The sequence below is a fragment of the Pseudonaja textilis genome, chromosome 12 (genome assembly GCF_049901715.1).
Source record: "Pseudonaja textilis isolate UNSWEBS1 chromosome 12, rPseTex1.2, whole genome shotgun sequence".
In the NCBI taxonomy this organism is placed as follows: domain Eukaryota; kingdom Metazoa; phylum Chordata; class Lepidosauria; order Squamata; family Elapidae; genus Pseudonaja; species Pseudonaja textilis.
Window position 1 is genome coordinate 16,857,865 of NC_142001.1, and position 101,761 is coordinate 16,959,625.

Here is a 101,761-nt window from a genome sequence, read left to right on the forward strand (position 1 = left end):
CATTCCTGAAGAAGAAAATGAAAAATAGCCTGGGAGTCCTTAAGGTACATTTTTTCAAGAGGTGACTGGGACTTTTTTTTTTTTTTTGAAGACGTTTCGCTTCTCCTCCGAGAAGCTTCCCAAAGGAAAAAAAAACAAAAACCAAAGAAAATCCAGTCGCCTCTTGAGGGGAAAAAAACAAACAAACAAACCACCCTTCGGGATTTCTTGTGGGAGGGGGGTCCTCCCGACCGCCGGGTGGCGCTGTTTGCAAAGCCCAAGAAACGGCGCTCGGGCAGCCTCCTCGGAAGCTCTCGGAGGGTTCCATCCACCCCACGTGATCCGCGTGTAACAAGGAACGGCGGAGCCAGCGAGAGAAGAAAAAAAAAAAAGGTTACATTGTAGCCGTCTTTCTGTCGCGCGCTCGCTTCGGCCGCGCGCAGGCGCAGACGAGGGGGCTCCCGAAGAAGCGCGGCCTCCTGCACGTGTGAACGCGCGGAGGGACCCAGGTCGGCCCATAGCAGCGGCGGCAGCTTCCTCCTCCTCCTCCTTCTTCTCCCGGGCCGGGACCTATCGGCTTGGGAGGGAGGGGAAAAACCCCTAACCTCGCGGTCTGGCCTCCATGGCCGGCGGAGGCTGGACGCTGCCCGGCGGGGATTTTCTCTCCCCGCAGCCGCCGGCTTCCCAGCAGCAGCAGCCGCCGCCGCCGCCTCCTCCTCCTCCTCCTCCTCCCCCGGATGCCGCCTCCACCGAGGCGAGGAAGCCGGCCTTGGAGCCATGGCGGGAGGCTCAGGAAAGCGACCGGCATTGGGCTCTCCGTCGGCAGTTCCTGCTCCGCAACCTGCCGGGCTACCCGGGCTCCGACGCCTTCCAGCAGCTGCTGGCGCTCTCGCACGTCTGGAGCAACCACGTCTTCCTGGGCTGCAGGTGAGAGCAGCGATCTCCTCTTCCTAATAGCCCTTAGACTTATAGGCCGCTTCGCAGTGCTTGACAGCCCTCTCGAAGCGGTTTACAGAGTCAGCCTCTTGCCCCTCCAACAATCGGGGTTCTCCTTTTACCCACCTTGGAAGGCTGAATCAAGCTTTCAGCTGGTCAGGATCGAACGCCTGGCAGCGGCCAGAGCAACCACAATAGCCCTTAGACTTATATACCGCTTCACAGTGCTTCAGCCCTTCTCGAAGCCGTTTACAGAGTCAGCCTCTTGCCCCTCCAACAATCTGGGTCTTCGTTTTACCCACCTTGGAAGGATGGGAGGCTGAGTCAACCTCGAACTGGAATGGATGGATAGGGAAGGGAGGGAGGGAGGAAGGAAAGTAACTATAGCGCTTAGACTTATATACTGCTTCATGGCACTTTACAACTCTAAGCGGTTTACAGAGTCAGCCTCTTGCCCCCAACAAACAGGGTCCTCATTTTACTGACCTCGGAAGGATGGAAGGCTGAGTTCACCTGGAGCCTGTCAGGATCGAACTGCTGGCAGTGGGCAGAGCAACAGTAATAACCCTTAGACTTATATACCACTTCAGCTCTTTTCTAAGTGGTTTACAGAGTCAGCCTTTTGCTCCTCCAACAATCTGAGTCTTCATTTTGCCCACCTCAGAAGGATGGAAGGCGGAGTCAACCTCGAACTGGAATGGATGGATGGATAGGGAAGGGAGGAAAGAAGGAAAGCAACTATAGCGCTTAGACTTATATACCGCTTTACAGGCCTCTCTAAACGGTTTACAGAGTCAGCCTCTTGCCCCCAACCATCTGGGTCCTCATTTTATTGACCTCGGAAGGGTGGAAGGCTGAGTCAATCTTGAGCCGCTCAGAATTGAACTGTTGGCAGTGGGCAGAGTTATCCTGCGATACTGCATTCTAACAGGAAGGAAGGAAGGGCAATAGTACTTAAGACTTATATACTGCTTCACAGTGCTTCAGCCCTTCTCGAAGTGGTTTAGAGAGTCAACCTCTTGCCCCCAACAATCTGGGTCTTCATTACACCCACCTCGGAAGGACAGAATTCTGAGTCAACCTTGAACTGGTGAGAATCGAACTCCTGGCCGTGGGCAGAGTTCGCAACACAATAGCATTTAGACTTATATGCTGCTTCACAGTGTTTGACAGCCCTCTCTAAGTGGTTTACAGAGTCAGCCTCTTGCCCCTCCAACAATCTGGGTCTCCTCCTTTTACCCACCTTGGAAGGATGGAAGGCTGAGTCAACCTTGAGCCGGTCATGATTGAACTGCTGGCAGTGGGTAGAGTTAGTCTGCAATGCTGCATTCTAAACACTGGGATCCTAATCCCACTTGTGCAGGAAACGATTTGGACACAAACATAAGCCCCAAAAACTCTGCCTGGAAAAAGCAGCTGGGTGAAACAGAAGGGTCGGGGCTGGGGAAGTCTCTTTTATAAGACCACTTGGATTTTGCCTTCTGTCTGATAACAGAAGAGAGAGAGAGAGAAAGATAGAGAAGAACAAAAGAGAGAGAGAGAGAAAGAGACACAGAGAGAGGACAGCACCAATAAAAGAATATTTGCAGCTCAAGGGTTGAACTTCGCTGAGTGAGACGGTTTTCTTGCAGATGTTTTGATCCAAACTTGAGAGTAACAAAGGAGACGGTCTCGGGAGTGAGAAGGTGGCAGAATTGGATCCTCTTCAACCTCTAGATTTCCAGTTCAGATATCACCTGGTCTTTCTCCCTTGGTCACCTTCACATCTGCATCCTTAGGGCACCTTGAGAGCTGTGATGAAAGGCAGAATATTGGAGGGGAGAGAAATCTGGGCAGATCTCTTAAGCCACAGAGTATTTCAGACAGACCGCATTTTCGACCCTGTTAATTTTCCTCCATTGGCTCGTTGTGAGTTGTTGCCTGATGCCTTTTCTATGTCTACAAGTGCCTGGGGTTTACAGGGTTGTGTGGAGCCGTGTTTTGCTAAACTCTGATTAAACCACAGTGGCGTGAATTCACGCCAGATGTTTACCCAAGAGAGAAATTAACTTTGCGGTTTTAGCTTCTTGGGAGGGGAATTAGATTATATTCCCGATCCTACATATAAGTTCACCTAACATATTATGAAGGTTCAGGCTGATTGGATTTTTTTTTTAAAAAAAGACTTTTCTTAAGGGTAACAAGTTTATCCACAGATTGATAAAACATCAGTTCCCAGATCTGTTTCCATTATTGGCTGTGCTTTCTACAGGTGTCTTTCAGACCACCAAAATTTCACATTTTGTAGTAAATTAGATCCAGGCTGCATTTGTAGACACTTTCTTATCCCACACCCCTTTTAGAGCCAAAATTTGCTTTGAACATTTCAGTCCAAGATTGACTGTTTATTTACCAACTGAATTACCTTATAGCAGTTTGCAGTTCAGAATATTAATAGAAATCCAGACCCTGACAAGCGGGTGGGTCTCCAGCCTTTTGAAATACCCATCATAAATTTTATTTATAATCATTGAGCAGTCAAGTGTAATACAGACAAACACAACAAATACAGTACTAACTCGAGAAGCTTCATTCTTTATTTTAAAAATCGATCCAAAAAAACCAAAATTCAGAAATGTCTCTGCTAGGCTGGTATTAAATTTAACAGTCATGGAAAAAAGATTGCAGCTATATTGTTGACTGATAAACACAGTCAACAATATAGCTGCAATCTTTTCCCATATATTTGGCAAAAGGACTGGACCAAAGTGCCAGAGTAGCTCAGACTGGAGAAAAAAGAGCGTAAGGAGAGAAAACTTAACTTGGCAACTTGTGAAACCAAACTTAAAATAGCTATGCAATCCCCAGAAAAGATGCGGCTGCTTTAAGAAGTTGGGAGAGAGATGTAACTTCAACGTTGCTGGATCAACCAATCTTTTTGATTCCCAATCCAGAAGCACATTCCAAAGTTCCAGCTGCAGGTAGAATCTCTGACACAGCTCTAAAAGAGAATAACTTTTATCTTTGCTCATTCGATGTCTCTTTTTAACCGACCGATTCGTTCCATCCATTGATGGCTTTAATGTTCAGCTGCCGTTTCAGGACGGAACAGAAAGATGTGAGCCTCTCGCTCTTTGCCACCTCAAAATTGGTGGTTTCTTTTGGGTGTATCCAAACAGGCTCCTTGTCAACTCATAAAATATTTCTATGATCTTTTTAGAGTTGCCAACAGAAAAGGAAGGGGGGAAAGGGGTTTAAAAGAGCAGTGCGGCAGCTTGGAAATCGAAAGTGCATTCCATAAATTTTTTCAAAGATAGTAATTAGGTGATTGAAGTTTCTGCCATGCGCAAAAATCTACCTGGAGGACATGATTGATGACTCTTGGCTATGGATGTGTCCCATTGGAGAATATGAATTATGATATACCCCAGGGGGTGGGGAAAAAACCAGGGTCAAGGCTGACAATGAATGATGTGCCTCAGAGTCGGCTACACCCAGGCAGTGCCGGGCATGTTAACTCCCAATAAATCCTTTTTAAGTTTTGGAAGTAAGACTCATGATTTAATTGGGGTAACTGCCGGAATCTTTATACTCCTCTTTCATCTTAAACATTCTACGAGGCTTTTTTCCTCTGAAAAATCATAATTTATTTCAATGGTTTCTCCCCTAAAGAATTTGCTGTTCAAATTGCAAAGAGGTTCAGATTTGAACCGTTCCGTTGTGATCTGACTTTTCAGATCAAAAGTCTCCCGTTAAATGAATGACCAGTTGAGCCTTCTTTTGCTTAAACGCAGGTATGGCTCTCAAATTATGGAGAAAATCCTGCAGATGGCAGAAGGCATCAATATCGGTGAGATGCCGTCCTTTGAGCTGGTGCCAGGAACGAAGGCAGCCAAAAGACCACGATCCCCGCACGATGACTCGCCCCAAAGTGAGTATCTTTTATTTCTTTTTAAACGTAGTCCTCTCCCTCTTAATTGTATCGGTGGGGAGAGCAGAATAACAAGAGTTGGAAGGGACCTGTTCTGACCCAAACCCTTTTCCAATAAAACAAACATGAACCAAAGGGAACAGAAACTTTTTAATGATTCTTACGAATCCCCGGTTAAAAGGCTGCTGCAAACTAATTAACTTTGGTCAGCATAAGCTTCACCAAAACTGTGTGAGGCTGCCAAGAATAACAGATAAGGTTATCTAGAGATATTTTACAACACAAGTCTTCAAATACCAACCTAAGATACTGCAATATCCACGAGGCTGGAGTTTCAAAACGTCTTTGCTTCCTGCAAAGAATGTTCGCTTCACAGCTGCCTTTTATCTTCTTGAAGGAGGGGCCACTACCTTGCAGCCTTACTCCCGAGTCTCCTGTGCTGTTGTAGCTGCTCTTTCCTACGAGCAATCCTGCATGCACACGCACTTGGCACAGGCTCCTCGGGAACCTCATCGCTGCTGCCAGCCCCCACAATCTCTGAAGGCAGCAGTCCACTCCCTAATGGTCCTGGCCCCTCACCTGAGTCCTCACACTTCTCAGCCATCCACACCTGCTGCCGGCTAACCACAACAGCGACCTTGGAAGCCTTCTAGTCGTAGGAGTTGTGGTGGCACAGCTTCGTAGGTAATTCAGCTTGTCATGGTTAACAATAGTATGTACCAAAACCCCCAACAAGTGTATTGATGTTTAGAAGAGGAGGCAAAGGCTGGGGGCGGAGTCAAAAGAGGACTTAGCCTAGAATCCTTACATATCCACAAATGCTCCAAGTCCAATCCTCCCCAAATTCTGTTAACTCTTATCCTTATCTAGCACCACTTTAATGCTGATGTTTAATCAACTAGATTCTTGTGTATAGGCCTAAGAAATAAATCTTTTTAACTAAAAGCCTATAGTGAGGAGACGATGGATTCTAGTCCCACCTTAGGCACGAAATCCATCTGAATGAATGTTTTTCTGGTGGAACTGGTCTTAACGGGGCAATCTGGTCTACCCAATTATGGGACGGAGCATAGTGCTTTCGCCTTTCAGCCCCAAGCCAGGAACCTTTGCGGGCAGTCGCTTCCGTGACAAACTATTTTGTGTTAAATTTAAATTTAACACAGTATGCTCCGTCCCGTATTTGGATCTCACCGGAAAAACACTTAATCTTCCCCCTGGTACAGCCGACAAAGGAAGGAGAGCCCGTGGCCTAGAGGTTAATACATCTGCCCAATATGTAAGTGATCTGGGGTTCGAATCCCAGAAGGGTATGGCTAGCCGATGAGACTAAAAAACTTGAAATAGCTATGCTCATCTCCCTTTTATTTCTTTGTGGGTAAATTTAAATTTAAGACATCTGAATGAATATTAGAGAGAGGCAGGTACCCTTGTAAGTTCACCATAAAAACATGGGACCTCAAGTCCTGAATATCTCCTTTTCATTTTGACCTGCCACTTTGCATGAATCTTAACCTTGAAGCACTAAATCAGTTTTGCCACCATCGCTCAAAATAACTTCCTGTGGATTTCTGTTCCCTAGATTGCAAGAATCCAAGAAAGCAAGCTCCCAAATTCCGCGTCCGGCCGCGCTTTGAGCCAATCCACTTCGTCGCCAGTAACACTCAACCACAGGCAAAAGAGGAGTCTTCAGAAAACCAAGTCCAAGACGCTTCAGAGGACATCACAGCCCAGCAGATCCAAACTTATGCTGACCGGGTGTTTAGCAGCTTCAGCACCCAAGATGGGGACCTACAGTTCTCAAGTTCAGTAGGCCTTGGCTATGGAAGCAGCCAGGTCAAACCGCCCGATGCTAAATTGGCTCCCGTAGTAAATAAAGAGACTTCTACCGCTGGGGGCACGACGACTTTGGCGGACTCTGCTCTTCTACAACCCGCTTCTGAAACGTTCCCCAAATCGGTGATAACAGCCAAGCAGTGTTTCATTAAGAAGCTTGTAACGGCAGTCCGCAACAATCTCACCAACCCCAATTGTAGTGGCGGGCCGGACAAAATTAACTACACATATCTTTTGACGCGGTCAATTCAGGCTTGTAAGACCAACCCGGAGTATATTTATTCTCCCCTGAAGGACATTTCTCCTGCTGATCTTCCCAAAAAGAAGAAGATCCTCAAAGAAGGTTTTGCCTGCGAGGTAAGGTGCCAGAACGTCTACCTGACCACGGGCTACGCGGGCAGCAAAAACGGTTCCAGAGATCGGGCCACCGAGCTGGCGGTGATACTGCTGCAGAAGCCCGTCGAAGTCAAAGTGGTTCAGCGGAAATTCAAGAACGTCATGCGGGAAGATTTAGTGGTGTGTGAAAGCGGGACGTCTCCTCTCGAATTCCCGCCAGCGCTCAAACCACCGGATGAGACAACCCCCCCTGCAAAGGATGGTGTGACGGGACAGCCAGGTTCAGATCCGCAACAAGGGCCCAGCTCGGTCAAACACTGGACTAACTTTGTCCTCACTGAAAATGCCAGCGATGCCATTGGCATTTTGAACAATTCTGCCTCCTTTAACAAAATGACCGTGGAGTACAAATACGTATTGATGCCCAACCGTCTCTGGCGTTGCGGCGTCTATTTGCAAGGCCACTTCTTAGCGGAAGGCTGCGGCACCAAGAAAACCAGCAAGCACGCCGCGGCGGACGAAGCCGTGAAAATTTTGCAGAAGACGCAGTCCAACATCAGCGCCACCAAAGCCGTGCAGGTTCAGAAAGTCAGTGGGTCTGCCCGCGCCCCAGCGAAGAAGAAGAGCCTGAAGGACCTGGTGGTGTACGAAAACTCCATGAATCCGGTCTGCACTCTGAACGACACCGCTCAGTTCAACAAGATGACGGTGGAATACGTCTTCGAAAGGGTGACCGGCATGCGATGGAAGTGCAAGGTGATGCTGGAGAACGAACTGATCGCCGAGGCCGTCGGCGTCAAGAAGACCGTCAAGCACGTGGCCGCCGAGGAGGCTGTGAAAGTTCTCAAGAAGACCCAGCCGACCGTGGTCAACAATTTGAAAAAAGGCACCATCGAAGACGTCATATCCCGGAACGAGATTTGTGGCCGCTCGGCCGAAGAGGCCTTAAAGCAGCAGATCAAGGAAGACAACATCGGGAATCAGATCTTAAGGAAGATGGGCTGGACGGGGGGCGGTTTGGGCAAAAGTGGAGAAGGGATCCGGGAGCCCATCGCGGTGAAGGAGCAGTTCAAAAGGGAAGGGCTGGGACTGGATGTCGAAAGAGGCTCCCAGATCACCAAAAAAGATATCGAGCAGATCATCCAAAATTACGCTTTCTCGGACAGGAAAATCGATCTGACTTTTTCCACGGAACTTACCAACGATGAGCGGAAACAGATCCACCAGATAGCCCAAAGATATGGGCTGAAAAGCAAGTCCCATGGCCAGGGCAGGGATAGGTATTTGGTGGTCAGCCGAAAGAGGCGTAAAGAAGATTTGCTCGACCAGCTGAAGCAGGACGGTCAAGTTGGCCATTACGAACTCATCATGCCGCAGGAGAAATAGGGAGCGAACCTTAAAAGTTTCCCAAGGGGAAAATTTGGACAGGAACTCGGTTTCCATTAAATGGGGAAGAAAAAAAAAAAAAGACATTGTATATTGTTGTGGAAAAAGAAACACCCAAGTCAAATGTTTCCCCTGCTTATTTTAATTTCTTAATACTACTCGACGAGAAATCATCTGTCCAATTTCATGTCGTGCAATTTGGATAACATCTGTGCCGTTTGCCTGTTTTAAGAATCTCTCAAATATGATGCTTCCCCCACCACCGTTCATGTTTAACTAATTTGGTAACAGCAGGAATATCTATGGGGGGGGGGGAGTGGGGGGAGAGCCTGGCATCGTTTTTAAAAGGATGCTTTTATTCCCCCCCCTTTTTTTAAAAAAAAAAGAGGGGACGGATAAAGAAAGATGGCCGTATAAAGAGAATTATATGTAAAGCGAACCTTAATAAATGGATTTTTTATGGCTGGGCATGCACGGGAGGGCATGTTTTATATTTAAAATGGGAGGGCGTAGAGGCACAAAACTATTTTCAGCGTATTCAGAAATGGAATCACTACAGTATTTGACCGCTTGGTTGACCTGAGACCGAACGCAGACCAGAACAGGCTGCAAAATGAGCAAATCCTAAAAAAAATATTTTTTTTTTCCTTGCTCTCTGACATCTAGCCTAGTCCCGATTCACCATTTCATTAGACAAAAGTGTGTGATTTTTCACAACAAAGGGTTTAAAACTGGAATAAGTGTCATAAACTTCAGCGGGGTGGGTGCGGGTGGGGAATTGCACTGGGCCAAAAAAATCTCGGTTGCAGGTTTCTAGCCTTGCAGGATTAAAACCAAGAAGTGGAAGCTCAGGGATCAAGAGACTGTAAATGCCGTGGATGTTGGGGGCTCTCCACTGCAGCATTGGAACTAACAAATTAGTGAAGGCTTTTTTGTTGCCTGATTTGTGCAATTCCCAGCAGATGCATCATTTGTGATGTGACACCGGGGGGCGTCTACATTTCGAAATGAGGCCAATACATTACTGTGTTTTCCATCAGCGTTAAGGGGAGTATTTCTTGTACCCTGTCCATCCTAATCAGACAGGATGGAGTTTCATTTCTTTCTCTCTGAAGCCTCTACATATTGTGTCAATGTGCTTGTATATTTCACAGGAAGATCAGCAAGTAAAAAGGTTCTCTCGCTGAAGTTGTTGTGGTTTTCTGCACAGTATTTTTTTTTTTAAAAAAATCCTCTTTATAGGCTTTCTTCCAGCTGCAGGGGCTGCTGAAGGATATCAAGACTTGCTTTCCCATTTCGTTCAATCCTTCCGTTGTTTTACTGTAGTGTAGAGCCTTGTTCGGCTGGAAATGATATACACACCCAATGGAAGAATGATTTTTAGGGAATAATTCTGCATTGTTTTATATTCTGAAGGAGAGGAGGTTGTTTTGAGTTTTTTTTTTTAAAAAAGTATCTACATGAGAGAAAGCGAAAAAATGTAGTTTTTATAAAATGGGTTAGGACTTTGCAATGCTTTAGGGCACATCTGCATTTCCAGGAAAAGATAAAAATTGTATTATAAAGAATTGCAGACAGGAGCTACCGACTGGCTGTCAACTCCAAAAAAAAAACAAAAAAAAACCCAACCCTACATAGCCCTATTGTGTATATATATTTTTTCTTCACACGAAAGCTTGGAACACAAGGCCTAACTAGACCGCTCAATCTCTTTGACCTTCTTGTAACAGAACTTCTCATTCTTCTAGAACCTCCAGGCCAAACTTCTGGGAATCCACTCAGTTGTGGCAGAAGTTGGAAGAAACTAATTCATCTTACCTACACATTATTTCACCTGTTTAAACACTTGAGTCTTGCCACTGGTGTGCCTGTCCGTTCTTTCCTTTGTAACTTAAAAGCATCTGCAGAGTATAAAAGAAAGGTGGCTGGAAAACACAAGGTAGTAAAGACACTCAATTTCCCTAAAAAAAAAAAAAAAAAACACGAACAAACAAACAAGAGAAGACTTTTAGGGGATGTTACAGCTTTCTATAAAAGGCAAAGGCACACTCGCCTGTTTTACCTGTTGCAGTAAGGGATATACCACACAAAAAATGTGCTTAAGAAAGGCAGTTTAACTATTTCTCCTGCTTTACCTCAGCTAATAGCTTGTGAGATACTCCAGAAATTAACTATAAACCACCCTTATTTATGTCATTAGTTGTAAGCATTCCTGCAAGTGTAGAGTATCTTTTATCTACAACCAGAATATAGAAAGAAGGAAAACATTTGGTCTAATGACGTATCGGCATTATTAAACGGTCCCTCGATTTGCAAGATCAACTTTCAGTTGCTGGTTTCCAGTCAAATGTTAAGGGGTGCACATGGTCTTCTTTCAACAATTAAGGATTTCGGTTACACATTTATTTACAAGTCATTGAAAAATGTACAGTTTCTTACATGGGTTACTTGTGCAAAGTTGTACTCCAGAGTTCATGTATACATAGAAGACACTGGTAGAGCGGACAAAAACCCACCAATGGGTCTCCTCCCACACTGCTGACTTAAGTACAGACTCGGCTTCGCACACGCGCACATACACAAAAACAAATGTGAAACCACCCTGTAAATCAGGCAGAGGGAAGGCAAGGAAGAAGGGAACAGAGAAGAGACACATGCCGCAGTAGCAATCTTTTTTCCCCCCGCTTTTCTCCCAAACAAGTAAGCAAAGCTGTAACTATCTCATTTCCTTCCTCCCCTGGTTAAGAGGTAGAAATTAAAAATCATAGAGGGGTGGGGGGGGGAAATGGGTGGGCTTTTTTTTTTTAAGCATTTGAAGTTTGCCCCTAACACACCATTTGGCCATTAAACTCTCGACTCCTGTACTCTTCCCCATAACTCTACTCCCCGTAACTCTGCTCCCCATAACTCTGCTCCCCATAACTCTACTCCAAAGTGCGGCATACACCATTTTGAGCACCCTTTGAACGTGCTGCGGAAAGCCTTGTTCCCCCGTTTACGTAACGCCAATCAATCTCCTTGCGCCTGACCATTAAAAAGCGGGGGATCGGCCCTCCGCCTCCCCCACCCCGTCTTGGAAATCAGTTCTGCAAAACCCAGGCAGCTGAGAAGGAAGCTTAGGGGGGGAACATGGGAAAAGCAGCACACTGGGGGGGAGAGAGAGGAAAACTCACGTTTTCCCCTCTTCTTCTTCTTCTTCCATAAAATACTCACAGGTGTAGTGGCGTCGAAACCAGCGGTTAAATGACCAGCCTCGGACAGATCAGCAACTCAAGTCATCGTTAAAAATGTATATTGTATATAAACATCCTTTTTTCCTTCCTTTCCTTTCTTTCTCTCTCTCTCTCTCGAATCAAGCTACACGTAAGCGTCACTGTGTATAACACAATTACAATTAAAAGCTTAAGTGTACGGGGGGTGGGGTGGGGGGGAAGGAAAAAAAAAGAACGCACAATACTGCCCCTAAGACTGGCGATCGTAGACATCCGCCCCGCCCCCAAACCCCACCGGAAGTGGAAATTCAGCCTCAGTCATTCTTTTAACAAGTAACCCAAGTACAGTACATTTGACTTCAAGGGGGGGGGAGTAGGAATGGGTGGGGTTGTTTTCGTTTCGTTTTTCTGTTGTCCAAAGAGGAAAAAAAAAAAAAAGAGAGAGAGATCCAGCGAGGGAAGTTGGCAACGGCACAGACAGCTAATTTTGCTTTCCGAGTAAATGCAGTGATGCGAGGAAGAGGAGGAGGAGGAGGAGGAGGAGGAAGAGGAGGTGGTGGTGGACTCAGACACTTCATACATGTATTTTCCTCGTCAGAGTGTTCATTTTGCATCAGCCAAGGTCAACAGTCACGCCAGCTCTGTTCTACTATGGCAGAAACTCGCTTTTCGTATTCCCGCTTGTTCTCCTGGTATAGCTGAGCGGCCTGGCTGTTTGCCGGGCTGTTTGGGTTAGGCTCATCCAGTAAAGACTGTTTTTGGAAAGGGGGGAAAAAAAGGGGTGGGGGGAGAAAAGGAAAGGAAAAGATGGTCAGGCTTGGTTAGGTTTCACGCCAATACTGCGCACGGGACACTGATTAAATTCAAAAGGGTTTTTTGAGGGCTGGGAGGTCTGTTAAGAATACTCCTGGGATGCTTTTAATCCCTCTTTTTTTTTATCTTTTATGGTAGTCCAAGAAGAGAACGGACTGCCATTTGCCAGCAATGGTGTAGTCTCTCCAGCTTGGGCAGGGTGGGTTGGACTAGATGACCTACAAAGTCCCTTCCAACTCTGCGTTAAATCTGTATCTGTATCTTATACCTATACGCCACCACTTTTAACGCGGCCAGATTGGGATAAAACAAATGTTTTTAAGGCTATAAGCTCTCTGGGCATCAAAATATTTGCTATTGCAATCAGGTACAGGCAGTTCTTTGAGTTACAACCATAATTGGAGCCCCAAAAGTTAGGCCGCTAAGTGAAACATTTATTAAGGGGGAGCTTTGCCCTGTTTTACGGCCAGGAACCAGTTGCCAAGCATCTGAATTTTGAGCGTGTGACCATGGGGGATGCCACGACAGTGGTTAAGCGTGAAAAAACAATCCCAAGACCCATTTTTTCATTGGCATTGAATGGTCACTAAATGAACTGTTATACGTCAAGGAATACCTGTACTCCTTTACGTTTTCAACGGGAATGTGCAAGAAATAACAATAAAAAAAAACAGCTAAAGAATTTGCAATCTATTCAAAGCCACGTTTTACCAGCTCATCTATTGATTTCGAGTAAGATTTTATGCAGCTAGTCTGTAGAGATTCTCGGTTATCCAGGCTGTCCCAAAAGTGCTTTTTTTTCAAGAGGCGACTGGACTTTTTTTTTTTTTCTTTGAAGATGTTTCGCTTCCCCTCCAAGAAGCTTCTTCGGCTCTAAGGCTGGATGGTGGGCGACGGAAGGATTGATCCTCTTTGCAGGCAGCTAGTTATTTGCATCCTTTTAGAGAGGGTCGTTGAAGCCCCTTGGAGGTTTATCTGGTTCTTCAGGGTCAGGGACCCTCGGAAAGGATGCCAACGTCCAGCTGTCTGCAAGGAGCATAAATCCTTCTACTCCCCACCTTCCAGTCAGAGCTGAAGAAGCTTCTTGGATGAGAAGCGAAACGCCTTCAAAGAAAAACCAGAAAGTCCAGTTGCCTCTTGAAAAAAAAGCACCTTTGGGACATTTTATGCAATACCTTCTTTTCAGAGGGCTGAAACAATGCCCTATGTTCTTCGAAGCACTGAATACCTATCGTATCCTACCCGCCATGGGCCTATTGATTCACAGCCTACCAAAGTTTAGCTTCCTCTCAACAAGGCTTTTTTGACTTATCATGTTTTTTCATCCGAAAGGCTTAGAAACCGGCACAATGGGAGCCGGTTATCTCAACCAACCCCTATGAATCCCAAACGATACTGGAAGGTTGTCTCCGTCCACAGAACTGCACAGCTCCTGCAATGGATCGGTCTACGAGGGCTTGGAAAAGTACCAGCAAAATGACTAACGTTACCTGTATGGAGGTTAAGATGGATGATACGTCGTAGGTAGGGCTCCAGCGGTTTTGAAGAATATCCAGGCATATACTACCATCTGCATAGACTAAAAAGGAAAAGGTGTGGGTTTTGATAATACGGGAAGGGTGGTTGTGTTACTATCAGGGGATTGTGCCAAGCTCTCGGCCTCTCCATCTGAAGTGACCCCACAAGAAGAACTGGATTCTGACTACAGGCTCTTACATTGCACGACCTGACAATTCTTTGTGGTTATGAAGTTATTCATAGTATGGTGACATGTCAACCAAATATTAAGGGCCGCAGATCCTTTCAAAGATCTATGGAAACCGAGTAACACATAATTATAGCCGTCAAGCTACCTTTTGTAAACATTCACTCATCTCTTTTATTATAGGATTCTATCAGCTCTTTTTCAATTTTCAGCGGTTGTATCGAACACCCAGGAAATCCACAGCTGTAATAACATAATTATGAGGAGTTGGTTCTCTACCTGGCCCTAAACTTGATGGGAGGCCAAGATCTGAGGCAATTGTTTTGTAGTCCATTACCCACCTAATCAGGCAGAGACAACTCAGATCCAGAGAGAACTCTTGATCCTCCCTAGATTCCTTGTCCCACAAATCTATTTTGTGAAGAGGACAGGCTTCTGTGTGAACAATGTGTTTTTAAATCTTAGTTTAAATCTTGTTTTTAAATGTGGGAGGATCCCACAAACTCACGCAACACCTTATTTAACTTCCTTTTCACGAAAGCAGATTATCTTAGGGCCTCGCCAACATTTTCCAACAAAGTCGGTACCTGTTGACTCCGTGTGCTCCGCAAAGAAACAATACACTCTTCTATAGTTCCTTGTTCAACCAGAATCTCTTATCGACTTAAATAATATGATTGAGATGAATCTGTAGTTAACACCTTCAGGTCACTGTACTGCGGGATTACAGGTGCCTCTAAAGGAGTCACAGCCTTTCCCCCTCCTCCCCCTGCAGGAATGCTACGTTTTATAAGCCAGCTTCTCTCAAACTGTAAATAGGGGCTCCATCTCTTCCACTGTCCTGGCTCTTTTATACAAACTGTTGTCTGTTTAAAAAAAAGCTACATACCATTCGGATGAAACATCTTAGACACAAATCTGACGGTAGGTGGCTTGTTCGGATATTCTTCCGTGAATTCTATGGTAAGCTTGAATGTCCCTGTAATTGAGAAAAGGGGGTGGGGGCAGGGAGTTCAGTGACATCATATTCACAGGTGGGTTTAAACTGTCCCTGCCTTTCTTATCGGTCCGTAATAAATCAGAAAAAAAAAACCCGACGATTCCTTTGCAAGGAAGAGAATCTGAAACCAGACAGATGGAGAGACAGGCTGCGAAACTGGCAGGCATCGTTTTTAATTGTTGCACAACCTTTTTACACAAAGAAGAGAACAAACTGCTGCTTTTATAACTGAACTCAAGAGATTTAACAGACGATGGCAAAGGAAACGGGTGTAAGGCCAAAACGGGAAAAAACAAGCGTGCTTTTTAAAAGCATGCAAACGGCTCCAAGGGCAGCAAGGCAGTTTAAAGCTTGTGCAGCAAAGGTGCTTTTCAAAGGACCTGAGAAAAAGGTCTAAAAAGTGCCATAAAATTAAATTGAGTTTAATTTTTTTTAAATTAAACTAAACATAAAATTAAATTATTAATACCTTCAAGTAAATTCTGAAAAGCCACTGTAAGTATAAGCAGCAACACTACAGAATTATGTTCAGTAGACGGCCTAGTTTGGTCTCATCGTTAAGGCACCGGGGCTAGAAACCAGGAGACCCCGAGTTCGAGTCCCGCCTTAGCCATGAAAGCCAATTGGGTGGCCTTGGGTCGGTCACTCTCTCTCTCTCTCTCTCTCTCTCTCCCAGCCTGCCTCACGGGGTTGCGGTGAGAAAAATAGGAGGAAGGTGTGTTGGATAGGTTCACACCGCCTTGACTTAGTTGTAAAAATAATGGTGGAATACAAATAAATAAATGAAATAATTGAACGGACACCGTCATAATCGCACGGATACTAAGGACTATTAAGTTCGACCCAAAGCAGAATGGAATCTTATCAGAACGGAGAATAATTTTTAAAAAACACGGCATCAAAAGGGAAGAGCAAAAAGGACGCTCACACTCGTTGGGATCAAGCCAAGAGAGGGAGAAGCAGCCGGGTCACACGTGGCAAAACGTCCTGAGAGAGAGGATTCTAGTTTAGGTGTCTCCATTATCGAGTAAGCACAGGAATGCTTTCCTGCCCCCCCAAAATTCCAATGTGAGATTCTAGGACTGAGCGAGGCATCACGTGAAGGGTTGCATTACAGTCTCTTAAGATTGCTTCAAGAAAGACTTACCATCCTCAAACGGGGTTCCCTCCGGCCTGAAAAAGAAAATGATTGTCAAGATCTCGCAGGTCATAGATTCCATTTAGAGGAGCCAGATTTTTAAAAAGGACACGTTGCATTCCCTCCAGTCCCAAAACCAGGATTCAAACTGGGCTGAATTCAAAAGGCTTCAGGGGAAGAATCAAACCTAGGTGACATCGTTGACTATGGGGGGCAGCTGTTTATTTTTAAGTTGGGTTGGGGGGGGGGGCTGCTATCTCTCACCCCAGTCACCCCTGACCTTGATGCTAAAGATAAAAGCCCTGGGCACGGGGCTCCCAAGGCATTCAAAGTTCTTGGTTCAGCACTGGATAGCAACAATCACAGCTTGACTGTCTTCCCCTCTTATATGCCAGCAGGCTGCAAAGAGACAGAGTATGGTGCATGCCCAAAGCTGGAAGAATGAAGACACCACTATCGAAAGCGAAACAATAAGGAAAATATTAGACTGTGCAGAGATGGACAGACTAACTAGAAATTAAGGATAAGACTACTATGAGATCAGACTACTATGGAGTCTGGAGCAAAATGTATCAATGGTTGGAGTCGAGGAAAGGAAGAAAGTGTTGACGCTTTTATAGGGATGAAGGCTAAAGTTTTGTAAGGTAAAGAAAAAGAAATATAATGGACAAATATGATATGAATATAAAGACTATAAGGGAAAAAAAGAGATGGAAAAGAAGCTAGGTTGTAAATACGTATATAAATGTAAATAGAAACAAATATGTAACCAGCATTAAATTAACAATGTAGGGAAAAAAAGGGGAAAATCAACTGTTATATCTACTTTTATGCTATAGCACGTATGGCCAAAATGATGGCCAAGAAAGTCACGCTGTGTTCAACTGTTTTTAATCTTTACTTAATTAAAAAAAAATTAAACAGTAAAAAAAAAGAAAAGAGACAGAGAGATCAGATTGTTAACCGCTCAGGTGGAGCAATTACCAACCTCCACCAATGGGATTAAGGGATCTGGACACCTTCCTCCGAAGAAGCCCACACGTGTGCTTGTGAGAATCCTGAACCTTTGCAAGATCTGAGCCAACCTCAAAGCTGTGTCAATACTGAGCACAAGGTACGTCACAGCTACAGGTCACTGGTCTGTGTCCCAAGGAGCCTTGTCCTAAAGGCTGGTAGAAGAGGAGGCAGGCGCAGAGTGAAGGAAGGAAGAATGTGCGCACAAGTAATGGCTACATCTTCAGGGACCCTAGAAAAGCACGAACTGCAACCATCCATCCTAAAACAGCACCTGCCTGTTCAAACACGGGGACTCTCCGGACAGGCTTGCAATCATCAATCCTAAGAAATCTGGGACAGAGGGTGTCATGCCCCTGTCGGAGTCTCAATCCTGACAGGGAGCGGGAGTGTGGCTCTGTTGACTGTGGAGGAAACTGGGGAAGGGAAAAGTCCGGCTGGGCAGAGCAGGGGAGAGGAAGTTCAGAGGAAGACCCAGTCCTACTCCCTCTTTATACTATGGCATGCAGGGAGAAACGGAGAAGGGAGCAACATGGGTTGCATGGCTTACAGGGGAGGAAAGGGCCCTGATTCCCTTCTTTAGCCACAGCTGGGAAGGGAATTTAAAAGAGATGCATGCTGAGTGCAGTGCTTGCTGGGAGCAAAACATGAGTTTATCCTGTGTTGTCGTGGCTTCTCTGTGCTCCTGACGTCTTTCTAACCATGTGAGTTTTGCCGTGCATTCAAGTCTGAAATTCTTGTTCCTGCCCTGCCAAACTAATTACTTCAGTTCCGTTTGTTTGGACTAAGTTACAGTTTGTGTTGCGAGGCTCACTTGCAGTCAAATACAACATAGTGAAGGAGGAAAGTGAATTGGCTCCGATCCCGGGACAATTCAAAAAAGGAAATGTCACCCAGGCTGTCTAATCAACACTGTCAAAACAGGTCACACCTGCCAGGGTACACAATTATGGTAAAAGGATGAACTAAAATCCGTTTATCGATTTAAGGTTTCAGCTTGGAATTCCAGGTAGGGCAAGGATCGCAACCACGAAGCTTGACAGAGTGTTCTACCAGCCAAGCAGAGCTGGCTTCCAAGTTCATGAGGTGAGCACGCACTGTGAAATATCTTTTGGAAAATTTTGGAGCAGGCGTGATATACACACAAGCAAATACGCTCGTGGGGTCATTTGGGAGCAGGAGGGAAAAGGGATCCATGCTGAAGGTTTGAGGCAGCAGTCACTCTTCCCTGCCTATCAGTCTTGGACTAGCTAAGCAATCAAATGAGAGAATTTGGAGGAATTTCTTTCTGAGCGCAGCAAAGCCACAGAGGTGCCATGGCTATCTTGCTTTTTTCGGCCTATTTTACAAAATATTTATAGATGTAGGAAAGCTTTCCAAACCAGTCTTTATTCATTCCAATGTTCTTTCAAGAGACCAAGGAACTGGTTGTCAGAATAACAATAATAATGATTATTATTTTTAATTAAAGTAACTCCAGCCACCACTAATGGCAGTTTCTGAACACACCCTGCCATTCTACCTTACCAGAATACGCTCCTATTTCTAAAAGAAAGCAACTGCCAGCCCTATCTGGACGTTTACCATCAATTACAATTATTTCTGCCTTTGCAAATCTCTCTCCTGGAAGTGAGCAATACATTATGGACCCGAAGTGGGCGTTTATTGAACAGGCTGGTTCTGAATGAAGGGAAATACAATTCAATACATCTGGGAGAAGAAAGGAAAAAAAGAAACAACAGCCAGTGGAATGACTAGACTATTACCACAGAGTAGTAAAATCTGGGCCACGAGGATGATAATTCTCACTGATGAAAGCACAGAGTTTAAAAAGTCCGATAACTGATAAGGAAAATAATTGGAATGATTGTTTATTTGAATTTAGGGAAGGAAAACTGGGTTCCTCTGAATGTCCTAGATATTCTCAAAGTCTATCAGCTCTGGCCAACTTAATAGCGGGAGGCTACGCAAGAGCACCAACATGTTTATCCTTGCTTTTGTAGATCATAATCATCTTATGTTCTTAACCGTCCCCAACATGGTAATGAACTGAAGTCCTGCACTCCCTTCAGGCTAGACCCATCACATCCCGGACATAAACTGTTTCAACTCCTTCCCTCAAAACAAGACTATAGAGCCCTGCACACCAGAACAACTAGACACAGGGGGAGTTTTCTCCCAAACACCATCCCTCTACTAAACAAATAACTCCCTCAACACTGTCAAACTATTTACAAAGTCTGCACTACTATTAATCTTCTCATCACTCCTTATCACCCATCTCCTCCCACTTGCGGCTGTAGGACTGTGACTTTATCACTTGTATCCTTATGATTTATATTGACTGTTTCCTAATATGATTCGATTGCTTATTGTATCCTAAGACTATTATTAAGTGTTGCACCTGATGATTCTTGATGAATGTATCTTTGATTTTATGTACGCTGAGAGCATGTGCCCCAAAGACAAATTGTGCCCAATCACACTTGGCAAAATAAAGAATTGAATTAATTCTATTCTATTCTATTCCTATTCTATTCTATTTCTATTGTATCCTATCCTATCCTATTCTCTATTCTATTCTATTCTATTCTATTCTATTCTATTCTATTCTATATATTCTATTCTATATTCTACATTCTATTCTTGATTCTATTTTATTCTCTCCTCTATCCTATCCTATCCTATCCTATCCTATCCTATCCTATCCTATCCTATCCTATCCCCCTTCCACTTCAACTGCAGAACTGGGCTGGGGGTGTGGGGGAAGCATTGAAGTGGGGGGAAGCCTGACCCAGCCCCCCCCTTTTTTAAAGAGCCCATTTGCAATTTTGGAAAAACAAGGAAGGTTGGGTGTGTTTTTCTGCTTGTGTGTGTGTGAGAAAAAAGGGGAAGGGGTGTTTAGGATCTCCCAGGAAGCGCTCCTGGAGCAGAGATGCGGGGGTGCAAAGAACAAAAGGAGGGGGCAGAAGAAGGCTTGCAACCTTCCTGGGTGGGTGGGTGAGGAAGAGGATTGGGGGGGCGGAGAGGAGACTCACCCAAAGATGACCGCATTCCACACCATGATGTTGTTCTCCGAGGGGGCTCCGCTCACTCCGGCCGGGGGATCCTCCTGCAGCCTGTTTTGGGGGGGAGGGGGAGAAGGGGGGGGAGGAAGCAGGCCAGGAAAGGGTTAAAAAGCCCAGCTGGGAAGCAGGAACGGGCGAGGGTGGGCTCGTTTCGCTCCGCCTGCGCCAACGGCGTAACTCGCCCTAATCTCCACGGCCGCTACGCCAGTAGCGTAGCGCTCCCATCCTCCGCCGCCATGTTGGATCGCCTCACCTCTTTTCCATCCGCTGCGATGCCCGCCCCCCCCCCCTCCCCTTCCCTCCGGCTCAGCGGCTCTCTTCCCGGGGCGTCGCTTTTACCTCTTGAAGTCCCGCATAAGGCGCCTCCGGGCCGGCGTGGACATGGCGGGGGGACGGCTCGCGGTTATAAATCCCTCATACACCAGCGGGGAGGGGGGGGGGTAACTCGCGGCGGCGGCAGCAGCGGAGGCGGCTGGGTTCCGAGCGGAGGTGGCCTCTTCCACTTGTGCCTCAACAATGGGGGGAGCGAGGAAGGAGGCCCTTGACTACGCGCCCGGCCGAGGCTGCTGGGCAATGCCGGACCGCACCACTGCCCTTGCGGTGGGGGGGTGGATTTAGAAAACAGAAAGGGGCGGCGCTAGGCGCACAGCCGCCGACTCACGCCGGGGACGCACCACTTGCGCCCGCGCAGACGCGGGGGGGGGGGAGGGCGATACCATTTCGGATGACGCTCGAGTCGAGCGTTTGGGGCGAGACTAATGTTGGAGAAAAAAGGGGTAATTAATGGGAGAAACCATTTTCTGCCCGTTCGTTTATATTTCTCCGTCCTTTCTATTGGTTGGTAGAATCAGCTTTCCCCCGCCGTTTTGTGGGAGGAGCGTTAATTTGAAAGCTATGCGGTCATCACGTTGGTGTCACACCAAAATAAGTCCCCCCGGTCTCGGTGACTCAAAACAATGATAGAATTGGGTTCACAGGTCACACCATCCTGCAATGGGTTTGGCTTGGCTTTCTGTTTGGCCTCAGTCAATGCAGCTTTGCCATCCCTTAATGAAAGCAGGGTTTAAGTCAACCTTGGCCCCTTTTAAAGACGTGTGGGCTTCCAATCCCAGAATCCCCCATAATGCAGGCTGACTGGGGAATTATGGGAGTTGAAGTTCGCACATTTTAAAGCTGCCAGGATTGAAAAACACTGGATTAAAGGCAATATAGTACAAAGTGTGAACTAGCCAATAGTGGATTAATTTCCCAATAATGGTTAAGAAAAAGTATTATTGAGGAACTGATCTTCTGTTATCACTTGCTTCCTGAAGGATAGTTCTGAAGCTATCAATCCTTTTACATCAACAATACTTCTCTATTAATGTCTTCTTGAGCAGCTAAGGACAGGATCTATTAAATCTCTTATTTCCTACATGCTTCTCAACTTTTATTATTGCAACACTTTAATGCATACTTTATTCACCATGTTGTCACACATACCACTCAGGCAGTACATTATGAAGATTGAAAACCCACAATTCTAAGCCCAAGCACCATTACTGAAGAGTCCAAACAAATGGAAAATAAGCATTAGTGCAGAAATAGTGGGATTTGTGGTGATAAAAGACATCCCCTTCCATGTCTAAAACAGCCAAGACTCTTGCTGGCCCAAGATGCAAACAATTATTTTGAGCATAGATGAGACATGCACGTTGGGCCGTGTTCATGATTCAAGTTCAGTGCTGAAGTCTGACCACCAATAAGGAGTGGAAACTTATCATCCAAAATCCAAGCAGATTTTTTATTATTTTGTTAATTTATTATTATTTTATTTTTAGTTTTATATGATGTTTTTATATTTGAGTCACGGGGCAAATAAGTGGCAATATACTTTTAGATAGATAGATAGATAGATAGATAGATAGATAGATAGATAGATAGATAGATAGATAGAAAGATAGGTAGATGAGAGATAGATAGATAGATAGATAGATAGATAGATAGATAGATAGATTAGCCAACAATAGCGGGAAACCAGCCATCAAGGTCGATCTTGGGAAGGGGTCGCCCGCATCTTCCGCGCGGCAAGGGGACACTTTGCGTGGATTCCCGAAGCCTCGGTTCCCACGCTCCTCCTGCACCCCCCCCGTAGAAGCCGCGCCTGCCTTCTCCGCGCTCCCTCTTTGCGAGCAAGGACCGGCGCGCTCCAGCCAGCCGAGGCGAGCGGGCGGAGCCGGGGAAGGAGGGCGAGGAGGGGCTGGCTCTGCCGGCTGGCAGTTCCTGCTCTAGGCGGGTCCAAGGCGGAGCCGACTTGGAGAGGCGGAGCGCATCCGATCGTCCGGCGTCGCCATGCCCAAAGTGGTCTCTCGTTCCGTGGTCTGTTCCGACACGCGCGACCGGGAGGAATACGACGATGGCGAGAAGCCACTGCACGTCTATTACTGCCTCTGCGGACAGATGGTGCTGGTCCTGGGTGAGCCAAGCAAGGGACCCCGGCCCCATCCCCATCCCCGCCTCTCCTCCCTTCCCCTGGGCAGGGAGCAAAGCGGTCCCCCCGGAGCCGCTCCAAACCTTGGCCATTACGCACCAGCTGTTGGAACCGAGTCGGTTCCGGAGTTCCGCGCCGTTGGGGCGCGAGGGTGAGGCTGATGGGAATTGAAATCCAGAAGTCTGCTGGGGGATGATGGGAGTTGCAGTCCTCGGGGGAAGGGGGTTTCCCCAAGGGCAGCAAATAACAGCCAGTCTCCTTAGCTGATTTGGGGATGATCATGGGGGTCGTTTAAACCTAATGCCCAGAGTCACTTTGGATGGTGAGATGAGTGGCTTATAAATTTAATAAAATAAATAATTTAACTTAACCATCCTGATATTGGAGAGTTTGGAAAGAGAGACGTGAATGGGAGCTATCCAATGTTTCATTCATACCGCTTTGTATTAATATCTCCCCCTTCTTATGAATGAGCTCTGTAGTCAACAAATCCTGTGAAAGTTCAAAAAAGGTGGTCAAATATTGTTCATATACACTGCTGTAAGAAAACTATAATTAAGATCTGTTTGATGGCTTCCATGTTAGAAGGCGATTCGTGGTATCAAATGTTTATCGGTTCAATGTTTTCTATCAAAATTTGATTGATAACTGAAAAACAGGATTGGAATATTGGTTTGATGTTGGGGTGGAGGTTGATTGTTTTAGTTTTCTAAGGACCTCCTACAGCATTGATCACCAGATTTATTTTCCCTGAAGATTTTTTAAAAATTGTTATGATGATGATTTTTCCTAGATTGCCAACTTGAGAAGCTGCCCATGAGACCTCGGGATCGGGCCAGAGTTATCGATGCTGTCAAACATGCCCACAAATTCTGTAACACGGAAGAAGAGGAAAATGTTTACCTGCGCAGGTAGGAAGGATGCACAAAACCCCATTGCCAGAGTATAGTCAGCCTGGGGCCAGGCAACCATGGCCAAAATCAAAGATGTACAATTTCGGAAACAACGCTTTGCTTTTGATATTATTCAACTTACGAGTTATTGATGAGTTATGCAACTTATGGGTCTCTCATCTTTCATCTGAAATATTGGAAGGAGTGTCCTCATCTTCATTGTCTGTTACTGTAGAGGAAGGTATAATATTAAAATGGCTGAAACATTTGTTTAACTGATGGTTTCTTTCTTCGTTAAAATGTAATTTTAATGATATTTTTAGAAGGAGCCACTAGTGGAAAAATAAGTTAGTGTGGGAAAACATATGGGTTAAAACAATAAGTTTATCACCCAGGGTTTATGGCTTCTCAGACTATGTAATCCCAACCAAAAATGACTTCCTTTTTTTTGCAACAAACTGAGATGAAGCAAAGTACAGTGTATTTACCTATTTTTCTTCCCTACCTAGGCCAGAAGGCATTGAACGGCAATACAGGAAAAAATGTGGAAAGTAAGTGATTTTAAAGGAAGTATTGAGAAGATAAGACAGTCAACAAATCTTGTTTCCAGTGATAAAAGAATATATAGCCTGTGGGAGCCATTGTGATCTAGTGCATTAATGCAGCCAACTATTTCTCCAAAGTAAAAAATAAATAAAAATAAGGGGATCTAAATCCAGTGTGGGATAATGGTTAAGATGTCATCCTAATGCAAAATTCTTTGCATCCCCAGTGTCTTCTCTTACAAACTGAACTACTGGCTGTTGGGGGTTGGGCTCCAACGTAGGCCCAGATTAGTGAAGTGTGAAATGATTTCAACTTATGTATAAACTTATAGATTTAACTCCTGAGGCTTAACCTAGCAAGTGAAGTGAGCTAAGATATTAAATTCCGGGAGACTTTGCTTGTTTATTGGAGGTAGGAAATAAAACAAGTGGTCACTTCCTTTCCAGGTGTGGCCTACTCCTTTTCTATCAGCACCAGCAGAAAAATGCCCCTGTGACGTTCATTGTTGATGGTGCCGTGGTCAAATTTGGACAAGGCTTTGGGAAGACTAACATCTACACCCAGAAGCAGGAACCTCCCAAGAAGGTAGAAAGACAGAGACTTCTCTTGCAGTGTGTGGAAAAGAGTTCGGGTAGAGAGGATGCCTTAAGCTGCCAACTGTTATGGAGTTCCAACATGTCTTCTGATTGGACTTTTGAGTTCCTTGATGGCATCTGCTTGACCTGATCTCACAAGGCTCTTTTTACTCCAGGAAGTCTTTGGTTGGGAGAGCAAGAGATTGAGTCTCTTCCTTTGTAAATTGGTTATCCAGTTGACTTGCTCCATCGGAAGATGCATCCTTCAATTCAATTTCCTTTTCTCAGGCCCAAAAGCATAGCTCTCATCAGCCTCAGTTGACCTGATTCACCTTAGGCATCAAATCTTAAAAAAAAAAAACCCTCTAGTTTTGGGGGTTGAAAGTCACAAATTAGCAGAATGATAAATCTTGAGATCTTGGAAATAAGTGGGTACCCCTATTTTTTTTCTGGCTTTCCTGATTTTATACTAAAAAAAAAATGGAATTCATTTTAAATCTGCTAAATATCTTTAGCTTCCTAAAGGAATCTGGGACACAGGTGCCCCACCTCATTTAATGGTACAACTCTTAAGGAATTCCATAAGTTGTAAAAAAAAGTGGGGGTGCACATCTGTACACAGCTGTTGATCTGCAAGTTACGTTCCCTGTTCTGAGACCCCAAAACATGAAGTATTGGACAGATCTGACTTTCGTTTCTTAGTATTAAATTTCAGAACTGCATGTTTCACATCTGTGAAGAACACTGTAGTCATCTTTCACATTTGCTAATCCCCAAGCTTCGACCACACATAATCTTTTTTTTAAAAACCTTCTCTCCTTCCAAGGTGATGATGACCAAACGGACCAAAGACATGGGCAAGTTCAGCTCAGTGACGGTCTCCACCATTGATGAAGAAGAAGAAGAGATTGAAGCGGTAAGGTTTTCCGTATCTATCAGGAGCAAGCAGCCATAGTTTCTCGAGTATACCAAAAAAGGCAGTCATCCACGGGTGGGATTCAGCCGGGTTGGGCCGGTTCATGCGAACCGGATGTTAAATTGACATCCGGTTCGCTGAACCAGTAGTTGAACTGAATGGCTGGCCCCGCCTTCCCTGCCCCTCCCCTCCCAGGTGTCTCCACGCAGTCCATTTTGGATGCAGGTAAGTGCAGGGTCTATGCGGAGGCTCTGGGAGAGGGAAAAGCAGGCCTTCCGGAAGTCTGGAAATGGGCCTGCTTCGTGGATCTTGGGGGAGCTTAAGCTTTTTGCTGCTTACAGTTATGCAAGGACTCCCAAGCTAGGTCCTCGCTTGACGCCTCCTTCCAGCCTAGCTGGCAGTTTCCCATCATCTTTCTTTGAAGACAACAGGAGAGATTTAGGTGACTTACCGGTAGATATTAGAAGCCAAGGATTTAGTCAGTGGCTTCTTGTCATTATGATACCTCTTCCTTCTGTAGATTCTAATCTTTTACACTTGCTTTCTTCTCAGAAGATTACCAGAGTGGTGTCTAGTGACCACACAAATTACTGTATAAAGCCTCGTCCAACACAATGGACAATTTGAGATTGGTCACATTGGTTCATGCATCACATTACAGCACTGTGTGCTTAATCATGGTTTACATGGTAATTTTTATTGACTAACCAACCACCGGCTAAGTTCACATGAAGACCTAAGCCATAAACCCTAGTCCACTCATTATGGTGGTTAGATTTACGATGATGACCCCAGTTAACGTGATTACGCCAATAACTCCAATTTGTGTCAATTGACACAAATGACATTAATTGCATCATTTGGATTTAACGGACCTTTGGATTTTATGGACTGTTGGATTTAACAGACATTGGCTATAAGAGACTTACTCCTATGTGGTCTGTAAAATCGAGCTATTAATTTTTTACTCTAACCTGTTTTTGACGTGTTTCTTTTCTGCTGGCCCTACCACCGTGTAATTCCCTTCTTATGGAACATTTTTCAGCGAGAAATTGCTGATTCATACGCCCAAAATGCCAAAGTGATCGAGAAGCAGCTGGAAAGGAAAGGCATGAGCAAGAGAAGGCTGCAAGAACTGGTGAGTGTCGATTTTTCATTCTTCTCGTTTCTGCGCTTCCTGTACAGGTTTGAGGCAACAACGCTGCAGAGATTCTAGTGGGAACGGACACATGTTCTCTCTAAATAGCATGCCCTAAAACAGTGGTCACCAACCAGTGGACCAGGGACCACTGGTGGCCCATGAGAAAAAAATTTTGTGGGCCACAGAGAAATGTCACCTCCTAAGCAATTAATCCAGGCTGTGTGGGAACACAAGGCTGCACTTCCCACATGGCCCACGGGAACACAAGGCTTGCGTCGCTTGCATTGAAAACAACACGAGGTAGTGAGGGGAGGGGAGAAAGGGTGGAGGGGGAGAACTTGACCCACTTGACCCACATACCTTGCCTGGCCACCGGGCTGCTTCTTTCCGCTTCTTTCTTCTTCTGCTTTTGGCTGCACGCAAGGAAAGCAGCAAAAGTCTTTCTTTTTCTCCCCCAAACTCCGCCAGAAATGAGTCTTTGGGACCCTGCAAGGCCTCCTGCTCCAAGAAGCTGCGCTGGCACAACAAGTCTCACAAAGACTCATTTCTGGCAGAGTTTGGGGGAGAGAAAGAAAGACTTCTGCTGCTTTCCTTGCATGAAGCCAAAAGTCTCTCCCCTCCCCGCCTCCCGAGAACGGAGCTGGAGATGGGATCCTGCGATCCCAAATAAAGAATGATCGATCGGTAGGAAAACGGGGTGGGAAATTTTCGTGCAGACTTTTTGGGGGATTTTCCCAGGGTCTCTGGTCATGGGATTTAAAGTTATGACTTTGGTGGTCCCTGAGGTCCAAAAGGTTGGCAGCTCCTTCCCTAAAATACTTGTAGATCTGAGGACATTTGTCTGGTCTTATGCTATAAAAGTTTGTTTAGCAAAGCAGCTGCCATTGTTCAGAAAGAGCCAGTGTGTTGTATCTAGGCGACCTGGCTAGTTCCTAGTTAATAAAAGAGGCTGGTTTTTGTAGTTTTGGGGTAGTGGTCTTAAGTCCCTACCTGAGCAAATAATATGAGAGTTTTGATCTGAGATTCCTGAAAAATTTTAACTTAGCGCTCTCTGCCTAACTAGCTTGCCCTGACTGATGAAGCTCCTTGGCTGAGCAGCGAAACGTCTCAAACTAAGAACAAAAAAAGTTAGTCTAGTTGCCATGATTTAACCTGCAAACACCTTTGCCTGGATGACTGAGAATCTACACCGACATATTTAACTTGGCACATTCTCCTCCATGCCTGAATAAGCAAGCCTTGGAGAAATTCAGAATAACTCATGATATGAATTTCTTAAAAAATCAAACAAAGCAGGGGTACCTGGTGGCCTTCCAGATATTTGAATTGGATCTAGGCCAACTCTTCACAGCCAACTTGCCTTGGGACAATTCAACGCTGTATTAATCCTTTCACTTAGTTACTTTTATTATTCCTGACAGTGTTCTTCTTTTCAAAACTATTGGCACTCTTGTATTTCTGGATTGCTTTTGAAATGAAGTTTATTTTCTTCCAAAGCTCTCACTTTTGGTTATAAGAGAGAAATCACCTCTCGTTTCCTCAGAAGTGTTAGAAAGAATGTCTGTGGAGATTCTCAGGTCATGGTTGTCCGAAAGGTGCTTTTTTCTTCAAGAGACCACTGTGTTTTTCTTTGAAGACATTTCGCTTCTCCTCCAAGAAGCTTCTTCAGCTCTGACCAGATGGTGGGGAATGGAAGGATTTATACTCCTTGCAGACCGCTGTTGATTTGCATCCTTTTAGAGGGTCATGAAGGCCACTTGGAGGTTTATCTGTGTCCTCGGGGTCACCTGAGTGGTGCAAATGGGTGTGGAGCCTTCTTGGAACTGCTGAAAGGACTGTGTTGTAGACCGGAGATTGATGGTGGTGTGTTCCTCCCCTTCTGTTGAGAGAGAAACGTTAGTAAGACTATTTCTTTAATGCTTGCTTTTCCGTTTTGTTTTTTTAATTTGACCAGGCCGAGCTGGAAGCCAAGAAGGCCAAAATGAAAGGGACGCTTATCGACAATCAGTTCAAGTAAGAAGTTTCTCCAAAAGAAGAGAAACAACCCCAAACATTATTTTTTTTTTAAAAAAAAATTTCCTTTCTGGTTTGTCCCAAAGAATTTGGCCGCGCTCGTTAAAATGGCAGTGAACGGTGGCAACTTGGGAAACAGAAATACTCAGCTTCCATTCTGCTTAGATGAAATGAAATGAATTTCATTTGAGGCTTTCCTTTTCAAGGTTTTGAGGAGCCTCTTTCTCTCCGCTGCTGTATATTCAGCTTTTGCAAGACCTTGTAAAATGTACGAGTGCTAGGAGCGCGTCTGTTTGTTTGTTTTAGTTATTTGTATATTTACATATGTACATAAAATCCCAGTGAGAAAGAAAGCAATAAAGAAAAATAATTTCTTTGGTAAATAATTATTTTCGTGTGATTTCTTTTTGTCCGCTGAAAGTTTTACGTAGACTTATTGGTTGTATTATGTGACTGTCTATTCTGGTGCGGTGGCTTAGAGGTGGAGCTCTTGTCTAACAATCAGGAGGCTGGGAGTTTGATCCTAGGTAGAGGCAGATATCTCTCTCTCTGGGCACAATGAAGACTATATCTGCCGAACAAAAGTCCACATTGGCAACAGGAAGGGCATCCGGCCAGTAAACACTCGACTCCATTCCGTTGCCAGGACTCTGCTCCGCAAGGGATTATGGGGTTGTTAAATGAGGATGAAGATAGGGCACGACATTATTAGATTAAAAAAAAAGACTTGCTCTTTGAATATTATCTTTTAAGTCATTCGAATTTTGCATATGTGCCTATCATTCAGAGTGAGGAAAACTCTATGAACAGCAAAGAAAACAATCAGCCTTGAGTGAATCACTGAAGTTATTAAATGAATCACATGGTTGTTAAACGAGTCTGGCTTCCGCCAATGACTTTCCTGGTCAGAAGCTGGCAAAAAAAACGGTGATCCCAGGAGGCAAGGATGCTGTAACCATCGGTGCTGGCGAAACATCTGAATTTTGATTGTGCGACTGTCACGATGTTGTGATAGTGATAAGTACAAGAATCCGTTGCAAGGCGCTTTTTCACTGCTGTTGTAAGTCATCTCTCTCTCCCCTCCCTCCTCCCTCTTCTCTCTTTCTCCCTCCCTCCCTCCCTCCTCTCTTCCTCCCTCTTCTTTCCGTCCCTCCCTCCATCCCCTCTCTCTCTTACTCCTCTCTGCCCTTCCCTCCTTTCTTCTCTCTCTCCTTTCTCCTCTCCCTCCTCCCCTCTCTTTCTCCTCTCTCTCTCCCTTCTCCCTCCCCCTCCCTCCCTCCCTTCCTCTTCCCTCCCTTCCTCCTCCTCCTTCTCTCCCTCCCCCCCCCCCCTCTCTACTCCTCTCTCCCCTCCCTCCTTCTTCTCCCTCCCTCCATCCTCCTCCTCTCTCTCCCTCCCTCCCTCCCTCCTCTCTCTTTTCCCTCCCTCCTCTCTCTCTCTCTCTCTCTCTCTCTCTCTCTCTCTCTCTCCCCTCTCTCTCTCTCTCTCTCTCTCTCGGAAGTTGCCCTCTCTTTGGTATCGATTTTTAAAAATATGCCATTTTCCTCCCGATGTCTTGCAATAGCACCGTTCGGCCACCGGAGGACGACAAGTGACACGTGGCTAAATCAAACCCAACCAGTCAAGTTTGTAGTTCTGGTGAAAAAAAGAAAAAAAACTTGAATTGCCCCCATACAGTAGATCAAAGCATGAAACCAGTTGCTGGTTTAAACGCCTTTCAAAAAAAAAAATTGAAATAAAATCTCATCCTTCGTATTCAAAGGGTATTCATGACATAAACTAAGTTGGGGGGAGGGTGTAACGCAAAAAAGAAATTATAAATCAATCATAATTGATTTATACCCTTAGAATATCAAGGATGAGATATTGTTACTATCTCAATGAACCAAATTCTCAAGTGAATCCCTGCAGTTGTTTAGGAATACACTTGGGGATCTGGCTTCCCTGCTGACTTTGCTTGTCAAAAGTTTGCAAAAGGGGATAACGTAACCCCCCTTTCCCTCCCCCTCCGGGGACACTGCAACCGTCATAAATATGAATCAGTTGCCAAATGTCTGAATTTTGATCATGGGACCACACGGATGCTACAACGGCCGTAAGTGTGAAAACTGGTCATAAGTCCCTTTTATCAGGACCGTTGTAACTTTAACCAGTGGTGGGATTCAAATTTCTTAACAACCGGTTCTGTGGACATGGCCTAATTTGTGGGCGTGGCTTGGTGGTCGTGTGACTTGTATGTAAATATTATAAATATGTAAATATTGATTTTTTTTTAATTTAAAAAAGAGCAACTTTTACCCAAAATCGGGCAAAGCAGGCAGGCAGATTGAGTTGCTCACAGAATCACAGATTCACTCAGAGATCTACCATTCTGCAATCTGCTGCCTGAGTCTGCACTGAACAATAGACGCTTCAGTCCTAAGGAAGGTTCAGCTCTGCTTTTAGATTAGCTAGAAAGCAAGAAATCCAATGATTTCCTGTTTTCTACCTAATCTAAATCTCCCACAGCTGATAGTCGGAACAGCTGATGGTCGGGGGGAAGGAAAAATAGCAACTTACCAAAAATTAGGTGAAGGCCCAACGCAGGCAAGTTGGATGGCTTGCATGCCAAGTAAGGAATGAGTGGATGGGGGAGGGGAGAGGAGGGCCACTGAGTGGCGTGATTTGTCAGTTCTCCAAACTGCGCATAATCGTGAGAACCGGTTCTATAGAACCGGTCCGATCTGGTAGAATCCCACCCCTGCTTTGAACGGTCATTAAACGAACTGTTGTAAACCAAGGTCTGCCTATAGCTATTCGCCAACAGGTAAGAGAACGAACCAGGAGGGAAGAGTTTACTATTCTGAGGGTCTTCCTGCGAAGCTAGACCAAAGGTGCTTTTTTTTCCCTCCCAAGAGGCAATTTGGACTTTATGGTTTTTCTTTGAAGAGGTTTTGCTTTTTTCCCCCAAGAAGCTTCCTCAGCTCTGGGAGAAGCCGAAGAAACTCCTGAGAGAAGCCAAAGAAGCTTCTCGGATGAGAAGCGAAACGTCTTCAGAATAAAACCAGAAAGTCCAAATTGCCTGGGGGAGTGGGGGAGGGGGAAGAGAGCACCTTTGCGATAACGCTGATCTTGGATGATGGAGAATCTTCATAGTCTAAAAGGCTGGAATTATCTCCTCTTTGCTCTGCTTGACACAAGCCATTGCAAGACTTGGCCTGCTCAGGCAGACGTTTTATGGGTGTGGATGACACCAAGCTAAGGTGGAGCTTGGACGAATCAAGCTTTGATGGGGAGGAAAGAAAGAAAAACACACTTCCTGCCTTCACAAATCTCCTTAAAAGGAAATCCAGGAGCCGGAGGGAAGCTGTCTCAACCACCACTGGGTGACCTTTAATCAGGTGACGGTGAAAAGGAAGGGGGGAGGAATAAGAGGAACACCGTTTTTGGTTTTAAGGTCGCTTTTTTAAGAAGAAGGGAAGAAACTACATATGTTGAGGGCAGCAAGGTCACCTTAGGCACAGCAGCGGAAGGACACTTCAGTCCCCACCATGTCAGCAGAGGTGGTTAAATGGACTCTTTTGACCAAAGGGGAATATATAAAAATACTTTTATTTCTACTTGGAAACCACTTCTGGACTTTGTGCTTGAGGTGGGAGAGAAAAGTGAAACTCTGATTATGGGCTTTACCGATCAGTAGATCTGTTGTTACAGAAATGGCTAATTTATACTATTATGGAGAAGTAAATAGTTGAGGTTTGATGCTATGATTTTATTCTGCTGCCCCAAAGGGAGTAAGAAATCCATGTCATTTCTTTTTCTTTTTTTCCCCCTTTTCAATTTTACAATTTTCCCTTCCTTTCTCCCTCCCATATTTTGCTACTATTTTCCTTTGCATTTTTGTATTTTATATTATAAACTAATTTTTTTTTAAAAAAAAGAAGGAATGGAAAGAGAATGGGCTGCCTTGTTCTTCCCACTAACAGCAAAGAGTGGGTGCTTCGCCCTACATCTGAGCAGGGACTATTCTGCATCTATTTTCTTTTAAATAATAATCATTATGGAGTAAATAGTTATGGAATAGTGTGCAGCAGCAGACAAAAAAGCTAATGCAATCCTGTTGCATTAACAGAGGGATACAATCAAGATCAAGGGACATACTAATATCACTCTATAAAGCCTTAGTAAGACCACACCTAGAGTCCTGCATCCAGTTTTGGTCACCACACTATAAAAAAAGAGGTTGAGACTCTAGAAAGAGTGCAGAGAAGAGCAACCAGGATGATGAGGGGACTGGAGGCTAAAACCTACGATGAACGGTTGCAGAACTGGGCCTGGCTAGTCTAGGGAAGAGAAGGACCAGGGGAGAGAGGATAGCAGTCTTCCAATCTTTGAGGGGCTGCCACAGAGAGGAGGAAGGGGGTCAAGCTATTCTCCAAGGAACCTGAAGGCCAGACAAGGAATAATGGATGGAAACTGAACAAGGAGAGATTCAACCTGGAAATAAGGAGGAATTTTCTAACAGTGAGAACCATCAAGCAATGGAACAGAAGTTGCCTTCAGAAGTTGTGGGAGCTTCATCACTGGAGGCTTTCAAGAAGAGACTGGACAACAAGAGATCTGCTAGATTTATTCATTCTTCCGCGGAAGTCTCTCGCTGACCAGAATGCCTGAACCAACTAAATCCACTCCGGTGCCCAAGAAAGGCTCCAAGAAAGCCATCCCCAAGACTCAGAAGAACGGAGACAAGAAGCGCAAGAAGAGCCGCAAGGAAAGCTACTCCATCTATGTCTACAAGGTGCTGAAGCAGGTCCACCCCGACACCCGCATCTCCTCCAAGACCAGGAGCATCGTGAACTCCTTCGTCAACAACATCTTCGAGGATTCCCGCCTGGCCCACTACAACAAGTGCTCAACTATCACCTCCCGCGAGGTCCAGACGGCCGTGCGCCTCCTTCTGCCCGGCGAGCTGGCCAAACACGCCGTCTCCAAGGGCACCAAAGCCGTCATCAAATACACCAGCTCCAAGTAGTTTCTTTTTTTTCCGCGGCAATCCCCGGAATTATTTTATTGCACCGAAGGCTGTTTTAAGAGCCACAAAAAAAATAAAAAATAAAAAGAAGAGATCTGCTAGAAATGGTGTAGGGTCTCCTGCTTGGGCAGGGGGTTGGACTAGATGACCTACACGGTCCCTTCCAACTCTGAATATTTGTTATCTGTTAGTATCTGATATTTCCTGATTATATTCCAAAATCAACTGATTTGGGGCTGCTTTGGATTAAAGCACCCCTCTGAGATTAGGGTACACATAGCCCTTAACCTTAACTCAGTTCATTTTAGTGACCGTTACAAGGGTAGTGAAAACAAGTGACTCATGACTGTTTTTCACAGTTACAACCGTTGCAGCATTCCCGTATGTGATCAAAATTCAGGTGCTGGGCAAACTGACTCGTATTTACGACGGTAGTGGTATCCCCGGTGGCTCACCTTTTGCGGCCTTCTGACCAGCAAAATCGAACAGGGAAAGCCAGATTCACTTAGCAACCGTGGGACCAACTTAACAACGGCAGAGATTTGCTTAACAACGGTGACACGAAAAGGTCGTAAAATGGGACAAAAAATTCACTGGGCAAATGTCTCGCTTAGCAGCTGAAATGTGGGGGTCCTAAGCTGAGAACTACCACGGCACATCTTAACGGATGTCCTACACGCAACTTCTTATTTCAAAAGCCATCCAAGCTAGAAATATTTGGGCAACTAAAAAAAAAAGAAAAAGAGATTTCTGTAGGATATGGAAACGGGCTTGGCTCATTGTTCAACAGGTTTATCGCTTCAGCTCCAAGGAAGGAATTCTCTGTCTCGTTCAATCTGGTTTAAACCAAAGTGTCCAGCTCGGTCAGAGATCAAGAAAAATTAGATTCTGAGAGAGATTTTAACACAGAATGTCCTTCTTTATGGAAAGCAAGGAATTTAATGTTGCCTTCTTTCTGATACCTTCCTTTTTGTGTAAAAGTGGAGTGGCTTGAGAGGTGGGAGTCATGCAGACATAATGTAATTTAGAATAGAATAGAATAGAATAGAATAACAGGGTTGGAAGGGACCTTGGAGGTCTTCTAGTCCAACCCCCTGCTTAGGCAGGAAACCCTACACCACTTCAGACAAATGGTTATCAACATCTTTTTAAAAACTTCCAGTGTTGGAGCATTTACAACCTCTGGTGGCAAGTAGTTCCACTGATAAAATGTTCTAACTGTCAGGAAATTTCTCCTTAGTTCTAGGTTGCGTCTCTCCTTGATGAGTTTCCATCCATTGCTTTTCTTGTCCTGCCTTCAGGTGCTTTGGAGAATAGCTTGACTCCCTCTTCTTTGGGGCAGCCCCTGAGATATTGGAGGACTGCTTTTATGTCACCCCTAGTCCTTCTTTTCATCAAACTAGACCTACCCAATTCCAGCAACCGTTCTTCATATGTTTTAGCCTCCAGTTCCTTAATCATCTGTTGTTCTTCTTTGCACCCTTTCCAGAGTCTCCACATCTTTTTTACATCGTGGTGACCGAAACTGAATGCCGCATTCCAAGTGTGGCCTTACCGAGGCCTTATAAAGTGTTTTTAACACCCCACATGATCTTGAGTCTATCCCTCTGTTTATGCAGCCTAGAACTGTGTTGGCTTTTTTGGCAGTTGCAGCACACGGCTGTCTCATATTTAAATCAGAGGTGGTGTTCAGCCAGTTCTGACCAGTTCTGGAAAACCGGGAGCGGAAATTTTGAGTAGTTCGGAGAACCGGCAAATCCCACCTCTGACTGGCCCCGCCAACCCCATCTCTTCTCTGCCTCCCTTTGAGTCCCAGCTGATCGGCTGGTTCTTCTTTGGTTGCCCTGCACAGGAGAACGGAGCTGGAAAGCAGGTTAGTGGGGTGGGGAGGGAATTATGCAGTATCCTTCCCCTGCAATGCCTACCGAGCCATGAAACCACACCACACCCGCCAAGCCACACCAAGCCCACCAAGCCACACCCACAGACCCGGTAGTAAAACCAATTTGAATCCCATTACTGATTACAATACCGTCTGTGCAGGACTGGACAAAAGGCAATTAAAACCAGCTCAGCATATTAAGCAGGGTTCCTTCCCCATTGTGTAATGTCCTAGTAATCCACAAGAGACTTTGTCAACCTTATTTTAGCCGTGCTCTGATCTCTAATCAGGTACAAAGTTTCGAAACAGGTTGCCTTCGTCCCTGCACACAAACACACGCCCCGCTATCAATCACTAGATCGCAGTGACATCATCAGCCCTAAGTAATGTGACTTTCTTCGCCATTGGACCTGTACAAACTGCCCAAGTAGTGCTAGGGTTTTTTTTGTCACAGGTGTGACGATGGTTCAATCACGTGCATGTGCATACAGCTGCCAGGGTCTTTTGGTCAAAGTGCTTTCCACGGCGTAAGTTTACAACTGCTGGTTCTCCGGGTGAACTCAGATTGGAAGAGGGTCGTGTTGGACCCCTGCCCGACAGTTTGGGAACACCGTAATATCGGCGAATGAACCTTGACCATTAACTAGGGAGGGAATGTTTTAATTTTAACCCTTGAGAGGCCAGGAATACAGGTATTGTAATCAGTGGTGGGATTCAGACAGCTCAAACTGCCCAAGGAGCTGCTGATCCAGTTCTACAGAGGAATTATTGAGCCTGTCTTCTGCACCTCTATAACTCTCTGGTTTGGTTCTGCAACCCAACAGGACAGACACAGACCCCAGAGAGTAATTAGGACTGCAGACAGAACAATTGCTACCAACCTGCCTTCCATGGAGGACCTGTATGCTGCAGGGGTCCAAAAGAGGGCTGTGGAAATATTTACAGACCCCTCACATCCCGGACATAAACTGTGTCCACTCCTACCCTTAAAACAATGCTATAGAGCCCTGCACACCAGAACAACTAGACACAAGGACAGTTTTTTCACCGAATGCCATCACTCTGCTAAGCAAATAATTCCTTCAACAGTGTCCAACTATTTACCAAGTCTGCACTACTATTACTGTTACTCTTCCCATCACTCCTTATGGCTCATCCCCTCCCACTTGTGATTGACTGTAATTTTGTCGCTTGTATCCCTGTGATCTATATTGACTGTTTCCTAGTATGATTTGATTGCTTATTGTGCCCTATGATTATTATTAAATGTCGTACCTGATGATTCTTGACTCTTGATGAATATATCTTTCCTTTTATGTACACCAAGAGCATTTGCACCAAAGACAAATTCCTTGTGTGTCCAATCACACTTGGCCAATAAAGAATTTCATTTCTATTTCTACTCTATTCCTGAATTCTATTCTATTCAATTGGCAGACAAGAGAACTCATTCTAGCCACAATGCTGCCAATGTTATTAGAGACCTTAAATTTAATTCCTGTTTCCCTCCACTAAGAAGCCAACAGCCCCCCAAATATTGGAAGTGACAGTGTTCTCAATCCTCCATAAGACATGGAGTAGTTTTTCTGATGGAGAGCGATTACTCACTCCGAATGCTACGAGGAAGTAAGAGAGTTAATGCAAGCGTTCTACTACTATTCAAAGTAGTTCAGTGACTTAAGTGCCAAGGCTTTTTGGGGGGGTAACGCCATGGGAAATGATTGTGCAATGTAATTTGAAAAGGAGACATTGGATGACAGAGGGAAAATACACACACAGAGAGAAGAAGCTTATTTCAACATACCTGAGGATGCCAGCTATCTTATGAGCAACCTACAGCCTGTTCAACACCCTGATTGCTATCTTGTCTCCCATAAGTAAATATATTTTTGTCAACTGGGCATGGAAAATCAATGGGATAGACCCACAGATGCACGTATTAGAAGTTGGAAATTTCTAGAAAAAGTGAGTATTTCAGGTTCGGAGTTAAGTAAGAATACTTAGCATTTCTGGCATAATGTTAGACCTACCACAACTTAAACCTCAAAATAGAAACAATCCTTGAGTCCATTTGTTGAGAAAGCTATAGTTTACAAGTGTATTGCAATAATGCAAAGCCAGAATGGAAAAATCATGTGCCAAAATGCCTACTTTTTCCTCCCTTAACTGTCTGTCATTGGTATCACCAATCAGGTTCAGGCAAGATATTTTCATAACCAAGCATAGACAAGTATACAGCTTCCTCCTTCTGCAAGCTGGATGACCTTGAGGCAGCATCTCAAGAAGGCACAACCTTTACTTTAGTTTCCCCAAGCATTCCCTTCTTCGTCCTTGCCTCCCCACAATTCATGGCAGTCTGTCACCGCATAGCACCCAAACATAAGCAAGCGTAAGATGGCAGCTCACACATAACATGAGACTCTAGAAAGACTGCAGAGAAGAGCAACCAGGATGATTAGGGGACTGGAGACTTAAACATATGAAGAACGGTTACAGAAACTGGGCCTGGCTAGTCTAGGGAAGAGAAGGACCAGGGGAGTCAGGATAGCAGCCTTCCAATATTTGAGGGGCTACCATAGGGAGGAGGAAGGGGACAAGCTATTTTCCAAAGCACCCGAAGGCCAGACAAGGCATAATGGATGGAAACTGAACAAGGAGAGATTCAACCAGGAAATAAGGAGAAACTTTCTGACAGTGAGAATAATCGATTAATTGAACAAAAGTTGCCTTCAGAAGTTGTGGGAGCTTCATCATGGAGGCTTTCAAGAAGAGACTGGGCTGCCATCTGTCAGAAATGGTGTAGGGTCTCTTGCTTAGGCAGGGGGTTGGACTAGATGACCTACAAGGTTCCTTCCAACTCTGTTAATCTATCTGTTTAATAGACCTCAGCATGGAAGTTAAGTCAATTCCTTGACTGATTAGATACAGCTCCTGCTGCTTAATTAGTCCGAGTACATTTTTGATCAATGACATGCTTCAAATTCCAACTTTTTTACTGATTAAACTTGGCAGCCTTAAGAGTGCCACTTCGGAAAGATGTCGCAAGACGCAGGTGGAGTGACATTCAGCAGAAAATACAAAGTGTTCTCCTGTTAAAATATCAACTTGTGACGTTGTTGTTTCCGATGAACTATTATTCTCTCCGAAGACTCTCTCGGTTACACAATTGTCTGTTTTGTAGGCTGCTGATAGTTTTGAGGATATCCTAGACCCAGAGGCTGTCTCAATCATTTTAAAAATGCCTGGATTTCAACTGCTGTCTGGGGAATTCTGGGACTTGAAATCCCCATGTCTTAAAGTAGCAGAAATTGAGAAACACCGTGTTACATCTTTATGAATAGACTAGCTTCGCTACGAAACTATGTGGTCGGGCTTAGTTTTTGGGGAGGAAAATAAGGGGAGGGGAATTCTGCCTCTGCCTACCAGCATCCATCAGTATTTATCTAGCTAGTGTCCTGTCGGTGTGTCAGAGAGTTGAGGGCTGTTTGGAAACTGAAACAGTATTTGCTGTGTGAACAAGAAGACAGCAAGGAGCCTGGGCATGGCTTAGCTCAACTGTTCTGTACTAAAGATGGTTGGTGCTGTGAAACTGAAACTCCTCTCCTCTGCTTGTGTTTTGCATTTGGAAGAGATTTCTTTTCAGGTGGGGAGGGGAAGTAGAACTCCATAGCATCAGAGTGTGTTAATAATAATAATAATAATAATAATAATAATAATAATAATAATAATATAGGAAATATTAATGCTCTGATGGTCATTTCGAAAAATCCTTTCTTAGTGAGCACCTAGAAGCCAAGAGGAACTTGGTGCCAAATTTCAAATTTTGTAGGCTTTAAGGTTCTGGAGATTTTGTGATGATGCGTGAGTGGTATTTTGCTTTTTTATATATAGATAGATAGATAGATGGATTCCAGTAATCTATTAAATGGAATTTAAGGTGGGGACTATATCTACAAAAAAATCAAATATCATTACAGAGACTGTAATGTCATGCTTCTCAATCTTTTATTCATCTGTGGGCTCCTTCTCATCTTTACAACCCTCTCAAAGCGGTTTACAGAGTCAGCATTTTGCCCTAAACAGTCTGGGTCCTCATTTTACCCACCTCGGAAGGATGGAAGGCTAAGAGTCAACCTTGAGCCTGGTGGGATTCGAACTGCCAAATTGCAGTAGGAATAGCTTGCAGTTCTGCACTCTAACCACTGCGCCACTGAGGCTCATAATCTGGTATTCCAATCGCCTTTCTCCAGGTTTCATGAACAATAAAGATTACCACTGTCACCTTTAGCCTATAAATAAAATACGTTTTTATTTATAATAATAATAAAAACCAGAACAGGTAAATCCTTGATTTTGCTTGTTGAAAGCTAGCTTGGGAAGGCTGCAAAGGGGCAACCACGCGGCACCAGGGTGGCACCGTCAGAAATAACATGCCAGTTGCCAAGCTGCTTAATTGTGGTCATGTGACTTTGAGACAGTTGTTAAGTGGGAGTAAATCACTTTTTTTCAGTGGTATTGTAACTTCAGTCGGTAAACAAATGCCTGTATTTGCAGTATAAAACAACGGATGGAAACTCACCAAGGAGAGAAGCAACCTAGAATTAAGGAGAAACTTCCTGACGGTGAGAACAATTGACCAGTGGAACAGTTTGCCACCAAAAGCTGTGAATGCTCCAACAATACTGGAAGTTTTATAAGAAGAGATTGGATAAGCGTTTGTCTGAAGTGGTGTGAAGTCCTTCAGCAGGGGGTTGGACTAGACCACCAGGGTCCCTGCCAACTCCAAGGTCCCTTCCATTTCAAGCTCCCTCTTGAAATACTGCAGGGTCCCTAACTTAAGGTTGAGAAGTGCTTTTTGTAATGGATCAAAATATTGTGCAAGAAATAAATGGCTGGTTTTCGAGGGGCCCCTAAGCCCGTTGCTTTTTTGCTTGGATGGGGGGTAGGTGGGAGTTTTCGATTCCGAAAACAATTCTCAGCATTGCATCCAGGTTCGTAGTAATGGCTCCCCCTTTGCAGCTCTCTTTAATGAAAGGCACTCGCTATCACAACGTTGGGAAACGAAGAAGGAACTTGTCTAACCGGAATTTCCAACAACACCTGGCAGAATAATACGAAGGTCGTTGGAAGGGAGGTCTGTGGGAGAAGGCACAGCACACACACCCCCGCCCCGAGACTTGCAAAACTCTTGAGGCAAACTAGGAGAAGCAGAAACACGACCGTAACTCAGTGCCAGTTCTGGAGAACCGGTAGTGGAAATTGTGAGTAGTTTGGAGAACCGGCAAATCCCACCTCTGACTGGCCCTGCCAACCCCATCTATTCTCTGCCTCCCATCAAGTCCCAGCTGTTTGGCTGGGTCTTCTTTGGTTGCCCTGCACAGGAGAACGGAGCTGGAAAGCAGGTTAGTGGAGTAGGGAGGGAATGGGGATTTTACAGTAATCTTCCTCCAGGAATGGGGAGGGAATGGGAATTTTGCAGTATCCTTCCCCCTACCACGCCCACCAAGCCATGCCACGGCCACAGAACCACTAGTAAATTTTTTTGAATCCCACCACTGGCCCTTAAGTTATATTTACACTATGCTGCAGTCTACGAAATCGTGCAATAGCATTATGTCTAAAAATAAATAAATAAACAAGCCTATTTAATTAAAACTACTTTAGGGCTAGTGAGCGAACGCTGTTGGAAAAAAGAACGCGGATAGACTTGTTTGGTGCAAGGATCTACCAAACCGTCAAATTTCTTTTAAAAATGTAGGTGTACAGGTATACTTGTAACAGAGGGGCATGAGGAACAGACAACCACAACAGCGAGAGATTGGACAGTACTCTGCACACCTGGCTGAAACTACAGAGTGCCAATTAGTGGTTTTTCTTCAAATTGCACGAAATTGGCTTGGAGCTGGCTTGCCCCGCACAGAGTGTTTGTTAGCGTCAGCAACTTTTTAAGATGCGTGGATTTCAATTCCCAGGAAAATAAAGAGCTGCAAAGAGTCGAAAAGGCTGTCGTAGGTCAATGGGCTTGGAGCTAATCCTGACATTTAAGACAGGATGCTTGGAAGACGAAACGAAGCTGGCTTGTGCCAAGCGATCTCATGTCCTTACGGAAGAGTCCTTTGTGTTCGAGTATCCCAAAGGTGTTTTTTTCCAGAGGCAGCTGGACTTTCTGGTTTTTGTTCCACTTCTCGTCCAGGAAGCTTCTTCAGCTCCGACTTAGATGTTAGGGAAGGATTTATACTCCTTGCAGACATCTAGTCATTTGCATCCTTTTTGGACAGTTCCTGACCCCGAGGACACAGATAAATATCCAAGTGCTTCAACGACCCTCTAAAAGGATGCAAATGACCAGCTGTCTGCCAAGGGATATAAATCCTTCCCTACCATCCAGTCAGAGCTGAAGAAGCTCCTTGGATGAGAAGCAAAACGTCTTCACAGAAAATCCAGAAGCCTCTTGAAAAAGAAAAAAGCATTTTTGGGATAACCACGAACTGGATGGCTGAGGATCTCCATGAACATTATTTTTGAGAAGTTTTGAGTGAACAAGCCTAACGCTTCATCCTCCCATTTTCCCCATAACAACCCTGTGAGGTGGGTTTGGGCTGAGAAAGACAGACTGGCCCAAAGTCACCCAGATGGTTTAGTCATATTTAAGGAGGGTGTCAACTCTGCAGTGAACTAGATCTAGCTGAATCTACCTGCCTCAGAGTTCGGCTTTCAATGGGTGCGTTACTGGAACTCACCATCTCCAGGTGACTGGTCCAATTGCCCAAGTAACTTTTGTACCTAAGGCAGGACTAGAACTCACCATCTCCTGGTGACTGGTCCAATCGCCCAATTTGTGTACCTAAGGCAGGACTAGAACTCACCAACTCCTGGTCCAATCGCCCAAGTAACTTTTGTACCTAAGGCAGGACTAGAACTCACCCACACCTGGCGATTGGCTCAAAGTCACCCAGCCAGCTTTCATGCTTAAGGGAGAACTAGAATTCACAAGTCTCCTGTTTTTTAGACTTGTACCTTAACCATTAGTCCAACTGGCTCTTTACCAATGGTTGTGTAACTGCAGGTGTCACTGTCACAATTGTAAATGGTCACTTTCTTCCATTTGAAGAGTTACTAAATGAATGCTCATAAATCCAGAATTACCTGTATTATTCAGCATGAACTGAACACCTGGGAATTGCAGTTGAGTAACAGAATAGAACAACAGAGTTGGAAGGGACCTTGGAGATCTTCTAGTCCAACCCCACTGCTTAGAACAGCTGGAGAAGTTCTCTTATCTACCATTATTGTCTATCACGCAGTTCCAGCAAAACACTTTGTTCATTAAAATCAACAAACAAAATTTGGGTGCTTTTTTTTTTTTTCCTTCTTCCATTTTATTTCTCAAACTTATTTTAACAGGAGTGACTGAATAAAAATAAAGTTTGAGTCCCATCGTCAAAGGAATGACTTGAGAACGGGGATCAGGCAGGCAATTTCAGGGCCTCTCGATCAAGTAAAGAGACGCCAACCCGGGAGGGAAACGATAAATAGTTTTAGATGCAAGTCCATGGAATATTACGGGGGAAGGGTCGTCTAAGGAGTGGGGAGGGGTGGGGGAGGGGTGGGGGAGATCCAGCTTATGTGAATTTCTTGATTTCGTCGTACAAGACTAAGACGAAAGCACCGCCCATTCCTCTGAGGACGTTGGACCACGCGCCCTTAAAAAATGCTTTGCCGCCTTCGTCCCGGGCAATCTTCCGCCAGCAATCAATTGTTCCAGAGTACATGATGTCAGCTGGAAAAAAAAAAGAGAGAGAGAGAGAGAGAAAATGAGCAATTAAATTCATCCAATGTTGGCAATAATGCAGGGCCCATTTAGAATAGAATAGAACAGAGTAGAATAGGGGACGAGAGTAGAGTAGAATAGGGGACTAGAGTAGAGTACAGCAGAGTAGAGTAGGGGATGAGAGTAGAGTAGAGTAGAGTAGAATAGGGGACGAGACTAGAGTAGAGTAGAGTAGAGTAGAGTAGAGTAGAGTAGAGTAGAGTAGAATAGGGGACGAGACGAGACTAGACTAGACTAGAGTAGAGTAGAGTAGAGTAGAGTAGAGTAGAGTAGAGTAGAGTAGAGTAGAATAGGGAAAGAATGGAATGGAATGGAATGGAATAGAATAGAATTCTTTATTGGCCCAGTGTGATTGGACACACGAGGAATTTGCCTTGGTGTAAATACTCTCGGTATACATAAAAAGAAAGGATACATTCATCAAGAGTCAGGAATCGTAAGGTACAACACTTAATGGTAGTGACAGGGTACAAATAAGCAATCAAATCATACTGGGAAACAGTCAATATAAATCGTAAGGATACAAGCGACAAAGTTACAGTCATACAGTCACAAGTGGGAGGGGAAAAGGCGATAAGGAGTGATGAGAAGATTAAGAGTAATAGTACTGCAGACTTTGTAAATAGCTGGACGGTGATGTGGGAAGTTTTCTGGAACGCTGACATCCTAACAAATTGTCCGGAGAGATTCTCCATCCTCCAGGTTATCCCAAAGGTGCTTTTTTTTCTTCCAGGAGGCAACTGGGACTTGTTTGTTTTTTGAAGACATTTCACTTCTCCAAGAAGCTTCTTCAACTCTGGCAGAAGCTTCCATTCCCCACTATTCTGTCAGAGCTGAAGAAGCTTCTTGGGAGGAGAAGCGAAACGTCTTCAAAAGAAAAAAACAAACAAGTTTCCTCCAGATAAAGCACCTTTGGGGGTCCCAATAAATTACTTTTTAAAACAGAAACATTTCTGCCCTGACAACACAATTTAAAATGGAGCACGGAAGAAACAGAGGAAAGGGAAGAGGGATAAATAAGGCGTTAACTTCAAAACTAAGTCAATTTTTCTCTCTCTCTCTCAAACTTCACCATTTTAAGATGCATGGACATTTAACTCCCAGAAAACCCTGCTGGCAGGGGAATTGTGGGAGTTGAAGTCCACGCATCTCAAACTTGCTCAGGTTGAAAAACACTGGACTAAATGATGGTTTGAGATGAATGGGAAATGGGGTGCCTCCTTGTAATATTTTAAGCATCATCAGTGCAAGTTCTGGGAATTGAATCTAAAGAGGATAGCCAGATGAAGAAGATGCTTTTGATTGGCTAAGGTTGCAACCACTCACAGCATGCTCCTGCCAAATTCAACCAATCAGAACTACGGTAAGAATCCAATGTCATCTTTATAGAGAAAGGACCATTCGTAAATTACATCAAAGAGAGTTCAACTCCTAATGACAAACTATCTTTTTAACCTTTCACAACAAATTCGGGGAAAATCCTTGAGCTGAAAATTTAATTTTTTTCCCCCTTTTGAGTTAGGGCTTCTCCAGTTTTCCATTCAGCTCAATATGGGTCATAATTAATACAGGAGAGGTGTTTTTTTCTAAAAGGGGAATATTTAGCGGCTAACTTTATTTTGTCTTCCATTGTCATGGAAGAAGTTTGTTTCGAACATAGCTAATTGACCAAAAAGTCATGCAGAATAATTGACGAGTTCTTAATGTAGGTGATGTAGAGGAAGATTGAGGGTTTTCAAGACTAGCCCAACAGGAGTTTCAAATGCATTTAAAAATAAATAAATTTAGAAAGCCAAAGGACTACAATTTCATCTGCTTAAACACAAGGCAGCTTATCCATGAATCATAGTTACAATTGGTGGTATTGATGGAGTGGTGCAAATAATGAATAAATGACCCAGATTCTACACATCTGAAGTCTGATTAAATCATATTTTTATTGATGCTAAGGGCAGACGGACAATCCTGAGCCTTCAACCATCTCCTTAAAGCAGTGTCGTTGTCCCTTAGAAAAGTATTTTTCCCTGTGGAGATAAGCTGTTGGTGACCCTCTAAAGCTCTTGAAATGTCAGCCAAGCGGAAAAAAAAGAATAATGATGAGAACTGTAGTCCTATAAGATCTGTAGAATCAGACATCCTGGCCCCTGGCATGTACAACACCTTGGATCTCTGGTTAGAAAGCAACCAGATCTGAGATCACCTCTAAAAGCTAAATCAACAGCTCCACTGATCCGAATTAAAACTGACTTGCTGAAGACATCCCTCTTGTTTAGAAAACATAATTTTCTCTCTTAAGTTACATGTTTTTCTCTCTACTGTGTATGCCCAAAGGAGAAGGCAAGCTGCTAAGTACAGCTACAAAGGGATATTTGGAAGAAAAGCTAGATGGAGCCCTCGGTGCTCTCTGAGCTTGGTGGTTTGCAGACGTTTCATAACCCAACTAGATAACATCATCCATGTTACCAGCTAGTTCGGTCATGAAAAGTCCAAAGAGGCAAACCACCAAGCTCAGAGAGCATCAAAGATTCCACATTCAACTCCAATGTACAAATGCTCTTTTCTACTGGAAAAGCTAGATACCTACCTCCTTTGCGACCGGATTGCATCATCATTCTCCGCCGGACGGTGTCGAAGGGATATGAGGTCAGGCCTGCAACAGCCGTTACCGTCTGTGCGATCATCCAGCTGATTAAGATGTGAGTGTTCTTGGGGTCGGGAAGCATTCCTGGGTAAAGGAACCAAAAACTCTGCTTAATTACGGTCCATTTAAGAGTGGCATTTCCTAACCGTGGTAACTTTAAGATAGGCGGACTTCAACTCCCAGAATTCCTCAGTCGCTGTGGCTGGATGGGGAATTCTGGGAGTTGAAGTCCATCTATCTTCAATCTTGCTAAAGTTGAGGGAAAAAATGCCTTAGAGCAGAAGTCTACAACCTTGGAAACTTTATAACTGGTGGACTTCAATCCCCAGAATTTTATATTTCTTTTTATTATTTCTTTTATATGTTTTTTGTATCAGCCTTGAGCCGCCATGTGCGAGTCGGCAGCAATATAAATTTTCTAAAATGAAATAAAAAATAAAGTTCTCAGCCAACTTTCCAGTCTACGGAATTCTGGGAGTTCAAGTCCACCTACTTTTAGTTGCTAAAGTTGGGGAAAAAATACCTTAAGAGCAGGACTCTCCAATCATGGCGACTTTTAAGACTTGCAGACTTCAATTCCCAGAACTTTGTTTCCTGGGGAATTCTGGGCCTTGAAGTCTGCCTATCGTAAAGTTGCTAAAGTTGGAAAAACTGCTTTAGAGCCGGGATCTCCAATCTTGGCAACTTTACGACTGGTGGACTTCAAGTCCCAGAACTTTATATATTTCTTTTTATTCTGTTTATTTCTTTTATATGGTTTTTGTATCCGCATAAGCTGCCTTGAGTCGCCATGCGCAAATTGGTAGCAAAATTTTTTTCTAAAATAATAAAATAAAATAAAATAAAATTTAAAAAACAAAACTTCTCAGCCCACTTTGCTGTATGGGGAATTCTGGAAGTTGAAGTCCACCTACCTTAAATTACTAAAGTTTGTGGGGAAAATGGCTTAAGAGCAAGACTCTCCAACCATGGTAACTTTAAGACTTGTGGACTTCAATCCTCAGAACTTCTCAGCCAACTTTCCTGCCTGGGGAATTCTGGGAGTTGAAGTCCACCTACCTTAAAGTTACTAAAGTTGAGGAAAAATGGCTTAAGAGCAGGAATCTCCAACCTTGACAACTTTAAGACTTGTGGATTTCAATCTCCAGAACTTCTCAGCCATCTTTGCTGCCTGGGGAATTCTGGGAGTTGAAGTCCACCCATCTTAAATGGTTGCCCAGGCTGCCTTAAAGCTTCAGTGGGGTGGCAGGGCAAAGGACTACAATCCCCATTCCCCCACTCCCGTTACCTTTGGCGGTGTCGTAAATGCCAAAATAGGCTGCCCTGTAGATGATGATTCCTTGGACAGAGACGTTGAAGCCTTGGTAGAGCCCCCGAAGCCCATCGGACTTGAAGATCTTCACCAAGCAGTCGCCGAGGCCGTTGAACTCACGTTCCATCCCGGCTTTGCCCACGTCTGCCGCCAGCCGGGTACGGGCGAAATCGAGAGGGTAGACAAAGCAGAGCGACGTGGCTCCGGCGGCGCCCCCGGACGCCAAGTTGCCAGCAAAGTAGCGCCAGAACTGGGTTCTTTTGTCAACGCCGCCCAAGAAGATCTGCTTGTACTTGTCTTTGAAGGCGAAGTTGAGGGCTTGCGTGGGGAAGTAGCGGATGACGTTGGCCAGGTTGCCCCGCCAAAAGGAGAGGAACCCTTGCTCTTTGGGGATCCGCACCACGCAATCGATGATGCCCTTGTACTGCTTCTCGGCCGTGATCTGCATGCTGGCATGTTGGACCTGCCAAGAGGGGAAGGCAAGAAAGAGCTATAGTTCAGATTCTCTCTTTCTCTCACTCTTTCCTTTCTTTTTTTTTCTCTTTCTCCCCTTTCTTTCTTTTTCCTTTTTCTTTCTCTCTCCCTCTTTCTTTTCACTTTCTCCCTCTTTCTTCCTCCCTCTTTTCCATTCTTTTTCTTTCTTTGTCACCCTTTCTCTCCTTCTCCCCTTTCTTTTTCTTTCTATCTACCTCTCTTTCCCTTTCATTTTCTCTTTCTTCCTCTTTCTTTCTCCACCTCTCTTTTTTACTTTTTCTCTCCTTCATACCCTTTTTCTTTTTCTCTTTTTTCTTTCTCTCTTTCCTCCCCCTTTCTTTTTCTTTCTCTCTTTCACACTTTTTATCTCTCCCTCTTTCTTTTTCTTTCTTTCTTTCTTTCTTTCTTTCATTCTTTCTTTCTTTCTCTCTCTCTCTCTCTCTCTTTCTCCCTCACCACACTCACTATCTATACCCACCCAACTCAGCCAAGTGACTCTGGGTGGCTTAACAATTCTAATATTCTAAAACAATGAAAACTCTTTAAAAGACATTAAAACAATAATAACAACCACCCAATAAATCAGTATAAACAGCAGATGGTTAATTAACTAATCATCACACCAAGTAACAGGGCCATTAACACATTCTGAGCACCAGACCCCAGGAAACATCCGAATTATTAAAGCAGAGGTCTTCAAACTTGATCGCTTTAAGACTTGTGGACTTCAATTCCCAGAATTTCTCCTCTAGTCATGTTAGCTCAGGAGTTCTGGGAGTTTGAAGTCCACAAGTTTTAAACTTGCCAAGTTTGAAGACCCTTGTGTTAAAGTGTTTGGGCCCATTGCCCCTTTGCAATGTTCAAACTTAGACAGCTCAAATGATTCAAAACAGAAAGTGAAACTTTTTAGCTTTGAGATTACACAACCCTGTGCCCTTTGTGGGTTTTGGACAAAGCAGGGTTAGTCGTCCAAGGGCACAAGAGGTGGCCCCAAAATCACAGAACGAAGGCAATCTTTGGAACTGAGGCAAGGCCCCGCAATCTGTTTTGAAACATCAAAATCATGACAAGTCCTGTATAGTAAAAAAAAATAAAAATCACGCTGTGTCTTGTCAAATACTGTACGGGAAATTCCCCGGAAGATTTTCTTTCTCTACCCTGAGACAGAAGGAAGAAACTGCTGTTGAAATTCTCTCCTTTTTTTAAAAATAAACCTTTTTAATAGTTGGTGGCTTGTCCTAGGCCTACAAAACCACCGGCATTTTGGGGTCCCGTTTTTTTAAAATGCCACCGGTTTTGCTTTCGAAAGCTTGGAAATTTAAGAGCGTGATCCAGAAAGCCCAGAGCTCTCAATTCCTCCAGGGGGAAGTTTACAAGACCGGCCAGAGGCCGATCTGAATTGATTTGCCTCTGGCTGAGCTTAGGTAAGACAATGGGTTGTAATCCACCCAGCGATAAGACTTTTCTCTTGCAAGGTGACCTCTTTCTTGGGTGATTGCGGCTTGGCGCCGTCCTGGGATCAAGGTGCCCCTTAGCTGCTTGCTAAGCCACGGGGTGGGATGGGGGTGGCGGCAACCCAGGCTCCCAAACGGCTGCATTTTTTCGGCTTTTCTCCCCCGTTCAACCCATCTCTAAACTGGCCACGGCTCCTTTCTTGCCACGGAGGGGGGAGGGCAAAACGTGGCTTCCTCTTGCAAGACTGTTAGGATGCCGGGTGTAAATCTCCAGTGACCTTGCTAGGCCTTTACTCACAGGCCCGGCAAGCAGATAGGAGACAAAGGGGGAGTGGGATGATATTTTTTTGAATTTATTTCAAGAAAAGCAGCTCCTTTCGAGGCGGCCGGGAAAGCAGAGCGGAAGCAAGACAAGGTTTCATCTGGTTCCCAGATTTTGGACCCAGTGCCCTTCTTTCCCTTCAAGGTCACAGGAGGGCCGAAATAATAAAATTTAAAAAAAACGGTGGAGTGACAGACCGACAGAGGACGGGATTAATTTTTCCTTGCAAAGGCAGCAAAGCCGCTCAAAGAGGCCTGGAGGAGAAGGCAGCGACCTCCGCAGCAGCAGCAGCAGCTGCTGGCGAGAGAGAGAATAAATTCGCCAAAGGCCTCGTGCGGCTTCGCCCTCTTCTCTGTGGCTGCCACCGATTCAATCTCTCCCAACGCCCGGGCGGAGGTTGGCATCAACCAAACCAGTTTGCTCCAGCGCTGCCAGCTTGCCTGTCGTTACCACCGCAACCAGCCGGGGAGGGTGGCAAGGCAGAAGCCGGGGCGAGGGACGGGGAAGGGTTGGTTTCCTGTGGGTGGGTGAGGGACCCAGGCCAGCCTAAGAACCGGATGGGTTTGGGAAGGAGGATCCGCGGCTATTCTGGAGACGCCGTCACCACCGGTCCATCAAGGAGATGGGGAGCCCAGGTCCGGGGGTGGGGGGAGCAGAAGAGCGGGGGGCTCCTCAGGAAGCAGCCATGGGGTTTCTGAGGTGGGGGCCATCAAAAGGGGAAGGGGTTCACAAATGAGCCAGGGAGGGAACCCAGGACTGGGTAAGGGGGGAGGCCAGGGAGCAGCCTTGGGGTTTGTGCCGTGGGGAGGGGGCCCCAGGTGAGGGGAGGGAGAGAGAGGGGGGCTCAGGAAGGGACTGTGGGGTTTTCTGAGGCGGGGGCATCAAAGGGGAAGGGGTTCATCAATGAGATGGGGGAACCCAAGTCTGGGTAAAGAGGGGAGGCCAGGAAGCAGCCGTGGGGGTTTTCTGTGGTGGGGGGCCAGCAAAACAGAGGGAGGGGGAGCCCAGGTGAGGAGAGGGAGAGAGAGAAGGGGGGGGGCTCAGGAAGCGGCCGTGGGGGTTTCTGAGCTGGGGGTGGGCATCAAAGGGGAGGGGTTCATAAACAGGGAGGGGGAGCCCAGTTCCAGGGGGGGGGCAGGAGGTGGCTGTGTGTTATCTGCGGTGGGGGGGGCATCAAAGCAGAGGGGTTCATAAACGGGAGGGGGAGCCCAGGGGAGGGGAGGGCAGGAAGCCATGGGAGGGGAGGGCAGCCGAGAGAAGGGGTTCAGCTTCCCCCAGACACATCTCCTTGGGGCGACCTTGAGGAAGGGCAGGGCGCGTCTTCCCCATCCGCAACTAGGCCGCCTCTGCCCACGCGGCAGGACAGGAGCCCCCTCGGATGCCCTTCCAGAAAGACCCCCCTCCCCGGGACCCCGAAGGAAGCCCCCCTCCTCTCACCGCTGGATTCCAGCTGACCCCCCCCCCCTCCCCAGTCCTGGATCCCCTCCTTGGCCCTTCAGGGAGAGACCCCGCCTCCCCTCACCTGGAGCAGGAGTTTGACCCTCTCGATGGGGGCCACGGCGGTCTTGGAGATGGCGGCCGCCACGCCGCCCGCCAAGAAGTCCTTGAGGAAAGAGATGGCCGCGTCGGTCATGATGCTCTGGCGGGGCCGGGAGGCTTTGCGAGCCGGCAGGCGGAGGAAGGAAAGGAAGGAAGGAAAGACGGACGGGCGAAAAAAAAGGGGGCTGCCGGCGGACTGAGAACGAGTCCTTGAAATGGCCGGCTTTTATACGGGCCCCCCCGCAGACTTGAACGTGGGAACGGGGGAGGGACGAGACACGGGCAGCCACGCACGGCCGCTTCCCATCGCCCTGATTGGCTCCCGGGCGGAGGGAGGGACCGAAGGGAGGACTGCGGAGAGGTGCCCGGGGTTGGGGGGAGGAAAGGGGGGAATCTAGATCCTGGGATCTCCCCCTCTCCTCTCCTCCCCCCGCTCCCGAGATCTGTCCCGTGGAAGGAGGAGAGTGGGAAGGGGTGTGTGTGGGTGGGTGCTGAACCCGGATTAAACCCGGGTAAGGAAGCAAGAGAGGGAAAGAGCCGGCTTTAACCTTGGAGACGGACGGATGCCGCAAAGGATGCCGGCTTTGGGGCACCTGCGTGACGTCCGAGGACGACCCACGGGCAGGGCGTTCCCACGACGGCCCCGCGTGTCCTGAAGTGGCCCCTCTCCGCCTGACCGCGGCAAGGAGGGGACGGACGGGCACACGCCCAAACCCCGCCTGCGACCTCCACGCCTGGTGTTTCTGCCCGGGAGGGGCTGGGCCTGCCCAAGTTCCCCCCTCGGGATCTGCCCCACTTGGGTTGATGTGCCCCAATGGGGCGGGGGGGGGGCTGGTGTGTCCCCCTTGGTGGGCTGGTATGCCCCAATTGAGGGGCTGACGTGCCCCAATTGGGGGACTGATGTGCCCCAATTGGGGGGCTGGTGTGTCCCACTTGGTGAGCTGGTGTGCCCCACTTGGGGGGTTGATGTGCTCAATTGGGGGCTGGTGTGCCCCACTTGGGGGTTGATGTGCCCCAATTGGGGGGCTGGTGTGTCCCACTTGGTGGGCTGATTGAGGGGCTGATGTGCCCCAATTGGGGGCTGGTGTGTCCCACTTGGGGGTTGATGTGCTCCAATTGGGGGTCTGATGTGCTCAATTGAGGGGTTGATGTACCCCATTTGGGGGGGCTGATGTGCCCCAATTGAGGGGCTGATGTGCCCCAATTGAGGGGTTGATGTGCCCCACTTGGGGGCCTGATCTGCTCCAATTTGGGTGAGGGGCTGATCTCAACTTGCAGAGGGAACCAACTGCCCCATCTTAAAAAAATAAAATTAATTAAAGCCAGCATCCGATTCACTCGTTTTGCTAAAAGGCAGTTGGCTTAATCCCGGTTTGTGGGGTTGGCCTAATCCTGGGTTGTGGATGAGCCACCTTTACCCTGCTTTGGGGGGGTTGCTATTTGCACCCCCTGCCTCAAAGGCAGCCCTGCATTTTAAGCTTTAAAAGCATGGGGTGGAAGGAGGCGGGGCCCAGGATTCTTCATACTGCCCTGTCTATTCCTATCTCAACATTTCCTTTCTGGATGGCAACTGTTTATGCTTCGTGTTCCATAAACAAACCACTTGTGGAGTTTCACAGCATCCCCTTTGTGCCGTAGGCTCTCGTGATGGACAGATTGGAAGGCTTCCTGGGCGTTGGATGCTCTGGGACAAGGACATACCTTGTCCGTTTCCCCCATCCTGACCTGGAAAAGGTGAGAGAAATGGAAAAATCTTGCCCAATCTCTGGCTTTTATTAGAGAGGATAATGGCACTGTCACTGGAGCAGTGGATCTCCTAAAGATGTTGGGATCCAGGAGCCACCCCACCTTTGCCTCTCTGGCCCCAACCCCGGCTGGGAGAATGTTTCACAGTAAGATTTCCTCCGCACTATTCCACCCAAAACTTTTATTTCCCTCGGAAATCCCCAAAATCCGCACAAAAACAAGGCAGGCAGCTTGTATCTTACACTTTCTTTTAACATTCACATGACAGAAATATCCTAAGCAGCGGCTGGGTCAGATAACAGATAATCAGATTTGGAAGGGACCTTATAGGTCATCTAGTCCAACCCCGCACCCCTGCCCAAGCAGGAGACCCTACTACACCATTTCTGACTGATGGCAGTCCAGTCTCTTCTTGAAAGCCTCCAGTGATGAAGCTGCCACAACTTCCGAAGGCAACTTCTGTTCCATGGGTTGATTGTTCTCACTGTCAGAAAGTTTCTCCTTATTTCCAGGTTGAATCTCTCTCCTTGTTCCGTTTCCATCCATTATTCCTTGTCTAGCCTTCAGGTGCTTTGGAAAATAGCTTGATCCAGGGGTGGGATTCAAATTTGTTAACCGGTTCTGTGGGCATGGCTTCGGTGGCGGGTGTGGCTTGGTGGTCATGTTATTGGCTGGGTATGGCCAACTCAATATCACTCACATTGAGGCACGCATCTCCTCGCCTGGTCTCTCATGACTGTGGGGATGTTGCAACCATTGTTAAGTGTGAAAAGTGGTCATAAGTCACTTTTTTCAGTGCCGTTGTAACTTTTCATGTTGCCACCTTAATCAACAAGGTTTAAGCCATTTCTCATCCGACTTAAAACTGGAGAACGTTCCTTCTGATTTGGAAAGAAAACATGTGCCTTTTAAATTAGTTTTAAGTTAGCAATGATGCCACTACTTGTGCAAATTGGGCAGCTTTGTGTCATAAATAAATAAAATGGCTTAGATAATTCCTTAAACAGTCTTCTAGCAATATTTCTCTAAGTGACTTGCCAGAGCTGACAGCACCTTTAAAAAATTCTATTGATGCCCGTTTCTCAATTGGGATGATTACTTTCTTTGCTTTTTCCCCAAGTCGATCCCTGTAGAGATCCCAAAGATCTCAAGCTGTTCACTTTGAAAAACCTTGCCCAAGGCAACAACATAATTTACCCGCATATATTCTTTATATTTGTTTCTCGCTTGTCATTTCCATAATACATTTGTTGCTCTCATTTTAATATCCAGAAGCTATGTGCAATCAATTATAGTGCTCCAATCACGGGAGGCTTTTAAGAAGAAACTGGACAGCCATTTGTCTGAAATGCTATAGGGCTCCCTGCTTGAGCAGGAGGTTGGACTAGATGACCTACGAGGTCCCTTCCAACTCTCGTCATTCTGACTTTATTAGATTGAGGCAGCAAGAAAACTGCTCCTTTTATTAATAGGCACTGATCACCCGACCACAAGACAAACCTTTAAAGCCACAGTTATTTGTTCTCCTGTTTAATAAGTTGGGTATCAAGTATGCAACAAGAAAACACATTAAAACCCAATTATTGCTAGGAATTTTAGAGCGTCTCTTGACAGAATCATGACTTTTGGCAGATCTATACCGTAAAATGACAAGGAAGGGAAAGAACCATGCTGGCGTGTTATATTTCAAGATTTGGAGAAAGGAAATGTTACTGTACATTTGGTCACTGCTGTTCATTTGCAAGCTTTTTAAGGATCTAAAAAAAAAAAAAGGAGATAAGACTACAGTACACGGGAAGATTCCTGCAGAATCCAAGCAGCACATAGTATAGTCTTTTTCTGACTTTCCCATTCCAGAATCGAAGGCAGGGATGAGTAGGTAGGTGAGTAGTTGCTGTTTTGCATAAATTAAAAGTTCAACCACCCCCTGCTGAAATTCCTCCCTGTGGAAACTCAGCCTGTCAGGGACATCTCTGATCTGGTCTACATCAGCTAGCTTTCTATGGCCGGGGAGATTTTGAAGGATCTCTCTTTAACTGCCTCCTCCTCCTCCTCATGTATACAATTCCACTTTGGCTATACTCCAGAAAGTCCCCTTCTTCAGGATACGAGATTGTCTCTCATTGGCCCCTTAATCTCCTATCTGATGATCGTGTGACCAAGGATGGATTCTCATATTGCTAATCTGAGCGTTATGATGCTGCAACGGATCAGGCTGTGCTGGAAAAGAAAGGGAGTTTTCAGGATTCATAGGTTAGGAAATAAAAATGGCAATATCAATCCAATCAATAGTTCAATAGTTGGAAGAGAATGTTTGCAACTCAGGGTTGAAGTGTGAAGTCCCTGGTGGTCTTCCAGCTTGGCTGTTTTCTTATAAATGTTTCATTATCCAACTATCTAACATCAGTGGTGGAAGGAAATGAGGTTTGAGGAGGAGGACTGTGGGGTCCTTGGTGCTCTCTGAGCTTGGCTGTTTTCTTGTAGACATTTCATGACCCAACTAGGTAACATCATCAGTGCTAGAAGGGAATGAGGTTTGCTCTCATGCCGGCGGGGCGGGGGGGCGTGATTCAAATTTTTAACAACTGGTTCTGTGGCTTAGGTAGTGGGCATGGCTTGGTGGTCATGTGACTGAGTGGACATGGCTTGGTGGTCATGTTATTGGCTGGGCGTGGCCAACTCAATATCACTCACATCGAGGCACGCATCTCCTCGCCTGGCCTCTCGTGACTGTGCAGTAGTCATAAGTGTGAAAAATGGTCGTAAGTCACTTTTTTCAGTGCCATTGTAACTTTGAATGGCCACTCCACACAAGCAAAGTACCAGCAAAGGAGGGGAAAAATCCTCCAGAGAAGTTCCAGAGACAGGAAGTCTAGGCCCGCCAAGAATGTTAATAAGGGTTAACGGAGAGGCAGTTTCTGTAAGCAACACCAGAATGTTTCCTTCCTGCCTTCCTTACAGGATTAGCCCAGTAATTTTTTCTAACAACCGGTTCTCCGAACTGCTTAGAATGTTAACAACCGGTTCTAGTGAATAGGTGCGAACTGGTAGAATCCCACCCCTGCTCTCATGTTATCTATATAAAAGCAAACCACGCTTCCCCTCCAGCACTGATGATGTTACCTAGTTGGCTAATGAAACGTCTGCAATAAAACAAACAAAGCTTAAGATAGGGTCACAGTTTAATCATTGGCAATCGATGAGAGTGGATGGATTTTTATCAGTTTGGGAGATTGGTTGCGCAGACCGTCTTAAGGAAATTATGTCCCATTTCCTTGAGTTTGGGCCCCTTTGGCAGCAATCCCACGGAAGACAAGACAGCTGGGCCAGGAATCTCTCTCTTTTTTTGCTGGGAAGCTGCGTTCAGAAACGCATCCAGAAGCTTAGAAGTTTCTTCGTCCGAGGAGCCTTAAGTCATGCAGTTCCTGAGGTTGTAAACTCTGGTCCACACCAGGAATAAGTGCGTAGCGTAAAGGGGAATCGATGTAACCGTTCCGGTAGAGGCAGACCCTTTTACAGAATTCAAAGGTGCTGAACATGATCCCGAAATAAGGAACGATCTGGATAAATAAACACAAAAGGCAAAAATTACCTTCAAATTCAAATTTTTATCTATATTTTTTTTACTTAAGAGACTATTTTATCCCTAGGAGGCCGGTCTCTGTGGGAAAATATTGTAGTCTTTGATTATTAGATCCCGCCATTAATATTTTGTTAATTGGAGGGGAACTGTTTTAACACAAAAATACTCAGACCCATCCAAATTTTAACACATTTTTAACTGGTGGGGCTTTATACACTTGCTGATACTTTTTTTTAAAGATATTTTGTTTCCTCTGTCTCTCTCTCTCTAAGCATTAAAAAAAGAGAAAAGTATATTTGTTGAAACCGTTGCAACAATAGTTTCTTTGGTTAAGCTGTAATAACAATCTTGCATTTCCATTAAAAAAACAACAACCCAGCAACTGAAAAGAAGGTAAGATGGCAGAGGTGGTCCTTGACTTATGACCACAATTGACGGTGAAGTGAATTTTGCCCCATTTTATGACCTTTCTCGCCACCGTTGTTAAGTGAAAAACTGCAGTTGTTAAGTGAGTCACACCGTTATTAAGTGAATCCGGCTTCCCCATTGAACTTTGCTTGTGTTCTATCCACAAGGCTTTCCTGAGGCAGTAACAATCACAATTTCAACAGCTGTGAATTATATGCATTCACAGCCAGCCAGGGGTAGGATTTACTGGTTTGCCAAACCAGCCTTAGAATTAGCTTACTGGTTCGGCTGAATGGGGGCAAACCAGTAGCATCCCACCCCTAACTGCAAGACTTACTGTTCTGCTCTTTATAATTACTAGCTGAATTTAAGACAGACAGATTTACTCCACCAAGGCATCCATACAAAGTCTCTTTATTGGTTCATCGGGCATCCTCAAATATAACTCACAGTTAGGTTGAGATTCATCTCAACGTCCAATTCTCTGCATAGCTGACTGAACTGGTGTAAAAGGATAGTTTCATCCCATAAAGGATAGTTTCTTTTCATCCCATAGTAGTGGAAGCAAAGGTGAGAAATGCCAGCACGATGCTGGGGTCTGAGCAAGAGGGAGGGAACCTCCCCCAACCCACCAAAGGTCAGTTCAGTGACCAATCAGGATTACAGATGTGACCACATGACAAGGACTACATTTCCCAGGATGCCTTAACTACATTTACCATGATGCATTCCCTTAAGGGGACAGCTCCCAATTCATAACTAACTATGCCAAATTCCCATTAACTATAGACTGGCTGGACAGCAGACTTACCCTGAGTAAATTGGCAGTTAGTCCATTCCAGAGAGCGAGGATTCCTTTGGCTTTTACCGTCTGTTTGAAACAATCTATCACGCCGTTAAAATGGACGTCAACCCCTCCAGAACAAGGGAGGCAAGAGCTTTGAGCCTGCTCGGGACGAGAACAGGAGGAGGCATTTAAAGCAGTGAAATCGACTCATTTCAAGACAGAATAAGAGAACAACAAGTTGGGAGGGACCTTGGAGATCTTCTAGTCCAACCCCCGCCTGCTCAGGCAGGAAACCCTACAGCATTCCAGACAAAGGGTTGTCCCATCTCTTCTTAAAAGCCTCCGATAATGGAGCACACATGACTTCGGGAGGCAAGCTGCCCCACCACTGTGGTAAGCTGGCATGCCAACAACGCAGAGAAAGAACATTTGGAAGCATGCCCGTGTGGCGCACTTAAATGTCCCGTCCCCTTTCTGACTCTGACCCTTAGATAAATCAAATCTGCAAAGGCAGATTCCAGAGGTGATAAGCCTCAATGATCCCCTCCGGCCATGGAGGATCAACTCCGATTTGCAAACTTGGCGGTTCATATTTCGTTTATGAAACGATGACCAGCTGGCCAGAGTTTCAGGCAATGGTGCCAACCAAGCAGACGAATTCCCTTTGTAGGATATGCAGCCTTCCCTTTCAACCAGGGATAGTCCTGCTGATCCAGTTCTACAGAGGAATGACTGAGTCTGTCATCTGCACCTCTATAACTGTCTGGTTTGGCTCTGCAACCCAACAGGACAGACACAGACCTCAGAGAGTAATTAGGACTGCAGAAAAAACAATTACGACCAACCTGCCTTCCAACCTGTACACTGCACGAGTCGAAAAGAGGGCTGTGAAAATATTTACAGACCCCTCACATCCCGGACATAAACTGTTTTCAACTCCTTCCCTCAAAACGACGCTATAGAGCCCTGCACACGAGAACAACTAGACACGAGGACAGTTTTTTTCCCTGAATGCCATCACTCTGCTAAACAAATTAATTCCATCAACACGGTCCAACTATTTACAAAGTCTGCATTACTATTAATCTTCTCATCACTCCTTATCACCTATCCCCACCCACTTGTAACTGTATGACTGTAACTTTGTCGCTTGTATCCTTACGATTTATATTGACTGTTTCCCAGTATGATTTGATTGCTTATTGTACCCTGTGACTATCATTAAGTGTTGTCCCTTATGATTCTTGACTCTTGATGAATGTATCCTTTCTTTTTATGTATACTGAGAGTATTTACACCAAGGCAAATTCCTTGTGTGTCCAATCACACTTGGCCAATAAAGATTATTCTAGTCTGTTCTGTTCTGTTCTGTTCTGTTCTGTACTGTTCTATTTAATTCTAATTCTAATTCTATTTTAATGGGTAGGCTCCATTATGGTCACCTACATGAGAATTTACCTGCCCTTGAAAGGCTTGAAATGCAAGTCCTCAACTTATGGCCATAGTGACGGGGTTGGGGGGCAAATTTCGGTTACTAAGTGAGACATCTGTTAAAAGAAAGTGTGCAATAGAAATGAAGTTCTAAATTCAGGTGCAGATTTAAGTAACAGAAGGCTGCCCCCTAGTGGCTCAAAAATAGCAAGACTTTCTTCTCCCTCAACCCTATACAGGAAGTCCTCGGCTCACAAGAATTCACTTAGTGACGGAAGTCACAACGACACTGAAAAAAATTGACTTAGGACCATTTTTCAGACTGACAACCGACATGGCATTCCCCACAGTCACGTGATAGACATTTGGATTCTTGGCAACGGACTCCTTTACGACGGTCACAGTGTTCCCAGGATCGTGGGATCCCCTTTTTGCGACCTGACCAGTCACGGCCCCACTTAGTGGATGTGGCGAGGAAAGTCGTAAAACGGGACAAACTCGCTTCACGAATGTTTCACTTAGCCACAAGGAATTTTGGCTGGAAGGTGACTGTAATTCAACCAATTATCCTAATCTAAAAAGGAGGCTGGCCATGAAATTGGGGGTGTGTGTGATTATTTCATTCTTAGGCGCATTTCTGTGATGGGAGTGAATGAAAGACACAGAGAAAAAAACTTTCTGATATATTTGTCGAGATAACAGATAATCAGAGTTGGAAGGGGCCTTATAGGCCATCTAGTCCAACCCCCCCTGCCCAAGCAGGAGACCCTATACCATTTCTGACAGATGGTAGTTTAGTCTCTTCTTGAAAGCCTCCATGATGAAGCTCCCACAACTTCTGAAGGCAACTTCTGTTCCATGGGTGGATTGTTCTCACTGTCAGAAAGTTTCTCCTTATTTCCAGGTTGAATCTCTCCTTATTCAGTTTCTATCCTTTATTCCTTGTCTGGCCTTCAGGTGCTTTGGAAAATAACTTGACCCCGCTCCTCCTCTCTGGGGCAGCCCCTCAAATATTGGAAGGCTGCTCTCCTGTCTCCCCTGGTCCTTCTCTTCCCTAGACTAGCCAGGCCCAGTTCCTGCAACCATTCTTCATATGTTTTAGCCTCCAGTCCCCCATTCATCTTGGTTGCTTTTCTCTGCACCCTTTCTAGAGTCTCAGCATCTTTTTTATAATGTGGTGACCAAAACTGGATGCAGTACTCTAGGTGTGGTCTTACTAAGACTTTATAGAGTGGTAATAACACCTCACTTGATTTCAATTGTATCCCTCTGTTGATGCAACTTAGGATTGCATTGGCCTTTTTGGCTGTTGCTGCACACGGCTGGCTCCCATTTAGCTGGTTGTCCACTAAGACTCCAAGATCCCTCTCACAGCTCCTGCTATTGAGCCTGGTTTCACCCAATCTATATGTGTCCTTTTGGTTTTTCTTGCCTAAGTGTAGGACTTTACTTTTCTCTACTTTGAATTTCATTTTGTTAAATTATAATAATAGGATTGTGAAACCTATCAGCAGCTTAAGATGGATAATTTGCTTCTTACTTTAGTAAGGGGGAAGAAAGTGGTGCTATTTACATGTTGACCTTTTTGTAATTAAAAGAAAAATATAAGAAAGGGATGCACGTTGCTTTAGCCCACTGCAGAGGCAACGAGAGGCAAGCATCTCGGCATTCCCAGCCAGCTGTCAAGCTCCACACCCTTGGCAGGTATGAAAAGGGTCCTTCCTTACCTGTATTTTCCTCTTGACGGTTTCAAAGGGGAAGGAGAAAGTTTGGGCCACCGCGGCGGCCAGGCAGCTGTTGAAGAAGTTTTGCATTGGTGTGAAAGGGAGTCCGGGCTGACCCCAGAGCCCATCCAGGTGAGTGTAAACAAGGAAGGAACCAACGGAAAATGGGATGGCACCTGTTAGGGAAGACAGATGAGGTAGATCTCATAAGGAATATCCGGAGGCAGGGGCATAGGTATCGATATTGATCTCCTAGGACAATGTCTTTGAAAGTCTAGCTGCTCTGACCCAGCTCCCGAAACATGATAAACCCTCTGACATTAACTCAAAAAATCCCTTTATTAGTAGTGCCAGCCACCTAACAAGTCTGTCTGGTGGAGAGATGAATAGTTCTTTGCCATACCTACTCATCTCCGCCCCACTGCCTTTAATCCCTAGAGCTAGGGTGGGGCTTCGCTAGCGGGGGCTCTTCTGTCCCGAGGACCAGCCCATAGATTTCCACTGCTCTCCTCTCCTCTGCCTTCTGTGCTCCCCTTCTTCATCAGCCACCTCCAGACCTGGGGGCTGTTGACTCTCCATCTGAGGGCTGACATGGCCCAGGCTGTCCCCCTCTCTCTCTGACAGCTCTGGAAGATATTAGGTGCCAGGTTAGGGATAGATCATTCTGGTGGAGGAACTCTGTTTATGGTGTCCGCAAAGAATTCTGGGAGTTGAAGTCCAGGCCTCTTAAAAAGTGCCAAGTTTGAAAGATAATATCTTGTTTTCCCGAAAATAGGACCTACCCCTCAGATGTCTGAAACGCCACCTGAAGATGCACCCAGATGACATCATACACACCTCAGATTGGATGGCCAGTTTGAACTATTGGTGGGGTGGGGATGTTACCATAACTTTGTGTATGTGATTTTCGTGCCTCACTTGGACAACATCAATCGATTCGAGGAGAGGAATCTTACATACCTAATACTGACAAGGAAAGACCCCGATAAAGGGCAGAGGCTCCTTCCTGGTGGTAGATCATGTACAAAGCATGAAGGATGCCTTTGTAGGGCGGCTCCAGTCGGTTCTGCACAATCAACCGCGTCTTGACCACTTCCGTTGGGTAGGTTGCAATGGCCGCCATCATTCCCGCCAGGCTGCCGGCCACAATGGCGTTCCACTGGGAAATGTGGCCGAGATCATCCATCAGCAACATCACACATCTAAGGCGAGACAAACAGAGCGTGGAGAACAAAAATAATTGTATTTTTTTGGGGGGGGGTGGAGTTTTCGTACAACAGGAGTTTTAGCTGGGATCCATCTTAAGATTAGGGTCCACCACATCTCATCTGACCATCTGACAACACCGTTTGGCTGAGCATCCTGTAGAACAGGATTCAACTGGGGGGGAGGGGGTGTTTCTCGCCACATACGTGCATACATACACATACGTGCATACATCCGTGTATACATGTATAAATGTACATCTATACATATGTGTATGGGTTGTTTCTCTTATATGTGTGGGTATGTGCATAGTTTTTCTTTCTCTCTAGATATCTATCACATATCTATTTATCTCTCTCTAGATATCTATCATCTATCTCTCTTTCTAGATATCTATCATCTATCTATCTAGATATCTATCATCTATTTATCTCTCTCTATTCATATATCTCTTTATCAAGATATCTATCAGCTCTCTCTCTTTATCTCTCTCTCTAGATATCTATCACCTCTCTCTCTCTCTCTCTCTTGTCTATCTCTCTCTATATATATTTCTCTCTCTCTATTTATACATATTGTTAGGAATGTAAGTCACCTAACAGTTGGGTTGGAAAATATATAAACCAGGATAGACATTTTAATACTGTCTCTTTAAAGGAATGCTAAAATTGTAATTGGGTGTGGTTCCTCAAACAGCCATAAGATGGAGCTTAGAAACCTGTTCTGGAGAGTGTTGCCATTCCTGCATTTCCCTATTGATTGTTGCTGATCATAGTTCTTCTTGGGTTTGATGTAAGTCTGTTACGGAACTGTTTTTGATACTGGACTTTGTCACTGGATTATCCTGGACTGAAAACTGACTGCTTTAACTGTGAATGACTTGGACTGTGTTTGGACTTTGCTTAACCACTTACTGGAAGTAAAAACCTACATTTTACTATACAGTGTAGCTGTGTTGTGTGTTATTCTCCACCACTCTCACTACGTCTCCCTGTGTGCGTTCATTCTCCTAACAGGGAATTACCTCAACGCATATCTCTCTCTTTATCCAGATATCTATCAGCTATCTCTCTTTCTCTCTCTATTTATCTCTCTGTCTCTAGATATCTATCACCTATCTCTCTCTCTCTCTCATCTCTCTCTCTCTATATATATTTCTCTCTCTATTCATGCATATCTCTTTATCAAGATATCTATCACCTCTCTCTCTCTATTTATCTCTCTGTCTCTAGATATCTATCACCTATCTCTCTCTCTCTATCATCTCTCTCTCTATATATATATATATATTTCTCTATTCATGCATATCTCTTTATCAAGATATCTATCACCTATCTCTCTCTATCATCTCTCTCTCTATATATATATTTCTCTCTCTATTCATACATATCTCTCTCTTTATCAAGATATCTATCACCTATCTCTCTCTCTCTATTTATCTCTCTCTCTTTAGATATCTATCACCTATCTCTCTCTCTCTCTATCATCTCTCTCTCTATATATATATTTCTCTCTATTCATACATATCTCTCTTTTTATCAAGATATCTACCACTTATCTATTTATTTCTCCCTCCCTCTCTCCCTCCCTCCCTATCCACCCCCCTCTTCCTCCCTCTCTCTCTTCTGCCATGGTTATGCAGTGGATATAGGAGGCGGTGACCCTTTGAGAGCTGTGTGAAATTTCATTTTAAGGTACCCCGATTAGAGGACCTTCTGAGTGACAATAACATTATTTTGAGTGTAAAGAATAGGGGAAACCCTAATCCATTCAAACCCACCAACAAAGCCGGAAGACACCGGGCAGCCCTCCCCCCTTCTCCCTCCCCCCTCCCCACCCCCATCCCGGGCACTCGTCTCGTTTCTCTTAACTCCTACGAGTTTCTTTTCCTTTTGCTTCCCAAACGGGTCCAGCGGGTCCAACCTCTCAGCCCAGTTTTCGGGCTCAGGGCGGCTGCTCCGCTTGCCCGACCCGGTCGGGCAGGGGGCTGGACTAGAAGACCTCCCAGGTTCCTCCCAGCTGTAATCGGATCGGCTTGGAGACGCGCCCCGATCGCCGCTTGGTCCCCCTTCCCTCCCTCCTCCTCTCCCTCCCCGCTTACCGGCGGTAGGAGGCGAGCTGCACGGCGCTGTAAGGCAGGAGGCGCAAGCAGGCGGTCAGGTTGCCTTTCCAGAGCGCGCCGGCGCCCTCGGCTCGCCAGAGGCTGCTCCCCGCTCGCCAGAGGCCGCCGGTTCTCCGCCCGGGCAGCGCCCCGACCTGGCCAAGTACGGTGAGCACTTCCAGCGGGGCCGTCAAGCTGTGGCTCGCCGCCCCGGCCAACCCGGCGCAAGCCAGCCGCTGCAGCGCCGTCAGCCGCCCGTCGCGCTTCCAAGTGGCCATGGCGCACCATGCCAGCCCGCCTGCCCGGGAACCGGGGAGGAAAGGAGGGAGGCTCAGGCGACGCCGCCCGGCTCCGCGATCGTCCGCCGGGGCAAGGGCGGCCGGGGTGGGGCGGCGCCAGCCAGCCGACCGAGCAGGCAGGCGGGCGGGCCGGAGACAGGAAGGGGAAGGGCCCGAGGGAAGCGGGCCGGCCCTCTCCGGGCACCGGTGCGCAAGAGCGCGCGAGCGGGAAGGCAGGGAAGCCGCTTGCAGCCGCACCAGGGAACCCCGATCGCGCAGCAGAAGCGGATCGCAGGGACGGGATGCTGGCCCGGCTGGGTAGGCGGCGTCCCGGGAAGACGGTGGATCTCTAGGCCGGCCGCCTTTGGGCTTCTCGGAGCCGTCGCGGAGAGGCGGTGAGGCTCCGTGCGGGTGACGGGGAGGAGGATATTTGTAGTTCGGGGTTGAGGTTGTGTGTGTGCGCGCGTGGAGGTCCTTGGTGCTCTCGGAGCTGGGTGGTTTTTCTTGCAGACGTTTCAGGACCGAACTAGATAAGGTCATCAGTGCTGGAAGAAAGTGGGGTGCGAGGAGAAGAGGAGGATTGTGGGGGTCTTAGTGCTCTCTGAGGTTGGTTGTTTTCTTGCAGACATTTCATGACCCAACTAGGCAACACCATCCGTCCCAGAAAGGAGTGGGGGTGTGTGTGTGGAGAGGAGGAAGAGGATTGCAAACTCCTTGGTGCTCTCTGAGTTTGGTGGTTTCCTTGCAGATGTTTCATCACCCAAACCAGGTAATTTCATCAGTGCTGGTCAGCACTAGCTCATAACACTGATAATGTTACCTAGTTGGGCCGTGAAACGTCTGCAAGCAAACCAAGCTCAAAGAGGACCAAGGGGAAGGAAGGAAGGAAGGAAAGAAGGAAGGAAGGATCACTGATAATGTTACATAGTTGGGCCGTGAAACGTCTGCAAGAAAACCAAGCTCAGAGAGGACCAAGAAACCCTCAAGGGGGAGACCGCTGGGCTTGGCTGGTGGAGATGCAGTGGGGCGATGCCAGCCTGTCTTGGTTTGTGGGGGACTCTCCTCCTTTTCTTGGCCCAGCTTATCTGCCAAGGGTTTCCTTTGTGTGTGTGTGTGTGTGTGTGTGTGTCTGTGTGTGTCTGTCATTGATCCCCTGGAGGATCTTGGACACCCCCCCCTCCAGGTTAGTCCTGGCAGCTCCTCCGAGGCAGCCCTGGTCCCCTTTGCCAGGGGTCAAAATGGGGTGGTGGTGGTGGAGAACAGAGCTCTGGCCTTGGCCCTGGGTTCAAATCCAGTCTTCCAGGAGCCAGCAAGACCGCCGGGGGAGGGGAGAAGGGGGGGTCTTCCCTCCAGCAAGGGGTGAGCTTTGCTGGGGTGGGGAGTTGTCACTGGTCCCTTGAGGGGTGCTTGTTGTTGGGGGACGCCCTGGCCCCCTTTTCCAGGGGTCCCAAAGAAGGGACCAGTCCTGCCCCTTCTGCCTTGGCCCCGGGTTCAAATCCACCCCGTCAGGAGGAGGGGGAGAGGCGTGGGGGGTAAACACACCGTGGGCAGGGTCTCCCCCCACATAGCCCCGGTGGGCGGTGGGGGAGGAGGAGGAAGGGAGCGGATCGACTTGGTCGTCCGGAGCGGGGGGACCCAAAGGACTGGGGCGACCCCCTTCCCCGGGCCGGCGGAGGCAGCGGAGACCCTCCGGTTTGGGGGCTCCGGAGAGGACCCAGGCCGAGGTCCGTCCGGGCGGGCGGGCGGGCAGGGCCGCCATCTGGGGCGGGGGGCGAGGGGGCGCGGCGGCTCCGCCCCGGGGAGGCCGGGCCAGGAAGCAGCTGCGGCGGCGGCGGCGGCGGCAGCGGGAGCGGCGGTGAGGCAGGCCCGGTAGGCCGCGGCGCGGGAGGAGAGGCCGAGGGGCGGCGGCGGCGGGAGGTGGCGGGGCCCTCGGGGTCCTCCGGGCCTGGCCGCGCTGAGGGGAGGGACTCCGGGTCCCGTCTGCCCGGCTTGCCTGGGATTCCGGCTCCCATACGCCTGGCTTTCCTCAGACTCCAGGTCGCAGCTGCTAGGTTGACTTGGGACTCCATCTCCCATCCACCCAGGTGGCTTGGGACTCCAGGTGCCACCCACCTGGCCTGGTCCCAGCTACTTGGCTTGCCTGGGACTCCAGGTCCCATCTTCCTGAGACACCAGGTCCCAGCTATTTGTTTGCCTGGGACTCCAGGTCCCATCTGCCTGGCCTGGTCCCAGCTACTTGGCTTGCCTGGGACTCCAGGTCCCATCTGCCTGGCCTGCCTGAAACTCCAGGCCCCAGCTATTTGTTTGCCTGGGACTCCAGGTCCCATCCACCTGCCTGCCTGAGACTCCAGATCCTGTTTGACTGGGACTCCATCTCCCATCTCCCTGACTTTGCTCGGACTCCAGCTCCCATCTGCTAGCTTCTGAGGTGCTGAATACCTGAAAGTACTCCAGTTCCCATCTGCCTGTTATCTGCAGGCCTTGGGGTGAGTGTGGTACGTTGGGTTGTGCCTGGGACTCCAGTTCCCATCTGCCTGCCTCACTAAGTGCTGTGCATTTGGTTCCCACGTACCTGTCTCCTACAGATACTGGGGTGTGATTGTCTGGGACTCCAGTTCCCATTTTCCTGAGCACTGGGAGTGGTGGGACAACATTTAGACGGGGATTGTCATGCCAGTTCCCACTTTCCTATCGTCCATGGGCCCAGTGCCTCTAGAAGTGTCTGGAACTACAACTCCCATTTGCCTGAGCCCTGGGTCCCAAATGCTCGGATGGGACAGGAATCAAAGATAGGAAGCCAATCCAATCCCTGCATGAAGATGGGTGTTGTAGTCCCACATATCTGGAAGGGGAGGCCTTATAGGGGGAAGCTGGGAGCTCTTTGCAAAAAACAGACTTGTGGGAAGAAGGAGCCTGCCTTACGGAAGGGGATGATGGGTTATGGGGGCATTTGTAGTGTTGTATTGGCATGCAGCTCTATGACCGTAATAAAGATTTGATTTGATTTGAGGAGACGGAAAGGCGGGATACACTGCCCCTGTGCCGTGGATTGGGCTACAGCGGTGGGATTGGTGTAATACGGCTAGTCCTCGACTTACGACAACAATTGAGCCCAAAAATGTCTGGTATTAAGTGAAACATTTGTGAATTGAGTTTGGCCAAATTTTACGACCTTTCTCGCCACAGTTGCTAAGTGAATCACTGCAGTTCTTAAGTTAGCAACCTGGTTGTTATGTGAATCCGTCTTGCCCCTTGACCTGGTCGCAAAAGGGAATCACGTGACTCTGGGGACACAGCAGCGGTCATAAGGATGAACCGGGTGCCAAGCATCTGGATTTTCATCACGGGATCATTGTAACTGTGAAAAATGGTCATAAATCCATTTTTTTCAGTGACGTCCTAACTTGGAATGAACTGTTGTTAAGACGTGGATTATCTGTATCTATAGGTGGTCTCTTAGAGACCATTCAAAATTACAACGCTGAAAAAAAAAAGACTTTGGACCAGTCCTCACACTTACGACCATTACAGTATCCCCTATGGTCACGTGATCAAAATTCAGGCATTTGGCAATCCACACATATTTATGATGGTTGCATAACGGTCCTGGATCATGGGACCATCATCTGTGGCCTTCCCAACCAGCTTCATCATCAGATTTTTTTTAACTACCCCATAATCCCTTGCAGGGGGTGGAGTCTGGGCCACTGAATGGAGCTGAGCGTTTACTGGACGGATGCCCTTCCTGTCACCAGGGCGGAGTTTTGTTCAGCAGATATATTCTGATTGTGCCCAGAGAGAGAAATAACTGCCAACAAGTAAAATCACTTGAAGCAGGATTCACTTACCAGCAGCCTGATTCACTTAATGACTGCAGTGATTGCCATAACAACCATTGGCATGAATGGTTGGAATTGGGTGCAACTCAATTTCTTAGCAATGGAAATTTTGTTCCCTACTATGGTTGTATTACCTGTATCTTTTAGAATTGAGTTGGGTATCCCTGGGTTTGCACAGTGAGGAACGAGCAATTTATGGCTCTAAATTGTTCTAATTTAATGAGTTTTCTGCATTTTCTAGCCGGTCAAGAACCAAAATTCAGCAAGTTATGGATTCCCATTTCACATGACCTGTGGAGGAAATGACCAGAAATTGAAGCAAATAAAAAGATGTTGAGGTTAGTTTGCTTTTACTGTTCCTTTTTTTCGCCTCCCCACTTAAACTTTTATCTGGGTTCAGATGGGGTTTATCTGCTGGTTTAATTTGGGTTCAAGGTATTATGTGGAGCCAGGCCTCTTGATTAATAGACTGATCCATAGAATAGCAACACAGCTTGGAAAAAGATCTCGGACATTAAAAAGAATAGACTCACGTAATACTATCTTTACAATTAAGAATAAAAATACTATATACAAATAAGGAACAGAGACCTAGATGATTATGAAGTCAGTATGTGAGTTCACTTTTGAGCTCAGCACGATGCAGATTTCACACAAACAAGGAACTATGAACTAGAAATAACTTTACCAAGTAAGGAAAAATAAGGCAAAGTGTAATTTTAGCCATTTTCCAGAAAACTCACCCCATCGTTTGACTGGAAACAAAAAAGAGTAATTGCACCAGAGACATTCTACTAGAGAGGTGGGCGGTTTCTAAATATACAAATAAATATAGATATAGGCAAATGGGGCTTCAGAAAGACCATTATGAAACTGAATTCAGCCTGGAGTAGCAAAGGCCCCTTAACGCAAAGGAAATTTTCCGTTTGGTTTGCTTGCTAAAATTTCTGTGGTTACGAAGAATACATAATTTCAGAATAGATTAAGAATATATTTTCAAAGCCGTAAGATAAATTCAGATTAAATTAGGTGTTTTAGTTTAGTTGAGTTTATTGTCACTGCATCGCGTACAACGAAATCAAACACCAAACACCATCTTCAGTGTACATCATGACCATGACCATGAAAATAAACACAAACACACATCCTTCACACTCCACACATTGAACTGGAAACCCCCAACACCACACCAACTCTGCACTACACAGCAGAATTTTCAGATGTTCTACTAGAAACCTGTTTTCCCCAGAGGTTGGTTGTGTACAAGTTGCAGACCTGTTTGTCTGCCGTGTTCAAAATGGGCTGGTTTTACTCATTTAAGCCATTTAAATGCCACTCCTCACGTTGCAGGGAAGTTTTGTATTGCTGACTCTGGGTTTGTGGGTGTGTTTATTTTAAAAGGATGTTTATCGGAAAGAGAGATGGTTTTGTTGTTCTCTATCGGCAGCACATTTTGTGGCTGTACAGGTGTGATGGGGATGTTTTGTTAAGGTTGGGCACAGGTGATGCTTTTGCCTCTGGGTGTATTTGATTGTTCAGCCTCCCTTGAGTTCTGCAATTGGGGTCTAAAACTCTCAGAAGAGAGGTTGGTAGAATTCGCTAGCAACCTTCCTCTGCACATTCGCGCCATGGCAAGGTTGCGAACGGTTTTGTGTGGAAAACAAAGGATCATCTTCATAACTTTTAACATTTGGTAGACGGTTCTGAGTGTACAAACCAAAATACTCCCGTTTATCATGCAGAGCCTGAAGACAAAACTGGCAGACTGGCAGAGAGCAGGAACCATGTGTTCCCAAGAGCCCAAAATTGTCGCCAAGATCAAAAAAGTAACTGGAATTTCCAGCACCTATTAATCACTTCTTAAAGGGCATACTCAAGGTTTGTAATGGTTTAATTATTGCACGGGCTTGGCAGAATAGATTGCGTTAGGCTGGGTTAAACGAAAGATAGATTAACAGGTATTGTCAGAGCAGATATATTTGGCACTTAGAACTGGTCGAAAATTGAAAATATATTTGCATGTCTCAGAATGGTAAGACGACAGTGGAAAAATTGCAAAACAAAGAGCATGTTAGTGATCTAGGCTGTAGTACGGATAAAATTGAGCTTATCCAGAAAAAGTGGGTTTTGGGCTATTTGCAAATTAGTTAAAATGTTTTTTTTAATATTAATGATAAGCACTTTTAATCAGTGGCAATCTGTTTGTTAAAAATTTCAACGTTTGATGTGCGCAATTTACTTAATTCTTTGAAGTAGTGTGTAATTTACAGAAAGTTTCCCCCCCACGTACTCTTGTTAGAATTACTAAATGGTGCAGATTTTTTTTTTAAAAAAAGTCTTAATATTAACAATCCTAAACAACCCCAATCGTCCTTTATTAATAGTGAAATAATTAGAAGTGGATGAAATTTCTAAGTAAACAGAATTCTAAATATGTCTAAATATGTGTGTCTTCTTTTATTCTACAGCTTAGAATCTGTCAGATCAATTCCTGATTGGCATTCTTTTTTTCTTGATATTTTGAATGGTCTATTTCTTCCTGAAGAACAATTCAAATGACTCTTGTTTTTAATTTCCGTAGACACTTTTTTGCTGAAGGTTTATTTTTAGATTGATCACTTTAAGTCCTTCTCGTATCCAATTCAGTTAAAGATCGTATTAGTTCTGCTTGTTATAATACAGTAAAAACAATGGGACTGCACTGAGTTTTAAACAAACAGATACTATGATATTGCAATGAACAAAGATGCAAATTTAAATTGGATTAAATCCCACTGTAATGAGATCACTTGAACAACAATTTATAAAAACTAATTAGGCTACCACAACAAACTCAGCGAGGTGCTTGGTGTTCTCTTGTCTTGCAGATGTTTCCTTATCAAACTAGCTAACGTCATCAGTGCTAGACTAAAGTACTAGCAGTGATGGTGTGACCTAGCTTTGCAAGGAAAAAACCAAGGCCAGAGAGCCCCCAAGGATCTCCCTTTTCAACTCTGGGCTACAAATGTTCTCCTCCATCAGCACAAACTTTTTCAGATATAAGTCTGTTTATAATTCCTTAAATCAAGGATCTCCAACTCCTGGGCCGCAGCTCACTACCGGCTATGGCCCATTCAGAACCAGGCTGATGGCAGATGGTTTGAAGGGTAGTTGTCTAGGGAGATTCTCAGTCATCCAAATTGTGGTTTGTTCCAAAGGGGCTTTTTCAAGAGGCAACTGGACTTTCTGGGGTTTTGTTTCCTTCCCTTTGAAGAGGTTCCGCTTCTCATCCCAGAAGCTTCTTCTAGAACTGAAGAAGCTTCCGGGATGAGAAGCGAAACCTCTTCAAAGGGGAAAAAAAAAAAGAACAAACAAACCAGAAAGTACGGTCGCCTCTTGAAAAGGCACCTCTGGGCTTGAAGGGTAGACGGGCCTAAAGCCCCTTTGACCAGAACTTGAAAGAGTGTCGTTTGGCGCACGTAAGTTGCCTTTGAATTGTTTTTCCCGAAGGCTATTCGGACGCCATGACGGTCACCCTCGTCTGCGATCCCTCCGAGGCCACGGAGCTGTGCGCCTCCCAGCAGCTTTACCTGAAGCCGGTGGCGAAACTGACCATCAGCGTGGTGCTTCCGGAACACACCGGATCGACCCGGGCTTTCTCCAAGTGGGAAGTGATGGACAAGCTGAAGAACATGATCTCCCCGGACCAGTTCAGCAGCGTGAAGGTGTCGAAGAGCACCAAGGCCTTCGTCCGGTTCGAAGGAGAAGCCGAAACCAAGCGCTTGGTCTCTATCCTGAAGGAGAAGCTCCACGGCCAGCGGATCAAGCTGAACGGGTTTAAGGAAGAGCTGGAGGTGGTCGCGACAGAAGCCCCTCCCGACAGCCCACCAACTCAGGAATCTGAGCCCCAGCCCAAGGCCCCAAAGCAGCCGGAGGAGGAGCAAAGCCAGGCGGCCGCTCCGGACTGCATCCACCTGGAAGGCCTGCCCTGCAAGTGGTTTGCCCCCAAAGGTTCAGACAGCGAGACCCCCAGCGAGGAGGTCCTGAGGACGGTCTTCGGCCCTTTCGGGGAGATCCGCAACGTCGACATCCCCATGCTGGATCCCTACCGGGAGGAAACGGTGGGGAGAAGCAGGAACCACTTTGCTTTCCGTGGGATGAGGCCCTTTGAGGCCTTCGTCCAGTACCAAGCGCCCGAATCGTTCGCCAGAGCCATGGAGACCCTGAAGGGTATGAAGCTGATGTTCAAGGGTGATGACGGCAAAGCCCTGGCGTGCAACATCAAGGTGAGGCGTCGCACACTCCGCGGGGGCACGGTCGCGAAGCAGCGGTGGGATTGAAAATTGGTTAGTGCTGGTTCGATGGGCGTGGCTTGGTGGGCGTGGCTTTGTGGGCATGGCAGGGGAAGGATACTGTAATATCCCTATTTCCATCCCACTCCAGGGGGAAGGTTACTGCAAAATCCCCCTTCCCTCCCCACCCCGCTAACCTGCTTTCCAGCTCCGTTCTCCTGTGCAGGGCAACCAGAGAAGACCCAGCCAATCAGCTGGGACTCGGGAGGCGGAGAATAGATGGGGGCGGGGCCAGTCGGTGGTGGGATTTGCTGGTTCTCCAAACCACTCAAAATTTCAACTTACCAGTTCTCCAGAACTGGCCAGAACCTGCTGAATACCACCTCTGCTTGGTGGGTGTGGCTTAGTGGGGGTGACTTGGTGGGCGTGGCAGGGGAAGGATACTGCAAAATGCCCCTTCCCTCCCCACCCCACTAACCTGCTTTCCAGCTCCGTTCGCCTTTGCAGGGCAACCGAGGAAGACCCAGCCGATCAGCTGGGACTCAATGGGAGGTGGAGAATAGATGGGGGGTGGGACCAGTCAGAGGTGGGATTGGCCGGTTCTCTGAACTACTCAAAATTTCTGATATGGGTTCTCCAGAACTGGTCCGAACCGGCTGAAGACCACCTGTGTCTCAAAGCCAGGATTGCAAAACAAAAATAAAAGAAACTCCAAACTAGGCCAGAAATAGCGATTGGTCCGAGTCTGGAATTGGTAAACGCTCATCAGCTCTTGTTTCCTATCCGACGTGGTGCTGTTCCATCCCCCCCCCAAATAAAACTCCACCCCCCCCCCCCATAAACCAGTCTTTGCAAGGCCACCATCACCTTCCCGTCATGCTTACACATGGCAGGTAGTTCTCGACTTGCCGCGATTCGTTTAGTGACCGTTCCAAAGTTAATGCCGTTGAAAAAAAAGGGGGGGGGGAAGCTACGACCAGGTTTCACACTGTTGTGGCCTCCCCGTGGTCACGTGCTCAGAATTCCGACTGCTCGGGGCCCCCGACTCGTATTTATGACGGTCTCAAAATTGACGGGGGGGAATCCAGGTTCACTTAACAACAACCATGTGACCAATTGAGCGAGCCCGGTGATTCGCTTAAGGAAGTTGATCAAATGGGGCGAAACTCACATAACCAATGTGTCACTTAGCAAAAGAAATTGGGGCCTCCGCTGCGGTTGTAAGTTGAGGACGACCTGTAACCTTTGGCCGCAATTATGAGGCGCATCAGCAGCCGTCCAGAATGTGCTTCTGACACGGATGGGTGCTAGTTTCCTTGAATGAACAGGTAATCCTCGAGTTACGATCGGTTGCTTAGCGACCGCTCGAAGTTACAACAGACCTCCCAGGAGAGAACAGTGCCTACGATCGGGCTTGAAGTTCCAACGGTCGGGAGTTCTCCCGTGGTCACGTGACCACGTCATAGTTTGAACTAGCCATGCACTTTCTTGTTGCTGTTTCGAAACAGGTGACGCCTGACGCCACTAATCATTTCAGTGAGAATGCTATAAAACAGAGAACCTTAGAAAGGTTAACCCTCCAAGGCCTAGAGCGAGAGAGAAAGAGAGAGGAGAACAGAGGAAGAAAAGGGACAGAAAGGTGAGGATCTCAAATCGTTCCCTTTCGTTATCCAGCCGTTCGCGTTCAGCGTTCTTTTAAGTTAAGACACGCAGGTGTGGAAATCCGAAGCGAGCAGGTTACAGGTCAACGAGGCCCAAATCACGCTGGGCCTCCCTGCATTTCAAACTGTGGACCAAGAGCATTGATATATTTTTTTAGGGGGTGGGGGCACGATGGTCTCCTTAGACTAAGAAGATGCAGGTCAGTCCTAGACTTATAATTATTCATTTAGTGACCGTTTGAAGTTTCGATGAGACTGATCCCCAGCCCCCACATGCATTTACAGCGGGGGCTGCAGCATCCCTGGGATCACATGAGATCGCCATTTGTCATCTCCCCAGCCAAGTCAGCGGGGAAAGCCAGCTTAACGACCTTTTGATTCACTTAACAACGGGTCGTTATCATGAGATGTGGCTCATTTCAACAGCCTCCGTGCTTGGCGACAGAAATTCCGGCAGCCTGTACGTCTATGTTGCCCTGTTTTCCCATCACTTATTTTGGGTCGGCTAGCAAAGAGACAGAGGATCAATTCCATCGTGTTAGTTAAAAACAGACTGCTAATTCCTGGAAATCTTACTCAGGACGCTTACTCGCCTCCTGAGATTTCAGCAAACGTTTTCCACGCCATCCCACCTAATTTATTTATCGTGAGAGTTTGTATTCTCATTACTAAATAGTTCAAAGTTGAGTGAGGGTGTTACCTTGTGCACACTGCATTATTATTATTGTTGTTGTTATTTTTTTACTATTTCTACTTTTTAACTTCCTAAGAAGTTCTGGCAAATATTGCAACCAAACATCAAGGCAAAAAGTAAACTCAGCTGGTCAACTGCTCCTATTCTGTGTTGATACCTAGACCTGTGACTTATGTCTGAATGAACAGATTTCAAAGTCTGTAATAATTTGAGAGCTAGTTTGCAAATAGGTTGCAACCCAGCATTATAGGTATACCGGTAATCGCTGGTTTCACTTGTAGTTCACTTTCTCAGTTGCTGCCATTCTCTTAAGGCACTTGTGGGAGCTTCAAGACTGGACTGTCATTTGTCAGAAATGCTTGGGTGGCGGGTTGGACTAGATGACCTACAAGGTCCCTTCCAACTCTTCTAATCTGTTAAAATCCAGGGTGGACTGTTATATCTGCTTGTAACTTTATAATACTGTTGTTTTCTCAGTCTGCTGTGCTTCTCCCAGTGGATTCCTGTAGACATAAGTACACCTGAGCTCTGTTAGCTGATTTTTTTTTAAATTCTGCAGGGAGGGTTCTGCCCACTCCGTTGGGTTTGGAACAAAAGTTGTTATGTTACAGACCAAAATAGCTTTGCAACTCTCTCGACAAATGCAGTGCTTACAGGGATTTCTGCTCCCATCCTTCCAACCAGTCAACCATTGTAGTATTATCCAATGCAGGCCTTTTATTCCTTGGGGCTGAATCAGATCGTGTGATTGCTTAGCGTTTACCCGCTTTGTACAAAATTATAACGGATTTAAATAGTGTCTCCCAAGCTGAGAAAATAATAACTGTTATTATTACTTGTTAAAATTTATCGGCCGCTTGTCTCCCTGTGGGGCCCCTCTTAAGCGCCTTGCAATAATTCAAAAGAAGAAAAGGAAAGGAGTGTAAAACAGAACAGAAGTAAAATAATAAATAGGAAAAAAAAAACAACACAACGAGACTATAAGGCAGGGATGCCCAAACTTGGCAACTTTAAGACAACACCCAGAATTTTAGGAGTTGAAATCCACAAGTCTTAAAACTGCCAAGTTTGGAGACCTCTGCTAGAGGGCGAGAGTCGATTAAGAAACATGAGAATAAATAAAAAAATAAATACATCAATACGTTGTATTTGCTTCACCATTGTGGCATAACTCATTTAAAGACCGCTTTAGTTAGCCACAGACATGCTGTTTCCTCAAGTCTGCTAGATGACCCAGTGAAGGACTGTCACGAGTTACAACTGTGGCCGTAAGTCAAGGACTATGTGTATTAGTCTGCTGTATCACTGAATCGCAAGGAAGCGAGGTGAGGTGATGGCGGCAGGACCAGAATAACCCAACCCTTCTCCATGCTGTAGATGGAGACCAGGGGTCTTCAAATTTGACAGATTTAAGACTTGTGGACTTCCAACTCCCAGAATTCCTCCTCCTCCAGTCATGTTAGCTCAGGGATTCTTGGAGTTTGAAGTCCACAAGCCTTAAACTTGCCAAGTTTGAAGACCCTTCCCCTAGATGTAGAACAGGGGTCTTCAAACTTGACAGCTTTAAGACTTGTGGACTTCCAACTCCCAGAATTCCTCCTCCAGTCATGTTAGCTCAGGGATTCTGGGAGTTTGAAGTCCACAAATTGCCACAACTTGTCTTAAACTTGCCAAGTTTGAAGACCCTTGATGTAGAAGGAACATCTGCCACCACTGCTTAAAAGAGACAAGAGACAAGGAATCACACCCAAGAGGCAGCCAGGATTTTCTTTCGAACACACGGATTTCTTTCTGGAAAAAATTCCTGCTCCATTTGTGATGGCCAGTGACGACTTTTTCTGTCACTGATTAGACCCTTCTGAGCTTTGTTTGCACCCTGTTGTTCCCCTAAAAGCAAGATAAGCAACCTCAGGGCTTCTACTTGTTTCCAAGGTCGTCCCTCAGATTCTTCCTCTCAGTCAAAGCATATGGGAGTTGTGACGCCGAGCATTGCGTTCCTCTTTAAAGAGTTCAGCTGTTTACAAGGCCAGCTGCCCTTAAAATTACAGTTCTTCGGGTGAGAAGTTAGATTAGAAACAGTTAAGATAACAGAAAAAGGAGCAGCGTGACCTCTGAGTTGGAGAGATAGGACTCTCTGTACAGCTGATACTTTTTTTTTTTTTAAAGAATCCCACACAGGAAGTAAATTTCAAATGTCCTTGGAAAAGGATTAAAGCTTTAATTGGGAGCGTCAGCATGGCCTCGGTGTACATCTGCTAATATCTTAATCTGGTAGGAGTATCACAGCTCTCTACGGAGCAGCTCAAATTTCTCTCCAGCTTGTCTTATATCTCCTTGGAAATCTGCAAGGCGTTTTTTTTTTTTTTTTTTTATGTCGGTAGCAATTAGATTTCACAATGGGGGCTCGTTTTACTCTTTTTGAACAACCTGCAAAGTGCTTGCAGATAGGTATATTCCTCTAAGTGGTTGTCCTTATCGCCTAGAAAAAGACGGGATGACGAAGACAAGAAAAGTGGAGAAGGAAGGAGGAGGTTTAAGATCAAAAGGCGAGAAAAAAGGCGGATCGAACGAGAGGAGAAACGCCCCAGGAAGCATCTGAAAGTAACAGCTGCAGAAAGACTGAATTCTCCAGACCTTCCTCAATGGGAGGAGAGAAAGTACCTCCTGGCCCAGAGAAGGGTGGAGTCCATCAGGCTCCTGACAGTGCTGCTAAGCCAAATAAAAGTAAGAATATTTGTAAACGTATATTCCAAAGGGTTTATTGAATTTTTCAGTTCTTTTCTGGGGGGGAGATCAGAAGTTTTAGGCTCATGAATTTTAAGCGATTGAGCCTTAAAACGTAGTTTGATCTACGTAGCCATTAAATATGCTCCAGTTGCTTCTTCAAAATGCTTTAATTGTTTTATAATCTTAGCTGCCCAGGGTCACAAGGTTGAATTGGCTGGCTACAGAAATCCAATCAAATCAAAGAATCTTAAGAAGAGCGGTGCGGTGGCCTAAAGGTTGCAGCTCTCGTCTCAGGAGGCTGTGAGTTTGATCCTAGGCAGATATTTCTCTCTCTGGGTACCATGAGAATATATCTGCTGAATGCAACTCCACACTGGCAATAGGAAGGGCATCCGGCCAGTAAACACTCCGCTCCATTCAGTTGCCCAGACTCCACCCCGCAAGGGGTGACGGGGTCATTAAAAGAAGACGATGAAATCTAAGAATGCGTTTCCTCAAACAAGAGTAATTTGGATTTTGTTAAAAGTATTGGGGAGAGAGAGAGAGAGATTGCATTGTATCTTTTCCACTCAAAAGAGCATGAAGGAAGAAGAATTGTATTAGGACATTATCAAAATACTATTAAAACTCTCACGTCTGTAACCTTTCGCTGGGCGAAACAGGAGGCAAAACCATGAATCCCGTGGAACTGGAATTTGGCAAATTTTACAAAACGTTTTACGACATCAACATTATCGTAGTGCATTTTATGACCACAATATGAGTATCATAAAGCCCTGATGGCGAACCTATGGCACGCGAAAAATGGGCCTTCTGGAAATACCGGAAATGCTGAAACGGGCCTGTTTTTTGGCCTCCTGAGGCTGCAGAGGCTTCCCTCAAGCCTCCGGGAGGGCAAAAACAGCCTCAAATGGGCCGAAAAAGTTGGGAGGCGCGCGCATACGCAGTGCAGATAAGGAGCGGGCCAGGGGTGCTGTGTGCACATGCGCAGGGAGAGCAGGGCACATTGTATTGTGGGTGCAATGCACGCCACAACAAAAAGGTTCACCATCCCTGTCATAAAGCATTTCATGTGGTCACCTCCTGATCTGTTGAATTGTGCTCTACGGTTCAGCAAGGGCTACCTTCAAGGCAGATACTCCTCTGAGCATCTCCTGGAATTTTTTAAAAGAACTTACCAAGTAGATTAGAAGCTCTACCATTATCGAGGATATCTCTGAAACTATATGTTAGGCACCCAGAAATTATCCATGGTAATCAGACACTCCAAGACAATATAATCTCCAAATGATTTATTAGGAACAGCTCTGGTACTTCTAAGGCACTTCCAAAAGTGAAAGTCATTTTCGTGCCCGTACGCTAAATCCACCTTCTCTCCTCCCACTTCTACACTTCATTAATCACGAGAACCAATTAACTGCAGCTGGAATTTCTTAATGTGACATACAAAATCACCTTGAACTTTCCAACTCCTCCATCCCGCTTTTCATGCTTGGCAGCTGAATCTCAGAGCTGACACAATGATCTAACGAGTCTGGAGTTGTCTAGTTTAAAACAATGCCATTTTCCCCCCATTTCCTTGGGTTGAGAGCCAGTGAAATGGATCCAGTTTTTACCAGTACCCAGAGATGAGGCGATGTAGATGTTCTCCATCTAACCAAGGTGGACGAAACTCAAATTGCACGCGAGATCTTCGTTGTTAGACTGTGCTAGAATTTTCTTTTGCTTTGTTGTGCAGTAATTCCATTTGTCTTTCTGTTTCTTTTCAAGAATTTTGTGCTGTCCTCTGGGCAAACCGAGGCCCGTCTTCCGGAGTCTCAACCCGAACAGGAGAAGACTTTCTCCACCCCACACGTAGAGGACGCACACAAGGAAGAGACGGATGAGCCTCACCTTGAACATCCAGAAGTGGAGGATGAGACGCAACCCACCTGTCCCTCTGACCTGCTGGAAAACGTCGCCATCGACGAAGAGAAAGACGCACCATTCCTGGCTGAAGAGTTCCCTCCCTCCCCTCCTTCCTTCGGGAGAGCGCTTCCGAACGAACCCGCTTCCAGGGCCGTCACCAGCCACCTAACGGAGAACGATGCCCACCCCTTTCCTGCCGCTGGCTTCCTGCAAGTGACGGTCACTCAGGACTGCCAAGCGATCGAGTCGTCCCCCGACAGGTGGGATTACCTGAGACCTCACTTGGGGTCCTTTGCAGAGGCTCCCGAGGCAGCTCAGGCAAAGAAGCGAAAGGTTTACGAAACAGAGGAATTCATACATTATTTACTGAACTACTACCAAACGCCCCGCTATGCACGGATCTGCACCAGCCCGCAAAGCCCGTCGGATGCCTCTTGGTGGAACAGGGTGGTGTCGTGTTCCGGGGACGGCTTCCGGGTCAAACTGAAGAACAGAGACGAAGACTGTTGGACGGAAGAGAGTTTAGGGTCGGACCTCCCTGAGAATGAGTCTCGAGAGGACGATGAAGGTGACCCCTGGGAAATTATCGACGGAAGGTCTGAGGCCGCAGAAGGCCAGGCGGGTCCTCGAGAGTTTAGCGGAGGTTACCCAGGAGAATGGGACGATTCCCTGGAGGAAGAGGAGGTGAGCGTCGGCTCCCCGCCGGACAGCTCGCGTAGTCCCCTGCCAGGAAGCAACAGTACCGCTCACCAGAAAATGCCCCAAGAACAAAGCACTGAACTGGTGGCGTTGTCCTCTCCCACTATGTATAAACTGAAAGACTTGCTGGAGGAGATCAGCAGCGATTCGGAGTATTTCAGTGAGGCGCTTAACGAGCCCCGGAACCCGTCAGAGCAAAGGAACGGAGGCTACCAAGGGAGCTACCAGATGTGGCCTCCCCACCAGCAGAAGGCCAAAGATCTCTTGATCCGCGTCCGGAACATGGACGGTGAGGACCAAGAAGGGAGACGTAGCACGCGCAGCTTCTGCTCTGGCGAGGAATGCTGCGGCTCCCCTGGAATGAAGCCTAAGACACGGTTGAAGAGATCCAGCGGCAAGCTCTGGTACGAAGAGCCCCCAATCCAGTGGCCGTCCAGCGAAGAGGAGAGAGAGCTCAGCAGGAAGAGGAAGAAGAAGAGGAAGCGGTTCTCCGACAGCGCCTTCCTAGACGAGGAGGCGCCGTTCCTCGAGACCAACCACCGCGGAGGGCTGGAGGCCTTCAGCGAGATCGAGAGGGAATGTAGCAAGCTCATCCGTCCCAACATGAAATGCAGGACTCTCCCTGCCTTGGAGGAGACCATCGAAATCAAAGACCTCATCCATTTTAGTGCCTCTCCGCTGCAGGAGGAAGCTCCCCGGGTGACACGGAAGGGGAACGTGGGCGCCGTCGGCGAGAGAAGGCGCAAAGCGGAAGACGGGCAGAGGCTTTCCAGGCGCCTGGTGGAAAGGTGATAATAAGAGGGCAGAGCTCAGGGATGGAGTAGAAATGGCGGGGTGTGTGGGCGAAGGAAGGTGGCCTCCAAAGAACTCGGCAGATCAGGCCAGCCCGACGTTTAGCGGCCCCTCGAGCAGGTTTGAGCAACTCCCGAAAACAAGAAAGTCCCCTACCCTCTTTCGAATTCTTGCCTTCCTCCCCTGCTTTGCGCAGTCCTTCCAGTTGAGAAGAAGCCGGAAACGGGAGGACAGCCTTCCGCTCCCCGTTGAAATAATCCAGCTCCGCTCGTGCTGGGACTCCAGTCTACGGGGCAAACCATGGTGGGGGAGAACGCTAGTTCGGTGTGGGGGACCTTGCAAACGATATTCGGGTTAGAAGTTTCACCTTAGGTCGTTTTATACAACCCTCTAAAAAGGGCTTCGCTGCAGAGCCTGAACTATATTTGCCTTGGGGGCTGGTTGGAGAGAGAGAGTGCGTGTGCGTGCGTGTGTCTGTGTTTGTAGTTTTTTTGGGGTGCGGGGTCTCTTCTGCATGCTGGAAAAGGAAGAGCCATATGAGTGAGACACTTGTAGCGTCATAAAAACATAGGTGGCAGGGTGGCAGTTCCCGGCCCTCGAGGTCCATACACCGCCATCCTTTTTTGGAACGACTGTAAAATTTGGGAAGTTGTGTGTGTGTGTGTGTGTGTGTGTGTGACCTGGGAGTTCAAGAAATCTTTTTCAAGTCCCCACCCCTCCCAATTCAAAGGCTGAGTGTCTCCCCAATATTGTCAGAAAGAGAACACGGCAGGAGAGAGGAAATACAATATTTCTAAGCGTCGGCAAAGGAAAGCGTTTTCTAATTTAACGAGATTAGAAAGAAAAAAAAAACGCAGCTTCATCCAGGGTGAAACTATGTCTGATCTCTGCCAACTTCCTGATTCCCCCTTTGGAAAGCCGGATAACCGAGATGCCCAGTTTTTCAACCTGTTGCTGTCTGACATTATTCCGCCCCAAAGAAAGCTTTGCGTTGACTCATCCATTTTAGTTTTTGATCTGGGGGAGCGGGGGGGGACCCTTTTTAATCTCATGGAATTAGATGACCTTCAGAATTACAGGACTCCTCTGGCTCTCCCTGCGTTGCTGATCTAAATAATCCCTGGAAATGGCCGTGGGATCCTGTCTGGCAGAAGAAACGCTGATAGGATGAAGGTATCGGCCCTTCCTCTGTACTGGACTGACAGCGTCTTTAAAAGAAGGGGCTTAAATTGGCAGGAACTAGAAAAGCATTAAATTTACCTAGTGCAAGTGATGGCGAACCTTTTTGGCACCAAGTGTCCAAACCAGAATGCACATATATGCCGGCCGGTCCATGTGTGAGTGCCGGAAAGACCAGCTGGCTGGTGTGTGCATGCCTGTTTTTTGGCCATTTGGGAGGCAATTTTTGGACCATTTTTGTGCTGAAAATGGCCCCAAAATGGCATGGATTTGGGGGGTGTTTTTGGCCATTTTAAGGCTTTTTTGGGCCATTTTAAGGCTGTTTTGGGCCATTTTAAGGCTGTTTTTGGCCTGAAGATGGCCCAGAAAATGGCCTGGCTTTTGGCCATTTTTAAGCCATCTTTTGGGCCGTTTTTGCCCTCAAGATGGCCTGAAAAATGGCTTGGTTTGGGGGGCCATTTTTGGCCATTTTCAGACTGTCTTTCAGGCCGTTTTTGGCCTGAAGATAGCTTGAAAACTGGTCTGTTTTTTGGCCATTTTCAGTCCATTTTCGTGCTTGAAAAACAGCCTGAAAATGGCCTGTTTTTGGAGACCAGCTAGCTGGTGTGCCTGTGCATGCCAGAAACCAGAAGAGCAGCTGGTGACAACATCTGTGTCCACTTAGAGAGCTCTGCGTGCCACCTCTGGCACATGGGCCATAGGTTCACCATCATGGACCTGGTATTTCCAGCTTGCAGCTTCTGTCCATTTAATCCCCTTTGGCTCCCTGTCTGGTTTTAAAAAAAAAAGCACAGCAGGAGCTCACCTTGCAAACATTCATTGCCTCCACTTTGGTCCTGATTTAACATACTGTGCCCAGAAAGTAGGGGGTTTTTTTTGCACCTGAGCTAGGTTGAGCTGACCTCGCTTTCAGCTCCAGGGAAGTCCTCCCAAGGCTTCTTCCTCCAGTGTGGGGCTTCCCTTTGTTTTGTCAGTGTGGTGCTGATTCAGTGACTGCAAAAACCAGGGTGGGGGTTTTGGGTGGGTTTGATCGTAAGGAAGACCCCCAAGACTCAACGTAGGTTTTTCAGGGAAACCTTGGCATCCGTTGAACAAAAGTTGGTTTGAACAGTAAAAACGGAGTTATACAACACCCTTCTTTGTTGATGTTTGGGAATCCCATAAGCAAGACAAAAAAACCCAGGGTGGTGTTAAGTTGCGTGAAACAAACCCAGAACTGGTGAAAAACACCAACTTTAGGGACCTCTCCCTCCTTAAATTGCCGTCACCCAATTTGGTGGATTGGCCAGTTCTGAAGGTGTCTCACCCTGGACACAATTTCCTAAGAGAAGAATTTCCATTTTGGTTCCAGTTTCCGCTTCACTTTAAATGTGATTTATTTATTCCATGTCATGGTACTTTTTACTTGATATGACTTAGCTAGCATACGTTTGTTGAACTTGGCTCCGATAAAAAGTAGTGGCGAACCCAAAAGTACGCAGGGATTTTTCTGTGCTTAAGGCTGTTTTTTTTTTTTTTGTGTCCCGCTGGTCCTCGGTGGTGGTTTCTTTCGGCTTTTGAGCATCCCAACTTGAAAACTCTTGAAAGCTAACCTTTTCTTCTTCGCTCTGGTGAGGGAAAAGAAACGCGTTTCCTGAGTGGGTGAGTGAAAAGTATTTTTCTCTTATGAAGACCTTTTTGTACTTCGCATTGTTTTCTTAGCCCTCTGGATCCAATGGAAAGTTAGCTGTGAATAAAATTTGTTTTATAGGAACATCCTTCCAGGGACTGCGGTGATGTTTGTTTTCGTTGCAGACTCAATTTCCAGGTTTTTTTCCCCCCTGCCTCCTCCATTTCGAGTCTCTCTCTTTCGTCTTTGGAACTGATTTGCAGACGTGCATACTCTTTTTGAATAAAACATTTGCGCTCACTTTTAAAAAGTGCTTGGTTCCTTCACTGGAAAAATCACCGAACCTATTTTATAAGCCTGACAGACCCGGGAAGAATGCAGCTTCCCAACACACCTGTATTCTCCAGCTTTTGGGAAAGGACTTACTGGACTAAGCATCATAATCAAAAGGACAGGCAGTCCAAGCTACCTATGGTGGAATAAAAGGTGGATTTCCACCCCCTCCCGCCGATACCTAAGTGGTTCCTTTCTCTCATCCCAAAAGTTAAAACTCCAGAAAATCTTCTGATAGTTCAGTTTTCTTCAATCTAGCCAACCCGCCCCCCGCTACATGCAGACTTCAGTTCCCAGAATTCTCCAGCCAACGTGATCATTGTGGAGGATTCTGGGAGTTGAGGTCTACTCATCTTGAAGGGACTACTAGGTTGGGAAAGAACTTTATGCGTTGGTGAAACATCATCTCTGCTGGCTGGGGAATTCTGGGAGTTGAAGTCCATAGGTCTTAAAATCGCCCTGGTTAAGAGATTTCCCCTGGCCAATATTGTAGCAACTTGATTTTTAAGAATGTCTCTGAGCCTAGGAGAAAACGGCCAGTAGCTGGAGTCCAGGTTTATATCAAGGGTCTTCAAACTTTAAGACAAGTTTAAGACTTTTTGCCTTCAAACTCCCAGAGTTCCTAAGCGAACATGACTGGAGGAGGAATTCTGGGAGTTGAAGTGCACAAGTCTTAAAGCTGTCAAGTTTTGAAGTGTGAAGACCCCTGGTCTGTAGAAGTAGGTCCAACCGTGTACAAGTCGAAGGGAAGTTGGGGTGATCCACATACTTAGGGGATGTTGAAGAACACCCCACTTTTTCATGGAGTGTATAAGCAACGATGATCCACACGGCACCTACTCCATCATTTCATTAGACTTGACCCACACACCCCTTCACAAATACTGCGTTATGATCTAAAGCGGGCTGGGAAGGAGCTTGGAACGCTTTGCTGTCTCACGGACATCACATCAGAGCTGACTTGTAACTACGTTAAAGAGTGTGTACGTGTGTGTGTAAGCCATTCGGAATATTGAAAACTGAAGCAGCATAGAAGCCCAAGGGATAAATAAAGGTTTCCCTGCATTGTGGTATGCTACTGATTTGGACCGGTTCATCGGAACCAGTAGCAAAAATTGCTACGATCAGCTGATCGGAAGTAAAAAAAAAAAAGCCTCCAACGATCAGCTGAGAAGAGAAAGAAAAGCGCAGGATTGGCCCTCCCACCCGCTCCTGTGCTTTTCTTTATCCTCTCATCTGATTGGCTGCGTGCATCAGCTGATGTGTGGAAAGCTGAGCTTGCGCATTAGGTGCACGAGCATGACAGAGGTGGTATTCAACAGGTTCTGACCAGTTCTGGAGAACCAATAGCGGAAATTTTGAGTAGTTCAGAGAACCGGCAAATGCCACTTCTGACTGGAGATGTTATAGTATCTATCCTTCCCCTGCCACGTCCACCAAGCCACACCCACCGAACCGGTAGTAAAACAAAATGGAATCCCACCACTGGGGTATTAAGTACGCGCTGGTTGCAATAAAGGAGAATATTTGTAGCTCAGGGGTTGAAATGAGGAGTCCTTGGTGCTTTCTGAGCTTGGTGGTTTTCTTGCAGATGCTTCATTATCCAACTAGGTAAATGTCATCAGTGCTAACAGGGAATGGGGTTTGTGGAGAGGAGGAAGAGGAGGATTGTGGGGTCCTTGGCGCTCTCTGAGCTTTTATTGTTTCTTGCAGACGTTTCCTTACTCAGCAATGTAACGTCATCAGTGCTAGATTTCTCCACCAAATTTCCCCACCTCTTTGTTTGCAAAATTGGCCGGTGGTTTCCCCTACGGCCTTTCTTGCCCCACACAATCTCTCCTCCTTGCTGCCAGTATCTTGAAATGGAGATTTTTTGGGGGTGTCACCTATATAAATGTGTCAGAATCCTCAACCCTCTTATCTCATGCTCAGCCAGAGGCAGCTAAAAAAAACAATGGCACCTCGAGATTTTATCAGATTTCCTGAGCACGTTGTAAAAGGAGGAGACGCTGGGATATAGAGCACTTCTCTTTTTTTAATCGTTGTTTAGAAAGAGGTTAATAAATGTGGTTTCTAACACGGGAAAGTCCTGCAAGAAAACAGAACTTTTAGCCTTTTTGAACCCTTCGTTTTATTTCCGTAATTGCAGCCATCTAAAATGAGATTTAAGGAGCAAAAACAAGCTAATTTTATTGCATTAAACACAGAAATCCGTCTGTTTGTACCTTTGGCAACTCCATTCAGAGCCTGCTAAGAAAGCAAGCTACTCATCTAAAAGCAAAAGAAATACCTAAAGAGCCTTTTAAGGCTGCATTTGGCACTGAGCAATGTGCTGTGTGTGTGATGAGTCTTCCAAAAATTTGAAATGGTTCCTACTTAGCATTACATCAGCAGCAGTTCAAAGCCCTGCAGAAGAGGTTCCATCCTAAACACCTTTCGTTCCCAGGTGATTTTGGAATGCTAAATTCCGCACGTCCTATATTAAAAGCCAAAAGAAAACCTCATTTGTAGGAAAAATTTTATTTCCTCTCCTTTAAAAATAAAGCAAGTACAACCAATCCCGGCTTTGAATTTGAAACATTGTTCAGCATCAATTCTGCAAGAATGGTGACTTTAGAAAGAAGCAGTTTTTTACAAAAATTAGCTTTTTGTTAATTACACCCTACAAAGCCCAGAGGTAGGTCACAAAATTTCAGCCAGTTAATCGTCTTTAGGGCAACAAGCAATGAAGAAGGTTGTACATTTGGGGAAAAGGGAATAGGCAACAAATCTAAATTCTGTACTTTGCATTTAACAAAGGTAGAAGTCCAAAGTTACAACATTTATTGCTTGTTGTGAAAAGTAGTGTTTTTTTAAGAAGCAAAGGAGAAGAGCTCCCTACTGTTCTGAGTCCCACAAAATGGTGAGTATATAAAAAGGGTGGGAAAAGAAACCAACTCGGGAATAACTCCTTTGAAACGGTTTTCCTGGGTTCCATAGTCCTTTCCTAACTTTCTTAAATCCGGCCGATTTCACGCTGCGAACGACCACACGAAACGAACTGAATCTCAACTGCACCCAAAAATGTACCCGAGAATACTTGGGCAGTGGATCCATCATCCTATAGTGAAACTTGGGTTTATTTATCTGAAATCAAGGAATATTTGACGACTTGGCACCTGCAAGTAAGATCCTGCCAAGATCTTAAAAGCTTACAATTAACCACCAATTGTAAGGGAGCCCCGATGGTCGCGTTGCAGCTAAGCCAACAACTCACTTGTTACATATGCACCGCCGTCAATAAGCCTAGTTGAAAGTTGATAATGCTCCTCCTCAAAAGGAAGTGATTTCGGGCCGCGATTTTGGTATTTGCAGTAAGCACGAGCCTCTTCTTTTTAAAGAATTACGCTGTGCAGCCTGCCTTCCATCAAATTCAGCTGACACCGGAGGTTAAAAGAACACAACCAAGGCCATGCTCTCAAGGAGGTCCCTGATCAGAACCTGGCTGACCCAAAAGTCCCTGAAGGAAAAATGGAGCCGGACGTCTTAGGAGCCTTCCCAAGAACAGCCCCTCATCTCATTCCTGCCACTTTGCGCCCATGATGCTGCTTGCCCACAATGAGGTCACATTTCATACTAATTCTTATCTTGAGACTGTTTTCTAATAAAAGGATTGCGTTAAAAAAGAGGAAGTTATACTGCTTCAAAAGCTAGGGCCCCGTCCGTTGGATGTAAGTATCTATATAAAACCCACTTTTCAACCGCTTCCAATGCTACATTAGCGATGACAAAAAAAAAAAGAAAATAAAACCACCAACTACATTTTGCACTCACAAGGATCTGAAACGATATAAAAAAACCCTCGCAGAAAATGCACATGTGGAGGCCTTCGCAGCGGATGAAGTTCATTCAAAGGATGCACACAGATAGACAATCAGGCGGAAGACAAGTTTGTGTAAAAGGAACGATAAAGAAACAGGAAACGGGAAGGTAAAGGAACCCTTCCTGAACACCCACTAAGCCTAACGGGGTTGACGGACAAAGCAAGTCATCTCCTACGAGGAGATAATTTTCTGGTCCAGGGTCCAGGGTCAACCTTCAAATACATTGCAATGTCCGTTCAACAGGTCCTCCGAGTGACATCCTGCAACGTGCCATTAAACGAAAGGGAGATCCTAATGGCCATCGCTTAGCTGGTGAGGTTCTTTACGTACCACCAACCAGTTTTGGCCATTGTTCTACTGCCCTCCAAGGCCCCTCGTCTTGGATTGGAAAAAGTTAGCACTGAGTTACTTAGGAACGTTGATTTGAAAAGTGCAGTGTTGCGACCAATGTCACTGCAAGTACTAATATTTCTAAAAACGGCGGATGTAGGAAAAGGGAAAAATAGAAGGGGGAGGAATATGATCAAAATGTCCCTTAAAAATTAAAAGCAAAGAAACCAGCTAGCGTCAGGAGGCTCCTTGGTGCAATTCACTAATCGTTCTTGCGGTCTTTCACATCTTTCGTTTCTTCTTCTTCTTCGTCGGAATAGACCGTCGGTTCCTCCCCATCCTTCAACAGCTTGCCGACGTAGTGATATTTAACTGAATAAAGACAATTGCCACGAAATAAGAATTATTATTTCAATCGGTATTGACAAACTCCGTAGCGAATTCTACCCTCCCCAAAGAACACAGTAAAGCCAAAAGCAACTGGTTTTGTTTGGATTCCACAAGACGTTAGATGGCCTGCAAAGAATACGGTTAGTCCTTGACAATTATGCTCCAAATTTGGGTTGTTAGGGGAGTTGATCGTTTGTTCACTTGTTGCTATATTTAAATTCTGAACAGCTGATACAGCTCCAAATGAACAACCAACCATCAGTGGAACAACTTGGCTCCAGAAGTTGTACATGCTCCAACCCTGGAAGTTTTTAAGAAGAGAATGGATAATCATTTGTCTGAAGTGATGTTTCCTGCCTAGGCCGGGGCTTGGACTAGAACAGTAGTCGCCGACTGATGGTTCGGGGACCACTGGTGGTCCGTGAGAAAATTTTGATGGTCCGCAGAGAAATGTCCCCCCCAAAGCAATTAATCCAGGCTGTGTAGTAACACAAGGCCGCACCGCCTACATGGCCTGCCCGCCTGCTGGCCCCCACCTTTTAGCCGAGCACAAACCTTGAGTAGAGCTACGTAAGGTGGAACTAGAAGGTAAGACCAAAGGCAGGGAAAGGAAATCTGCCCCAGAGTGGCTTGCGGATGTTGGTGGGAAAGTCGGTCCCCATATTCCAGAGCTGCAGTAGTCACAGGACTGGCCCTTGGGTCATCCCGGAGCAGCTCCTGCAGTCCATGGCAGGCCGGTGCACCCGGGTGGAGGAGCAGCTTCTCCAGGATGACCCAAGGGCCAGTCCTGTGACTACTACAGCTCTGGAAATATGGGACCGATTTTCCCACCAACGTCAGCAAGCCATCGTCAGTCGAAATTCATATTAGTGGACTGTGGGATTTAAAATTATGAGTTTGGTGGTCCCTGAGGTCCAAAAGGTTGGAGACCCCTGGACTAGATGACCTACAAGGTCCCTTCCAACTCTGTTATTCTACATTCTACAAATGACCAAATGACCACACAAGGTATTTATAAACTAAGGAGAATAGAAGACAATTCTGGTAATGATGTTACCTAGTCTGATAACGAAACGTCCAGAAACTAAATTGAAACAAGCTTGGGAGAGCAAACCTCTGTCAAAATCTAATACCCCAGCTACCAGTATTTTATATTATTTCAAGGGAGATTCCCCCCTGAGTCTGTGCCCATTACGCAGCTGTGGGCTATTCCGTCTCTTCTCTGACCATTCCCTCTCCCAAGGCCATTTCCACACACCATTTTCAAATCCCCAATTCAACCCAGACAAAATTTGAAATACTTACACGTAAACTGCTGTTCCCAATCACTCAGCGTTTCTTTCTGCGTAGCATCCAGGTCGGAGAGATCATCGTATTCGTCTTTCAGAGCTTCTTTATCGAGGCAGAAAGTCGCGAGGCCACGGGAAGCGTCTCTTCCAGCAAAGATGCCGTAAGGTCCCTCTGCGGAGAACAGCCCAGGCTTAGAACAATGGCAATAGCCCTTTAGACTTATATACCGCTTTACAGTGCTTTTATAGCCCTCTCTTAAGTGGTTTACAGAATCAGCCTATTGCCCCCAACAATCTGGGTCCTCATTTTACCCATCTTGGAAGGATGGAAGGCTGAGTCAAACCTTGAGCCAGTCAGGATTGAACTCCTTGCAGTGGGCAGAATTATCCTGCAATACTGCATTCTAATGGAAGAAAAGGAAGGAAGGAAGGAAGGTAGCAATAGTCCTTAGACTTATATACCGCTTTACAGTGCTTTACAGCCCTCTCCAAGTGGTTTACACTTGGTCCTGACAATCTAGGTCCTCATTTTGCCGACCCTGGAAGGATGGAAAGCTAAGTTAACCTTAAGCTGGGCAGGATCAAACTCCTGGCAGTGGGCAGAGCTAGCCTGCACTAGCACTTAGACTTATATGCCATTTCACAGTGCTTTACAGCCCCCTCTAAGCAGTTTTACAGAGTAAACCTACAACAATCTGGGTCCTCATTTTACCCACTTCGGAAGGATGGAAGGCTGAATCAACTCTGAGCCGGTGAGACTCAAACTCTTGACAGTGAGCAGAGTCAGCCTGCAATACTGCATTGTAACAACTGCACCACTTCCCTCCCTTGCTCCCTCCCCACACCTTCCTTCCTTCCTTTGCAAGCAATCACACTTAAGACTTATATATTGCTTTACAGGGCTTCACAGTCCTCTCTAAGCAGTTTATAGAGTCAGCATAGCTGCCCCAACAATCTGGGTCCTCATTTTACCCACCTTGGAAGGACAGAAGGCTGAATCAACCTGGAACCTAGTGAGATTCAAACTGCCAAATCTCAGGCAGCCGGCAGGCAGCAGAAGTAGCGCCGCAGTACTGCCCTCTAACCACTGCGCCAGAACAGAGGCACCCATGTCCCTACTTGGAAAGTCTTGTTAAAGTTGGAGCCTCCAGTTCTTGGGTAAACGGGCCTAACCTTTACGCAGGATTTTAAAAGCAAAGGTTTGCTTAAAAAAAAAAAAAAAAGTTGCTGGTTTTTTTTCTAAAGGCTGCAATTTTTGCTGGATCCATCAAGGACTTTAAACAGTAAAGATAAATCAGTAACTTTGCTCCTTCTTACAAATTGTTGCTGGGTTTTGGAAATGTCAACATGTTTTAATCGTTCTCTAGCTACTGACCCCCCCAACAAACAGAAATTTTACTGTTATATTTTGGTCCAGGTGGTCCTTGACTTACGACCACAACCGAGCCCCACATTCCTGTGGTTAAGCGAGACATGAGTTTGGCCTCAGTTTTACGACCTTTCTTGCCGTCATCGAGCGAACGGTTGTCAACGCAAGTCTGGCTTCCCCGTTGATTTGGATTGTCAAAAGGGGGAATCACGTGACCCCCCCTCCCCCATGGGAACACAACCACAGTCATAAGTCTGAACTGGTTGCCAAGCAATCTGAAATTTGATCATGTGAGCCGGGAGGGGGGGGGAGAGGGAGTGGGGGGAAGGTTACCAAGATTGCAAGTGTGTGAGAAAAGGTTCACAAGCTCCTTATTCCAGGCCCTTGTAACTTTGAACAGTCACTAAATGAACATTTAAGTCGATGACTACCTCTATACCCGTGATGGCGAACCTATGGCATGCGTGCCACAAGTCAAACAGGAAAACTTACCTCACTGCGCATGCATGCGCCTCACAGCTGATTTTTCAGCTGGTTTGAGGCCTTTTTCAGCCTCTCAGTGGCTTGAGGAAAGCCTTTGCAGGCCGAAAAATAGGCCCGTTTCGTTACTTCCTGTAATACCACAAGTGATGAAACAGGCCTATTATCTGGCCTGAAAAGCCTTGCAGAGGCTTTTTCCAAGCCTCTGGGAGGCTGAAAAAGGCCTCAAACCAGCTGAAAAATCAGCTTTGAGGCACAGTGCAGGTAAGGGGGAGATGATGTTCCAGAGAAAGGAAACTGCCACAGAGAAGGCCCTTCTTCTTCTGGGTCCCACTAGAGCTATCTCCCTCAGGGATGGGACCCGCAGTATTCCCTCCCTCCCCTCTGTAATGGGCCAGGTAGATGTGACCGGCAAGAGACATTCCCTCAGATAAAGCACCATATCTGGCCCGCAGGCCTTTAGTTTGACACTCCTACTCTCTTTGCAATCTGCACACTTCATCTGCCTGCCCGTCGCTCAAGATACACAATAGAGTTGAGATACGTATCAAGGACGCAAGATAGGCATAACTGATGGGTGACTTTTCATGCACAGGACAATCAGATGTGGCGAAAACAAGAAGAGATATATTAGAAAGCCAAGGGGAAAAAACTATCAGGGAGGAAGGGAGAGAGAGAGGAGAGAGAGAGAGAGAGAGAGAGAGAGAGAGAGAATGCTTAACTCTTTCCCCGCTGGTTGCTTTTCAGCTACTCCAGGTTCCAAGCTCGGCTAAGTGGGAGCATCTAGCCAGCCTTGGCCAAGATGGCGAAAAAAGTGGATTAGATGGGATGGAGTTGAATTTAGTTAGCCTTGACATTCTCAGGGTTTCAGGAACATTGGGTGGGGGGAAAACATGCTCAGAAGCCAATGGTAGTTTGTGCAGCAATGGACAGACTTACATTGAAAATTAAACTGAAAGTAGACACAGAATATTATCAAACATGCAACTTATTTTACCAGCGGTTAGAAAAAAAAGCGGAGATGGAGATTAAGAATGGGATCTGTATTGTTAAGCAAATTAAATATCCAGAGAGTTTACAATTGTAAACAATAGAAAATTAATAAAATTTATATATATACTAGCTCGATAGCCATGCTTTGCTACAAAACTATGTGGTCAGGCTTAGTTTTTGGGGAGGAAAATAAGGGAAAAAAATCTGCCTCTGCTTATCAGCATCCATCAGTACTTATCTGGCTAGCATCCTATCAGTGTGTGAGATAGTTCAGGGCTGTTTGGAAACTGAAACAGTAATTGCTATGTGAGTAAGGAGACAGCAAGGAGCCTGGGCGTGGCTTAGCTCAACTGTTCTGTACTAAAGCTGCTTGATGCTGTGAAACTACAACTGAAACTCCTCTCCTCTGCTTGTGTTTTGCACTTGGAACAGATTTCTTTTCAGGTGGGGAGGGGGAGTAGAACTCCTTAGCATCAGAGCGTATTAATAATAATATACAAAATTCTAATGCTCTGATAGTCATTTCAAAAAATCCTTTCTCAGCGAGCACCTAGAAGCCAAGAGGAACTAACATGCCAATGTTCAAGTTTGTAAGCTTTATGGTTCTGGAGATTTTATGATGATGCGTGAGGGGTCTTTCGCTTTTCGATAGATAGATAGATAGATAGATAGATAGATAGATAGATAGATAGATAGATAGATAGATAGATAGATAGATAGATAGATAGATATCAAAAGGCAATGGCATTGTTGCAAGAAAGAGAACCAACAACATATTTCTGAAACTCAGGTTAAAAACCTTCAGCTTTGTGAAGATTAGGATATCAACAATGCCTTTGACAGTCATCCCTTAATACAGCTCGCCGCATAATCAGCCAGATGTTTAGACTGCATTTGGCCTTTTTTATCCTGCTCTGGAGCCCTTCTTCGTTATTACGATTCACTTCCCAAAGCAGAGACAATCAGGTGGCACAGAAACATACTTTGCATAGCTTGCAAAGATTGGGTAAACATCTCCGTGCGAGAAGGGAAGAGAAAACCTGTTTGTTTGGCCAACACTGCATAAGGATTGCCAAGAGCTCCCAGCAGCAGTTCTGGTTTCCTCGCTCCTTACCTAATCTCTGAAAGGGAGAACAGGAGGGGGAGGCGTGGGGGGGGGCGGCTTTGAGGCAAAACTGTTTGGTCTTGTGCAATGCACCACTCCCGTCTTCCCATAGGCCACAAGGGAGCTGAAGGCGGAGTGGCGAAAGAGAAGCTGAGCACCAAAGGAAAAGGCAACGTTGCACCCTTTCGATCCATCTCCTTAAGACTTGGGTGGGGGGAAGGGATGATCCCTCTCAGAGAACAAGTCCGGCTGGTTAGACGACGTGAGATTGAGATGGAAATTGGAGGAGAGGGGCAGAAGGCGGGCTTGGCAACTGCACCTGGCACAGAAAGGCCTGTTTCCAGCACGCACCCATGCTAAATTATATTACTGCCCCTGTGTCTGATCTGCCAATCGCACAGGGGCGGGATGGGACAGCGCCCCAGAGGCTTAAATGCCATTGCTCAGAGTAAGGATCTGCAACTCTAAACTTTCAGAAAAAAAGCCATTTGAACCCATTTTCCCACAGAAAACACCAGGAGCCACAAAACCTGGGTGGGCGTGGCCAACTCAACGTCACTCCCACTCGGTCACATGACACCCACATCCAGGCCTACCCAGGTTTTGTGGCTCCTGGTGCTTTTGTGAGAAATGGGTCTCTCTCCCTCTCATTTCTGTTTTTTTGTGTTTTACCTTCTCAGACTGGGAGGGGAGGCTGAGAGTCGGGGCCAGCCAGTGGTGGGATCACCCATCAGGGAGCCACAGCAGAGGGCCCAGAGGAGCCTCATGTGGCTCTAGAGCCACGGACTGCTGACACCCTTCCCAGATGGTTGTTGGTTGCCATCTCTTCTCTCTAGAAGATCTTTATAGCTCCCGCAGCTTTAAGAAAGTTTAAAACATTCTCAGAGATCCAACTCATCCTGGGCACCCCCCAATTTTTATGAACTATTACCATCTGGCAGATGATACAGGATAATAATAAAAACAAGGACAAATAGGCTGAAAAACAGCTTCTATCCCAGGGCAGGAACTCTATTGAATTCTACCACATAGTCCAATATTATTGCAACATCAGAGGCTTTCAATTCAATTGTGTAGAACGTGAAGGAGGTGTATCTTTGTTTTAGTTTTATAGATAGAATGTGCACGGAAGATGGCATTTAATTTCGCTGTATGAGTTGCAATGACAATCAAGTAAACTAAAACTAAATATTATATTTAACTGGATGAAATACTCTTCAACGGGGAGGCCCAGGCAACGATCCAGGCTTATCTTGGGTTTTCCCCACTATCCGTGGTTGAACATTCCCAGGGAATGGAGATCTTTCTCTCTCTCCCTGCTACTCCACCCGGGGCCTGTTGGGTTGATTCACACAACCGCAAAAGTTCAGAGCAACATGCGGTTGTGTTGAGAACTGCCTTAAGCAAGACGCTGCCTGGTTGATTAAAGGCTGGCGGAGAAGTTTCAGTCTCCGTGATTTTTCGATGTTACAGCTCGTTCCTGAGTAACGCCAGATCGGATCTCGGCCATAAATATTTTATGGGAAAACACAAAAGCCACTGGGTTGGCTCTCTTTTGCACACATACGCTCCCAAGGCCTGACCTTGGGTTGTGTTCCTGGCTGCCTGAACCTGAAACGCAGAATTGCAGCCAAAGTTTTTGGTGCTTTGGTTTTTTGGGGTCCTGCAGCTTTTGAATTAAGACTTATTCCAAAATTAAACCCCAGTTTAATAGGTTTTCCTGGACTAGAAGACCTCCAATGTCCCTTCCAGCTCTATTCGACTCTGTTCTAAATCTGTATTTTCATCAAAGCTTAACCTGAAAGAAGGGCCTTCAGATTACACCTCTGCCTTGGGCCTGTTGGCCAGAAATAAAACAGAAATGGCTCTCATAAACATGTCTCTAAAACTGATTTACTGTAGTTCCCAGAGTTAGCATGTAACCATGCTTTGCTAATTTGGGAAAAATTACTATGAACTGCACTGGTTTTTTTGAACATTAGAGGAGGAAAGCTATATAGTAGCCAAAAACAACGTGTCTAATTGCACTTTTCAGTTCATTGTTTATCCTATTTGTATCCTGCCTTTATTTTTTTTTTATAAATAAGACAGTGACCATACCTAATTCTTTCTTTCTCCTATTTTTCCCCATAACAACAATCCTTTGAGGTGGGTAGGGGGGGGGCGAGAGGGAGGGAGAGATAAATAGATAGTGAGTGAGAGAGAGAAATAGATAAGTGATAGATATCTAGAGATGAATAGGTAATAGATATCTAGATAAAGAGAAAACAAATAGATAGGTGTGTATATAGAGAGAGAGGGGGAGAGGGGGGGAGACTGGCTGGCCCCAAGTCACCCAGCTGGTTTTCATGCCTAAGGCAGGACTAGAACTCCCATCCTCCCAGTTTGAAGCCTTCACCACTAGACTCAACTAGCTTTCCAACATTGCAACCAAAATATTTTACTTATTTAGAAAGTTTATATTGCCCCCTATAAGCACATGGCTATTCAAGGCGGCTTACAAGGATATAAAAACGCCATATGAAATAAAATAATAAGATAATAATCCTCACCCATTATTAAAAGGCACATGCTATCGGGGCCCCTGATCATTGACTGTAAGGTAATTTTAAGTTCTGGGGACATTTTAGACAGCAAAAGAATTTCGCAGAATTACCTTTGCACTCTTACACCATAAACTTGGAAACGCTTCGTAGGACCAGAGTCCATTTTTTTTCCAACCAGGTGTTTGGAAGTGACATTTTTCCAAGAGGTTCTGCAAAAACTATGCCTGGATGATGATTTTTTTAAAAAACGATTCATTTACACCAGAGTTTCAAACCTCCAAGTTCACAGAACAGATAGCTCACTACTGTCCTTTGCAGGATCGGCTAATAAATTGTGCACGGCTAGACGTGCGTTCATATGCGGTGAAAATCTCAAATGCAAAAAAACATGGCCTTGACAGGCAGCAAGGAACAGAAAGAGGCCTGTATGTGTGTGTGCGCGCGTCAAAGTCTACATTTGTTCTTAAAAGTGTAATCTGAAAACCATCTCGTGCTGATAACATTGACCCAGGGAAAGTATGTTGCAGATCCCGTCTAAAAGAATTTCCACTAGCAAGGATCTAGGACAAAGGTCTCCAAACTTGGACAACTTTCAGACTTGTGGACTTCAATTTCCAGAATTCTGGGAGTTGAAGTCCACAAATCTTAAAGTTGCCAAGTTTGAGGACCCCTAATCTAGGAGAACAACTAGTGTCCCAGAAGTGAGGCTGGCCCCCACTATTCTGACCTTTGGCTCTGGCCATTGAGCTGGTGTGTGTGTGTGTGCGTGTGTGTCTAAGTGTGCTACCCACCTTGGGAGGAAGGTGGGGGTGGCTTGAAGGCGGCCCCTCTGCCTCTTTCAACCATTATAATTCCTGTTTTGAACTCTTTTTATTTTCACTCTCTTTCTAGCAAGGGTTTTTTTTTTTTTATGGCTTAAAACCACCCGCAGCCAATGAGCTGGGAAGAAGGGGGGAGGGGAGAAATCTGATAAGGAAAAGAAACCACAGATTGGATCTTTAGATACACCCCACTTAACGTAACAAAGCAAATCCTCAACAAAGCAAATCCTCAAATCCGAAAGAATCTACTTTAGCTGCAACTCACCCTCAGCATAAATCCCCCCATCCCCCACCCTGGGAATCTGGTTGCAAGTTGGGGGATCCTCTCTGGGCCTTTTCTGGCTCATTGCAAGTTGGGGGATCCACTCTGGATGACTGCAACTTGGGGGATCCTCTCTGGCTCATTGCAACTTGGGGAGCCACTCTAGCTCATTGCAACTTGGGGGATCCACTGACTGATTGTAATTTGGGGATCCTCTCTGACTCATTGCAACTTGGGCGATCCACTCTGGCTGTTTGCAACTTGGGGGATCCTCTCTAGCTCATTGCAACTTGGGGGATCTTCCTTGGGGTTTCAGGGGCAAACGGATCTCAGCCCTCCCCCTCCCACCCACCCCGGGGGCTCTCAGCTGCGCTCCTTTTGAGACCGGGACTCTGCGTCCGTGCCCGGCCGGCTCCCCTGCGGGGCTGAAGGCGGCCGGGGGAAGGGGAGGGGTCCCCGGGGGCGGCGGGACGGGTTTTTTTTTCCCGCTCTGCGGCCTCTCACCGGGCCCGTAGAACTTGCGGCCTCGGCTGACGTCGAAGACCTTCCCGTTGATGGCCATGAGGATGCGCGGGTCGGTCAGGCCGTCGAAGGGGCGCAGCTGGGCCAGGGTGAAGTCGCGGCGCTTGAGCTTGGGCAGCGGCGGCGGCTCCTCTTCGCCCTCGGGCTGGGCGCGCGGCCGATCCCCGCGCACGATCTGGTAGAGCAGGAAGAGGCAGAGGCCCAGCAGGCTCAGGTTCAGCGGGGAGCTGACCACCTCCATCAGCAAGCCCGGGCTGGCGGCCTCCGAGCCTTCCGCCGCCGCCGCCCCGCCGCCGCCGCCCGCCTCGTCCCCCGCCATGGCCCCGGCCTTGCGCGCGACGCGGCTGCTTAGGATCGCGGAGAAGGAGGAGGAGGCGGCTGCTGCTGCTGCTGCTGCTGCTGCTGGGCCCGCTGGTGCAGGATGGAGTCCGGCGAGCTGGAGCCCCGCAGGAGGAAGAGGAGGAGGAGGAGGAGGAGGAGATGGAGGAGGAACCGGGGCGGGGCGCAAGGGAAGGCGGACCCCGGCTGCGGGGAGAGAGGGAGAGGCGGCGCGCGCGGCCGGTCCCCGCAGGAGGTTGCGCAATCGGAGATCGCCCGGAGGGGACCCACCCACCCACTCGCCCGGCCTTGCCTGCCGGCCGGTTCTGCCATCAGCGGCAGCGAGATTGAAAGGGGTCGGATGGGAGATGCAATCTTGGGTTCAGTTTGGCAGCTTGCGTGGAGTTTCTTAGGGCCGCCACCAGAAGTTAGAGGTTTTTAGGATAGGATAGGGATAGGGATAGGGTAGGAATATAAAGAAATAGGAAGGATAGGACAGATTAGGAATAGGGTGAAATAGAAAGGATAGGATAGGAATAGAATAGAATAGAATAGAATAGAATAGAATAGCAGAGTTGGAAGGGACCTTGGAGGTCTTCTAGTCCAACCCCCTGCTGAGGCAGGAAACCCTATACCATTTCAATCCAATCTCTTCTTAAAAACCTGGTTTATATTTTTATATTTTCCAAGGTTAAAAGATTAATGCGTGGGGTCTGTTCCCATATTAATCTTGGGGACAGTATGTTTGTTTGTCAAGCGATACTAGCAATAAAGGAGACTATTTTTTAAGCTCAGGGCTCTCTGAGCTTGGTGGTTTTTCTTGCGGACATCTCATGACCCAACTAGGTAACCTCATCAGGGGTGGATTTCTACTGGTTCTGTCTACCTCATTATTTGTCTGGCTTATGTTTTTTTTTTTTTTGGATTGGGTTGTGGTTGTTGGGTAGAGATGTGGTTTGTAGCTATTGGATGTTCAGGTTTTTGCGTAGTGTCTTTTTTTTCAAGGTTGGATAATCTTTCTTTTAAGGCGTCCAGGGATGCTGCTATGGTGTCAAGGGATGTTATTCGTGTTTCAATGGTATCAACTCTTTCCAACAGTTATTCTTTGAGTTGGGCAGCTCTATTGGTGTTGCAAACAAATCAACGAATGAATACATCCTTTTACTCCGAAACCACATCTTCCCACATCCCTGTTGTAATCAAACCTGATTGGCAACTTTGGAACTATCTGGATGAATATCTACATAATCCCTTACATGCAATTCTGTTCAAGACTCTTGCAATATCGATCCTACAACCTCCTGGCTGTTTTTAACTTCAATAATGGGAAAAACAAAATGATTTTAAATGAGAATGTAGGGCAGGAACACTATTAACCTGCTCCATTGATGCTGGGCCCTGAATTATCCCTTCCAATTTTCACATACTTGTCTCCTTTTTCTAGTTTCTCTTTTCCCCACCACAGCTACCTTTTTATCCAGTAGTTACAATCATGGACATTTTAAAAAAAAATCTATGAATCTATGTGTATCCTCTCTGGGCCCACCGGAAAATGTGAAAGCTGCAAAATGTGAGTTGCAGTGATTGTGGCAGTGTAGAAAATGTGTTTAATAAATAAATGAAACATTTAATTTGTTCCTCGGCACTCACTGTATTTATTTATTTAGATGAATTCAAATAAATACAATGCAAATCAATGTGAATTTATTTGCTACCTATCTTGTAGCAATTGATCGTTAGCATATTCCCTGTCCTGTTTCTAAACATTTATTTTAATTTTTTTAAAAATGAATAGAAAATTAGCACATAGCAAAAGGTAAACTTCAACCATAATTTGCATTACTAATTATCACTCGAGGGTGAATGTAGAAGTCATTTTTAGATGAGGGACACTGTTTAATACAACATTGGCTGGTTGTATGTATCTGGAAGTTTTCCCTTTCTGATTGGCCCACAGTCACTATAGCAACCATTTTGTGTGTCCACAACCTGTTTTGCAAAATAAAAAAATAAAAATACAGATTAGTACATTTGCAGAGGTTAAAATTTGGGGGTATTGATGTTTGGGACTCTTGTGTTGCACAGATTTTATAACTGGAGTTTTAGTTCTGTTTTTTCCCCACACGAGGGAGTGCTAGAATTAATGAAGAGATTTTTGAATTGAACAGGGTAAAAGAAAAATTACAAAATGCAATTGTCTTGCTTTATTTGTGGAATTTTGCAGTCGGAGAAGAAGGAGGAGGAGGAGGAAAAGAAGGAGAAGAAGAGGAGGAAGAAGAAGGAGGAGGAGGAGGAGGAGAAGAGGAGAAGGAGAAGAGGAGAAGAAGAAGAGAAAGAGACACAGAGAGAGAGAGTTCCACAGATTTTATTTATTTATATATATTTTTTTAAAAAAATAGTTTTACCACTTACTGCAGGGCCATGGAAGGATTTCAGTACTAAACAGTGAAGTTTCCCATCCAAATGCTGGATTCACACATTACACAGAGCCTTCACGTGTCTTTGTTGTGACATCGTTCATTTGACACTCAAATGAAGCGCAAGTATATTTGGATAGAAAAATGCAAACAGAACTTTATTCAGTTTATCCGGATGACCATCAGAATCTCAAGAGGGAACCATCTTAAAATAAATTAAGAACAATTCCCTCCTCCTCTCCTCCACCTCCTTCTCTTCCTTCTCTCCTTCTCTTCCCTTTCTTCCTCCTCCTCCTCTCCTCTCTCTCCTCCTCCTCCTCCTCCTCCACTCCCATCCCAAACACAAAAAGTAGAATTTAAAGCAGCCAAATCAGAGATCATGGAAGGCAGTTGCAAGACTAGCCAGAAAGGGGGCCCTTCGCAGCCTCGGAAACCTAGGCCTGGATACAGACCCAGTTGAGCCTTCTGGGCACTCTTCAAGGGCTGCCCCAGGGGCAGCACCTGCAGTAGTCTTTCTCAACTCCTCTGCCTCCTCTCCCCAGACCAATGGTGGGGTAAAGCGGTGGATAGCAGTCCCATACAATGATCAGAACCACCAGAGAATAGAATAGAATTAGAATTAGGAATAGAATTAGAATAGAATTCAGAATAGAATAGAATTCAGAATAGAATAAAATAGAATTCAAAATAGAATAGAATAGAATAGAATAAGGAATAGAATAGAATAGAA

The 101,761-nt window shown here is 46.1% G+C and overlaps 8 protein-coding genes and 1 long non-coding RNA gene across 27 annotated transcripts; 5 read left to right on the top strand and 4 right to left on the bottom strand.

Annotated features, from left to right (window-relative positions):
- Positions 1–298: 298 nt before the first annotated feature.
- On the top strand, positions 299–9,568 carry NKRF (NFKB repressing factor). Its single transcript, XM_026702893.2, has 3 exons — positions 299–906; positions 4,689–4,825; positions 6,405–9,568. The coding sequence occupies exons 1-3, from the start codon at positions 602–604 to the stop codon at positions 8,378–8,380; spliced, it is 2,418 nt and encodes an 805-aa protein (XP_026558678.2). The 5' UTR covers positions 299–601; the 3' UTR covers positions 8,381–9,568.
- A 1,200-nt stretch (positions 9,569–10,768) lies between these two features.
- On the bottom strand, positions 10,769–31,576 carry UBE2A (ubiquitin conjugating enzyme E2 A). 4 transcript variants are annotated; one of them, XM_087941104.1, is made up of 8 exons: positions 31,444–31,576; positions 28,174–28,750; positions 23,836–23,916; positions 20,301–20,381; positions 16,258–16,283; positions 15,000–15,089; positions 13,896–13,984; positions 10,769–12,344 (listed from the first exon to the last, which is right to left on the bottom strand). In XM_087941104.1, the coding sequence occupies exons 4-8, from the start codon at positions 20,324–20,326 to the stop codon at positions 12,216–12,218; spliced, it is 360 nt and encodes a 119-aa protein (XP_087797230.1). In that variant the 5' UTR covers positions 20,327–20,381; positions 23,836–23,916; positions 28,174–28,750; positions 31,444–31,576; the 3' UTR covers positions 10,769–12,215. The 4 variants fall into 4 exon arrangements, 3 of the variants coding, with proteins under 3 accessions (XP_087797230.1, XP_026558677.1, XP_087797229.1); XR_015745069.1 differs by lacking the exons at positions 23,836–23,916; positions 28,174–28,750; positions 31,444–31,576 and adding an exon at positions 20,670–21,023 and having other exon boundaries at positions 10,769–11,257; positions 11,304–12,344; XM_026702892.2 differs by lacking the exons at positions 23,836–23,916; positions 28,174–28,750; positions 31,444–31,576 and adding an exon at positions 20,670–21,068.
- On the top strand, positions 22,609–29,270 carry STEEP1 (STING1 ER exit protein 1). The gene is made up of 7 exons (XM_026702891.2): positions 22,609–22,785; positions 23,594–23,711; positions 24,203–24,244; positions 24,686–24,824; positions 25,641–25,730; positions 26,776–26,868; positions 28,826–29,270. Exons 1-7 carry the CDS (start codon positions 22,662–22,664, stop codon positions 28,886–28,888), a joined length of 669 nt encoding a protein of 222 aa, XP_026558676.1. The 5' UTR covers positions 22,609–22,661; the 3' UTR covers positions 28,889–29,270.
- A 1,937-nt stretch (positions 31,577–33,513) lies between the features above and the next one.
- LOC113437766 (histone H2B 7-like) lies at positions 33,514–33,895 on the top strand. The gene has a single exon (XM_026702890.2). The coding sequence runs from the start codon at positions 33,530–33,532 to the stop codon at positions 33,893–33,895; it is 366 nt and encodes a 121-aa protein (XP_026558675.1). The 5' UTR covers positions 33,514–33,529.
- A 9,236-nt stretch (positions 33,896–43,131) lies between these two features.
- On the bottom strand, positions 43,132–51,551 carry SLC25A5 (solute carrier family 25 member 5). The gene is made up of 4 exons (XM_087941145.1): positions 51,334–51,551; positions 47,538–48,024; positions 46,193–46,333; positions 43,132–43,557 (listed from the first exon to the last, which is right to left on the bottom strand). The coding sequence occupies exons 1-4, from the start codon at positions 51,442–51,444 to the stop codon at positions 43,400–43,402; spliced, it is 897 nt and encodes a 298-aa protein (XP_087797271.1). The 5' UTR covers positions 51,445–51,551; the 3' UTR covers positions 43,132–43,399.
- A 134-nt stretch (positions 51,552–51,685) lies between these two features.
- LOC148124789 (uncharacterized) lies at positions 51,686–58,006 on the top strand. Its single transcript, XR_015745075.1, has 3 exons — positions 51,686–51,862; positions 52,989–53,084; positions 57,877–58,006. It is a non-coding gene; the product is annotated as an uncharacterized LOC148124789 (long non-coding RNA).
- On the bottom strand, positions 54,611–64,767 carry SLC25A43 (solute carrier family 25 member 43). The gene is made up of 5 exons (XM_026702888.2): positions 64,337–64,767; positions 61,990–62,231; positions 61,033–61,205; positions 57,899–58,033; positions 54,611–56,656 (listed from the first exon to the last, which is right to left on the bottom strand). Exons 1-5 carry the CDS (start codon positions 64,612–64,614, stop codon positions 56,480–56,482), a joined length of 1,005 nt encoding a protein of 334 aa, XP_026558673.1. The 5' UTR covers positions 64,615–64,767; the 3' UTR covers positions 54,611–56,479.
- On the top strand, positions 64,768–88,115 carry LOC113437763 (A-kinase anchor protein 17B). 16 transcript variants are annotated; one of them, XR_015745072.1, is made up of 8 exons: positions 64,795–65,025; positions 68,695–68,791; positions 70,196–70,331; positions 71,943–72,718; positions 74,233–74,363; positions 77,563–77,803; positions 79,577–82,681; positions 82,724–88,115. XR_015745072.1 is itself a non-coding variant. In XM_087941132.1 (8 exons), exons 5-8 carry the CDS (start codon positions 71,957–71,959, stop codon positions 81,203–81,205), a joined length of 2,763 nt encoding a protein of 920 aa, XP_087797258.1. In that variant the 5' UTR covers positions 66,508–66,871; positions 66,935–67,100; positions 68,695–68,791; positions 70,196–70,331; positions 71,943–71,956; the 3' UTR covers positions 81,206–88,115. The 16 variants fall into 16 exon arrangements, 11 of the variants coding, with proteins under 11 accessions (XP_087797260.1, XP_087797264.1, XP_087797262.1 ...); XR_015745071.1 differs by lacking the exon at positions 64,795–65,025 and adding an exon at positions 66,414–66,483; XR_015745073.1 differs by lacking the exon at positions 64,795–65,025 and adding an exon at positions 66,508–67,100 and having other exon boundaries at positions 79,577–84,025; positions 84,135–88,115.
- On the bottom strand, positions 86,831–98,726 carry PGRMC1 (progesterone receptor membrane component 1). The gene is made up of 3 exons (XM_026702884.2): positions 98,279–98,726; positions 90,215–90,370; positions 86,831–88,891 (listed from the first exon to the last, which is right to left on the bottom strand). The coding sequence occupies exons 1-3, from the start codon at positions 98,613–98,615 to the stop codon at positions 88,782–88,784; spliced, it is 603 nt and encodes a 200-aa protein (XP_026558669.1). The 5' UTR covers positions 98,616–98,726; the 3' UTR covers positions 86,831–88,781.
- Between the last annotated feature and the right edge of the window lie 3,035 nt (positions 98,727–101,761).

Bases quoted from the DNA above. Each gene is read 5' to 3' on its own strand.
- NKRF (XM_026702893.2), top strand. From the start codon at position 602: ATGGCCGGCGGAGGCTGGACGCTGCCCGGCGGGGATTTTCTCTCCCCG. The intron at 907-4,688 runs GTGAGAGCAGCG...GCTTAAACGCAG, and splicing joins CACGTCTTCCTGGGCTGCAG to GTATGGCTCTCAAATTATGG. The intron at 4,826-6,404 runs GTGAGTATCTTT...TCTGTTCCCTAG, and splicing joins GCACGATGACTCGCCCCAAA to ATTGCAAGAATCCAAGAAAG.
- UBE2A (XM_026702892.2), bottom strand. From the start codon at position 20,713: ATGTCCACGCCGGCCCGGAGGCGCCTTATGCGGGACTTCAAGAG. The intron at 16,284-20,300 runs GTGAGTCTCCTC...TTTCTTTTTCAG, and splicing joins TGGAATGCGGTCATCTTTGG to GCCGGAGGGAACCCCGTTTG. The intron at 12,345-13,895 runs GTAACGTTAGTC...TTCCAAAAACAG, and splicing joins CCATCTTAACCTCCATACAG to TCTTTACTGGATGAGCCTAA.
- STEEP1 (XM_026702891.2), top strand. From the start codon at position 22,662: ATGCCCAAAGTGGTCTCTCGTTCCGTGGTCTGTTCCGACACGCGCGAC. The intron at 22,786-23,593 runs GTGAGCCAAGCA...GATTTTTCCTAG, and splicing joins ACAGATGGTGCTGGTCCTGG to ATTGCCAACTTGAGAAGCTG. The intron at 23,712-24,202 runs GTAGGAAGGATG...TTCCCTACCTAG, and splicing joins GAAAATGTTTACCTGCGCAG to GCCAGAAGGCATTGAACGGC.
- LOC113437766 (XM_026702890.2), top strand. From the start codon at position 33,530: ATGCCTGAACCAACTAAATCCACTCCGGTGCCCAAGAAAGGCTCCAAG.
- SLC25A5 (XM_087941145.1), bottom strand. From the start codon at position 51,444: ATGACCGACGCGGCCATCTCTTTCCTCAAGGACTTCTTGGCGGGCGGC. The intron at 48,025-51,333 runs GTGAGGGGAGGC...CCCTCTTGGCAG, and splicing joins GGGTCAAACTCCTGCTCCAG to GTCCAACATGCCAGCATGCA. The intron at 46,334-47,537 runs GTAACGGGAGTG...TCCTTTACCCAG, and splicing joins CATTTACGACACCGCCAAAG to GAATGCTTCCCGACCCCAAG.
- SLC25A43 (XM_026702888.2), bottom strand. From the start codon at position 64,614: ATGGCCACTTGGAAGCGCGACGGGCGGCTGACGGCGCTGCAGCGGCTG. The intron at 61,206-61,989 runs GTATGTAAGATT...CTTCCCTAACAG, and splicing joins TCTTTCCTTGTCAGTATTAG to GTGCCATCCCATTTTCCGTT. The intron at 58,034-61,032 runs GTAAGGAAGGAC...CGTCCCGAGCAG, and splicing joins CCGTCAAGAGGAAAATACAG to GCTCAAAGCTCTTGCCTCCC.
- LOC113437763 (XM_087941134.1), top strand. From the start codon at position 71,957: ATGACGGTCACCCTCGTCTGCGATCCCTCCGAGGCCACGGAGCTGTGC. The intron at 72,719-74,232 runs GTGAGGCGTCGC...GTTTCGAAACAG, and splicing joins CCCTGGCGTGCAACATCAAG to GTGACGCCTGACGCCACTAA. The intron at 77,804-79,576 runs GTAAGAATATTT...TTTCTTTTCAAG, and splicing joins TGCTGCTAAGCCAAATAAAA to AATTTTGTGCTGTCCTCTGG.
- PGRMC1 (XM_026702884.2), bottom strand. From the start codon at position 98,615: ATGGCGGGGGACGAGGCGGGCGGCGGCGGCGGGGCGGCGGCGGCGGAA. The intron at 90,371-98,278 runs GTGAGAGGCCGC...TGTTCTCCGCAG, and splicing joins CCGCAAGTTCTACGGGCCCG to AGGGACCTTACGGCATCTTT. The intron at 88,892-90,214 runs GTAAGTATTTCA...GTCTTTATTCAG, and splicing joins TTGGGAACAGCAGTTTACGT to TTAAATATCACTACGTCGGC.